This window comes from Rhea pennata, chromosome 9 (genome assembly GCF_028389875.1).
Source record: "Rhea pennata isolate bPtePen1 chromosome 9, bPtePen1.pri, whole genome shotgun sequence".
Taxonomy (NCBI): domain Eukaryota; kingdom Metazoa; phylum Chordata; class Aves; order Rheiformes; family Rheidae; genus Rhea; species Rhea pennata.
The window spans coordinates 8,769,252-8,912,799 of NC_084671.1; the positions used below are offsets into that span (position 1 = coordinate 8,769,252).

At 38.3% G+C, this 143,548-nt stretch overlaps 5 protein-coding genes across 13 annotated transcripts in view; 3 read left to right on the forward strand and 2 right to left on the reverse strand.

Annotated features, from left to right (window-relative positions):
• Positions 1–4,724: 4,724 nt before the first annotated feature.
• Positions 4,725–19,998, reverse strand: ZMAT3 (zinc finger matrin-type 3). The gene is made up of 7 exons (XM_062582821.1): positions 19,920–19,998; positions 19,664–19,770; positions 15,241–15,566; positions 13,175–13,294; positions 11,334–11,500; positions 11,121–11,221; positions 4,725–10,114 (listed from the first exon to the last, which is right to left on the reverse strand). Exons 3-7 carry the CDS (start codon positions 15,508–15,510, stop codon positions 9,903–9,905), a joined length of 870 nt encoding a protein of 289 aa, XP_062438805.1. The 5' UTR covers positions 15,511–15,566; positions 19,664–19,770; positions 19,920–19,998; the 3' UTR covers positions 4,725–9,902.
• Positions 19,999–21,540: 1,542 nt separating this feature from the next.
• Positions 21,541–67,963, forward strand: PIK3CA (phosphatidylinositol-4,5-bisphosphate 3-kinase catalytic subunit alpha). 6 transcript variants are annotated; one of them, XR_009959223.1, is made up of 23 exons: positions 27,042–27,146; positions 27,241–27,408; positions 38,639–39,062; positions 40,291–40,500; positions 41,032–41,282; positions 42,529–42,774; positions 43,356–43,441; positions 45,722–45,827; positions 47,202–47,354; positions 47,464–47,598; positions 51,172–51,296; positions 51,630–51,711; positions 52,219–52,383; positions 52,984–53,087; positions 54,398–54,569; positions 54,925–55,031; positions 55,483–55,604; positions 56,311–56,389; positions 58,271–58,441; positions 58,954–59,071; positions 59,233–59,384; positions 60,692–62,517; positions 62,616–67,963. XR_009959223.1 is itself a non-coding variant. In XM_062582320.1 (22 exons), exons 3-22 carry the CDS (start codon positions 38,711–38,713, stop codon positions 60,960–60,962), a joined length of 3,207 nt encoding a protein of 1,068 aa, XP_062438304.1. In that variant the 5' UTR covers positions 27,042–27,146; positions 27,241–27,408; positions 38,639–38,710; the 3' UTR covers positions 60,963–67,963. The 6 variants fall into 6 exon arrangements, 3 of the variants coding, with proteins under 3 accessions (XP_062438306.1, XP_062438304.1, XP_062438305.1); XR_009959222.1 differs by having other exon boundaries at positions 60,692–62,703; positions 65,027–65,048; XM_062582320.1 differs by having other exon boundaries at positions 60,692–67,963.
• Positions 67,964–75,188: 7,225 nt separating this feature from the next.
• On the forward strand, positions 75,189–82,748 carry ZNF639 (zinc finger protein 639). 2 transcript variants are annotated; one of them, XM_062582342.1, is made up of 6 exons: positions 75,189–75,297; positions 75,787–75,925; positions 76,365–76,433; positions 77,022–77,129; positions 77,963–78,100; positions 78,407–82,748. In XM_062582342.1, the coding sequence occupies exons 3-6, from the start codon at positions 76,376–76,378 to the stop codon at positions 79,525–79,527; spliced, it is 1,425 nt and encodes a 474-aa protein (XP_062438326.1). In that variant the 5' UTR covers positions 75,189–75,297; positions 75,787–75,925; positions 76,365–76,375; the 3' UTR covers positions 79,528–82,748. The 2 variants fall into 2 exon arrangements, with proteins under 2 accessions (XP_062438326.1, XP_062438327.1); XM_062582343.1 differs by lacking the exon at positions 76,365–76,433.
• A 448-nt stretch (positions 82,749–83,196) lies between these two features.
• Positions 83,197–110,800, forward strand: MFN1 (mitofusin 1). Of its 3 annotated transcripts, none has more exons than XM_062582339.1 (18): positions 83,197–83,480; positions 83,958–84,079; positions 84,955–85,090; positions 88,004–88,166; positions 88,722–88,846; positions 90,500–90,608; positions 93,646–93,753; positions 94,472–94,625; positions 94,756–94,823; positions 99,405–99,526; positions 101,141–101,267; positions 102,585–102,689; positions 103,593–103,695; positions 105,142–105,371; positions 105,872–106,036; positions 106,624–106,820; positions 107,980–108,114; positions 109,080–110,800. In XM_062582339.1, exons 2-18 carry the CDS (start codon positions 83,965–83,967, stop codon positions 109,147–109,149), a joined length of 2,232 nt encoding a protein of 743 aa, XP_062438323.1. In that variant the 5' UTR covers positions 83,197–83,480; positions 83,958–83,964; the 3' UTR covers positions 109,150–110,800. The 3 variants fall into 3 exon arrangements, with proteins under 3 accessions (XP_062438323.1, XP_062438325.1, XP_062438324.1); XM_062582341.1 differs by having other exon boundaries at positions 83,198–83,480; positions 105,872–106,027; XM_062582340.1 differs by lacking the exon at positions 83,197–83,480 and adding an exon at positions 83,516–83,818.
• Positions 110,801–111,427: 627 nt separating this feature from the next.
• Positions 111,428–143,548, reverse strand: part of GNB4 (G protein subunit beta 4) — a 33,057-nt gene continuing 936 nt past the window's right edge. The window contains exons 2-10 of the mRNA XM_062582229.1: positions 127,516–127,615; positions 122,402–122,440; positions 121,875–121,981; positions 120,899–120,962; positions 119,987–120,149; positions 119,704–119,770; positions 119,388–119,589; positions 117,853–118,069; positions 111,428–116,501 (exon numbers count right to left, since the gene is read on the reverse strand). Of these exons, the coding sequence (XP_062438213.1) occupies positions 116,395–116,501; positions 117,853–118,069; positions 119,388–119,589; positions 119,704–119,770; positions 119,987–120,149; positions 120,899–120,962; positions 121,875–121,981; positions 122,402–122,440; positions 127,516–127,572 (1,023 nt within the window). The 5' untranslated portion in view covers positions 127,573–127,615 and the 3' untranslated portion in view covers positions 111,428–116,394. The remainder of the gene's footprint in view (positions 116,502–117,852; positions 118,070–119,387; positions 119,590–119,703; positions 119,771–119,986; positions 120,150–120,898; positions 120,963–121,874; positions 121,982–122,401; positions 122,441–127,515; positions 127,616–143,548) is intronic.

The following is a 143,548-nucleotide window of genomic DNA, read 5'->3' on the forward strand; positions in this document are numbered from 1 at the left end:
GAGTTTTGTCAGTATCTCAAGGGAATCTGGCCCTTTACTCATGTAGCAGAAATAGCATATGTATGTGGCTTTCAAGCAGATATGCCTGAGAGAGAGAATCACAAGCAGTATTGAAAATAAAACTGGCCTGATAATGCCAGGGCACAGACTAAAAGAGGAGAGCGTACGTTTTACAGAGAGTGTAGTACATCTACAGAGAGAGCGTTTTGCAGACAGCGAGCTTGTAGAGAATTATCAGCTTGCTTTTGGGACCCCTGATATGATGCATACTAGAGGAAATTCCTATTTTCTGGTGTTATTCGCATTTCAGAGACTGAGGAAGGAAATATGCATGTCATGTCCTCCTCCAATGATGATACTATGAATATTTGATCATGCACCTCTTCTCCTCAGGGCACCCTAGCACAGCTCTTCGATCTGAATGTACAGCAGAGAAACAGACTGAAAAAGAGCCAGGCAGCTTTTCCTTCCCAAGCTTTTGGCAGAGCTAATGGAAGATGTGATGTGACAAGAAGTGTCATATGCAATCAGATAGCTCTCTACGATGTCTCCCCTGCCTAACTCAGCAACAAATCCCTCATTAGGGTTATGAGAACCAAACACTCTCTTGTACTCCTGCTAGAATTGAAGCAATCTTGAATCTATGCTCTTAACTTCCACGACCAGCTACCCCACATCGGCCCTGACCAGCCTCTCCGTAAGACAGGGGGAAGGAACAAAAATAGACTCCCGATCAAGCCAGTGATTAAAGAAAGAATGTTCAAATATAGCTAAAGAAAGTAAGTGCTTAATTATTGTCTCTTGCTGAAGCTCCCTTATGATCTGCATATTGTACTCACTTATTATTGCTCATTACTTTCAAAACCTTCAAAAACAGTAAAGTGATTTCAATGTTTTGCTACCTTTTCATTAAAAAAAAAAAAAAAGCACAGATAGTGAAATATATATGTCCCTCTCAAAATCAAGAAGTATGGATGCTTACTGATAGGGCTGGACACCTCTAGGTGTCACTCCTTAGCAATAAGCAATACATCTGGAAAGCAGTCCTCAAGGCCTGTCGATATGGACAACTGTCAGTATTGATAGTCATCAGTGCACGCCGACAGCAAAATCACCACCAAAACAAAAGCTATAGATACACTTTGACGTATGAAATATATCTTCAGAATTGGGGGAGGCATGCTGAAATCCTGATAAAATGTCCAAGGTGTTAGACTATCTCCTAGTCCTATTTAATAATTGCTTTTACTTCAATATTTCCTCTCCTTATTCTTTTTCTATTCTTTTTCTAAAAGACGTTTATCATGTGGCACAAACAACATCTCTTAAGCTAAGATTTTTTGGGGTATGATTTTGAGGCCCTGTAAATCAGAAATTCACTAGTTTAGCCAAATTGCAAAATGAAGTCCCAAAGGATCTTAACATTATTATTCCTCTTTGGTCATTCTCTGTTACTGTTGTAATCTCCTAATGAATTTTTCCTTGACAATGTGAAAAAAAAAAGTAGATAAATAAAAATATCACTGGGAAAAAAGGACAAGAAAAGTGTAAAGAAACATATCATATGTAGACAAATGTCCTCCTACATAACTAATAATTGCACGTTATCACTGTATGGCTTACTTTTTTTATTACTAAAACATTTTTCAAAGGAAATGCATCTGCTTGTGTTCTAGAAAGCACACTTGGCTGTTTTGGTGGTGTGGAACAAGGGAACAGCAAAATCCCAGTGACAGAAATGCTCTCTCTTCTAGGGGTCTTAACTTCTGTCAAAAGTTTTGAACGCAGAATGCTTGTTAAACAAAATGTGTTAGTAAAGAAATATAATTGAACTTATATTGGTTAAAAAGAAAGGAAGAATGAAAACTTGTGAGAAAAGCAGTTACTTTCTGCAAAGAAATAAATTCAGTTCAACTTTCCATGGAAATATTTTTGAGTATGAAGTTTTCAGCTGAGTTTTTCTGAGTCTGTTGTCAGGCTCTACTTTTTCTTTCTCCTTTTTCTCTGGAGAGAAGCAGGTCAGTGCCAGAGAGGGACATCACTCGTCTGCGCTCTTCCCCAGCAGAAGCGTGCCAGCAAGGTCCTGCGTAGCAGCTAACCGCTCCGGCTAAGGGTGCTCCCGGGTGAAACGATCTCTAAGCGGTTCAAATAGCAAGAGAAACCATTGGGAGGCAGAGCCAGCGTTTTGGAAGGAAAGGCTGAGGTACCGCTGAGGGGACAGCGAGGGTGCGCGAGCGGGAAAAGCTGAGGAGACGGGGGGACGTTTTGGAGGGAAAAGCTTAGTCTTCCTCAGAGGGGACCGAGTGAGGATTTTGGAGGAAAAAGAGAAGAGGTAATTTAGAGGAAAGAGGGTGAGGATTTTGGCAGGAAAAGCTGAGGCGACTCAGATGGGATGGAAGCATCCTGCAGGGAAAGCTGAGGTACTTTGCAGGAGGGAGAGGGCAAGAACTTTCCGAGGGGAAGCTGAGGTAACTTTAGATGGGATGCCTTGAGCATTTTGAGGAAAAAGTTGAGGCACCTCAAAGGGGTGAGGGCAAGGATTTTGTTGGGAAAAGCTAAGGTGAATTAGATGGGACGAGGTGGATATTTTTGAGGGAAAAGCTGAGGAAGCACAGAGGAGAGAGCACAGGGCTTTTGGCAGGAAAAGCTGAGGCACCTCAGAGGAGAGAGGACTGGGCGGGGGGGGGGAACACACTGAGGTACCTCAGGGCAAGGAGGAGAACGTCTCAGAGGGAAACAGAGCCTCCTCAGAGGGGAGCAGGCAAGAGTTTCAGAGGGAAATACTGAGGGGATTTTGAGGGGACACAGAGACCATTTTGGAAGGAAAGCCGAGGTAAAGGCAAGACAGCGTGGTGAGCATTTTGTGAGGGTAATGCTGAGGCACTTGCACAGGGCAGGCGAGCCTTTGGAAGGGAAAAGCTGAGGTAACAGGGCACCGAGCGAGCACCTTAGAGGGAACTAAGGGGGCCAAGGGGAGTCAGAGGTAAGGAGGGGGCTGCCTGGCCGAGCTGCACAGAGCTCGCTCCCAGCCCTCTGCCCTTCTCAGTCCTAACTGCATCTGGTTTCCGTTCCAGCAGCTCGTGGAGAAGAAAGACGACACATGGAAATACAAGTCAAGAGGGAGCAAGAAGAGCAGCTGAGGAGAGTAGGAAGGCAGAAGAGGAAGGAAAACACACTCTCACAAAGGCACTCCCCTGTGAGCAGGGCTGCAGTCAAATAAGTGTTTCTGGTACTATCAGAATTTCTTTTTCTTTTACTTTGGAAAATATGCTTTCTTAATACTGTTCCCTAGGTTTTTGTAAGTCATGCCAGTTTTGTGGTAAGAAAAAATTCCAAACTTCCTTTTAAAATATACCGCCTGGACAGTTATTTTGCTGCACAGGCTGTGGGGAATGAGATATCCTAGTATAGATGGGGAGATTGTAGGATTTTGGCGTACCTTTGGCCTGAAGTATAGGCAACAGGATACTTGTGCAAGCAGGTGAAGAGCAGAGAGCTGTAGTGGCCCGTTTGGTGCAGAGCAGGGTGCAGAGCTGAGGTCGCCAGTATGGTGCAATCGGCCAGGTGCACTGAGTTAATCTGAGCTGGGTTTTGGAAGTGGCCACAGCCCAAGCCCTCACCCTGGCTTCTGGCCTAGCAGAGCTCCAGAGGGCAGTGCATAAACCAAGTGGTGCCAGCACTTCAGCGGAGACCTATAAGCTTCAATCTCACCAAATTCAAGAAAAAATGTAACAGTTGCTGAAAACTGAGCTGGCGTTTTTTTGCAAAGGCTGATAAACTCCATTTTGTACAGAGCTGACTGGCATGGAAGGTCAGCTTTGTCTTTTTTTCTCCCCAAATTCAACAATCCTGTCAAGAGACAGTATTGTGAGCTAATACTTCCAGCTTAAATTCTTATAGTTTTATATTCATATCATTAAAGTTCATAATGATGCTCGAGCTTGTCTGAACTAAGCACAAAGAAAGGCACACCACCTGTAAGCTTAGTGCTGAAAAAATGATGCAACAGCTGCCTTTTGGAGACCTTGGAGTACTTTAAACCACTTGCTCATCTCCTCCTGTAGTTGAATATAATGAACTCTGTCTGTTCAAGAAGTCTCTATTCTGTTTGTACCTACACCAAAAGAAATGAAATGAAGTTGCATTGTCCTGTTTCTGCTAAACCACAAGCAGTCAAAAAAAGCTGTGCTCTTCACTTCTATGTAAAACTGCAGTTGCATTGACTTGGGGCCAGCTGAGTCCTGCAGGGGCAGGAAAAGAGCCACAGTGAAATAGGAAAAAGACAGACTGGCAAAAAGCAGTGCAAATACAAGTATTGGGTTCTGCTTATAACCACCATTTTACAGGCAAGGAGCTGCAAGACCATGGTTGAGCCTGGGGCTGTTACCGAGCATATGACATCTGTGCTATGGGAAAGCACAGCAGGGAAGAGATCCCCTTTTCCATCTCCTGGCTCCCAGCCTGCAAGATGCTGAGAACCCTCAACCTCCCTGAAGCCAGGACAGCTGAAAGTGAGAACTCAGTCCTCAACTGGCTTTCAGTAATAGTTGAAAGTACCCTGAACCTCTTCCAGACTAACAAATGCCACTAAAGACTGAAGTCCCTTATCAGTGTTTTAAAACTTACTACTCATGCAGTCGCACTCAATGCTAAGGTAAAAATCAATTCATTCATGCATAGTCTAGCCACACCACAAGCAGTAAAATACCAAACACTAAGGCTGGTAAGAGCAAGATGATTTATTATATACTGAAGAAAAGTTCATTTTCATCCACTATTCCCTCAAGAGGGGTCAGTACAATATAAAGAAAAGAAGGACAAATGTACAAAACCAACCTGACAAGAAGGCTCTAGATGAAATACATTCAAAGCTCTTGCAAATGACGTTGCTGGACAAACGCAGAAGGAAGTTAAATCAAGTCCTTCTTTCCCCCCACAAAACACAGATTGAAAAGCCTCATATATTTACATACAATATTTTAGGTCTGATTTATTAAAAAAATAAAACCTGCCCTCCTGCCTTTACCTGCAGATACTTCAGATAGATACATATTTTAATTGTGATACATCTTTTAAAATGAGAGATGTCCAAAGCTATTGTTTGATCCTATTTGTATGAAAGTGGATTTTATTTTCACTTCTAATGTTATGCGAATGGCAAAGAAGATGGCCCAGCTCAAAACAATGGGAGCTTAGGCACTAACTTCGAAGAAATCAAGTCCATACTTCTCCAGTCTTCCTGAGAATACATGGACTTTGTCAGATCATTCTTTTTGGAAACCTTGACATTTGTTTTCCCATAATTGGAAATAAGAGGTCTCATCCAGAGCATCCTTGTATATACAGTTGTAAAAAGAAAACAAAAGAAAAAAAAGCATATATGAGAAAATATCAGTATGCAATTCCTGAAGGGTTTAAAGGCTTGTTCCTAATCAACCAAAGACAAACTTTAAACTATTTTAGCTGGAGCAGGACCAAATCCTTACAGAGTAAGATAAACAATCTCCAAAAAGCAAAACTGTGAAAGTGTTGTAATCGAAACAGCAGAAAGAGACAAATTTTAGCAGTCTACTTTTTCTGGGCCTAGCTAACATTTAGCTAGGCTATTTCATTTACTCCCCACTTGGGCAAAATTCCATCGATTAGTGAGAGTGCTGCTTAAGCAATGTTGCAAAAAGACTTCATGCATTAGTAAACCAAAACAAGAGGAATCTGTGCTTACAGAAATAGCTTTCCCTCCAAATGCCCAATAACGGGCAAATAGAAAAGGAAGAAAGATGAGAAGTTTTACAGATAAAAAGAAATTGCATTTTGTTACACTGATGACCATCCTAAGCAACTCCACAGATGTTCTCAGGGTTCCTTTTGATGTACACCAGAAGAGTAAAAACTCAGAGACAAACGTTACGTAAGATTATAACACATTTACTTATTAGTGCAGATTGCAAAGTAACAGCTAATGCCTAATACAAACAAAATAGTATCACTTTCAAACTCCTCACAAATACATGGCTTCCATACAGTTTACTTCCTTGCCTTAAAAGAAATGCTTAAAAGTTTTAAGAAATTCATGGGTCTCAAAAAATATTGTCCCAAGTTACCAAAGGACTCACCAGAGAAGAAAAAAAAGTTGAAATGGACATTTAAGAAAGAGCTACAAGGAAATCCCAATTTTGTTTGGTATGGAAAGAGATTCAAAAGAGATTCACTGTTGGGGTTTGGGATTTGTTTTTTTTTTTTTTTTTTTTTGTTCTTTTTTTTTTCCAATCAAAGAAGAAAAAACAATACATATATGGGGCAGAAAACACTTTCACAAATATAATAAATATCCGTTCTGATCCAAAAAGCAAAGTGCAACGTAGAGTTTTCTACTTAAACAAAAACAACCTACCGTATCATGCCTTAAATATTCACAAGTCAATTAGTGGTCAGCACAGTAAAATAAATATGAACACACTGATTTATATTTTGTTTCTAGCAGCAAAGGTCATTAACTTACTGGCCAATGTGAGAGCTTCACAGAAGTCCTATTTCTTGAGTTTGGTTATTTCATTATTTCATTTAACTTAAGAACAAGATTCATTGGGTCTGTAAAGTGGTACTATAGCTATACAGCATTCTCCCCAGCCCATCTATGCCATATAAGGTTATGCCAGGATGCATTTTAAACATGCATTTTGAATGCCAATTTAGGCAGTGACTTTCATTAAAAAAAATACAATCAGGATGAGCCCTGCTTCTCTTGCTGAAGGGTTTGAGTTTGCAATGGCCTTAACCCTAACAATATTAGTGAGGCAGCATTTTTCTCTTGGTTATGTGACACTGAAATGGGAGAGGCAAGCTTTGGTCACTCGTAGGGTAGGGCTACAATGGAGTCTGGGGGTAAAGCAAGTCTCAGCTGCTTCTCTCAGCAATAAATACCTTTATTCCTGCTTTGGAGATCTGTTGCTTCAGCCCCCACTTCCTACTTTTCACCTGGGAGCACTCCGAGTATCTCAGGATGACAACATTCAATCCGTGTTTTCTTGCGAAGGCAACAAACTGGCTAAATGCCTCCCTGTTGAGGGCCACTCCTCAAAACTTGACTCAACCCCAGAGAGCAGCCCGCAAGCACAGCCACCTGCAGCTCCTACACACACTCTCCCATACGCGTTAGCACACTAACGCACTGCAGCACACTTGCACCAGTTGGCGTGAGGGGGGCGCCCAGGGAAGTGGTCACACAGACAGAAGGCGATAGCACACGGAGCAAACTGAGTTTTTGCCACTTCCAGCAGCCAGGCTTCCAGAGGATATGAATATAGCCACTGAAAATGCCAAAGGAGGAGCAGATTGCTGAGCTGGGAGCTGAAGCAACAACCCAAAGAAGGGGTGGTGCTGGGACATGCAAAAGCAGAGAAAAATGCCTTGTTGATTGAAGCAATAGGCTAGACAACACCAGTACCTACTTCCCAAGCTCTTATTTCACAAAGAGCTGTTTTTCTGCTACTAATTACAGTCTGCAGGAAATATCATGCTTTAAAGTTACAGCACATTTAACCACAAAGCAGGGATCACTCTGGTTAAACACACTGTGGTAAGGCTCATCCAGCTCCCTCTGTCCCTGCACAGTGGTGCCACACGAGGGAAACTACAAAAGACAGAACGCAAGGAGAGGATCAGCCCTTATTTGACCACAAAGGATAGGGGAGAAATAAAAAGCTGACAAGAGGTGTTGCGAGGACAATCTTCAAGGCAGCATAAGGGTGATGGGCCAGGGGCAGAAAAGGAGAAAGAGATGTACAAGCTGTCGAAACAGCTCAGTTAGCGTTCTACAACCTGGGCATCTGTTCTCCTACACTCCAACGAGCTCCAGTGTCTATTAATTAGACTTTGCACAAAGGAGGGGAGGGAATCCCATTCAAGGGGACACCCACTGCCCTGCCTGTATCTACAGGGCAGGAATCAGCATGGAATGATGCAGGAATTTGCTTTCAACTACTGTGGAAGAGCTCACCCTCCCTGGATTTAGGAGGGCTGAATTAAGGTTGCAAGGCTAGCTGATGCTCAGGTAGCTACAGATACGATACTCAGTTTCTGAAGAACAGCATTTACTCACAAACCTTTGAGGTGAACTAGAAAGATGAATAAAAAAAAATCCTTCTTGTTTGTTTTTCTGTTTTTAAGGCAAGCAGAAAAGCCTTCTGGAATGCAAGCAGCAGGATCAGAATGTCAATAAAAAAGAAAAATGGGGGCTTCCTTCAACATCACACATTGGGGTAAATTTATCCCTGGCAAAATCCTATTGAAATCAATAGAACTGCATCTAATTCAACTTGCTGCCTAAAGAAAATGGGAGATAAGCTGTGAAGCTTCCTTTACCCCCTCTCTGCACCTGCCACTGAAGTCAAGGAAGCTATACCAGTGTAGAGCTATAGCAGCACAGTGGTAAATCAGGTCCAAAGGAGGCTAGCTACATGCTGCACTTGCCGCTGGAGCTGATGTTTTAGAAACATTGTGAATTGGATTCCAATCACAGCTCCTAACACCTACCCAAATGAGTAGAAAAATAAATGGCAGCCCTACTTCTGCTCTTTATCCCCTTTCTACTACTTCTAAGAAAAATCAAAACAGATGCATGCCTTTTGGGTTTCTCTACACTTAAAGATTTGCTTAACAAGTCTGATGAATACTTCTGCTTGGCCAAGAAACTGTTACTCAAACAATTGTCACATCTGACACCTACATCCTACCTAGTTTTGGAGTTTAGGTGGTCCCTGAAACAGCGATGTTCACATCAAGAAATGCAATTAAAATTCAGTCTGAGATGGGGAGAAAAAATGAATTCATTCAATATTGGTAGCTCTAGTTCAGGGGAGCATTTCACCTCACCATTGGGCCTAGTTGCAGGGAATGGCATGAAAGTGGGAAACAGTTGATATCTGCTCCCCAAAGTCCAGGCAGCCCTGCTCTTCTATAGCAAGGTAGCTGCAGGCCACAGACCAACATCTGTCCTATTCTACATCAGTATGCAAAGAAATTACAGCTGACAGCTCCTTCCAACCCATCCTCAACCCACATGACCTAACACTGAATCAGAACACAGTACACCCAGTCTGATGAGGTTTGCTTTCCATTTCACTTCATTAGACCACTGCGACCCACACAGGCTCTCCTCAGGGAGGTGAGCTACACCCATGGTGTATTAAGGTGTCCAGCCAACTACAGCACTGAAAATCTTTCTTCTCTGTTAGCCGTTCAGTAGAACAAAGTATTTCTGGATGTGGCTAATCAGCTGATAACTAATGACAGATCTTAGATTGAAATCTTCACCACAGAGGAAGGAGACAAGAACATCCAAGGACGAGAGGTGTGTAGTCTTTCTACAGGGATGTGGGAAGAACTTCCTGTGGGCTGTAATAGGGGCCACAGCAGCAATTTGTGGACAAGTAAACAATCTAAAAACATATCCACAGGCCCCATTCCTCTCCCTCTCTTCCAAACTGCCTAGAAATTCACCTTGCTCTAGCAAGACATTCAGAAACATTGCTCTCTGGCATGCCAAGGGAGGAGTGGGCTTTGCAAAAGATCCACCTATATGGCAGAATCACAGAAGTTCCCAGCACTTCTTGGGCTTTGCATATTCATGCAGAAGGCTGTGGAGAAGACAGAGTCCCCCCACTCGATACAATGAAGAGCCTTAGATAACTAGCAAACAAACATCAAAACGCTTCATGTCCTGCACAGCATCATCCTGCCAACTATGATAGAAAAAAAATCTAACCATACCATTAAGTTTGCAGGTGTTACATGTATAGCTCAAGAGCATACTCCTATTAAATGGAGCACAAAGCAGGGCATGTGGCAAACAGCAGGCGAGAGACAAGCTGCTCTATTCGCAAACTACTACCAAAGGTGGCGTGTCATTGTACGTAGCCTAGGTTCTCCATCTCATTCCTATACCGTTGTTCGGACACCTTGCTTTTATGCTGTTTGCTTTCTAAGTGCTGTCTGAACTCCATCTCCTCACTGGCCCCAGCATTGCACATGGAGCAGTAAAACTGGCCGCTGGGGGTGACACACATGGCCAGATCCCGAGGAATCCTCTGTCGTGAGCGGGGATTGAAGTAAGGACCTGTGGAAACAACAGAAATGCCTATTTATCGCTAAGACAGACACCTGAGGCAGTGCAGTGATAACTTCTAAGGCTGATAAATGTTTAAAAAGCAGCCGAAGGTTAGTTTCTTTAACTGATTATAGAGTCTGATTCTTATTTTCCCACGACTTCTTTACTGAAGATCACATTTACAAAGGGGGTAGCACACAGGGAAGTGGTACTTGCTGGTATTTTCTAAAGTACTAGAGTGAATTTAAATTCTTATTAAGAATCAACAGTGCCTTTGGAAATTAAGGGTCTAATCATTTAAAGTGATGAGTCAATTCTTTTTTTAAGCCCTCTAATTCCAGAATTAGAGCAGTCTTTTGAAAGGAATAAGCCTATCTCAGTTTAAAATTATCACAAGACAGTATTTAATGCAATTTTAAAAGATTTATCTTTTCCAAATGACAGTGGTTAGAATGCTAGGATTAAACCAATCCAATCAGGAAGCAGTTTCAGCTAATATGCGCTTGTAACACAACTTAAAAGAGAAACAGATGCTAGTCTGGACACTATAAAACACACTTGATATCACAGAAAAGAGGCAAAGTCAGTATCTAACACCTGAGGAAGGATTCCAGAAACAGATGGTCTTAGAGGGAGGCTAACATGCTCTCTCATTCCAGACATGGCAGTGCAAGTACAGGTTGATGTGCTACAGTAGGAGTCAAAGCACCTGGCCACTTGCCAGGCAAATAAAGCAGGAAATTTGTCACCACTTAGAGCAGCCCTAGAGACAGACAGATGGTAAATTAAGTTACAAACTGAGAAACCGAACTAACAAGCAGGCTGACAGAAAAAAAGTAATTTTAACAGCTGAGAAAATGTAAATATACAGACAAGAAAGGTCAACAGAGCTAGAACCAGCTCCTTTCATGTCTCCCCTCTACTAAAACAGATTTGGTTGTCTTCTCTGTCTAAGCTCCGTTTAGTATTCAGCATTATTCCAACTGCAGAATGCAACAAATGAAAGCTCTGTTACCTGTGTTGTTTTGAACTGTATACATATTTCTTCTGTTCTGCATCATCTTATATTCGTTCCCTTCTTTCCTTGCTCTCCGTTTGCCTAGTTCTGATGCATCCCTGAAGATAAAAGAAATATGAACAACTGCAATTTAGATTTTTCTGAGGAAAAGCTTGCCAGAGACGGTCACATTTTCAGATCAGCCTGACTGTGAAGTTGAACAATACCTACGAGAATGAGTTATTCTGTGCTTCTGCAAGACGCAGCCGCTTGGCATGATTCTTCCCTTGGTAATGAGCCTGTGCCACAGCCGGAGAACTAAACGAGGCATCACAAAGCTTGCAGTAATCATTCTCTGTGGCCAAGATCACTCGGCCACCTGGTTTACTGGATCCCATCTAGCAGCAGAGGGAGAGACAGCATGTGAAACACAAAGTTACCTCATTGAAATATTTGAATATCAAGGCTTGAGGCCAATATTGTCTTTGTCAGGCAATAACATAGCTGGAATTAGAGCACACTGATCAGGATGCTTTGCCCAGCGCTCCCCAGACTACTCTTCAGAGGTGAATTTAGCTTTCCTTGCCTCAGCCTTCCAGAGAATCTGCAAATTTCTCAATGTCTACGCAAATCCCTGGCTTCAGATGGACAGAAAAGCAACCTGACTAAACACTCTGTACCTCTGCAATAGCCACACAGGCTTGTGACCTTTTCAGCAATGAATTAACTTCTCTACTCTTGATTCATGGGAGCTGATGAACAGTGACTTTCACACTGAGAAAGACTCACTGAAATGTAAGGTGCGCCTCTCTCATGTACCCATCATACGCAGTCTTTCTACATCTCCCCCTTTTTCCATCATTCTCTGACCACACTAAGAGGAAAAGAAGCAACTGTGGAGCTGCCAAACCTTTGATCCTTACCCTTGAGGTAGAAGGAGATCTGGATCAGCAAACAACCAGCAGCAATCGCTTCTCCTCGGCGTTTGTGTATCACCCAGAGAAAAGTGCTTTGTAAACAGTGCAACAGCAGTGATTCATACAGCTATATTAGCGCTGCGCCTGCCAAGTCCATTTTTTTAATGTTTCCTTTGATACTGTACAAGCTTACAGACACACGTTCATTACGACATCAATCCTCATATTGCCTCAATGCCGTCTCCTTACTGCCACAGACCACAGACAAAGCACCCAATACCCCAATTGGTGCAGCACCCATGTCCCACTACCCAGGGCAGTACCCAATGTCACCTCAGGACTCCGTTCAATTCTGCAAGCCACAAAGTCCTTTTATGTGGGACTAAGTCTCCCTCTGGTGGATCTGGCACAGATATAATAATCTGCTACTTTTAGAAGGTGCTTTTTGGCTTTTGTATAGACAACAGACTTGAATTTTTCATGGTGCCAGACATAGCTTTGATCTCTGCTGCTTAGCTGCAGTTCCTTGCACTTTCACATGCAAGAGTCAGGCTAGCCATTAAGCCCCATGACAACCAGAAACCACAAACCGTGAGAAAGAAAGTAAAATCCATTTCTTTTACTTCTAAGATAGAATTAATCTGCATCATGGAGGGAGCAATCCACTAACCCTACATGCACAAACACACACTGCAAAAGGAGCTACAAAGGAGGAATTAGCTGATAGCCCTGGGCAATAGGCGTAGAAGTATCGAAGCATTTTTCCATACGAGCTTCACTCACACAGTCGAGGGATGACTCTGCAGGGTGGAAGCACACCCTCATGACCAAATTCAGCTCTAACAATGCTGTTTTATGCCAGCCCTTGAGCAAACAATCTGCAGACATCAGAGTTACATACAAAACAAAGTATTTGCATGCAGGAAAAAAAATAGTGTTTCAAGTCCGATATTCTGCTGTGAGGGCAGATAGATATCTGTTTCTTGAAAGGAAAGCCAACAGCTCACAACAGGCCACTTCCACCGTCCTGTGCCATCACAAGGAAATTTTCCTCCAAAGTCCTGTAGTAATCCTCAAAGCATGAAATTTCATTATTCTTTTGGGGGTTAGGTCACATATAAGCAGCATCATCTCAATCACCTTCCCATGCCTTACCTGAGCTGGAAGCGAAACAACTTGAGGTGGGGCAGGCTCAACTGAATTACTCATTCTAGCAGGTGCTGGACAGCTATTGGCAGCATAGTAGTTTCGGAGTTTCTTGCTATGGTTTTTACCCTGAAAAGAGAATCCAAATACATCCAAATTATAACTGTCCTAGCAATAGTACCTTTCTTACACTGAACAGCAAAAGGACTCCAAAAAAAGACTGAAACAGAGGCCACGAAGATGACACCTTAAATAAAGGAGGTGTCACTGAGGAAACAGCAGCTCTCATCTTGAGAGATACTGGCATTCTCCCTTTTCTCTTACTTGCTTAGCACCTGGCAAAGTTGGGCCTCATTTTCAACTGATTTTCTCAAATCAGTAGGGCAATAATTAGTTCCTTGATCTGTTTCCATTTCACTTTAAATAATAGTATGGTATTAACATACCATAATATATATACACCATATTATTAATTATATATCAACATATAATAATATACCAATATTTTGTGTTTTAAACATGAAATGTTAACTGTTCTACACAGGCTTTTGATAAGCCTAAACATACACACATGAACATACACATTTCTTTTATCTCTGCAAACATGACGTAAAACATGAGCATGAATTTCTTACAAATACAACCGCTTCATATTTTATTTTCTCTCAGCAAATATATATTATATTTCATTTTGGTGTTTTGAAAATTTGAGAGGTGGATAAGAGTATGTGTATATATATGAAGCTATATGCATAAATACAAATCATATTTTTACTGTATTTTCCCCCCTCCTCTCACAACAGAAGTACTGGGGGGAAAAAAGTGTTAAGCTGTAACAGTAACTCTGTCTACCCCTTAACAGGCTGGCTGCCCCTTTCTCAGGGCAGACAGCAAACTTGCAGACTGGGCCTGGTATCCTAAGAATATGGACAGCCATCCTTTTGGATTTGCTGGTGAAGAAAGTTACCGTCTTCACAACTCGTGCAAAAACAGCACTAGCAGAGAGGGTACTGGTAAAATGGGGTAACATAGGAATGTGACATATTCAACCTGCAAAGAGGCATACATAAGCATACCCTAACCTATTTCAGAGAAGCCAAACAGCCCAGCTTGTACAAATTTAATTGCTGGTTGGAGCTAGCCCAAGTGATGCTATCCAAAGCAGATAAGTTTGCAAAAATGGCCCCATCAGCAGATCTGTGGTACTGCTAACCTTCAGTAGAAGGTTATAATGAACACATGGCAGCATTCCCTTTTCTCAGTGGCACAGGTGGGTCCAGCAGAAAGTATCTATCCAAGCCTTACAAAAATCAAGTCTGTGGAATCAAAAGTTTATTTTTATTGCAAGGGGGTATGGGTTATGGGTGGAGAACAGGTCGTGTAAAACAAAGGAAAGTCACAAGCCTCTGCCTTTTCTACTGAGCTATACTACCCCTCTGTTCCTGCAAAGTTTTTGCAACATACTCCAGTGATTGCACCTTAAATTAAAGTACTTGCAGCATGTCTGAAAAAAAAAAAAAAACAGCAAATTCAAGTGAGGCAAAGATAACACTACCAAGCACTTCCAGCCACAGCTTCCAATCCAGCAGATACAGAAAAGGTAGCTTCAAATGAGCTCTCTCAGATGCTGCTGCTAGCCCACAGTCACTCCAACAGAGCACTCAAAACACACTTGAGAAGCTAAGTCAGTCCTCATGCATTAGCCCGCACTTAGCTCTGTGCTACCACAGCAACGCTACTGGCAATGCACAAGCTAGTATAGGTGAAACTACCATGTTTATGCTGTGGGCTTTGTTTCCTTAACGAGTAAGCCACATCCACTTCTGAAAATAAGGGATTTCTAGAACATTATTGGAAAGGTAAGTAACAGTGCACCTAGGAACTTTGTTCCTAAGTCACACTTGAAAATAGAATTTGACTTCAAAGAAATTTAGGAACCTGGAAAAGCAGATAGCATTAGTCTGCGATATCTTCCATGATTTTCAGTGTGCTAAAATTAGCCGGAAACAAATACCTTGCTATATTCACATTCTGGAATACACTCTGAAAGCTGTGCCTGCTGCTGTTCTCCTTACCTGATAATGAGCCTGGGCTTGTTGGGCTGAATTCAGAGTGACATTGCAAAGCTTACAGCACAGAGGCTTACATAGTTCCTCCAACATAGGGTCCTGCTCCACCACCTTTGCAAGCTCCTCCTCTTGTGTGTGATGAAAGGAAGGCCCCAGTCCGACAGATTTTGGTGGGGACAGTGGTGAGTTGGCTCTTGGCCTTGTAGCCACTGACATAGGAAGAGATGAAGGCTTCTCAGGATGAGGAAGAAGTCCTGCTTGCTGTAGAAGAATCATTGGCCAGGAAGACTGCGAGCACGTTACTTTTGAAGGAAGAGCAGTCGTCTTCAAACCTAGACCAGAAAAAAAACAAATGCTAAAATAAGCATCAATAACAGGAGCACCAACAACCCAGAGTGCACCTTCTGCAACTTCGTCGCCTCTACTTTCTATCCTTTTACAATGCCAAGTTGGCAAAAAAAAGTCAGTTTTTAACACTTCGCCTTACAGGACCAGCAGCATCCCAGATAACCAGAACCAGATTTAAAGTCTGGCGTATAAGATATGGCCTGAAGTCTGAAACATGATTACCAGTGCTCTATGGCACCCTCCCGGACATGCAAAAAATTCCCAAGAAATCACGCATCTACCCAGAACCAGACACAACCACAGCATGCATACCCAACTGCTCCATGATTGCTAGAGGATGTGACCTACAACACATACAGCACACAAAGCTGCGTTAAAGGGAAAGAGAGGGATATAACCGTGTGCTGCATCATCCTTTTAGAGTAAATCTGTATCTGTCTAAATGACAGTAGTTGCCTCTGGACAAGCAACCTAACCAGGCCAAGACCTCCAAGGATAAGGAAACATCTTTCTCCCATTCAAGGATCACCACGCTGGGCCCCCAGCCTGCAACCATTCGATCAACACCTTCTTGCTAATCCACACTGCATCCTCTTGCAGTGCTGCTCTCATAGACATTGCGTATCAGTCCCTGCACAGGACTCCTTTCTAGACATTCAGAAAAGGATGATTCTTCCTCAAAGAGCTGACAGTCTAAGGACAAGCTCACACTCTAAAACACAAACAAATAGCACAGTATATTACTACTACCTGATGACTTAGAAATACAACCCAAATACTTCAAAGCAGATTTCTTTTATAGAGACAGTTATGAAATACATATTCATACCCTCAAATACTCACACAAACCTTCTTCCGGAAAAGTATTTAAGGTTAACTTTTCTTGAGTAAGTCAACAAAAAGCAGAAGAGTGGGAAACGATTCAAGCACACCTTGCTGTATGCAGTTAGCTTCCATGGGTTCTCTTCCCAGCTCTTCCATGATCTTGTTGAATGACCTTGAGCTATTTCTCCACACTTCCTTTACTAACTATAACGATGCAACATTTAAAGCTGTATCTTCTTCTGCAAGAATGGAAAGCTTATCTCATATTAACCTTTATTCAATTATTTCTGAGTTAATTCAAGTTCTTAGAAGTACCCCTACATCCCCAGCAAGGGGTTCTAAAAGGCTTATTTAATTAGTTTATAAATCACATCTAAAGCCCGGGACAAATCTTTCTACAATAACGCAGAGCAGTAACATTAACAAAAGTAGCGATGCCTCGATTCATAATGTCATGTTAGCTTCTTATCACAAGAGATCCTGTTCACTGTTACACTTGGGTAGACAGGAGGGTTATCTTGGCCTTTGCGGATCACTTTCAGCTAAGACTGCCTTTGTAGCTACCATGTTTATGCCGTGGGCTTTGTTTCCTTAACGAGTAAGCCACATCCACTTCTGAAAATAAGAGATTTCTAGAACATTATTGGAAAGGTAAGTAACATTGCACCTAGGAACTTTGTTCCTAAGTCACATTTGAAAATAGAATTTGACTTCAAAGAAATTTAGGAACCTGGAAAAGCAGATAGCATTAGTCTGGGATATATTCCATGATTTTCAGTGTGCTAAAATTAGCTGGAAACAAATACCTTGCTATATTCACATTCTGGAAAAATCCAAGTTTAGGTCTGCATGTTAAGATAATGCATTACTTTTGGAAGTCTGGCCCCAGAGAGGTCTACATTCTATTAAAAAAAAAAAGTGGGATTAAAGCATCAAAGCAAAGGCACTTCTGAAATTTTCACCCTGAGAACTTCTTCATCTTGCTCTTGCAACATCAAGCCTCACTCCTGTAAACAGCTCTAGTAAACCTGTTCACCATGCAAAACAGGAACTTTTCTAACCAAAACCAGCTTTCAAAATAGTGAGACTGAAGGGAATTCAATCACTCCTGATAACTAAAGGAAAAAAAAAAGTGCACATTTTTTTTTATCTTTTAAGTCATAAATAGAGCCACTAGAGTTCTTTATGTTTTTGAATAGCCTCCCCACAAGCAAGGTACTGTGAAATTCAGTGAAAGCTATACCTAAAATTAACCAAAACTTGACCATAAAGCAAAAACAGCCTCGTGAAAAACTAACTAAAACAAGATAAAGAGAATCCACCACAGACCATAAAGAAGAAATAAAAGGAATAGGGTGGAAAAGTAACAATTGGGAGGGAAGTTTGTTTTACGAGACAAATTTTGAGATGAAAAAATAGTTTTAAAAGTGAGGTTAGAGAGGGACTGATGATAGCATAGAATCTAAGCAGTCAGCAGCATAACATCTCTCCTGCTGCTCTTAGGAAAGGAAGTTCCTCCAAAATATGAGTGCAATAATATCACTATTGAGTCTCAGTTGAATAAAGATGACCATCAGCAGTATAAATTCTGTAGTTTTACTTATCTGCTCTACAACTCAGCACAGGTTTTCTTGGTTAAGCATGACTATGGGAGAGAGAAAAAAAAAAAAAAAAAAAAAACACTTACCTTCAGTCTCCTCAACTAATATTTTGTAGATAGTGATAGTTCAGTGAGGCTACTGGTAGAACAAACTCAGGTTCATTATGGTTAAACATATCAAAATGGAGGCCTATCTGGCAATTTAGATCAACCATACAATTCCAGTGTTTTACTCCACTACGATAATGGGCCTCTTACCTTCAAATGGGAGTAAGTTACAGCTAAATACTTCATAAAGCAATATAAAGTGATCTAGAGTAAACGGCAACCAGGATCCACCTGCTTAAGTTTGCATCAGCATTTGTTGTGTCAAGTCTTCCATACATAGCCACCATGAATGAGATTTGTCATACACAAGACAGGGCCCTGCACTTAGAGAATCTGCATCCACAGCCGAATAGGGTTAATTTAACATTCTTTAAGAAACAGTACATAACCTTACAATGAAAGATTCTTTACCTGAACAGTTGTCTGAAATTAAAATTAAGGCTCCACAACCTAATTTTAAATTAGGATTTCCTGACTCTGCATACACAATTTTAATATTCTTCTAATGGTGATCTTTCATCAGTGGAATTACTCAAATTATGCTGATTTTTTTTTTCTTGGTAATACCCAGAAAAAGAAACCATTTTACTTCAGTATCCCTCTAACACTCCACCCCTGATCACTACAGAACTCTACCCAGAAGAAGTTAACAGGACATCTTCAACTCCTCCTTTCCATTCACATGAGAAGCTGCAAAATTTTTGCTCTACAGAAAAGCAAATGAAGAAGGTCCTCCTCAAGGACTCCTGTGCAGAACAGTTACAGCTTGAGGCAGTTACAGCCTGAGGTAGGTTAAGGACCTGCAGCTCCGGGGTGAGCTGAGGAGAGGTTCTGCCTCAAGACAGCGTCTTGCAGCTCTCAGTCATGCCTCCTCCCACACGCCGTATGGGCTAGGACATACTTCCACTCTGTATCAGGGCTCCTCAGGTGGCTGCAAGGGAGACAAGCAAGCAGCTCCCTTCACAGCCCTCTGTTCAGGGTGCCACTTAGCCCAAGGACAGTTCTGAGGAAACAAACACAGCCTTCTGTACTCTAAGTACCACAGTATGGTACCACCTAGGTGCTGTTAGTGGCACAGAGAGGACGAGCTATGGCCTAGGCCTTAAACCTGGGCACCATTTAGTTAGGCAAGCACATGCACAGCATGCTCCTCCTTGGCAACAGATGTAACTCAAAATGAACCCTCCACATGAAACACAGCATTCCCACTGCAATTTGTTTTTAAATGCTCATAAGTCAATAGAGGCAACTAATAACAGTGACAGAAACTTATATAAGCAAAGAAAGAGGTAGCTTACTCAAAACAGGAAGTGTTTCCTCCTGTATCTCAAAATACTGACATCATCAAATGTGACTTTCCCAGAAAGTTTACCTCTGGCCAAAGGCTAATCCTCATGAATTTCACCCTGAAAGCTAGAGTCATCACATAAGGCCACAGGGTTGAAGACAGCTGCATTAAAACGAGCGCACATCACACACCGGGGCCCACTCACCCACCCTGGCCGGGCACAGCTACCTGGTAACCCAGAAACAGGGGGTGCTGATTACCTCTTACATCAGAGGGTATCGGAGACCAGGGTGCCCAAGCCGCCTCCTCAGCAAAGCCGTGAGCCTCGCGGTCTCCCTGGTGGTGTCTGCGGGGGCAGGGAGGAGGCCTAAAAACAGCAGTAACAACAACAATAACAATAATAATAAAATAACAATAGTAAATACTGCACCTGGCCGCCCAGAACAAACGCAATTTGAACGAGAAACGGAGGCACCGGCGTACGTGCGCGTACCGCCCCCCCACCCCGGCACTCACCGCAATCCGCGGCGCCCAGCCGGCCTCGGGAGCGGCCCCGGCCCGGCCCCGCCGCTGTCGCCGCCAGCCCCCGACCCGCCGGGCCGCCGGACGCCGACGGCGGCAGCCGCAGGAAGTGACGCCGGCGCGGCGGCCGGCGGGGGCGGGGCCTCCTGGGGGCGGGGCCTCCTGGGGGCGGGGCCAACGCCCCCCTCCCCCCCCCCCGCAGCCTGCCTCTTCATTTAGCTATTATATTTTTTTTCGTGCAACTTCATCTAAAAGTGCGGGAGTGCCGAGTGCTTTCCCATGTCTTTTTTCCCCTCGCAGTCCGCCGCAGTCGCGGTTTGGCGACAAGGCCACCCTTGTGCTTTCAGACGGGCCACCCCGTTCTGAAGCTTTTCAGTGCGTAGGGCTTTTCCCACGTTTCTGTGGGATGGGAGGCAACAGGAGAGAACGGCAGTCACAACAGTTGCACTGTCTTTGAAGCGGTGGCCAAGGCTTCAGGGTTTATGGTAGAGATCATCCAACTTGCTTGGGAATTCATCAGTTAGCCACACCAACTGTTGAGATTTCTTTTGTAAGATCTTAAAATGTTTTGCAGATACATCCCTGAAAATCGGAGTCACAAACCGTGGTGATTTATAGCAGAAGCAGCGAAAGGGCAGTTTACAGCCCTGTGCATTAGGTGCCGCGGTCGGATCCGTTGCAGCTCGGGGCGAAACCCGACCTAGAGTGGGAGGGCAGCACTGGGGCATGGGACGCCACTGCCGGGAGGAGACTCCCTTCGTGTCATCACCACGTTCAGATCTAGCCCTGAAACTTGCTTACGCTATCTTTCCTCCTAAGAGGAGGGTAAGTATCTCCAACAAATATATATATGTGTATAATAAAAAGGGAATGAATCACGTGGATGCCTTCCTGGTTAATCACGCAGTTTATCCCCGTCGCCTCTTTCCTGTCACCATCTCAATGTCCTCCTCACTCACAAGACACTCACTCAGTGTCTTGCTAAGCTGAACAGCTCAACACTCATCTTTCAGGCCCGAGGAACCGCATCAGCGAGCAGCTCGCGCTGCAAATATTATCTTTGCTTCCTCGCGCGAAGCGGTATGTGTTTGGGGCGCTTGTTCCCTTTTTTAACGAAATACTCGATTCCCACGCAGCGCCTTGCTGCCGGCGGCAGAGCCCTTCCGTGCCCCCGACCCGCCGCAGCCCGCCCCACGCGTGTCACGGAGAGCACCCGCGCACCGCGCGCGCGCAGGGCGGCGGCGTGACGTCACCAACGGCCGCCGGCGGCGCGCGCGCGCGAGGCCCGCGCCCGCTGCCCCCCCCCCCGCCGCGCGGCCGCCTTCCCCTTCCGGCCGCTGGCGCCATCCCCATCCGGGGTCAGGCTCCGCTCTCTTCCTGTTATTGCCGTGCGGGAGGCGGCTCTCGCGGGGGGCGGCGGGGCTGCGCCGCGCCGGCGCTCCCGCCGCTGCTGCTGCTGCTGCTTCCGCCCGCGCCCGGGGCACGCGGCCTCCCGCGCGAGGTGGGGCGCGGCGGCGGCGGCCGGGGGGCGGCGAGCGCCGCTGGGCGCCGCCCGTCGCGGCGGCGGCGGCGGCGGCTGGAGCCGGCGGAGCCCGCGGCAGGGCCGCGCCCGGCGGGGCCCGGCGCGGCGGAGGTGAGTGCGGCGCGGCGGCTTCCCTCGGTGGGGATCGGGGCGGCGGAGGGCTGCCGGGGCCGGCGATCGGGGCTGTCCCCGCCGCCGGGGGCGCGGGCGGGCGCGGCGCTCGGGCGCAGGGGCGCGGCCGCAGCCTCCCGCGCTGCCCTCAGCGGCCTCCGTGAGCGAGGCGTGCTCGAGCCGCCGCCCCCGAGCTCTGGGGACGTCGCGCCCCCCTCGCGCGGAGGCGGCTTTGGAAAAAAGGCAGAACAACCCGAGCGGTTCGTTGTTTTCAAGTGCGGGGTTTTTATTTCCTCACTCGTAGGTTACCGTGTGTTACTCTTTATTTGTCTTATGATAGCAGCTGATGGCCAGTAGGGTGGAAATATTTTGAAGGGGAGGAGGAAGTGGGATGTAAGAGGAAAAAATAGCTGAGTACTCTTTCTTGATAGAAGAATTGCAGAAGGCATGCTGTGATTTCTTTGAGAAAGTATATTATTTTTCTAGTGCTGAAATATAGACATTCCCTCAGAAAATGTCTTCACAGTTCTTTTATTTAAGTGTGTGTAGCCTCATGGATGAGCAAGTTAATGACATTGATGACAGAACCTCTTTTAGCTCGCTGTTGGTGTGATTAGTGGCACTGATCTCTACTTGCAGTGAACTTACAGTAGCATCATCACAATTAAACTGTCTGCGAAATTGGGGCAATACTTTACCTCTTTCATGCTATCTTAAGCTGTTCATTTGGTTACTATTAAGTGTGAAATTACTATTTCTTACCAGCACTTACACACATTGTTAATGTTCAGCCTACTAGAAATCTTTGACCAAATTAATACAAACAGCACGATGGTTTTCTTTTGGGGGTTGTTGCTGTTTTCAGTATTGCTAAAGTTATTAAGCTATCAGTACTACTACTTTTGTTGTTTTGATGGTACTTATTTCTCTGTAACTTTTCTTAGTGTGATTTCTTGTTGATTTTAACAATATGATGTAACAGGTTGTTTTTGTAAGCAGTGTGTGTTCAGAATAAGCTTCAGGAAAGTATATCTTTAAAAGTGAAAAGTTTTAGTTATGCCGCTTCCATTGAATTATTTTTACAGTTTTAAGCATCCTGCAGAGAACTTGAGGAGCAGTAAATTGCTGTGGACCTAGATTTCCTAACAATTAGAATAATAGGCAGTAACTTAAATTCGAGTTTGTGTTCTGTTACCTACTTGTACTCGTTCATCTGAGCTTCAAGTTCTAGCAAACTTTTGAGTTGTTCATGCTGGCTAATGCTGAGGAAATTCCTAACTTTATCTGAATCATTATTTATTTACGCACACACCCCTCCCCCTGCAACATCAACTTTCAGTGATGTCCTGGTAGTTGCTGCTTCAGTTGCTTCAACACTGCAGTTCTGTAACACAGTGTTATAAACAAACTCCACCTCGTGTTGTGCATAAACATCATTAGTTCCCAGGAATATTCCAGTACCCAGAGTGGTGGAATTTAATGGCTTGTCTGCTGCAGGGAACTGACTAGATGAGCTGTTCTGAAATAAAACCCCATGTGAATATCAAGTTTCACAATAAATAGCTTTATTCTGAAACAGTAACCACAGCAAGCTTTTTCCAGAGTAGTTACTTGGAAGTGTATTTTAGCCAATACCACCATGTAGACAAACCCCACATCAACTAAGCTCGTAGTGGTTACAGAAGAATTTATGAAACACCACATTTGTGTGTTTGTGAGATCCGTAAGATATTCTGCTTTTTCATTAAGACAATAAATATAGCGGTTCCAGAGCTGCAATTGAAGTTTCTCTGTTGGAGTAGATTTCATGTATCTTGCACATCTTAACTTCATGTCCTTCTTAGAAACTTGGAGGCAGTTTTGTGTTTTTCAAAGAGAGCTGTGAGCACTGCGTTGAGCACACAGATCCCTGCCTAGATGTTTAGCTGTTCTGTAACCTCAAACTGTTGTTCTGTTAATGGCAAAATTGTTCTGCTTTTTGTTACTGCTTACCTCCATCGATAATGAAACTGAAATTTTTGTGGGGAGTATTCTTTGGGAAAGATGGTGTAGCTGAGCTGCTTACAAAGCAGTTGTGCTTTACTGGAAGTCTGAAGGCAGTCCAGGACTTAATTAACTGCTTCTCTGACAGTCAAACTACTACTACGTTTGAAAGCAGATGGGAAGTAGTTATTTTCCTGCATATTTGATTCTAAAATTGTCTGGAAGCTTTAGAATATTAATTTCTGCACAAGGCAGGAGATACTTAGCCATCACTCTGTCTCTTTTACCAAGTCACATAGATCGTAAAAAGGTGTTCAGCTGCTGGAAGAAAATCACACCTTTAAAAAGTGTTATGGGGGAAGAATGATGTTCCTGATCACAGCTGCTTCTCAGATTCAAATATGAAATGCGCTTTTTTAGTGGCTTGGTTGTGTATAATGCAATTTTGAACAAAACTGATTATCAGAGTTTTAACTCGGACAATGAGTTTTAAGGGTTTTTTTTATATATCTATAAATGGCTAGACAACATACTTAGGGCTGACATGTTTAGTCTGTACAAACTTAAACTTCTCTGCGTAGAAAGGCAATTTATTATCTAGGCGTCTGAATTTCTGGTGTGGATTCTGTGGATTCTCTGGTTATCAAATATCTGAATGCCTTTCAGATACCAGTCATCTTCAAATACAGAACTATTGCCATTGATTTTTGCTTGTTTTGTGGAAGGGAAATTGGATTGTGAATGGATTGGTTCCAAATCATGTAAGAAATATCAGCATCTAGTACAGCTAGGAATCAGATGTAGATTTGCTGTGTCTAGTTCAGTACATTATAACCTTTCTTAACTTTCTTAATAGGCTATATGAAAATTTATTATTGCTTAGGTGGAGAGAGGCTAGGATTTTTTTTTTTTTTTTTTTTTTTTTAGCTTTGATACTAATGAGGAAACACTCAAAAGTGATTTGTAACTGGAGCAAGAATAGTACTGCCAAGTTAGTCTTTCCAGTTTAGTCTTAAAATTCCATCTGAAACTGAGTTTTGTCTTATTACTTATAGTTTTAGAATTACTAGAAGAACACTGAGATGTAGTGAATTTCACGGTTGAGGAAAAAAAATGCGCCATGTGTATGTTTTTAGTATGTGTGATTGAGTTGGAAGAAGAGCATTAGGGAGAGAATTAAGTTTATTTGTGCTTTAGCAAAATGAAAAGACAACTCACAACTTAAAGTGTAGGCTGAGGTAGGGTTTTGTTTTGTTTTTTTAACTTGCCTCAGCATTTTATGGAGTGCATTCCATACTTCTAGATTTTGTCTGTTCTTTTTAAAAAGCCAGACATACAGTTGCTCCAAGTCATGGTGCGTGTCTGAAACTGTAGCTATGACTAGAAGAGGCAACAAAAATATTTATGCTAAAACTGGACATTTAATTTGAATGTGTCATGTCAAAGAGTTGTTATAACTTTTTATTTGCAGTATCCTAATCCAAATTTGAGCAGCAGAGAGAGAAAATAATTTCTCTTGATATTTGTTTGGACAACAAACATATTTGAAGTGTTTGGAGCGCACGGTTGGTCCAAATCACCTCCAGAGATTCCTTACAACCTATATTATTCTGTAATTCTATTTCTGAATAGTTAATGGGATGTTAAATGAAACATAATATTCTGATGTATTACTATTTTTTTTTTTAACTTGGAGGAGAAGGAAAAATTGAAACCACAGAAAGCCCACTTTTTTTGAATTGTTTTTATAAATTCTATAAGCATATCTGTGGACAATAGAAGTACTCCAGAGTTGGTACAGTCTGTATGATTCTGGATCTGTGTTCTCAGTTTAAGCAGTATTTAACTGTCCTGCAAGCAGTGTAACTTTTTTCTACTGCATGCTTCTCATCTAGAAAAGTATTGTTCCTAGTTGATTTTGGTTACAAAGTTTGTGAAAGGTATTCTAACAGTTCTGTATATTTCAAACCAAAAATGTGAAGGATAGTGGAATGCATCAGTTGTATTCTCAATTAATAACATTTCTCAAAGCTAGTAAACAGAGGGGAATAAACACACAAGGCATGCATGATTGACCGAGTACACTTACTGGGAATGTTTTTATTCTGTTCTTGGAAAAGTTATATTCCAGTACCTGAACCCTAGGAATGTACAAAAGAAATATTTTTAAAAACTGGCTTAAATTCACAAAATTGAAGAAGAGAGAATGATGGAAGATTTGTGGGGCTCTGGCATATTGCTGCCTTGCAACAATAGAAGTAAATTACTAGTTAGTCTAGTTCATTAGTTTAAAACAGGTGGGTCAAACAGAATTGTAGGTTCAAACATCTCTTTTTCATGTCCCTTTACTTTTTACCAGTAGAAAGTTATGTATACCTCAAAGAAGTGGTGCAGCTTTGGTCTACTGATGTTTTCTTTAACTTACATCCTCATTTATTTCATGCAAGGAGCTATTTTTCTCTGGCAGTTTTACTTACAGGTTCTGATTAAAGAAATATTTACAAATGCTTAAAAATGTAGCTTTTGAGGGTGAACCACCACTTCAGAATGTTCGTCAGATATAGGAGATTTACTGAATCAGCTCAGACTTACTGTAAAGTTCCTTGCAACTTTGAGACAGCTGAGTCATATTATTGGCTGTACATTGTGATCCTCTTCTAAGGGCAAGAAATTTAGAGAAACATCCCTTTGGTGATTTTCAATGTTCAAAATGAAAAGGAAGGGAAGAGAACTGTAAGGTTGCCTCCTAGATTGTACAGCATGTCTAAAAATTTATCTGTAGTTAAGACTTAACTGATCTTGTTATTTACATACTGATTATTAAAGGGGTTAGCTAGTCAGCTCTCGCATAGCTTACCAGTGCCACATGTACAAAGATGCTTGAATTATTTGATACGCAGTATCTCAGTCTTAGTCTTGGCTGTTCCTGTTGGGTATATCTAGAGGGAGGTATTAACAAAAGAGAAATGCAAAAGTGGAATCTGTTGCAGTTCAGGTGGCATTTTGTCTGTCTCCATGCAAAGGCATCTGCAGATGAGCTTACTGTCAAAGGCTGGGTTATATATATTAAAAAAAAAAAAAAAAAAAATGCTCAAAGATTTTCTAAACTGGTTATTTTTAGCACTTCAGGATAAAAGTATGCACTGTCCTTATTCAGCCCATAAAATAATGATATTGATGCTTTAGAAGAAGACTTTTGCCAGTACTTAATGCAGTGCCGAATGCCTCTTCTTCAGTGGGTTCCAAGACTGTTCCTCATCGTAACTCTCGCTTTTAATTTGTCATGCTTCTTCCAGAAGCATAGACTAAGTATAGACCTTCTGATCAGGTTCCAGCTGTTATCTGGGAAAATAGTGTGTTAATCAACTGTTTAGCCCTGAGTTCTTGTGGAGGATATTATCTCTGCTGTGTGAGCGTGTGCATAGGTGCACGTGCACACATGAAAAAATTACTCATTGTTGCAGCCTAATTCGTTCTTTCAGCTATTGGCAGGCAACAAAGAAACAAGCAGTTCTTAACCTCTTCAAAATGTAAGAAGTCTTAAGTGGTATTGAGAGAAGAAGAAAATGCTCAAAATTCAGCACTTCATTGGAGACTAATTAGCCGTAAGTAGAAATACCTGTCTCTTCTATGATCAGAATCTAAGAGTTTGAGCAGAATTCCCTGTAACTTGAGACCTTCTGACTGCTCGTTTTCTAGGAAGATGAGACCAATCACTGTATAGGTGCAAGTGAACTAAGCGCTGAAAATATGATGCTGCAGGCACAAAGTAAGAATGATCAGAGAGTAAAGACTGGTTACCAAGCAAGCAGAGTGGAGATGAATTGTTTCTTTCTCAAACTTCACAACTACATCTTGTGCAATGTGGTATGTTATTATCAAATTTAAGTGCTTATGCCATTTAATTAATTTATCATTACGGCCAGAAAACACTTAACTGCGCTCCTGGCAGCAAACATAGTTTTGACAATTAAAGCTAATAGTACAAGCATAAGGAAACATTTCTTGGTAGACTTTCCTTTCAGATAGAGAAATAAAAAAATTCCACTCCAAATACTGAAAAATATGATTTTTGTGGTCATTAAATGGCTTTGGTTACATAACGTATCTCCTTCTTTACAAACTGTGTTTGTGCTCATATTCCCAGCTATGACCACAGTAATCAGCAAATGCTATGGCAGAATTATAAGAGTGGAGGTGATAGTAATGAACCTGAAAACTTCTCTTCTGACAGATTCTGAAAAGGTTTATATGGATGTTGAGCAACCATTTCTACTTATCAGTTATCAGAGTAGTCTCCACTGGTGGGAGTGAAGTGATTAATACAATGTATGTTGTCATCTTGCAATTACATGCTCTGTGAAACCTCCTTCAGTTTTGCCATTAAGTAAGGCAGAAGAGCAGTTGTCCCAAGAAAACCTCTGGCATTTAAGTGGAATAGCTAATTTTTAGCAAGACCCAGACAGCTTGAGTAGTCTTGATTGTGGTGTGCAGTTGAAGATGTGTCCAGAGTGTGCCTGTGGGTGACGTTCTTAGCCTAGCAAGTCTATTACAAAGATGAATTTTTATTTCTTTCATATTAAATTATGTTTATGCTTTGGTGTAAAATAGTAGCATGTTTAATTAAGATGCTCTCATTGTAGAGAATATCTTTGACCAGTTATATGAACTTCTTAATATGTGGCAGATATTTTTAAAGTGGATCTTAACATTTTAATTGAGAAGGTAATGCGTACGTGCATTGTTTGTGCTCGACTGCTAACTGAGTTGTGATGAGCAAAATTATAAACAACTTGCGTTCCTCTTCAACTTGCTCTGAATTGGAGGATAAAGCACTGATGTAGCTATTATTGCTCAGCAGTCCTCTATTGATCTCTGATATCTCCAACCTTGGAATATTTTTGACCTGTAGAGGAAGATGACAACTATTGCAAAGAGATTAAGAAAGAAAATGGGAGGCAATGAACAATGAGAGTGTATAGTTTATACTTGAAGAAGAGGAGAACAAAAGCTATTACTAACAGCAGAAACTCTGCTTACAAGTATTGTCAAATTACTTTGCAGTCCAGCTCTGCAATTCTTCTTTCATCACCCCTTTTCAAAGCCTTTCATTGTACATCAGCAGGCAGGAAAGTATCACAAGGAACTACAAAGTGATATGAGAAGTATAACCATGACTACAACTTCTAATCTTTCTTGTTGTCCTAGTATGTGGGCAAGTTCTTAAAATATATAAATATATGCACATATTAAATAAAGTTGTGATGTATCCGCTCTTCCCTAATTGGTGGTTTTTATAGATTGAAATTAAATCTGTGCTATTTAGACTTTCATAATTTTTTGTTCTATCCTAAAGTTGAAGTTCACCAGGCTGAAAATGTCTTTTTGAGTATACACATCTACAATAACATTAACAAACTGTTCCCAAAGAATCTTGTATTTGAAGTACTTCCTTGTTTGTGCAGATGTATGAAATTATTTTAATAGCAGTGACTGACAACCAACAGTATCTGTGTGGGTGTGTTGTTGGTTTTTTTTTTTCCCTCCTTAAGGAAAATCCTGTCCCTTTAAAGTTGCCTATCACTACAGTCCTCTTTACAAGAATTGCAGTGATAGGCTATGTGTGCCTTAGTCACGAAGCATTTAACTTGCTACAGATATGGAAGTGACTTTTCAAGCAGGGAAGCTTAGAAACCTTGAAATTACTGAACAGATGTTGCTAATGCTCGTTGTGTAAATACCTATGAGCTTATGTCACTTTTTTCTGTGGAAAGTTCATGTTGCTTATAAATATTTTCTATTTAGGCAAATATTAGCAGTTTCTTTCAGATATAGTAAGCACAAATTGCTCATATCTTAACCTCATCAGAGAAGCAACGTGGGCAAGAGCTTAAAGTATAGAAAAAGAGATACACCATTAACAAGCTTAATGTCTCAGTAGCCCACACTTGCAATAGTGTTTTAGTGTTTGCAGAACATACAGTTTGCAAAGCAAATGCTTCGAACAGACTTACACAGAAATGATAAACATTTAATTAAACAGGAGGAAGGACTGTTTGTCACAGTTTACCATAACTACTTTTTTTATATTTCAGGCTGAAACATGCAAAGCACAATGACATACGTAGCCACAGTGAGTGATGTTTGTTTGCACTGCTTGAACACACATCTTGTGGATATGTTAGCGTCTCAGAAGTCAAATTGTTGCTTTGGAGTTTAACCTGCAAGTGCAGAGAGAAGTGCTATTCAACAAGAGCTAAGTTGGGTCACTGCATACAACAACAGTAAAAAAGAACTTGAAGTTCCAGGGAAGCTAGTTTCTACCTTAGATGCAGCAGTCAAATTTGCTTACAAAATCAGTAATTAATAATTTCTGCTATCCCTCATAGAAGACCCAATCTTCTGAGGCACTTAGGTGCAACACCCATTAAAAATAAAAAAAAATTTAAAAAAATAAAAAGAAAGAAAGAAAGAAAATCCATGCCCTTTAGCAGGTAAAGTCCTGTAGGAGTATGTACTGGAGGCAAATGCTTTGTAGCTCTGCAGCATCCTGCTTTGCACCTCACACACTTGGTGCACAAGGATAAGAAATACAGTCTCAACCTGCTGCTGTAGTCAGTAAAGGCTTGTTACTACTCTTTATGGGAAAATGTTAGTGCTCATCATCTGACAAGTTTATCATATATTGCTAAATAAATACCGAATTCAAGATCACTGAGTGACTTTGTATCGCAAACAAATCTTCTACAGAGTCATGCTTCATTATTTTTAAATGACTTCTGAAAAGCCACCACTTTTCAGTGTGGTGACTGTAGGTTGTGTAGAAATAGGCAACTACCAGCAAGGGGTCAAACTGCTCACAAAGAACTGGATTCGCTTGCTTATCTTACTTTATCTTACTTTACACCTGCATAGGACCATCTTTGCTGAATTATTCACTTTGGCCATTCATAGTTCAAGAAGGTATAGCCAGCAGAATCTGAATTTTTCATCTAGTATTTGCCTTTGTATTAACTCTTTCACAAGCTGCCTTCTCTCAACAGATAATTTTTAAAAAGTGAATTAAGAAATACCTCAATGGAAAACCTTTTTTTTTTTTAACTTGAAAGCTTAAAACAAAGAAAAACTGTTTCCATGCCTCTTGCTGAGGTACATGGATCCTTACAAATGTTCTGTCAGAAGTAAAATTGCATCCAGTAAGCCCCTGCAAACTAGACCCATATTTCTACATATGCTGCTTGGCTATAGGAGTTAGGGAAGATGGAATTAATGAAAAGCCAATTTATGTTTGGATTACAGAACAGAAAAATTTCTAGTTCAGTGTTTTCTATGCTTAACATTAAAAATTTGCAAAAATACTGCTACTCACTGCCATCCCCAAATTAAATTTTTATATGCCAGTTGCTTTAAGACCCTGGAGTAGTTCTTTCAGTATGGAAAGGTTCTTTATCTCCACTTGAAGTGGCTGTGAGACTTCATTCTAATAAATGTTTTATGAGAAGTACACAACAGGGTGCAACCCAAAATCTGTTGAGGCTGGTGTTTTTGGGGGGCTTTCCTATGTAGTAAAGGAGTGGCTTACAGGGTGGGTCTTATTCGAATGAAGTTAAATGTAAGTAAGCAGAGATTGGCTTAATCTCAGTCCAGTTGTCTTACGAACGTGTGCATTTCTCTCTGTGCCCTCCATCCATGTGAGCTGGTGAGATGATCATTGTAGACTGAACCTTACTGATGATTTTATTAGGTATGTTGATCTCAAGCTAAGCTGTCTGAGGACTGCAATACCTCCACTGTTTTACCGCATTTCTTTACCTGCTGTTCTACGCATATGTCACAGTAAAGGAAATTTTTAGTAGAACTAGCAGATCGTCTTATTGCAGGAAAGAAGTGCTCCTAAAAGCCAAGGAGACGTGCCTGGGGGAGATCAGCACCAGGAATTACGTAGGTTTTTGCATTAGGTAAAGACTCGAACCAGGACAGAAAGCAGAGCACCTGGATTCTCTCTACTCTGACTTCTTGTCCTTGTCTGTGTGCCAGCACTTCCTGTTTTTGAAGATCCTGTTTACTGTCTGGGTTCCAAATATCCTCAAAAGGTGGGAGGATGGGAAGAAACATAGGAAGAAGAGTAAACAACATTATTTAAGGTGGAGATACTTTAGTATTTGTTGCCTGTCTAATCTAGTTTCATGAAAGAAACTCTAGAATAATCTTTTGTTTTCATTGTCTTGTACTAATCTCCAAAAGCAATAGAGGATTTTTACATGAAAAAAATGAAATCGAAGCCCTTAATGTCTGTAGCATGGAGAATACGGTTTGTGGTGTGATTTTGGTTCATGTTCTCTGATGTTCATATAGTAAATGTTTGCCACCTATTTAAAACAAGAATATAAAGGTAGGTAGTCAGAGGAAAACCTTATAACTTACTTCTAATGCTACAAAATAAGTTGTTGCTCAGATCTTGTTGCCTGCCTTTAAGTCTTTTGAATTCAGCACCTTGAAAGAGTTGGGGTGCAGGTCACCGAGCTTTGGCGTGCACACCTAGGTGTGGTGGAATAGCTCCAGCCAGAACACAGTCAGATGGGAGAATAACTTTCATCTTGCTGCATAGTGAGCCAAACTAATGGTTTAAATAGTACAAGTGAACAGAAATGTGAAATGTTGGGAGAGAATAGTGCCTATCAAATTCTTCATGGTGCTTTATGACTACTATTTTCTATGAATACAAAATTTGTCTCGTTAAAGTAAAGCTGGAAGTGGAATTATTGAATGATTTTGGACTAAAAAAAGTAATTGTTTCTCGGCTTCCTTTTGTTTACAAAAAAAAAAAAAAAGTGTTTTTAACTGGAAGAAAATGTTCTAGGACAGATATTTTGCTCTTCATATGTCATAGGATCCCTAGAGGAAAAGTACAGTTATAGTGGGAGTTGTAGAGGTCACCAGCAATTTGCAAATACTTCTTTCCCATGATCCTGTGATCATGGCTCCCAGATAGTGAGTGAAGTTATAAACAATATGCCTGCATCAATAGGGGATGGTGAGCAAGAGGATTTGAACAAAATCCAGTATCAAAACCCTAGAATTTAGAAAGATTTTTTTTTCTTAAATTTCAGGATGCAACAGCAGTAAATTTAGGGGCTTTGAAGTCTCTCTCTCTTTCTCGCTCTTTTTTTTTTTTTTTTTTTTTAACCCTTCAATCTGTTTTCATTTCAGATGTTTGATATTAAAATTTTTCAGTAACTTTTTTTTCTTCCCTCTCAGACAATACTTTATAGTGACTTCTCTCTTCAGTATGATCTCCCCCTTGATTTTACTCATGGTATCTGAAATTCAGTACAACCAGAATGCAAGAATATTGTAGTCTAGAACGAAATAAATATCTGCATTTAAGATAAATATTATGAAGTCACAATTCTGAAGCACAGTCAGACCGTGTTCTCATACATAACTAAACTAAAACTTTATTTTGTTAATTTCTGACAAAATTTCATTATGCAGGAAAAAACAATGTTGTATTTCTGCTGTAGTGCAAATTCTGAAGATGCTTCTACAGAGACTGCAATTGTAATTCTGACTGGAACAGAGCAAAGATGTTCAGCACTGTTAGAAAGAAAAAAAGAAAGAAAAGCTGTAGATAACTACAAATAAAATTGGTAGCGTTTGAAAATACTTGCCTGTCTGTTTTAGAAGGAAATAAAATCCTAGGAGGATGGGTTTTGGATAGTGTTAAATCCTTTTTGTTTCCTGTGAGCTGTTCTTTGTGATCAGATAAGCACTCTGCCTATCTGCTCCTTTGTTGTGAAATAACGAAGGTGAAAGTGATATGCAAGAAATGCAAAGACGTAACTGGGATATAATCATCTTATTCTGCTTTCTATTATAAACAAAGCAGTACTGTTGCTGTTTAAATCTGTGCATAGTGTTGCAGTAGAGGACAATTTCAGATGTTTTTCTGCTAGTCTTCTGGGTTTTGGGAAAATCCCAGTTTGGCAAGCGGGAAGAACAAAGGACCGAAATGAAAATATCTAGTCTGAAACAGTTTTATTGCTTTGTCACACAGCAGAAGAATAGAATTTTGGAGCCAAAACAGAATATAAACTTTGCATTCTGAAAAGTGCTGCCCCTGGAAGTAAACTTAACCAGAACACATACAAATAGTTGGAATGTTTAATAAGAAGAAGGCTTTTTTATTTAGAAGAAAATGGTAATAGTCTAAAGGAAATTTGTAACTGGAAAAGAAAGTAAATCTACACACACATTCTAACGAGCAACTCTGATACAGAAGATACCACAGAATATTACAGGTCATTGCTGTGTCCTGTCTTTGAAAGCAATGTAATGAAATTTCTTACAATTGGAAAAGCTGATAGACTTCAATTAGGTATAATAGTCCATTGAATAACTAATTCAGTTTCAAGTATAGACTAATAAAGTTGTATCGAGTACCTTTTGGATTGATTTTGAAACTTTAGCTGATCTTTATAGCAGTGCAGGATTACATGGTTCCGTTTTTAGGATGTGGTAATTTCTTGCATGAGCATCCCACATTTAATGTGTTTAATGCAGTGGTTCAGCACAGTTTATTTCTACTTCTGACTTTTCTTTATATTTATCAGATTTTTGCCAGTTGGTACGTAATAGGTGGAAGAGTTTCCCTTCTTGCAAAGGCTGAAGAATAATTGAGGGTTATTAGGAGACTTATCTTAGTTTATCAGTAGCATAAAGTGAACAAAATGATGTTTTCCCCTAGACTGGCCCATAGACTTGGGCAATGGGTCTACAACCTGCTTTTTAAGACGGATATATTACTATTAAATGGAGCATCCCTCTTTCCAGAACTTGCCCACAGATAAATTACAAACAGAAAAAAGCCTCATCAGTTGACTGTAGTATTTATATCGTGATTGCCAAATGTTGACATCCATGTGGAATTGATAGAATGTTTGTGAGTAATCTCTAGATTGCGAAAGTCGAGTCACTCATCTATTCTGTAAACAGAGTATCTGCAGGAGTGAGTGACCTTCTTAGGAAGGAGTGGTTCTCCACATTTGCTAGCGGAGAAATTCATAAAAGTTCATTTATGTATTCTTGCTTGATTTGATAATCTAGATTCCATATATACTGAAGGGTAACAGTCCTTTTTCTACAAGATATGAAAAATTTAGATCGGCAGCACTCATGTTTCTGAGATTCTTCTAGCCAAAATGTTGTGTACAAAGAACACTTAACAGTGGGAAAAATACTACCAGGGTGTCCCACAGAGCTATGGATGCACAGGGCTCTGATGTGTAAGAGTGTGACAGAAATGGCTACAATAGTCTCAGCTGTCTGTAGGAGAACATATATGTGGATTTTAGACTCAAGTTCATTTTGTTTTATTTCTGTTTTGTGAGAAAAATAGAATTTTTCTTTTTTATTTTTGTAAAATAGCAGTACATTGTGTTATAGCCCACATACTAGCAATGCTTCTCAATCAGCAGGTATAAATGTTCTTGTATTTAGTTTGATAAATTTGCCAGTATATATCACCAATACATTTTAGCCCTGGATATGTTAATAGGATAATGTTAACAGGACTCTGAGTGTTGAGAGGGAGGAAGGAAAACCATGCTTACATGCATACAACCCATCTGCTCTGTGTTTGCATTACTTGTGTTTGCTTGTGCAAGTGTGCTGTGGTACTGTATGCTGTTGAGTCTGCTGCATACCAGCGCCGCCTTTTCTGTAAAGCAAGACTTTGTGGGCAAAAGAGTTTCTCCCAAGGTTCAGAAAGTTACGGTTTTGATCTAAAGACGATTTCCAGATCGTAGCTTCTAGACTGGTTGTAGATGCAGGTGATTCATGCAGAGTTTCACAAACCATGGGTGCTATGCAAAAACATTATCACCAAGGTAGAGATGGACGAGTACTGCATTTATTGGGGGGGGGGGGTGAAAATTCCTCCTCTCTGTCAAGGGTAAGGACTGGAGACTGATCATAACTGTACAGTAGCTCAAAGAAGTACTTTCTGTGATGATGATATTTAAGCAAACTAAGCTTGGGAACCATCTTGCCTCTCTTGTGGTACAGTTCTTGCTGAATTTCTTCCACATCAACCTCCATTCCACACGGGCGAAGGAATTCTTTTGAGAATTGTTTGACTATAGCAAATTTCTACCTTAGGGAAATATGTAAGTTAGCATTAATGTGATAGTGTGTTTATAGGGAAGCAAGTAGGAATTGGTATTCTGAGAGAGGTGTAGTACAACTTCCCTGTTTCTTCTTCCATATGTATTTTAGTTTTTGAATGCGGTTTCAAAGTGTGATCACTCCTATGTTAGGTGCATAGTAAGGTTAGTGATAGAAGATGCGTCATGAAGGCTCTAATCAATTCAACACAACATAGTTTGATCAGCGAGTGGCTTTGAGTTTGGCCTTTGTGGGACATCTGTGGCATCCTGGAATTTTTTGCAGGGAAAAAGGTTTAAAGTATATTTTTGGAAGGTCAGGGATGGCAGGTGTGGTTATAGCATTCATTTGAAGTGTTTGCATGTACCCTGAATTTGATCTAAATAACATCTGTCTAGAATTCTCTTAAAATTATACTACTTTTACTGTCGAAGAACATAATTGATTCTATTTATTTTAGGCAGCCCTCCAGATTTGAAAGTGTGCAGAAACACAGGCTGCCAACTGTACTTCAAAACTGTTTCTGTTTACGTTTTTGCTTTCCAAATCCAAATCCTGGAGGCGTGCTTACATGTACAAGCAAAATGAATATGCACACAGAATGACTATATACACGGTTCCAGCAAATGTCTGTTTTCCAATTTAAAATGAAAGCTGCTTTGCTCTAAAAAGAGCGATTTGTAGGTTGGACCTTTGGCAGTCTCTAAATAAATGTACTGAGTTAGCTTTTAACACTTGAATTTTTTTAAAAAAGCCAAAGAGTAAAATTTATTCTGAAAAGACACCTGTCTGAAAGGACTTGGTTTATTTCTCCTCCACCCCATCTCCATTTCTTTGTTAGTAATTGTTGGTGGAAAAAAAATTTGCTTTGAAAGCGGTTTCTGAAGTTGAGCTGGCTCAGCAGTGTTACAGTTCTGCTCCTTCCCTTGTATAGACCCTAGTGTTCATCTGACTCCATGGTGAACTCGGTAAGACAGCTGAAACAGGAGAAGCTAACCCAGGAAAAAGAAAAGTGAGTAGTTTTCTTTCAGTTTAATCCATCTGGACCCTTTATTGAGCTGGTTCCGGGAGTACCAGTGCCAGCATGGTGAAGAATGAGAGCTCCTGCTTTGGGCAGGGAGAAGATGTGATCTTACAATCACCGATTCAGAGAAGCCTGAACAGGATTATGGAACTGAACTTGAAAGGCTGCTAGAATAAACTCAGTCTGTACTGTGAATATTTAATTTGATTGTGGTCCATTTATATCATTGTCTCTGTGGACAGAAAAGTTCTTACAATTACCAGTTCTTATTTGGTTTGTTTGCTTTTAACTCGGGTATATTCCTTAACAGTAATGTGTTTTTGCCTATGCTTGTAATTAAGAAATGTAAATATAAGCATGTGATTCAGCTTTATGGGGAGGAAATCTGTATCATGCTTTAGCTGATCAAAAAGATCCTATTTAATGTTCTGTCTGTTTCTTTTTATCTGTAAACCAAAACAGTTATCAGTAATTCAGAAGTCTCCAAGTTACTCTGAATAGTGTTATTTTAGCTCATTTGTAAAGTTTTGTAACTGTAAGCTTTTCAAGTTTGGCTCTTTATATACACTAAATGTGCCTAGAACTTACCATTTCAGCATCTGCTCACTGAGACTGTTGCAATGATGAGGAAAGTAAAATAGCTTCTGTAGAGTGTAAGCTCTTTTTTTAAAAAAAGAAGTCAGTTCTTTATAGTAGCAAAAACACTTCTGAATATGCATGAGATGCGAGTGGAAAAGCATTTTTCTAATCCAGCAGTGGCACTTTAGAGCACTATTGCTGTCCTGAATTCATTAGGAGGCAATGGATTTGGGAAAATACTGTCATTTTCATGCCATTTAAGAACTGAAGTGTGGCAAAAGCAAGTACTGGAGATACTAGGAAGACAACTTTTCCTTTAAATAAATACAAAGGGAAGTGTGAAGCTGAGAGTCATGACTTCTTTCCCCAATCTGCTGAGCAAAGGGCAAGCATAGCATCCTTTCTTCCCTGCGGTCAGAGCTTTTGGAAAGCTCTGAGACAGAAGGGGTTGTGAAGTTAAATTTTCTCTTTTTTTTTTTTTTTTTTTTTTTTTTCCCCATTATTAAAGAAGAGAAACTAAGATAGAGGGACATTTGTAAGCGGATTCTTTAAGCAGATGACTAAGAATAGCTTTTTTGAATAGTAACCCGATAGTTATCCTAGTGCTCTGCTTTCAGAATACTTGGTTGATGAAGGAGGTGTGATGGACTGTTCCCTGGATGTCAGTTGATACCCTCTGATATTGTAAATACTGAATTTAATGAAATTTTGGGCTAAGTGTAAGTAATGCACTATTAAAGCTTTGCATAATGTATGATGGCCTCTGAGGTAACTTAATGCTCTGGAATAAGAGCTTAGGTCTCTGATAGATCATTCAGTGAAAATCTCTTAATGCTCTGTGGCAATTAGAAAAGCAAATTTAATAGGATTAATTAGGAAAGCAACAGAAAACGTTATTATATCACCATGTAAATGCATGCTCCGCTTGCACCTTGGGTATTCTGTGAAGCTGTGGTAGTTTCCCCCCTCACCCTGCAAAAAGGATATAGTAAAGCTGGAAAAGGTACAAAAAAGGTGTCAAGGATTATCAAAAACATTGAATGACCTGAGCAGAGGAGGACTAAATAGTCTAGGATTATTGTGAAAAAGAGGCTGTAGGGAGCTCTGTAAAATTAAGAGTGATGAACACAGAAGAGAAGGAAATTTAAAGTTTTATTACAAGAAATCTGGGACATCTGGCCAAGGTAGCAGGTCTCAGAACAAAGAAAAGAATATATCTTTTAATATTCAGCTAAAAATATAAGAGGCGTTTGAACAGTTTTTTATTTAAAATTCCTTGTAATGTTTACAGTTTAAATTTTAATGTTTAAATTTCTTGGTTTCATTTAGGTTTGTTCATACAAATCACTACTTTCACTACTTGAAAATTTTCCATTATAAAATCATCAGAAGTCCAAAAAAATGCCTCCACGGCCATCATCTGGTGAACTATGGGGCATCCACTTGATGCCACCGAGGATCCTTGTGGAGTGTCTTCTACCAAATGGAATGATAGTGACTCTAGAATGCCTCCGTGAGGCCACATTACTAACTATTAAACATGAACTCTTTAAAGAAGCAAGAAAATACCCTCTCTATCAGCTCCTTCAAGATGAATCATCTTACATTTTTGTAAGTGTTACCCAAGAAGCAGAAAGAGAAGAATTTTTTGATGAAACACGGAGACTTTGTGACCTGCGGCTCTTTCAACCTTTTCTAAAAGTCATTGAACCAGTAGGTAACAGAGAAGAAAAGATTCTTAATAGAGAAATAGGTGAGATAATCTGTTCTTAAACATAGTTAATCTATTTATCTGGTTTCTTCTCTTCAAAATACAAACCAAAGAATTGAATCAAGTTGTATTTGTTGGTTCTTGCATCTGTATTTGTCAGAACTTGCATTCTGTAACCATCAGTGGTTGCATCAAATGTCCAAAGATGCTTTACAGAATTGTGGTAGCTAGGGAAAAGTACAAGAGGATTTAATTACAAGTCTTAAACTATAATTGCAGTAGCACAGATTTTACAACTGCTGTATCTTGCTTAGAAAGCAAGGTATCAGAAGCGAGGGGGTGTTTTCCACTTTGCTGTAAAAAGAACTTGGAGGGGGGGGGGAACTTGAGGTGCGAGGGATAGAAGAGAGACAGGTTGTAATGCTTTGAATCGTCTCTGGAGATGCTTATCACTCTCCATTATCTATGGAGAAAACCTAGACAGACTAGTGTTACGTGTCTTAATTTCAGATACTACAAATGTACCCCTTCCCTTAGTTGCTAGCAGATGTATGATGCTGTGCAAAGATTTGTCAACTAGAAGTAGTTGTTCTGGGGTGCTTCTAATTGTTAAATCATTTAATTGCTATGAATGTGTCATAGGTAAATTTTTTCTATTTTGTAACACTTAACCTGTTCAGGAACTTACAGATGATAAGGGTAGATAACTGTGTATCAGGACAATTAAAATTTTCCATTTGGCAGGCTATATTCATGCACAAAAAGATAAATCAGTATCTCTTGGTTGCTTGTCACACTTTAAATAGTGTTGTTTGTCCAAAAAAAAAAAAAAAAAAAAAGACAATTGTAGGTAAATAATATGGCCTGGTTTGAAGAGAACTGGACATCACAGCTTCTCTGGCCCACTTAAGAAACTTTATATACTGACTTCAAAGGGAGTTTTTACTGGTCCTTTCCCTCCAGAAGGGTTTTTAGCATTGAGAATAGTAATATAAGATTCCCAGGATTTTCAGTGAATGTACACCCATTTTCTAACCATTTTGGGGAATGCTGAGTGCACTTAGCTTCAGAATGATGTTGCTCTTTGAATGAGATAAAGCAATATAAATATACAAGTGGAAGCCAATGGTCCAATGGTTAATGCACAAATATTTTAGGTTTCATTTGTATGTTTGAATTTTGCTTAAAGTATTTCTGTTATTGATGAAATCTTTAGCTTTAGTTTAATTATCAATTATAATTATTTCCTCTTGTTTCTTCAATATTGTAGGTTTTGCTATTGGCATGCCTGTGTGTGAATTTGACATGGTTAAGGATCCAGAAGTACAAGATTTCAGAAGAAATATTCTTAATGTTTGTAAAGAAGCAGTGGATCTTCGAGATGCCAATGCACCGCATAGTAGAGCATTATATGTCTGTCCTCCAAATGTAGAATCTTCACCTGAACTACCCAAACACATATACAATAAACTAGATAAAGGTAACAAATATTTGCTGTAGAAATATAATGCTTTTTCAGTGGTTGATATCAAAGAATACAGCTGGAGACTTTAGAAATCACTGGATTTTGTAGTGTATTTAGTATACTGTGTCAACATCTTGCACCTTGAGTTATTCTCACTTAAGATCATTTAGTAATAGGTTCAAAAAAACGCAGCAAAATTTGTAATTGCATCCTTTTGGTATTCAAGTAACTTCTTTAAATATTGAAATATAATTTGGTAAATCAAGTTTTATTTTTTATGGGCAGAAACAGCTTGTTAGCCTTTCTTTTTTCTTTTCATAAAAAATACTTTCTCTGCTGGAAGGGGTAGAAGCATCGAATTTGCACTTCAATCAAAAGAAAGCAGAATACACATAGCTCCTTCCAGAAGATATTAGCACTCTGCCATTTGGACTACTCTAGCTACTTTGGGGCTACTTCTTTCAGTAGTATTGCAAGCAATTCTCTGTCTTTTTGAAACTGTGTGCCAAAAATGGTATACTGAAATCATTTTCACATTTATTCTAGGGCAAATTATAGTGGTAATATGGGTAATAGTCTCACCAAACAATGATAAGCAGAAATATACCTTAAAAATCAATCATGACTGTGTGCCTGAGCAAGTTATTGCTGAAGCAATTAGGAAGAAAACACGAAGTATGTTGCTGTCATCTGAACAACTGAAACTCTGCGTCTTGGAGTACCAGGGCAAGTATATTTTAAAAGTGTGCGGCTGTGATGAGTACTTGCTAGAAAAATACCCACTGAGCCAGTATAAGGTGAGTAACACAATAACACAATGGATTTCTTTTGAAGCACACTGAAATAATTGAAATTTGTGAGAGAGGAAAGTAACTAATTTTCACTGGCTTGCTGTTTCATTAAACTGATCTAAAAGGTAGAAACTAAGTGTATTTGTCCTTTAAACTAGTTGGCTAATCCCTGTATATATTTGTTACCATATATATTAAAAAAAAAAAAAAAAAAAAAAAAAAAAAAAGTAAGCTAGCCTGGTGTCATTTTTCTCCTTGGAATGAAGTAGTTTAACAGTAGAAACAAAACCATAGCAGATGCTTTCAGAAACATCCCAGACTTCTCACAGCAAGAGTTGAAAAAGAGGAGGAGAATGGGGTACCTTGAATAATGGGGAAAGCTACTTTAAACTGTGGGAGCTGGGTAGCAAATGCAGATGTACATGACTAGCTTTGCACGGTCATCTTGGGATCAAGCACTAGACTTACTTGATCTAGCATGGTTTCTTCAGGAGCATCCAGTATACCTGTTCCATGTTGTAGAAGAGTTTACTAATTACAGTGCAGAGCTGGATCAGTTTTGACACATTGCATTTTGTAGTACTGTTGGCAAACTAAAAGCTCTCAGCACTCAGTCCTGAATGGGCACCAGGTAGGCTGAAGGAGTTAGCTTGAGTTCATCAAGATTAGTGCTGAGCTGAAGCTGGTAAGTGCAGCTGAACCAAATGAATGTCACCGTCCCTTGCTTTATGCTCTCTACCTGTCACTAGGAGTATCACAGTCCCCTGAGCTAGGTCTGCACAGTAGACTAGCTCAGAAGCATACCATGCAAAAATAGCTAAGCTGATCCCAGAAACAGCTTTAATTAGGAAGCAGTCTGTTTTCTTTGAGCTGCACTGTACCTGAGCAAAGAAGCCCTAACAGAAAAACCTCACTTGTCATTCTGCATTGATTCCCTCCTGTGGCATGGCTAATTCATGCTGCACATAAACAGATCAATTCTCTTCTGTCTCTAGTTCAGTTTTCCATTGTTGTAGATGTTATTCATATCTCTCAACATCTGTATAAAGTGCTACTGAATGATCCTATCCAGCAAAATATTCAAACTGTTGGGTGTTATAACTGAGAACGTTGTAAAAGGTGTTCACAAAGGGACAGCTTTAATAAGGGTGCTTTAAATATGTTTTTATATATTTTCCTGAACACTTTTTGGCACTGTTTACCAAGAACATACAATTAAAATATACTGAATTTAGGTTCTGCTTTCTTGCAGTACATAAGAAGCTGTATAATGCTTGGTCGCATGCCTAATCTGATGCTGATGGCTAAAGAGAGCCTATATACTCAGCTGCCACTGGATACCTTTACAATGCCATCTTATTCTAGGCGCATTTCTACAGCTACGCCATATATGAATGGAGAAGCTACAGCCAAATCTCTCTGGTCTATAAATAGTGCTCTCAGAATAAGAATCCTCTGTGCAACCTACGTAAATGTGAACATCCGAGACATTGACAAGGTGAGGCAAATGCTGTATGGCATCATAGATCATTTTCAGCGGCTCATAGGTCATCTCTTGAGTTTTCTGTTCCGTATTTATGTATGAAAAGATGCATTATTTAACGTGTTAGAAAATCAGGCTACTTAGTTATTTAAATCTAAGCATTCAATTCTGAAAAATATAGCTATGTTTTAGTATCTGAAAACTTCCATGTACTACTGAAAAATGCATGAGTTTTGGTATTCAGCCAAATACTTGCTATCTCATGGAACAAAACTCCGTTTATGTAGTTCAATTCAACTGAGTATATAATAGAAAAAACTGTCTCTGTTATCTTGCATATTCTGTTTAAGGATTATGTTTAAAAATGTATTACAATAGCTAGGAACACTTCTGTTCAAGGGATGCCTAATTCCCTTGAATTAGTCTTTTAGATTCTTATAATGTTTAATTCCATTGAAGTCACACTGCAAATTATTTTTACTTGATAGAAATGTAGGAGTAGTATGTTTTAGTCAGTAGTACATGTTGATTGGAATGAGAACTTTGTTTGCAGCAACACTTGTAATATAGTACTAATACCAGCACATTGTTTTCAGATCTATGTTCGAACAGGTATCTACCATGGAGGGGAGCCTTTGTGTGACAATGTGAATACTCAGAGAGTACCTTGTTCTAATCCCAGGTAAACTAAGAATGACTAGAAAAAACCTGACTTTCAGGGCATCCTAAACAACAGTACTGCAGAAGTATAGGCTATGTTTAGCATTATTGAAGTAGAGCTCCTTGCGAGGAATTGCTTGCCTTAAGTTTTGTTAAGAATGTTTTTACATGTCACCACATTTAGAAAGAGGGTTGATTACATTCAAACACAAGTATTCTGTCTTGTAATATTATATGTAATATATTGATCTGTTTACTAACAGATCTGTTTCACATGTGTGTTCATAGTTGCCTCTGAACTCCCAATATAATCATTAGTTAATACTGTGAAATCAGCACAGATATGAGAGTTTTTTCTTCAACTGTGGCTGAATAACAAGTGTTCCTATTGCAGGTTCATATTCTGCCTTCAGCCTGAAGCAACTTAATGTAGTGTAATCTTCAAATTTGTTCCAATGAGTTTGCACAGCATATCCTAAAGCAAAACTACTGAGTGTGGAGAGATGGGAACTACTCTTAACATGGATGTGACTGCCAGCACTAGGCTGGTTGGATTCAGTAAATTTGACTTATCAATAAAGTTTATCTGTCAATTTCTTTATCCTTAGAGAAGGGCTTAAGGCAGTTGTTTGCTTGTAAAATGCTGCTTTTAGCATTGGTTGTAGCAGTTACAGACACCACAGAAAATTAATGCTGTCCTTGGGAGCTGCTGCCTCTTCCAACTTTGGAAGTTCCTCTTCAGATGCACAGTTCTGCCAATTAAGAGATTAAGTCTACTTTTAAGATTTTTAAAATTAATATGTATGCTTCTGGAGAATCGGTCTGTGTTTTGATTACTGTGGTAAATGGAGCAACATCAGAGTTATTTCAGCAGTGCAATTCTAGGGTTAACAGACATACTGAGAGCAGAGTGAATCCACTTGTTTTGCTTTAATATGGTTCAAGCTACTTAAATTAATGATAATAGAGAGATTATAAGGTAGTGAAAAATGGGGAAACAATGACTGTGCACAAGGCTCCAGAATGCTTGAGGAGTTACCAAAATGAAAATGCCTATCTTCTTTTATGAACTACCATTTTTCTAGTGTGCTGGAATCTCATGGGATATCTAACCTACTATTCTGCAAACAGAGGATTTGAAGAAGCCCTTACTTTCACAAATAAATGACACCATGTAATATAAGTTATAATTCAGTCACTTAGAGGTTAACATTTACCATGTTTTGGCCTTCACTGTGATTTTTGCTTCAGTTCATAGACATCGTATCCCTCACTGCTGAAGCAGTTCTTTGCATCTTAATTGTTAATTGTTTCCTGTTCCAGTCACTTCCGTACAGTTTAATGGCAACATGGGGAGTTAAGCATTTATTTGGAAAGTGTCCTGTTGTTGCTACTGGTTTCATTTTTTCTTTCTTTATGCAGCTATAAAAATATCATTTTGTATCGTTATTGTTGAGGAATTTCATAATATTTTAGTCTTGATATTTAACCACTCTCCGATGCTTCAAGTTTGACTGTAAGTTAGTTTCAGTCTTTATGTCACAGACCTGGCAAGATGTATTGTAGGCAACAAAACTTGAAGATGCCAATCCATACATTAAACGATTCTTAAATTTAGAAAAAAAGCTTTGGAAGATTTTGTTTGTTTGTTCTAGCTCTCCCAACCCCTGTTACAGAACGTTTTTCTCCAATCAAGTTCTATGTATATCAAACACTTAATATATTAACAAAAATAAGTGTGTGTAAAAATGACGTTGCAGGACACTTAGGAATATTGCTTTTGATTTCTGTATTACATTTCCAGCTAGGAAATATCTTTTTACTTTATAGCATTTCTAACTTAGTGGAAGTCTGAAAGCTATACTATATTTTTTCCCCTTTTGCTTTTTCTTTTCCCTGAAGTGAAAAATATTTCACAAGCTAAAGTTAACATTAGTGAAACATAAGCAAATCCATTGTCCATAGATTATACTTACGTTTGACAGTTGCAGTCAGAGTTTGCAGGAGTGACAGTGAGTTAAGTGAATATACTTGTTACTAAGTTTTTGTTACTAAGAACTAAAACAAGCATGACTGTTCAAACAGTATTGGTGCTAGAAGACTAATTGGGGAAGTTTTCTTTCCCGAAGATAACAAATGTAGTCAAAGGCATATCAGAGGACCCTTCTTCAGTAAGAAGGCATCCCCTTCAGGTAGACTTCAGGGAGAAATATAACACATGCTTTTTATTCTGCTGATTGCTTCCTGGTATTTTCAGTGCTCTCTTTTAACCTGTTTTTATTCTGTTTTTTAAATGTTACAGATGGAATGAATGGCTATCATATGACATGTACATTCCCGATCTTCCACGTGCTGCTCGACTCTGCCTTTCAATCTGTTCTGTTAAAGGCCGGAAGGGTGCTAAAGAGGTAAAATACTTCATAGCTTTATCACAGTAACAAGCAAAAATAAAGTTTGTAAACATAGTTAGTAAACACTGCCCTAGAAATGGGTCTTAGTGACAGGTTTGTTTTAGATCTGATTAAAGTAGTGATTTCTTTTTTCTTTTATACTGTTCTGACTACCACTTTTTTGGTGGTCAGAAATGAAAAAGCATTGAAAAAACCTTACCTATTCAACACTGTATGTCATGTCTGTACTATATCACTGGACGAAATGATTGAAGTTAAATCTTTTAAAGTGTGAATGTTTTTAAACTTAAATTTCTAAACCCAAAAGTTACTTACCTATTGATTTTAAAAAGAGCGGTATTTATGCTGGGATTCTGCTTTTAAAGTAAGTAGAACTTTTGCTGTTTCAACATTCGAGGTAAGATCCCAAACAGTTATTTTAAGTATCTAAATATAGAGCTTAACTTCAGCTACTAGCATTTTTAAATTCTGGGTCTAAATTCTGGGTTCTTGTGTGTAATGTGTACTATCTAGTTTTTGTCTGGAACCACGTTTTGTAGCAATAAATTTACAAATCTTTGGTTACTTTGGGTGTGGTGAAAATGCTGGCAAATATTAGTAAATGTTTTGATAACATTCTGCAGAATGGCATAACATATGTTGGCACAGAGGTTAGGTGGTGTAGTAATAGTGAATAAGAAGAGTTGAAGAGAAAAATATGATATAACTTCCACGACCTATTTTCTGTTAATCTAGGTATATAATAATTTGCTCTTGCATAGAAGCATTAATTACAGTATTAGTTCTCCTGGCTCACCCAGGAGGGGTTTAATATCAGAGATTGAGTTCCATAATTTCAGATGCCATGGAACAGTAAATACCAGTATATTAAGTGGTATGTTTGATATATGAAGTACCACAAAAAAGTGGAACTAAACAAGTGTTACTGAAAGGGACCCAAGAGAACTTCTGATATAACCCTACTTCTCTAATTATTTGCTCTCTTTGCCAACTTAAATTGATTAACTGATGTGGTATTAATCTTGTGGTAGCAAGATTTACTGTGCTGTTTTCCTGAATCCAGTTGCTGCTGCTTCCCTCCTCATCCCAAGACTGCTTGAAAAAGTAGCAAGAGTTCATTCAGAGCATGTCTATCACTTCTATTTTTATGGTTAGACCTGCTCATTTTCTATTAGCTAGAGTTTAAACGTAGGGAAAATAGTAGCTATTTACCAATCAAAAGATTTTGATTTCTCTCTGTCAGATGGAACTTTGAACTACTATGAATATATTTACATTTGTAAAAATCTTCAATCTGTTTCTTACTTGAAAATGTACTACTGTGCTGTAGTTAATGGATGAAACTGAGAAATTATCATTAATCTCTTTAAGGAACACTGTCCATTGGCTTGGGGAAATATAAACATGTTTGATTACACAGACACTCTTGTATCTGGGAAAATGGCTTTGAATCTTTGGGCAGTACCTCATGGGCTGGAGGATTTGTTGAATCCTATTGGTGTTACTGGATCAAATCCAAATAAAGTAAGTATTTGCATGCAAGTTTCTTCCTTAGGAGTATCTATTCAAAATATGCTATATTCTGAATTGTATCATTCCACAGGAAAAAGTAATCTAAATTTCCTTTACATAGGAAACTCCATGTTTAGAGCTGGAATTTGATTGGTTTAGCAATCCTGTAAAGTTTCCAGATATGACGGTGATTGAAGAACATGCCAACTGGACTATATCACGTGAACTAGGGTTTAACTACAGCTATGCGGGGCTGGTAAGGCAAACTCACTTTCCAAGGCTAACTACTATAACTTGAAAGTATTTGCATTTTTAAAGCATGTTAGTAAAGAAAACTTTTTCGTGTATCCTGATTTATTGTAATAGAATAAATCAAATTTTCGTCTGCTGTTTAGCAAAGTGAGTAATATGTTCTCCTTTATAGTACCAATGAAAATGTATTAATGTTTCACTGATCAACCAAAGTATATTAAAGAACTGTCTTACCATGCAAACTGTTAGGGACTCTTTGGCATAATTAAGTTAATTCAAAAGTACATGCTTGAATTTTGCAAAATGTGATTCTCCTTCAATGATGGTGTTTTTCGTAGTTGCAATTTGATGTTCATAGGTAGACTTTCTTGTATAACCTACATGTATTTGTAACTTGCTGATTTACTTTCTACTGACTAGTTAGGTCCATAAGTATGGTAAAGACAATTTTTTTTTCTCTCTCTCTTTTTTTTTCCTCAATACTCTAAGGGAAGTCCATCACAGAGTCAGGTATCTGCTTATGGTATATATTGTGGCAGAGGAGTGCTGCAAGGCTCGTAACAAGTTAAGGACAGCTGGTTTCTTGGCAAACTACTGTAACTCAGAACTCATTTGAAAACTTAAAGCTAAATCTTTGTATATTCAAACTGGACAGCAGATAGTTAAAGGCATTGAAAAGCAGTCTTTGGAATGTTAGCCTCAAAGAAGAACTGAACACTCCTAAATTATTGAATTGACCAGTTATAACTATGTGCTCTTAAGTAGCTCTAATTGCAAGTTTGCAAGAGATTTTCTTGTGTTTGTGTGTAATACCAGTGTTTGTGTGTAATACCAGTTTTTGACCAGATAGGCCTTTGTTCTTGAGGTACTGAGCAACTTGTAGCAAACCCAGAGCTTCTGCTGGTCTTATGTCATAGTATCTGACAATTTAGTTGTGTAAATACAGGCTAGACTTCAAAGGTAGTATAAGAGAGAGACTATAGTTTGCTGGTAGTGTAGGTGTGGAGGGAAGAAAAAAATAGTGGAAGAAGAGTACAACAGTATTATCTGCAGTTTGGATTGGAGAACAAAAGCAAAGTAAAAAAAATATTACTGGATTGAGTTTGAGGAAGCAGAGGAGAGGTACATCTCAGAACATACAGTAAAAAATGATGCAGTGCATAACTTGTACTGCTTTTTTGAAGAACTGTAGTCTCAAAGGCAGATGAAGTTTTCAAATAGGAGTGGAGCAGATACACAGAAGGGTTAGGGGGACTGTCTGAGTATTGGTAAACTTCTAACTATCTTGGGTTGAGAACTGAAGTTAAGGAGGTTTTGTTTGTTTTGGATTTGGGTTTTTTGGGTAAAATAGCCTCCTCATTATCTAGACTTATACACACCTGACTTGTTGTGTTGTTCTATCTGTAACCAAAATAGAAAATGGTGAGAATAAGCTCTGACTTCAGTGGCAAAGTAATGATCAACTTACACTTTGAATTAAAAAGAAAGGAAAAGTCTCAAATTATTGCCATTCCTTTTTTTGTGGTATTCTTCACAATATTGTAGAAGGAGGTCGTGGTGGTTAAATATGGAGAAAGCGTATTTTCATTAATTACTAAGTTGGCAGGGAAACAGAGAAACTGGATATCACTGCTTTGTTCTCTCTCTTTTTCATACTGCTTTTCTTTCAACCCTCCTTGTTGTCTGCCAAGCATCCTCTTACAACTTATCCCTTTTAAATCATTTTTCTTAAATGATTAGTAAGTTCAAGTATCACTGGCGATATCTTAATATTGTATTTGTTCCCTTTATGATCTTCTTTTAATGTGTGGTATCTTCAAGTCTGGAGTCAAACTTTTTATATTCAAGTACTCTGTGAATTTATGGCTGTCTGTAACATTAACTACATTAGGGAGAAGGAAGACAATGTGTTACACATCCAAAATCAGATACTAGATTACTGTGTAGCAACTGCCATATCTGAAAGAGGAAAAAATAAATGCTTGTCAAAATGGTCGAAATAATCGATGCAGTCACTGAAGTATGATTTCTACATAAATATTTTCATTATGGTACAAACAGCATAGCTATATTTTTCCATTTCACCTTGAAATACATTACACTGCATTAAAAATCAATTAATACATACTTCTAAGAGATTGTTTATAGATCTGTAAATATTTCAAATATAAAAGAAGATTTTTAAATATTAGATCTAATTTACTGTCTCACAATTCATAGAATTTCAGGTTTTTCATACTGAACACAACAGGATAAATGCACTTTCCTAGGGGGCTTCCCATAAACAGGCTTTATGATCCACTATGCAGGTGGTTTTGGTTTTTTGTTTGTTTGTTTTTTGTTTGTTTGTTTGTTTGCTTTTTGACTTTCACTTACATTTTCCTATCTGGAAATTTCAGGTTGTTCATTTCTCAAAAATAATTTTTTTTTGAACTGTAGACTTACCGGAAAAACTCCTTCTATTAAAGACATACAGATATATACCAGTTGAAAATTTCCATCAACAAAACTGCTAGGCGAAGCTCAGTCCTTTTTTTTTTTTGGCTTAGTATCTTGTTTATTGTACTAAGTAGAAATTGTAGAACAAGTGTTAGGTGTTAGGTATTTCTTTCAGTATGAATTCTGAGTTTCTGAAGTGCTACAATTTAAGTATTTTGAACTTGGAAAAGAGATTGACCACTCATTTTCTTATGTATCATAACGATGTCAAAATGTGTGTTCATTTTGAAAACATTGTCCAGTCCAAGTAGAATCTTCTCCATAGATAGCTTCATCTTAAGCACCAAACTTGTTTATTACAGTTGTAGTAAAAGGAATACTAGACTCCTTAAGATTCGTGGGTTTTTTGCAACCTCTATTGGTTCTGTAGTTGCAACACTAGAAACTGCATCATATGTTACTTGTAAAACAAACAGATTACATGAACTAAGAGATGGAAGTTAGAGGAGAAATTGAACTTGGTGCAACAGGCCATGAGTAATCAAGTAGACTGAGTCTTAATCCCTGCCATAGGTTTAAGCTGGTTCTAATAAACAAAGTCTGAGATAAATTTAATTGCAGGGTGTATCAGTTCCTTTGCATGTGCTTCTTGGGGAATATCTTAAACTAATTCTGGGTAATGTTTTCCAGTCTTTCTCTTTCATTAAGTTTTCTTGTTGTGTTCTCACTTTCATTCACCTAGATTTTTCCCCTCATACTCTGCTTACCACTTCAGCAAATGTCTGCAATCTCAAAACTGAAGACAGAAGTGACCTGTTTCACTTTGTTCTACGCTTGGTGTTGTTATTCCTTAGATGTCAACTGCAACTGTTTCTCTACACAGCTGATTCAGTTGAAATATCTCTTCTTGTCCCAGTTTTGACTAAAGTGGTAGTAGAAATCAAATCCCTGTAAAAGTCTTTCATATTTCTCTCTCTTTAATATTGCAGGTCCTCACTTGTATGGGGGAAATGGCACCATAATGTTGCATGACATAGGCTATAAATGTTGCTATGCTGTTAAAATATGTCGCTTCATGTAGGTTGTATGACAACAGAATGCAATGTGTGGAGGCTAATGTACCTCTTTCTCTCTTCAGAGTAACAGAATAGCTAGAGATAATGAATTAAGAGAAAGCGACAAGGAGCAGCTGCGAGCTATATGTACACGAGATCCTCTGTCTGAAATCACTGAGCAAGAGAAGGACTTTCTTTGGAGCCACAGGTATTTAAAAGAAATAAAATAAAAAAGCCTTTTTGTCACAGTCAAACTTCACTCCAAATACTTCATGCTTGTCTTGTTCTGCTCCCTGTGTTAGCATGCAGTATTGTATGAGTTAGTTCAGAAACCCTTGGAGACAAGTTGTTGAAGTAATTTACATTTCCCCGTTGCTGTAGTCTTGCTTTACTGCATGCATCCATGTACTATGCTACCTTATGATTTTAATGGGACTCTGCAGACAAAGGAAGAAAAAGGTGCAAGACTGAAGGGATGTAGTAGATAGTTATCAAAGCAAAACTACATTTTGTACATCTAAACTTACTTTCTTTTTTACAGACACTATTGTGTAAATACACCGGAAATTCTACCCAAATTGCTTTTATCTGTTAAATGGAATTCTAGAGATGAAGTAGCCCAGGTAACACACAGCACTGAAGAAGTTTTAAGTTTGAAGAAGCTTTAAAATACATTATTTTAAAGAAAACTTTTGGAACTTATCCTTAAGTTACATGTGTATGATATCTTAAATGAAAATTTAGATGATTCAAGTTGCATGTAATTGGCTGATCAGTCTGTTTTTGTATGAAATCTTTTGTGTCTGGTCCAGAAAAGATTTGTAGTTCTTGTTCTTAAGCTCAGTCTGAGTCTCCCATTTTTCTCTTGGTCATATGTATTACTTGAATCCTTATTGTATGACTGATTAGTCAATGACAATTAAAGGTGAGATTTTATTCTTTTTATAGTGGATAAAATAACAAAGTCAATTTGCAGCTAATGCCAAGTTGTTTTAGAGGGGAATGACAAATAAGCTGCTTCTACTCCAGAGCAGTTTCTGTGTCTGATGATACCTTTTAACAGGACTGTATTATAGCTTATTCCTAATCAATGTGAACATATGACATATGCTTGGATTTCTTTTCCGCAGATGTACTGTTTGGTAAAAGATTGGCCTCCAATCAAGCCAGAGCAAGCAATGGAGCTTTTGGACTGTAATTATCCAGATCCGATGGTGCGAGCCTTTGCAGTTCGGTGTCTAGAGAAGTACTTGACAGATGACAAACTTTCACAGTACTTAATCCAGCTAGTACAGGTAATCTTAACATACTTCAGTAAATTTGATGTCTTAAACGTATCTGATAATGGCAGAGGTTTAGAAAATAAAGTAAAAGCCAAGACGTAATGAAAAAGAGTTCGCAAAAAATATCTGCAAAAAGTACTTGCACTACAGATAATGTAGCAAGAGGGGCTCTAAACATTGAAACCAAGTTCAGTGTTGTAGTGCTGTGGTTTTTGTTGTAGATATCAAAAGACGCTCAAATTCTGCAGAGGTGCAGAACAGTTGTACTAACTGGAACAGCAACTATTCCAGCTGCCTTAACGTATGGCAGAGCATGAGCATAAGCGTCCTTTTAAAGTTTTGAGCAAGCTGAGGCTAAAATACTTGCTAAGAGTAAAGGAAGCATCAGGTGGTAAGTGTCTGAAACAGGGGCGACCTATGCACTCTGTTAGCAGATATTGTTCAAATCCTAACACATGTAAATATTAAAATACCAAGGCCAGTCATTCTGGATTAGAAAACTCTGTTTAAAATACAAGTTGTATTTAACTGTCTTAATCTATATAGTGTTCATGGGAACAGTAACATCCATGGCTGATGTTTTTCTTGTTGTTTCTCTTTATCCTTGACTAGGTTCTGAAATATGAACAGTATTTAGATAATCAGCTTGTGAGATTTTTACTCAAGAAGGCACTGACCAATCAAAGGATAGGACACTTCTTCTTTTGGCATTTAAAGTAAGCATAATATCTTTCAAGTGGTGGTGGGATTCCTATAAGCTGTAAATGATGAAGTGCTGTAAAAATTGAAATTTTTGAAATATTAAATATCCCTTTTTCTGAAAGTATTACCCCTTAAGCAATAGACAACAAACTTTCTTTAAAGAGTTTGAATACATAGTTTGGTAGTGCAAGGCACCCCTTGCAATTGCAAAAAATAAGAGATAATTAAGCATGTGTATTGGATTTTTCTGTAATGGTGATTATGCTAAAAGCAAGGAGTACAACTAAGATATCTAGAAGCTTCCAGTGTTGTTGGGTATTTATATCTTTGACAAATTTCTGCTGTTTAGACTTTGGTTTTTTATGCTAGGTCTCCTGCCAGTCTGTCTTAGAAAATTATTGTTGAAACAATTATTTCTGAATTTAAGCCAAAAAAGTTATTGGAAAATACATGTTTAAAAAAATGCCCATCTGCAGACTTCTCTGTAGAAGCCTCTGTAACTTTTAATGCTTTGCAAACAGCTGAGGTCTACAGAAAGTCAAGTGATAAGAGTTTGAAAAATTACAGTTTATACATGCATATTAGAGACTTAATAGAGCTTGATAGCTATAATATGTCAAGGTTCCTTCCTTACCAAGTATAATTTGGCCTTTTGTAGTTCCTGGTGTTGACAAGTCTGAGCATAAATCAGCCTACACCTTACTGGATTGTATCTAGTCTCCTCTAAAAATGCTGTTCTAAGCTAACGTGTCATCAGGCACAGAAAAGGAAGCAAGGAATCTTTGTTGTGTTTTCTGTTCTCTACTTTTGTTAGAACTTGTCAAATGTAATAGAAGAAGCTACCTGATTAACGTGCATGTGGGGATGAATTTTGGGACTGTAGGAAGATTGAGGGTAGGTAAGAACAAGAAAGCTAAAGGGACCAGAGACTGGGATTAGCTAAATGAGACTGGGAGAAAATGAGAGTTGAGCCTTGCGTGAAGCCTTGAGCTTGAACTGAAAGCTCGGGATAAGTATGGAGTCTTTAAGAAGCACTGGTTTTGAATAAAGGCAAGTAGTACAGAAGGACAGGATGAAGCAGGAAGTAATGGACTGGGCAGTAGAAGGAAAAAGCCTGCAAACTGTGCTGAATGAGTTGGAAGGGGTCCTGAAGCCTAGTCAGTCCAGTTAAAATAAGATGAGTTGCAGGAGGTCAACATGAGTTACTTATGTGAGAAGAAAGACCCATAAGCAACCTTCAGAAAGAGGTTACAGGTATAGCTTCATTCTGGCACCTGTAAGTGGTCTTGTCTTTAAGCTATAACTGTTCTTCCTCTCTGTGTAGGTCTGAAATGCACAATAAAACTGTAAGTCAGAGGTTTGGTTTACTTCTGGAGTCCTATTGTCGAGCGTGTGGAATGTACCTAAAGCATCTGAGCAGGCAGGTGGAGGCTATGGAGAAGTTGATTAACCTCACAGATATTCTCAAGCAGGAGAAAAAAGATGAGACCCAGAAGGTATTATAAGCTGTCCACGTACCAAAACTGTTGCTCTTGAGTAGTAGGAATTACCAGAACTTTTTTCTTTGGTTAACCAGAACAGTACAAATACTGTTCACTTCAGTAGACAGTATGTTATCTTAGATAGTATGATATGTTAGAAAGCTGTAATATTTTCTGTGTGCACTTGCCATTGTCTACTTAAGGCAATAGAACTAAAGTTAATGGTGTCAATTTGAGTAATGTGTGGCTAAGTGGAGATACTTATGTTGGCACTGCACAAAACCATGCTTTAATCAAAGTTGAAATCTAATAGTTACCTTCGTTTACCTGTAACCAGGGTTCTCAAAATCTAAATGTGATTATTTATCAGGTGCAGATGAAGTTTCTTGTTGAACAGATGAGGCGACCAGATTTTATGGATGCTTTACAAGGCTTTATCTCTCCTCTTAATCCTGCTCATCAACTGGGAAATCTTCGGTATGGTCACCTTTTTTGAAATTTGTTCAGATACTTAAGTAAATACTGTCAGTACTTCCAAAAGTTAACTGAAAAAGATTTGTAGCAGATTAATTTGTAAAGAGTGAAACAGTTTTAGTGTAATGCTTTAACAGACTAGGGAGCAATACTGTTTTTCTGTAAGGTGCCATGAACTGCAGTCCTTTTTCCGTTTGTAAAAAAACACACAGCGCCAAAGGAAAATCTACAATACAACCTGGTCTTACACTGGATTTAGTAAATGAGTAGCATTGCACTTACATTTTAAATTTCAGGCTAAAAATATGTGGTTGATTGTGGGTTACTCATACATTTGTGATTTGGTACTAGTTTAAAGAGTGGGAAGGAAAAGGGAGAACCTAGTCATATTACAGAAATATAGTGTGAGAATAAAATTATGCCTATTTCATACAAATCTTATCTCTTTTGATAGGCTTGAGGAGTGCAGGATAATGTCATCTGCAAAAAGACCCCTGTGGTTGAACTGGGAAAACCCAGATATTATGTCTGAATTGTTATTTCAGAATAATGAGATAATCTTTAAAAATGGAGATGGTAAGGAGAAAGTGTATTCCAACTGCGGCATGTTTCTTTCAATACTTATTTTTCTAGCTTGCAGTCTTGTATTTTTTCTGAGCATATGAAACACATTTATTGAAGAAATCTTAAAAAATCATCTGAGCAAAGTGATTTTATTTTCCAGAAGCATGAACACACAAATATTTGTCTCAAAGGCCTGTAGAAATTGTGTATATTCCAAGATGCTTTTTGTGGGTTTTATTGGTTTTTTTGTTGTTTTTAACTTTTAAAAACCTGTTTTCAATATGCTATTTTTCATATGAAAACTATGTGAATTTTTACCGGCCTAATTTTTTTATAAGATCAGTTTATAGAGATGGGACAGGATATCATTTAATACTTTTTTCATATATGCAAATATCTTCAAAATAGTGGAACTGTATAATAATATAGCTGGTTGACATGGCAATTCCATTGTCATGTTTTTTGTATATATTTTTAAATAACATTGAAATCACTACTAAATTTATTAAAATTTAAATTTACTAAATTTACTAAACTTATATTCATTCTCAGCTATTTAGAAGCTACTTTTCTTTCTTATTTGAGAGAACAAAACCTACACTAAATTAGACGAGCCTTGTTTTCTTTAGAAATACTTTGTGGGGAGGAAAAAAGATATGATAAAGTGTTATTGTTTTCATGTTGTGGAACTTGCAATCTCTTTATTTTACTATTCCAGACTTACGTCAGGACATGCTGACACTTCAGATAATTAGAATCATGGAAAACATCTGGCAAAATCAGGGTCTTGATCTTCGGTAAGCATTCTAAAGTAATATTGTTACTAACGTTTTTTGCATTGTTTTGTTACTAGAGATTACTTCTGTTCTCCCAAGGATAATAAATGTAATGCAACAAATAGAGATGTTTGTACATGTTAAAGCAATTTGTAGAACCTTCAGATAGCAAAACTCCGTTATCTGTAAAGTAAAGGTCCTATTTGAAGAACACTTTAGAGTCATTCGGGGGGGGGGGGGGGGAGGGGATGTCCTGTATTACCAGGAAAGGCTGTAGGAGCTAACACTTAGTAGCCACTGTACTGGCTGCTGACCATATCTCTAGGATTTGCTCTGGACAAATCACCACATTCACAATCCTGCTGTTGAGCAATGACTAGAATAATTCTGCTCCTTCTTGTCCTGTGGGCCATCTTAAACACACAGCTCTCTCATGCTCTTTTGTCTCTAAAAACCCTGTAAACCTAAGCAAGCTTCACTCGTTATACTTTAGTTCTTTTACTACCTCCCTCTTGTAAACTAGCTGCAAAGCCAGTACCCTCAGTTAAAGTTCTAAGATTGGTGAGAGATCCTCAGGTTTGTAGAGGGATGCCCTCCTTGCAGTTGGAATCTTCATTTCAGTAAGCAAGGTAGGTACTATCCAGTCTTATATGCATGAAATTCCTCCTTCTTGAAATAGTCTCTGGATATAGCAGCTGCTGCAGAGTACCATTCAGTATAAACTAGTTCACTTCTGGAAAACTGAGGCTGGCTAGGTAATGCTTCCAAATGTTTGCTGTACAGTCTTTTTTTGGAGGAGGAGGAGATGTAACAAAGCTGCCTCTGCACTGTGAAACCAAGTATGTTCTACGACGCACCAAACAGTGCTCGTTCCCTGATCGTCTAGACCAAAGACCCTATTGGTCTGTTTTATCTCTTCTGCATCTGGGTGATTGCTTTGTCTCTAATATTGCAATGGGTGACAGAATTCTGGCTTTGTCCAAGAACATGGTTTGCAGAGTCACAGTGCATAGCGCCCCTCTGTCTTGAAGAACAGCCAGTTGGTCAAATCTGCAAAATTACATCCTCTCTTATCTCTGGCCACCACTGTTTTTTAGGGGGGCAGCACAGATACTCAGAAAAGAAGCTGAATGGATATGGTGTGACAGACTTTAAGTACCATTTCCCAACTGTGTCTCTGCTAAACTGAAATAAGTGTGCAGATGAGGCAGCTGGGAGTATGTGGATCTTGAGCAACCTACAGATTAACAGTGGAAAAAGAAAATGAAGATTTAGAAGTTGTGCCTCTTCCTCACTAGCAATCTCTCCTTGCTAAGGCCACTAAACAGTCTGTCTCAGTGGGCTTTTGTTAGGGTACAGAAAGTCTTACTTGCTAACAGTCCAACATTGATGCTACATGCTTAAGTATGCAGATTGGTCTCACTATTTTTCTTTGACTTCCAAATCAGACGTTTATCCCAAAATGTAATTGTAGATAGATATGTATGTACTTTTAGCACTTGAAAACTAACTGTTGTTACACCAAAGTGGAGAAGACCATGTCTATGGCCATACCAGCAATTGGCCCCACCACTAGTTAACTCACTGTGCTGGTGTTCCATAGATTCTTAGGTCTAATACAAAACCTCAATTGTTTTCTTTTTTGTCTTGGTATCACAACATGTATATTCCGGCATACCTAAAGGGATGTTTTCCTCTGTAGGAATGACACTTTCAGATGAAAAAGGAAACTTATTTTCCTCAAGACTAATGATAATACATCTACAAAACATTAAAACAGATTTTTTGTATCCTAAAATCAGTAATGGATAGCACTGATAAGGATTATTAAACACGCCTGTTCTATACTATTAACATGTTGGCTATCTTAAAACCTGCTCTGTAAAAATTAACTTCTTTCAGGATGTTGCCTTATGGTTGTTTGTCTATTGGTGACTGCGTGGGACTTATTGAGGTAGTGAGGAGCTCTCATACAATCATGCAGATTCAGTGTAAAGGAGGCTTAAAAGGCGCGTTGCAGTTCAACAGCCATACGCTACATCAGTGGCTCAAGGACAAGAACAAAGGAGAAATGTGAGTTTTTGTTTTTTTTTTCCCCTGTTCGTTTACTGTTTTTGATGGAAACATCAAGAGAACTAAAGTTCAACAAGTGGGAAATTATGACCATCTGTATTTCTACCTGCTGTTTTGTTGGTCTAATACATCTCCTTGTAGCTCTTCAAATGAGTTTGAGATTGTTTCGTGACTTCTTAGTAAAGCTATAGTTGGAGGTAGAGGAATTATTAAGATACAGCTTAAGTCTGTATTTTAGCAGTAGCTCATCAAAATGAGAACTCCTGCCTGTCTTCAAAAGAAAGACAGTTTCTTTAATGGCTGGTTGGCTCTTCTGTGATTTAACTGTAAATACTTCTGTTTTTATAGTATGCTGAATTTCTTCCTTACTTTGTGTGATTCAGTGATAAAGCTCAAACTTTTTAATTCATTGAGTGAAGATAGTTGAAGTTGGTCCCTCCCAAAAAGATGCTCTTTCTGCACTTTAGTAGTATTAGAATATCTGTAGGAAAATATCTCCTTGTTTTCAACAGGTATGATGCAGCTATTGACCTGTTTACACGTTCTTGTGCCGGCTACTGTGTTGCTACTTTTATACTGGGCATTGGTGATCGCCACAATAGTAACATCATGGTGAAAGATGATGGACAAGTAAGATACTTTTTTGCAGGAGCATAGGCTAATATCATCTCTTGCTCTATATGAGTTTATTTAAAAGATTCATCCAAATTAAAACTAAATGAACAAATTTTACTGCGATCCTGTTTAAACAAGGAATTATTAATTTTAATATATCTTTCTGTCTTTCCAAGCTGTTTCACATTGATTTTGGGCACTTCCTCGACCATAAGAAGAAAAAATTTGGTTATAAAAGAGAACGTGTGCCATTTGTCTTAACCCAAGACTTTTTAATAGTGATTAGTAAAGGAGCCCAGGAATGTACCAAAACAAGGGAGTTTGAAAGGTGAGCCTGTTTCATTAAGCATCTAACTTTAGTGTTTTGTACCTAAAATGCACTTTGGTACTGATGACCTTTAATAATTAGGCCCTTTAACTGAAAAGTATTATTTGAAGTGGGTTGTAATGGTTAGGTTGTAATTCTTTAGTTGAAGATCAGCCGTTCGCTTGTAAATCAGCAGGTGATTTTTATATAATGCTGTAGCACTTGCATAGCCTCTGTTTCATAGGACCGGTCTCACTTAGTTTTGCAAGGTCAAATGTGCAAGGTCAGCACATTTGTGAATAAAGATATGTTTTTAAAAGGCTGAACTTTTTGGTATTAATACTTAAAACAAAATCCTTTTGAGATTGTGTAACTGCACAAATTGAGGATTTTTAAGTGTCAAGCATCCTCACCAATGTCTTGCTGCATGCCAGGGAACCTTGTTGGTTACTTGACAATGCTTCTCTTTCCTGTGGCCCCTGTGATGCCAGCTCTCCAGCTGGCCTGTGCAGTTGGTGACATTCTGCAGAATGTGCTGAAAAAGGAGAATTGGAAATATTTTCTGTTGCTTTAGTCTTTTCTATTACCTGTCTTTCTAGAGATCATTTTGAGACATTCCAGTTTTAATCTTAAATTTATTATGTTGTACGGAAGAAAGGAAAGACAGTTTTTAAAATATTTCAATTGTGTTGTCTGTTTGAATGCTGCAACAAAGCTTTATTTGCATTTTTCCTTCACCTGACTTGAGTTAGTGATTTCAGCGTAAGCTTGCATTCTCACCCAGTATTGTGATACAGCAAATGCCCTGTCTTCAACATATTCTCCAGCATATCTAAGGAGCAACAGTGAAAATGCAAGCCACTGGGAGAGCTGGTAATATGGAGCCAGGAGAGGAGGAAGCGTGTCTCTGTGTGTCCGTCACTGATGGTTATTGGGGAAGAGTTATGCTTGCAGCAGGGTGTCAGGAAACTTTCTTTGAAATCTGAAGGTCCTCCAAATATCAGTAACAATAACTAAAATGGCTTTGTGAATTCCTGTGAATGTATATGTTGAACATTTGCATGAACTGCAAATGAGTATTTAGGATAGAAAGCCTGTCTTCAATTTGACTATATATTTTGTGTTAGCCTAATACTACCAAGTCTTACAGAAATTAAGATATACTAAATTGAAAGATAAGGATATCTTTTCAGCAATGTTGTAGTAGTCTTTTTAGACTAAAAATGCCAAACTTTTTAGGTCTGATTACCCTAAAACTTTTTTAGAGGGGTGAAAAAGAAATACACCTCTAATAGGACAAACTGAGTCAATTCTTCTTTCTTTTATAGGTTTCAGGAGATGTGTTATAAGGCTTATCTAGCAATTCGCCAACATGCCAATCTTTTCATAAATCTGTTCTCCATGATGCTTGGCTCAGGAATGCCAGAACTGCAGTCTTTTGATGATATTGCATATATTCGAAAGACTCTTGCATTGGACAAAACTGAGCAGGAAGCTCTTGAGTACTTCATGAAGCAAATGAATGATGCTCACCATGGTGGCTGGACAACAAAAATGGACTGGATCTTCCACACAATAAAGCAACATGCCTTGAACTGAAATGAAAGCAAAGAAAACAAGAACTAATAGCCCACTTTGGGGGTACCGCACTGTTAAAACCTGTTAGCAGCAAAGACTGGTTGCATAGGAATTGCACAAACCACGAATGGCATTAGAATTGACAGCAAGAAAGGAGTTGAACTGTTCAGACAATTGTCGGAAAATAATGTAAAACAGGGTTTCAGATAGCACTAAAATTGTACACTTCAAAAATTAAGCTTTAGTATGATGTGTGACTTCATGTTATGCCTTAAGCCCAGAAAGGTAAACTTGGAAGAAGGTTTCCTTTTTTCATTTGATAGGATAAATCAGAAAGAAAAAGAAAATAGTGCTAGAATGAGAGAGTCCATCGTATATTACCTTACATCTGGTACAACAGGTAAAAACTATGCTGGATTGAGAAGAGTGAAAAGAGAAATCAAGTGATAGTGAATATGTTTTAGATGCTGCATAGTTAGGAGAGAAGGAGTTTTAAGCTCAAAGATCTAAAAATAATGGTGGGGGACAGTGCCTTTTAAATGTGCTTGGAGGCATTAACATATATTGGGTTTAGATGACCCTTTTATTTCTGGGTCTGTCATCTGCACAGTTTCTGAAAGCAGTAGGAAATAGGCCCATTCAATATGGTGTTTCTTCTGCTCAGTGTTTCTAGGGGTGCAATTCATACCTTCACAGAGAAACTCTTGTCCCTATCATCCCCAAAAAATGACTAACCTGGAAATTGAACGGTCAGAATTGGGTTTAGTGCAACAAAGAGTTGTAGTGTTCATATTAGGTTTGCTTTAATCTAACTTGAACTGAATAGATTTTTTTCATACATGTTTTCCAGAGCCTAAAGAAAGGTGAGTTATTAAAATTATTGAAAGATTATTTTTTTATAAAGGCTATTTATATAATAGGAACTATTATTAATATATATTCTTTATTTACATGATTTGTCCCATATTCACTCTTTTAATTTTGCAGCCCAGTTCTATCTGTCCAAGACTCCCGTTTCCATTAATGTCACTGAAGGTGACCAGATATACTCCTAGGACCAAATTCAACCCTAGTGAAAGAGGACACAAGTACCGTTGAAGTAGTGGGAGACATGCCCACTAATGCCAGAGCCAAACTTGGCCTTAGTCTTTTCAAAAAAATTTGGGCAATACTCTTCAACTTACTGAAGTTATATGCTGGCTATTCAAGGAACATACGTTTAAACCCTCAATCTTTGGGTCCACCATTTCTCCTCTTTCTTCTTCCTTTGGAAGTGGTTGTTTAATCCAGTAATTAATACATTGGAAATAGCTGTTTAGATTTTCAGTATGATCAATAAGCAGTTCAACATACAGCAAACGTGTTGGCTAGCTCACAGCATGTGGAGTTACCTAACAATTTATAGCTTTGTCTGTTTTGTGTGTTTGTGTGTGTGCGTGTGTGTGTATAATATATATTTGTAAATCTAGTTGTTGTCCTCTTAACACAATATGTGTGCAATCAATTAAATTGGCACCGCTTTTTGAAACTATCTAGAGTACTGAGGATTTCAGATTGCCCTTACGCACAACTTCAGGTAGGACTGTTTTCCTAATTATTAAACAGAATTTTTTTAACTTAATGAAACCCATGATTCTGAGGGTGATGTTTACCCCAACGTTTTAAACTTGCTAGATCTGCAGCACTTGGGAGTGAATTCCAAAGGTCCGGAGCTTTCGGGGGTTCAGCTCGTCCACTTGCAAACGTACACAGGTGCCACTCAGTAAGTGCAATACCACATGTAATATAAAATGCTGACAGCTGGTGTTAGATTAGCATATAAGTATATAAATAAACTGTACGCTGTGCAGGCTGTACTGATGAGGTAGGTAATGACTGTTTGGCTTCATTTAGCAAAATGTAATATATTAAAGAAAATGTGCAATCAGTTACATTATGAAAGACTTTGGGGATAGTAAAGTTAAGACTTTGGTCTTTCAATACACTTTCAGAGTCAAGATCCTGCAGTTAATTACTGTACACACATACTTGACAGTGTTGGAGAGGGGGAAACCTGCTTTTGTGAAAATTACAAAAGTTCCAAGAATAATATGGGGAATGTGAAGTTTTATTTCCTTAGTTCTACTAAACATTTTCGAGTAGTCCAGCAGACTTCCCATTACTCCTTATTGACTGTTACATAGGCCTTTTTGTTCATACGATTTTTTTTCACTCCTGCTAACCTTAGTCATAGTTCCTAGAAGACAATTACCCTTGTATGTACTACTTTGCAGTCAACACACACTAACGTTTGAGTCTTTTAACAATATGGCTTAGTTTCAGTTAGTTTAAATTCTGTTTAGTTCAAAATCTGAAACCCTGTTGGCTGTAACTCTTTAACAGTAGAATTGTTACACAAATGCCACATCAAGTGCTATATTATCCTTATTTATCTGGTGTTGAAACAGCATTTTAGTTTCTTTATGTAAGAGACGGTCAGCCTTTTTCAATCTGGACAGAAGGATCCAATCAAATTTATTGGATCTTATGAGCCCAACTTTTTTTGTACTCAGCCCTTTCCTAGCCATTTATTCTGTAAGCATGGGTGTAAGTGTCTTTCAGTTCAAGCATATAGTGCTTTGCACCTTTTTTTGCACAAACTGAAAGGTATGGGGAATCAGGCTCTCTTTCTAAAAGTTACTGCAACTATAATACTGTGCACAAGCTGTAGAAGAAAGGAAACTTCATAATGATGTAGACATTATGATTTGGGGTAATTATAGTGTTTTTTAAAAAAAGCAGTATGAGAATATCATGGGCTTAAAGCAACTGTTCTCACTGTAACAAAGATGGGCATTTGAAAAATATGTTTCAGCAGAAAAAAAAAATTTTTTTTTTTTTTTTCAGAAAGGGAAACAAGGCATTTAAGCCTAAATACGTTCTTCTGTTACAGCAGTTTTGTGCTGATGTAACTTCGCTGAAGATAGTGGAGTTAGTAACTCAGATTGGTGTAAATGAAAGGATATGTCATCTCTTGGTTTCAGAAATGAGATCTGCTTGCAGACTGTGAAAGCACCTGTAAATGAGCTCTAGAGTTTTATAGAGATTGCTTGGAATTTAAATTTTTGATAATTTTTTTAAACTATTGACACTTAAAGGAGATTTGAAAATACTCCCTTTGTTCTGAGAGTCAGCTGCACAAAACACTAAGTTTATTTTGAGTTTGAATTGAAACTGAATACCTTCGTCCTGCAAAACCTTACAGCAGGCCAGCAAGAGTAAGGAGCCCAGGACTGGGCCATGTGTTTTATTACAAATGGTGGTTTAGTGAAATACAACTTTTTAAAAAGTAACTTTTTCAACTGTGAAGCTGTGTTTGATTTAATGACAAAACAGGCTGCTGATTAGTTTTTCATTAAAATATATTCTTTGCTTTCCTAAAGGTGGCAGAAAAGGCGCTTGTGTTGACTTACATATGCACGCTTTTCTGTTCTGAAGGAGTGCATTAGTGGTTTCTTCATAGGATAAACACACTTTCATTACTTTTTTTTTTTTTAATTAGAGCATTTAAATAAAACCAAATCAGTAGTAGTTTGGCATCTTGTGGAGGAGATATAAGCCTGCATATTAAGGGCAATGTAGAAATTACCAAGCATGTAGAAAACTTTGTATGTGATGACCCTGCTGTTGGTGTTTTGGAGTTGTTGGTTTGGGGGGGGGGGGGGGTTGGGTGTGTTTTTTTTTCCCCAACTTTCCTTTTTATATAAAATGATAAAAGCCCTATAGTGGTCAGTAGCCCATGTTTGTTAACAATTTGAAGGTATTTTCTTTGCTTTGTCATTTTATAACAAGCATGTTCCAGTATTTATGCTGAATAATTGTGAATTCCTCCTGTTTTGTATGTCTGTACAGGTTGCAGACCTGGGCTGGACCCATTCAAAAAACAATCAAAAAAGCCACTTAAAATTATTATTTTGTTGATGTCTTTGACATCTTAACAATACTTCAATTTAATGAAAATGGTGTGTTATTACAGAGGAAATTGTAACTTGCTGCTTCTAAGATTTTTTTTTTCTTAACTTCCATGTTTCTTTCTTTTGTTTTAGTTTTACTTGAATGGAAGAACCACCACACTACTTTTTTGTTGTTGTTTTTTTTTAATATTATATAGTTATGGACATTGTGTTGCAGATTGTTGAATCCCAATTTAATTTTGCAATACACCTTTCATACAAATAATGAATTTGTATCTTTTTTCATGATGAAAGTTGTCTCAGTTTAGGTAAGGCTCTATCTGTCCAAAATGATGTGTAGCTCACTACATGTGCAGTTCATCATTTGGGTTTTGTATATTTATGTTAATTAAGGAAGTCAACTGGAACCTGGATCTAAAAGGGGAGGGGGGTTGCCTGTGTGCCATAACCAAATCAATAGGTGCTCAGAAATTCTGATTTCACTTACACTGATACAACACTGACTTCATAAGAATTACTCTGAATTCACAGTAGCAGATGGAATCAGAATTAGACTGCGTATATATTAAAAGTCCCAAATAGATTCAATATAAAAGCTGTTCTCTTGACAAGAAGAATGGTTACTAGCTACCCCGTTAAGCATTTGACAATTTTGGAACCTTTCTTTATTACCTAGCCTTTTCAGCTTCCTAATTCAGGAATACTGTGATCTTGTCTATAGTTACTTTTGTTTTTAAGACTTCCAGGGCTTCTGTTGCTTGCTAAAGAAAGTTCTGTCCTCTTAAACACTTGCATAGTATAAAGGCTTATGAAACGCACCCTCGGGAAAAGCAGTTGTTCTTAATACAGTATTTGCAGTACAGTATTATTCTTGACTTCTGAGCTTTATGGGACTCGGTTTTAAAAACATGAGGTCTTCCTGTGCTAGCACTCCTAACTCAAATCCAGAATTGGATCCCTCTGTATTTTTTCCTCACCCCACCCCCAAAGGAATATGCCTGTAGGATAAGAATGACATAAAATATTTGTCAGACGAGATTATCCGAAGCAATGTCCTGCCCATACTTTGAAGTTAGCTTCGTTGTTGGTTTGTATAAACATGTCTTAAGTTTGTGTCCTTATTGTCACTTCCGTATATGATGCAATATTCAGTCAGCGTAAAGAAGGCCAAAAATACACCATTCTATCTTGACCCTCTCTGAAATTCTGGTGCTGATTCCTCAGTAGGTATAAGCTGATTTAGGAACTATTTTGTTCAGTGTAACTGTGTAAATTTAGTTAGGAACCTGTTCCAGTATTTGAATTAATTATGATTAAGCCTGGCCTAATTATATTGCTCAAGTTATAGAGAGCCTAGTGAAGTAGAAGCTAAGATTTCCTAAGAATCTTACATCTGCTATTGTCCTGTTAATCCATGAGGCTAAAACATGGATATTCATAGCTGCAATCTCATTCTGCTTTGCTTTTTTTTTTCCTTTTATGTATATTTAATTTAATAGTGTTATATATCCTGAATTATCAGCTGTCCCAGGTTGTAGAAAGTTGTCCTACTGTTTCATTTATGGAGGAGGGAAGAAAAAGGGAGGAATAGATGAGTTCTCTTTTTTGCCTTATAGTCATTATGGTCCAAATTTGTCGTGTTTTGTTGCAGAGATAAATGTATAATTTATCATCTGGGTGTATCATCCTTTTCCCTTTCCCCCTCCTACTCCTTCAGGTTTTAAATGTGAGTATTCAATATACACTACCAAAATTCACTTGCAGTCTAAGGACTTCAGTGATAATGGTAGAGAAAAGGGTTCTAAAAATAATGTAGGGCTACAGTCTGTTTCCCCAGATCCTCATGCATGAAGTTTTGAACACATTTCTGTCATTGCAACTGGTACCACAACTGCAAGAATTTTCACAGAATCGTTGAGGTAGGAAAGCACTTCTGGAACAGCCGATCGGCTGTTCAAACCTCCGTGCTCAAAGCAGCATCGACTACAGCAGGTGTGTCAGGGCCAAGTCTAGTTAAGTTTTGAGGATCCTCTAGAAAGGGGAGTTCACAACTGCTCTGGGAAACCTGTTCCAATGCTTGACCGCACTCAGTTTAAAAAAAAAAAAAAAAAAAAAACAAAAAAAAACAAACAAAAAAAAAAAACCCACACTTTAATATTTGAATGAAATTTCCTCTATTTCATTTCCCCTTGTCCTTTCACTGGACACCACTGAGAGGGGTCTTGTTCTGTTGTCTTTGCTCCCCATCATCAGGTGGGGGTAATAAGTTCCCTCTGAGCCTTCTCTTCTCCAGGCTGGTCAGTCATAGCTCTCTCAGCCTCTCCTCATATGTCATATGCTTCTGTCCCTTAATCATCTTCATGGCCCTTCACTGGATTTGCTCCAGTATGTCCATGTCTCTCTTGTACTGAGGAGCCCAGAACTGGACCCATCACTCCAGATGGGCCTCACCAGCGCTGAGGAGCAGGAAAGGATCACCTGCCCCTGCCTCCTGGTGATGCTCTTGCTAATGCAGCCTGGGATGCAGTTGGCATTTTGGATAAATAGAGCCCAGGAGGGTATAGCCTCTTGATGCCTGTATGTTATTTTGTTGAAGCTAGTGGCAGTTATGTGTCTGCATCAAGAAGGGAGAAAACACCCACAAATATTTGAAACGTCTTTTTAAAAATGAGACAATTATTTTGAGATAACCACTAATGGGGGGGGAGGGAGTGAAATGTTGCCATGTTTAGTTTGTGTCACTCTACGATAAAGTTCCTGTGGTATAATAGTTAGAAAGAAAGGCATTTTAGTAATAACGGGCCAAAAAAGTATTTAAGATACAGCAAGATGCATGTGTTGTCATATTGAGTATAGTCTTGCAGTATCCTTAAAAATAAATAAATAAATAAACAAACTGTGTATCTTTCCCTCTGCTATGCTACTCAAATAACAAAGTTTGGCCTATACCCTATGACACTTTTTGTAGTCCATGTTCATCAGAAACTGTAAAAAGTCTGCTTTTTATTTAACTTTGAAGTCTGTATCACATGCTGTTTATTAAAAAGCTACTTTTGTTTGTTTTTATCACACTTTTGAGTGTTAATGTATATACTAACAAGTAAATTAAAATAATATGGTTGGTAAACTTGTGAATTCTGAAGTGAGAATTTAAGGAGTCTTCAGTCTCAGAGGTGTGATTTGGTGTTACAGCTCTGCTTTCCAAAACATTAAAGAAAGGAAATAGAATTTACCTGCATCAGTTAATTGAGGTGGGGAAAAAAAATCAGCTAGAAATGGGATTTGCATTATTTATGGGTATAATTAATTAGGAAGCCTTAGATGCATGTGGCATTCATTCCTGAACATGCTAATCCTCAAAATAAGTAACTTTAATGTGGTCTGTAAAAGCTGTGATAAGGCAGATATTCTTGAAGAATTTCAGCTGAATGATTCAGCAGAAGCTTTAAAATCAGTCTGTTTTGTTCTTGAAAAATCTTTCATGCTTTCATCAAGGTATATTTAAAAAAAAGGTTGATTTTTTTGTTTGCTATTTTTGAAAAAATAGGAAACATTTTGGAAATTATGTATTGGCGAATATAAGACCATGTGGTTTCAGTGGAAATGCCCTAAGTTTTTCAGGGGATTTGTTGGACTCCTTTGGACTTTAACTGCTAACAAATTGTTATCATGGGAGGGATCATCACTGGATGCTTCATTTTGGTAATTATTTTGTTTTGCTTTTTATATTTTGGGGAGCTACTTTGCAGTTACTGCTGCAAGCTAGAAAGACCTCTAACTGTGGTGTGTGACTAGGATTGTAACTACAGTAAATTCTTGCATGAGCTCATTCAGCAGTTTTGAACTGCTCCTCAAGAGAAGAAAGGAGGAAAAAAAAAAAAATCTCCTGTTCAGAGGGAAGCTTGGATGTCCTGCAGAGAACGGTTACGCTAACATACTTCATGAAATGTCAGCTATTCTAGGCACAAGCTATGGAAATTTTGGCAAACAAGGACTAATATAGTGAACTTTTCTGAAGCTTGGCAGAAGCTTGCAAGTGGTCGAGTTCAGTGTGCTTATGGTAGTTTGTGTTACTGAAGAGACATTCTGCATCTCTCTACACTTGTTCAAACTTCCTAATCGGGGAGGGCATCTGAGCTAGGTGGCACAGTGCTGCTATCATCTAGCTGCAAGCGTGGGTAGTGTCAATAGTTGTGGCCGATACCAGGTGTGGCCTACTAGCCAACCAGCGATGAAGCAATGCTTCAGGATGCTCACGGATACTATAATGATAGAATTGACCCTCTAAGAAATACAATCTGACCACTAATTTGTTACCCGGGTGCCTAAGAAGTGTTGAACTTCTGCAGACAATTAGAAAAATAAGAAGAAATGTCTCCTCTACTGTCAGAAGTCAAATGTGACATTACATAGCATGTAAGAGATTATTTTAAGAGCAAGACAGGAGCTCATGTAAAAGATGTTTTGTCACATGTAAGCTACAACTGGGTCATAAGCCTCAGAGTGTGAAAAAAAACAGGATGATCTATATTAATTTGCTGTGTTCTTCCTACACTTCATTTAAAAGGTGTGAAAATGCATGAGCTAAGCTGTACATCTATGTAGTGAATTGAATTAACAAGATTCAAGCAGTTAAGACCTGTGACTTCAAGAAAATGTAAGAAATCTTGAGATAGTCCAGTTACAGAAAACATAATGTCCATAGTCATCACCTAATTTTGTTACATGGTTGTGATCAAATTAAGATTTTTTTTTTTTTTTTTTTTTTTTTTTTTTCCAGGAATGGTGGTATAAGCATGCTTACAGAGAGGGGTACTGTTAAGTCCTCTTCATTTAAAATAGCTTCTTCAAAGCTCCTGATTCAGTCTTCAAAGCAACCTCTGTTTGGCATTTATGACAGCATGATTCCCATTCCTTTCTGCCATGAGATCATCCATTTCCCAGTACAGCAATTTTCAATCAAAAGCATTCTTTCCCCAAAATCTCTCCATTACTTTTTCTCAGATTCCAGTTCCTGAACTACTCCTCTCATCCTTCCTGTCCATCCTGACAGTTTATTTCTGTTCCAGTTCTTTCAGGATCTACCCATCCTCTCACTCTTTCTCTATATCCTCATGTATCTGATGCTTGTTTCATATTGTTCAGCCTTTTAATCCCTATTTTGTCATTACATGATATATCAATCTACTTTCTCTTTTTTCCTACCCAATAACATAAAAATTCAGGTTTGTATTCAGAAGACATTTGCTGATACAAAAGCAGGTGTGGACAAGAACAGTACGCCTCCAAAAGTTTTTTTTTTTTTTTTTTTTTTTTTTCCTTTGGGAGGGGAGAGAAAGGGAATAGGGAGGGAACATGATACAAGAAGTGCCTGAGAGGTGCTGTGTTCAGCTGGAGCACTCTGAAACGTCCTGGTTCTGAATTCAGTCTGAGGACAGCCTTGCATAGAGAAACATGGGAGACTGAGTGCTGTACATGCGATGAGGACATGCAAAACAAGCATATTGGATATAGACACTTACTAAACGTTCAATGATACAACTTTTGCATGTGTGAGAAACAGATACTAAGTATTACTGTGTATTCTTGTACAAGGTTGTGTCTGAAGGGACATATTCTGTAGCAGCAAGGATTAAAATCACATAGAACTGGATCTGGAGATCATCTAGTCCAACTCCCCTGCTCAAGCAGGGTCACCTAGGGCACATTGCACAGGATCACATCCAGGTGAATTTTTAATACTTTCAGAAAAGGAGACTTCTCAGCCTCTCTGCACAACCTGTTCCATATGCAGGTGGAACTTTCTGTGTGTCACTTTTTGTGCATTGCCTCTTGTCTTGTTGCTGGGTACTACTGAAAAGAGTCTGGCCCTATCCTCTTGATAGCCTCCCTTAAGATACTTGTAGACATTGATAAGATCCCCTCTCAGTCTTCTTCAGGCTAAACAGGCCCTGTTCTTGCAGCCGTTCCTCATAGGGCAGATGCTCCAGCCCTCTGATCATCTTCGTAGCCCTACGCTGGACTCTCTCCAGTAGCTCCATGTCTCTCTTGTCCTGGGGAGCCCAAAATTGGACACAGTACTTGAGATGTGGCCTCACCAGCGTTGAGTAGAGGGGCAGGACCACCTCCCTCGACCTGCTGGCAAGATTTTTCCTAATGCATCCCAGGAAGCCATTGGCCACAAGGGCATGTTGTCTCATTAGCACTTGCAAGTAGCCATGACCTCAACAGAATGCCACTTGCACTAGGCTTTTCAAGGAGAATGTATAGCAGAATCAAATCCTCAGGCATAGGGTTAGAGATGCTATAGTAGCAAAACTTAAGTGGTATGAAAGAACAGTTGAAAGCAACGGTTAGGCAAGCTGATACTGAGCTTTGCTGTCAAGCCAGAAAACAGGTTCCAGAGGTGATAACAATGCTACAGAACCTATTTGTCATGAGTGTGCTCTTGTTTTCCTTTCCTTCTCTTGCTGTATTTTATCTTCCAATGTCCTGTGAAGACAATGTGAAAAACAGGTGGCACAAACAATGTGTAGGATGTAACTCGTGTGTTTAGAAGGACTTAAAGTATGTGCTTAATGCTCATAAGGGTTTAGATAGAATTTGTTCGCTTGGTAAATGAACCCAATCGCAAGTTAATGCCTATAATCTAACAGTTTGACTCTTTCTACTGTTGTTCTGTTGTATATAAGCACCAGCAATATGGACTGCTGATTGTAGAAATAATGTGCCAGTCAAGTGCCTGTGAAACTAGAACAGGTGATGAAACAGATGTTGGGTCTAGCCAAAAAATAATTGTCAGAAAATTAACGAGGGAAAACATGTTGAAGCTAAAGCACTGACTCACTAGAGAGTTTGGTCTGCAATGTCTATGTGATTCTTCTTGTGCTATTATCCCTACGCTCTTTCCACCTGTATGACACATTTCTGTTTACAGATCCTCCTTAATGCGTAAACAGAATGTGAGATTCTCTTTGAACAAAGCAGCAGCAGCTGCTATTACAAAATGCTAATTAATTCAATTACTTCAATGATCTAACATGCTACAAGAAGACATGCTCTGGATGCTCTGTTTGCTCATTTTTTTCATTGCTATTTATTTATAAGTGCTAGACCGAAATTTCATATTAGAAGATTACTACTGAATGTTCCCTCTTTTCTTCACCTGAGGTTTCGTCCTCTGTTGTCTTCAGATACTACGTTAGGAGGATTGCGTCTGACAGATGAGTCCACCGTCATACTTGGCTGAAATGTGCAAGTCTTCAGTGGTATGTGTATACACAAATACTGTTTTCATAGAATGAGCTAGAGGTATTGCTGCCGATGCCTTACTGCTTCTCTTGGGTTGTGTTGGAGAAAGGCAGCGTCAGACTCCACAGGAGAGCAGGAGGAGGATGCTACAAGCTTTCAGTCACGTGGGCCGCCTATGCATCTAACTAGTTCTTGTTCTGCCCTGAATAATTATCCTCATTCACAGGATTGTTTCCCCTATACAGACATAAGTAAATTGTGGGGGCAGAAAAGGGCTAGAGTTTCTTCCCTAGGAGATTTGCCAATATCAGAGGCCTTTGCTAAAGCCTCTGCCTTCCACAAAAATCATCAAGCCTGAGAGATGGAATGAACCAATGGATTAACTACAGTGGGATATTTCTGGGCATTGTATTTTTTAAATAATGGTGCTGACTTATTACAGAAGAATAATTCTCTGGGCCTTGCTCACTGCATGAAAAAGCTGTTTGCAAAGATGATCAGGTCTATCAAGTTAAACTTCTGTTTATCACAGTGTAAAGTGAGTTTTACCTTTTCTAGTAATTATGAAGTGGTTTCAGGTAGTCACTCCCTTGTTTAGAATGGACAGGATGGCTCAGGAAAGAGAGATCAGTTCTTGTTTGGGTGCAAATTTTAGACTGTGCTGCTATTATCAGGGCAAGATTTTGTGATAACTATAGGTCTCAATCCCTAAAGCATCAAGAAAATTACAGAAAAGTTGTAAAATAATGCTGATGAAACAGAAAAAAATTATTTTCTGCAGGGATGTTTCCTTCAGAACAGGAATCTCAAAGAGTCCTCCTGATCTTATGCTCAGAAATCAGTCTGCAGTCCAAACTGCATCAGAGGTAGTTCATCTGAAATTTGAAATGATTTTATAAAACAGCGAGAAAACTGATGCTAGACAATACACAATAACCTCAGATAATCTCCTATATGTCCTTTTAGACACTAATAAATCCACTCTCATCAAAGGTCATTATCATGAGCTACACTTCCTGCTTTCATTCGAAGAAAAAGTATACCCTGTCCTTGTTTCAGGAAGGATACATCCTTCCTAACTGAACATAGCTTGTGCTGCCAATTCAAATTACAAGATGAACACAACATTTATAAACCATAGGCTTTTTTTATGTTTCTTGTTGCAACGGGTTCTGAGGGATTAAAACCTGACCCAAATCTGTCTGAACATCCTAAGCATATGGTAGTTTTGAAAATGAGATCAATTTAGACTTTTTTCTTTAAAGTATTGAAGATACTGTTTGATGCCTGTGACTTAGAACTAGATCTACGGCTTCAAAGGGGATCCTCAGATGTTTCTTTCTTTCACTTGAAGTCTCACCCTATTAACTGACATGTGTTGGGCTGTACTGTTTTGTGTAGAAAAGTAAATAGTCAAAAGATAAAGATACAGAATATATACTATCTTTAATGTGAAAGTGACTTTACCTGATTTTGTCTCACCGAGCAGGATACTGAATTCAAATGAAAATTTCTCGGTACAGGTACATTTCTTAAATTTCTAAGGGCTTGGTCAATGTGCTTGGTCAATGTGTCTTTGATGCGATAGCTTTATGTTCATACTACTTACTATCAAAACTTCTGCGTGATCATATGAAACTTTCTACATGGTACTAACCAAATCAGATCACCGTAAAGAGGCATCTTCCAGCTTTCAGGACTAAGGCTGAGGGTAGGATTTTAAAAACAGCACAAGTTTCAACTTTCAACTAATGAATTAAACTGAGGATAGAAACAAGGTATAACTTTACTGTTGCTCCAAAGATTAATATATTAGGGATGTTGCATATTCTCTATTTAATTGAAAACTTGATTTCAAAATTAGGTAACTGCAGGCTAAGCCGGAGCGTAATAGCTCAGTAAATGGATCACATGGTAGAAGTCCATCATCTGCTTGAAGTCATCACACTGAATGACTGTAATAGTCTCCCTTGTAAATAATAAGCAAAGAACCATAAATAATGGCTTTTTATTTCTCAAATCAAAAAGGTGCCGTCCTAAATATCCTGCTTTGTGAGGAAACGTATCACGTACCTTTTTTTTTTTTTTTTTTTTTTGTGTGTGTGTGCCGTGGGGGGGGGGAAAGGCAAAAGAGAAGTGAGTAAAAAGGGGTGCGGGGAAGACGGTGTTTTCTTTTGATTTTAAGCTTGAAAAGTCTTGAAGAGGGGTGCGCTGCCTATTTTAATTTCTCTAACTTCTCTGTTCCTCTTGGCTCTGCAGCAGCCTTAAGGGACGGCGAGGGAGGGCACCACCGGCGGCGGGCGCCTCTGCCCGCCGCGCCCGCGCAGCCGAGCGAGGGGGTGCGGGTGGTTCGGCTTCGGTTGCCCCCGCCGCTTTGGGGTCAAAACGCGGCAGAAAGCGCCGAGCCGGGCGACGCGCCGGCGTTAGGGCGGCGGGAGGCGCCAGGGGGCGCCGTGGCGGCGCGGCGCGGCCCGACCAGGCCCGGCGCGGCCCGGTCCGCCCTTTCCCTTCCCCCGCCGGGAGCGCCGCATCCGGAGGCGGCTGCGGCCCGGCGCCGGGCGCGGAGCGGAAGGTGAGTCCCCGCGGCGAGCGGCCGCCCGCAGGCCCGCGGGAGCGCCGCGGCTCCGCCAGCGCCCGCCTTCCCCTGCAGCCTGCCGGCCGCGGCCCGGCGCGCCGCCGCTCTCCCGCCCGCCCCCATTTTGCCCCGCGGCCCGGCGCCATTTGACGCGCGGGCCGCCCCGAGGCGGGGGCGCTGCGGCAGCCTCGCCTCGCCTCCCCGCCCCGCCATCCCCACGGCCCCCCGAGAACCGCCACAGTCACTCACGCGCCGCGGCGTGCTCGGGCCCGCGCTGGCCGCGCTCCCGCCGCCCTCTCAGAGCCCGGCGGGGCGGTGCCTGCCTTCTGCCGCCGCCGCCGCGCCCGGCTCCTGCGCCGGCCCCGGCCGCGGGCGAGGCCGCGGGCGAGGCCTCGGCGGGGCGCCCGTGCCAGCGCTCCCCGCGGGGCCCGTTCACATTTACCGGTGGTTGTGGCCGGTTCACGGGCAACGGGCTGAGCTGCCGTGAGCGGCGCCGGAGCTGCTGTCTCACCGCGTTGTGAGGTTGTTCTCCTGCAAGCGAAAACGCGGTGGCAATAGTGGATGTTGCTTGATTGTGGTATGCTGTTAAAGAACCGTTTCTCCGTGTTGTTCTCCCGTTAAAGTCAAATTACGATGCAAGCAAATCATTCAGCCTCGTGAGAACGGCTTGTGTTTGGTGAGGGCACGCTTTCCCTGCTTTTGCTGCAGGTGCATAGCGTTAGCGTTGCAAGACCTGGATCCCGTCAGTGCCTTGCTGCTGCGGCGAACCACGTTTTGATTTGCAGTCCTTCTTCACAACCACCTGGGCCCGTAGAGAGTCTAAGTGGTCTTGGTGTTGTCCTCATCACAAGCTTCTCTTGCCAGGAACTACCAAGAGCAGCAAGAGCTAACTGGCCTAGGACAAAAGGCAAATAATCATTGCATGCGTGTACCTTATGAATTGTGGTGCGCTAAAACAAAGCCTTTATCCGTTTCTTCTGTTATTCTCTGGCTTCAGTTTCCGTAACTTTGGTGTTTGTAATATTTCTGCTCTTAATTCTGATATAGTTTTTATTTTGCGCTCAAGGTTTAAAGTGTTTTTAAAATGCTGCGACTCTACAGTTGAAGATTTTCTTATGCTGATGTGTTCACTATGGCTGGCAGCTGAACAGGCATCAACTTAGCTGCTGTTCCTCTTGCTGATACTGAAGAGCCTAGGGATTTTGGTAAGATGGGTAGCATGACTTCTGTTAGTGTTTTCAGCATAAAAATTTTGTCTGAAGTTCGCTGCCTCAGAAAAGAACTGTCGGGTGATTCCCAGCAAAGGGCAGTAGGATGCAGGAAAACTGCTGTGTGGGTCATGCTTCAGCACTTTAGTGACAAGATTTCTGACCTGGTAGTGTTCAAAGGTGAATCTCATTACTCTTTTTGTTCTAAGTCAGGAATATCAAATTAGAATTCACTATTGGTGTGCACTTGCTGTGTTTTTAACATTGTAACGAAACTGGCTTTGAGGAAAAAGGAGAGTAGGAAGGAAAAAAAAAAACTTGTGTAATGTTAGGGTTTTCAAAATGTTTCTCTTGTTTCCTAAAGTCATGGAGGATAAACCTGCTGCAGACAAATTTAACCAGTTTCTTAGATGTTTTCACTTTTTAATTAATTTAGACTGATTCAAAATGAACGAACATCCTAAAAAGAGGAAAAGGAAGACTTTACATCCTTCTCGATATTCAGGTTGGTCCAGAGCTTAACTTATGCACACTTTAATAAGATTAGTTTTCCTCAAAGTAATTACTTTGTTATGAGAAAGGTCCGTATGTGATAACATTTGGAAAAACAGTAACACAAAGAGTGGGATAAGAGGCCTTGGCCTGAGTATGCAGAGTACCTGATCTGATCTTTTGGGATAAAGTCACTTTTAGTCAGTTTTGGTCTATACTCCTTGCAAGTTGGAAAACTTGCTCAAGCTATTAAATGAAGATGATTCTACTAGCAGGCAGTGGAAGAAATTTAGTAAGAGCTTGGGGGGGGGATATCGAAAATACTCGGCACTGAACTAACAGTGCTGCTGTTACTGTCTTCAGTAGGAGCAGAATTTTGACTGATAACAACTATATCTGATAGCTTGAACTTCATGGGCAGCAATTGAAAGTTGTAGATCATTATAGGAGTGTTATCTGGCCAGCAGAGAGTTCTTGAGCATTCTCACAGTATGAGAAGTAAAAATGTGGCCAGCGAGGAGAATTTTGATGAATGTTAAATACATATGTAGCTGCATCAATTTGCTACTATAAAAATTCTCTTATTTCTTTTTGCGTCTAGATTCTTCAGGTGTAAGCAAATACATAGACAATAGTGGAATTTTTTCTGACCACTGTTATAGTGTCTGCTCTATGAAACAGCCAGATATCAAGTTTTCCGATAACAGAGGTAAGAGTTATGTTTTAGGGTGTTGGTACAATCCTTGAAGTGCGTCAAACTGCTGTTCAGAAAAATAAATAGAGAATATAAAATGTACAGCAGTTGACTTTGAGCATCAGTCTGATTTGATATGCCTTGGGCTGATGGAATGTTGTTTAATCATTATAACTGAAATACAATTTTCAAAGGAAAAAGAAAAGTGACCACAAAAAAGATCCTTCAGTTTTACAGTATTTAGACTGTTAGACTTCTTTAGCTAAATATCATTAATTGAGTGATGTCAAGCTGACTGAACCAAGAATTCAGATTAAATTTACCAGTAATTTTACTAAACTGTACTTAATGAAAACAAAACACATTTTTATACAGCATCTGCTAGCTGATACCAAGTTCAGCATACTGGACAGAGCAAATATAAGGATGGATTTTTATTATGTTTTCTTCCTTTCACTCTAATAAAATTAGCAGCAGGTTTCCAGAAGTCTTGCAAAGTATTCGACTTTAAAATATGATGACTATAAAAGAACTGACATAAGAAATATTTACATTTTTTGCCTCTTTCAAATTCTAAAGTTTCATTTAAGGCGTTTAACTTTTTTCCATTTATAACCAATTGACAGGTTTTTTGCTAAAATATAGAGACAGAGTTGCTACCCTTTGGTGTCTTTTTTTTTTTTTTTGACTATATGTATGGAAGTAATTTGTACAGAACATATTGTTACTATCTTTAATATAGGTTATGATGCTGTTCAGTATATAAATTTATGCAACTGGTGTAAGTAGTAAATAAGATCTAGGGTTAAAAAAATAATGACAAGAAAATCCTTATTTTATCTTTATAGGTAGATTCCACAGTCCTGCGCAAAGTCTAGATACTGATGATGATGGGAGTCCAGTGCATGCTGGAACTTCTCAGTGGAGTGGATCACATTCAAATGTTGTGGGGATGCACTATACAGACCCCAAAAAGAAAGATAAAGGTAAATTTAAATGTGTGTTTTCAGGAACATGAGACCCTCCTTAGTTGCTGGGAAGCTGGAGAATATAGATGTTGACTTTTCATGTAGTTATGTTTTCCCTTTCTACTTTGACAGAAGAGATGAAGGATTCATAGTTTACATTATTTATTTGCTAATTAAACACAAAATGTTTACTATTTTGGCTAGTGAAAAATAACAGCTTTTTACATTTGTAAGCTGATACTGCTATTTGAAAAGTTAAATATAAATCCCAGTGTTTTGCAGGGGTTTTTTTTTGAATCTTTTATCGTCTATTTCCTCTTTCAGAAAAAGCTGCTAGTAATGGAATGTACAAGGATATATGCGATTCACCTATATTCAGTGACAGCCCTACAGAAGAAGAGAAACCCCTTGATATTCAAACTGTAGAAATTTCTACAACAGAGGTTAATGCTGTAGAAGTTCATGATATAGAAACACAAACTGTTTCACCTGAGAAGCTAGAAGCTGAAGACCTAGAGGAAATCCCTGTTGAAACCTGTAAAATCTTTGAGAAGAACCAGGCTTTGAATATCACAGCTCAGCAGAAATGGCCTTTGCTGAGGGCCAACAGCAGTGGTTTATATAAGTGTGAGCTCTGTGAGTTTAATAGCAAGTACTTTTCTGATTTAAAGCAGCACATGATTCTGAAGCATAAAACATGTACAGACACTCATGTCTGTAAAGTTTGTAAAGAGAGTTTCTCCAGCAAAGTACAGCTTATTGAACATGTCAAACTACACGAGGAGGATCCATACATCTGTAAATATTGTGATTACAAAACAGTAATATTTGAGAATCTGAGTCAGCACATAGCAGACACTCACTTCAATGACCACCTTTATTGGTGTGAGCAGTGTGATATGCAGTTCTCTTCAAGCAGCGAGTTGTACCTGCACTTCCAGGAACACAGCTGTGACGAGCAGTATTTGTGTCAGTTCTGTGAGCATGAAACGAATGATCCAGAAGATTTGCATAGCCATGTGGTGAATGAACATGCATGCCGACTGATAGAGTTAAGTGACAGCTATAATAATAAAGAGCGTGGACAGTATAGTCTCATAAACAAAATCAGCTTTGACAAATGCAAAAACTTCTTTGTATGCCAAGTGTGTGGGTTTAGGAGCAGGCTGCACACAAATGTCAACAGGCATGTGGCTATTGAACACACCAAAATATTCCCTCATGTTTGTGATGACTGTGGGAAGGGCTTTTCAGGTATGTTGGAATATTGCAAGCATTTAAGCTCTCACTTATCTGAAGGGATTTATTTGTGTCAATACTGTGAATATTCAACAGGACAGATTGAAGACCTTAAAACTCATTTGGATTTTAGGCATTCAGCAGATTTACCTCATAAATGTACTGATTGTTTAATGAGGTTTGGAAATGAAAAAGATCTTTTTTAAGTCACCTTCAGATACATGACACAGCGTAATTAATGCTTTTTCGCTGTAATCAATTTGTTAGAATGGGATTTATTTCCAGTCAGTCACTAAAATGGGAAATTAAATACAATTTAATAGCAATTGTACAATGGAAAATATTAATATTTTGCTCTTTTATCAACAAAACACGTATAACAACTTGGTGTTGTGAATTTTCTTACTTAGGGGTTTCCATAGGAATAATCATATTTACAGTGTGATGGATCAGATACTGGGGGGGAGGGATGGTGGGAGTAGTTGCATGTTGTAATAGCAATTCTGAAGGTCATCCTGTATTTTCATGTTTAATATGTAAGAGCAGCATTCTCAAGAGTTTAAAAAGGGACAAAGAGAAAGCCAACATCTAGTTTCATGCTTAAGTAACTGTATTTACCATAGCAGTCTCACTTGCATACTGAACTCGTTACCCTCTGCAGCAGCAGGTCAGCGTGCTTACGTTTAGCAAATTGCACTGGCCTGCCAAAGATAAGCGTGTTCTAAAAATTCTCAGGCATGCAAGTCTCCAAATTCATTTGTCAGCCTGCATTTCCCCCCTCTCCCTTTTTTTGATAAGCTTTCAAAATTTACTTATTTTCTTGGAGTACCTATCCTACCTCATCATTCACTTCCTGTCTTTCTCCGTTTAACGTTTAATTTTGACTCCTATCTGTGGAACTACCCAGCAATACTCTAGTTCCTCATTTTCTCCCACACTTTTACTACAGACTTCCCACATTGTTGGGAATTCCCTTCAGTTATCTTCAGCCCCTATCTTTCTTTTGATGCACCAATGAGACATATTGCCTGTGTGTAGATTGGGTCACATTTTAAGGAGCAATTGTAAGGGATTTGTCAGGTGATCCAGCTGAGAATGTACAAAGAGCGTGATCTTCATATGTAAAATGTTTAACTTAGCTGTCACTAAAAGGATGTGTGTCACTAGCATCATTTAGAGCAAGACTATTAGTTTGTAATTATAATAATTCTGTAACTTTGTAATTAGCTTTCCACCACTGATAATTGGAGGATAGTTATTTTAATTCTGTAAATTTTAAATGATCTCCAGGTACTGTTTTAAAGCACTGGCACAGTACATAAATTCTGTTAACTTTAATCACTTTCAAATGATTTTGCACATCACATTGAATAGTGCTGTCTTTATAATATAATCTTTAAAAGTGAATTTTTAAGCTTCATTCGATAGCTGTATTTCTGATTGACTGATGCTCAGGCTGAGAATAAGGATGAGATCATTTATATTGTGCTAGTTATTGGGGTGAAATTACCCCTAAGTAAGCGGTGGAGATTACATTGCTTTCTGTACTGATTGTAAATTTGTAATGTAAGATTGTCTAATGAAAGCTTTGTATAAATATAGTTCATGTATAAAACATTTCTTGAACGGTGAGATTTGGTGTTAGTAGCAGCAAGGTGCGCAAGAGTCTGCATTGAGTTTTTAAAGCTAAGGACAAAAATTGGCTTAATACAGTCAGTGTATGGAAGTTCGGTTTCTAGAGCCATTAGCATCTGTTGCTTTGCAGGTGGCAAGACCATTTTCATCATTTTGAAATGCTGGTTTACTACTAAATGTTCGTGTAGTCATTGAAAAGAACAACCTGATCGTATCATGATTGTATTTTATTAATCTATTTATGGACAGTGACAATGTCTGTAGCAGAATTGCTAACTTCCTATTTTGAACATGTTTATCCTGGCTGGCTTAATATGGTAGCAATAACACAGTTAAAGTAATTACAAGAATTCTTTTAGATATAGAAAGTTAATTTTGCTCATATTGGTGTAACTGAGAGGGGAGAACGTTTGTCCTTCTCTTGCAAGCTGCTCCTGGTGACACAGGTGGAATGGCATTGATAAGTGCTGGAAAGAAAGCCACTTCTTGGGAGACAGACAGAAAGATAGGGCAACGCTCTGGAAGGCACAAGAGAATAGTGGGCTTAAGTGTGTCTTGTCAAGGAAGTGTGGTTTTGTAAGCCCATGCAGCACTGTGACACAGAAAACTTGGCTGTCTCCTGAATAACTTCAGGTCTCTAATTTTTGGCTTGTGTTTGTTTTTAATCTGTAAAATAGGAATTAAAAGACTATATCATAGGAGTGTTATGAAGACAACTCATTTTTAACAAAAATGCACACCCATGTGTCTCATTAGGAAATCTATTCAAGTTTGTCCAAGGTTGAATTTTATCAATAAGGGAATAATGTTAGGGTGTTTTTTGTTTTGTTTTGTTTTGTTTTTTTTTTTAAGTGTCTATCAGAAGGTAAATGGAAGTTAGCATGAACAGCTGGTCTCATTTTACCTTAGCAAGACTAGAAATAGCATATTTGCTTCCAAATGATTGCATGCTAAAACATGCAAGTATGTTAAGTAATAGAAAAAGGTAAGTCGAGTCTGTCAAGTTGGAAGGCCAACTATTGTACATGTCAGGGACTGTTTGTTGTTCCCTACTGAAGGAGTCTACAAGGTAGCTGTGCATTAAAGAGGAGAGTTTGGTTTATTTACATGAACTGCAAAGTGAAGGGACAGTGTTCTGAGATCGCTGCATTGAGTGAATTGAGAAGACTTGAATGCTGCCAGAGACTTACCTTGTCTTTATCCCTATAGCTTGAACAATTCTTGGTCTTGAATTAGAGAAATTACCTGTAGTAGTCAGAATGGAATTATGCCAATATATTTTTTTCTATGAAAGAGTAAATACGTAGGTCAAATTCAATTTTTTGTTGCAGTGAAACCTGCAAGGTGCACCTGTTTCAGTAACAGCTTTCTATCTGGAAGCTTTACAGAATCACAAGACTGGCTTCAGAAATAATTTGTATTTGGTTGTCTTCAGGATTTTAAGCCTTTAGCTTAAACGTGCGTTGTGTACTTGATCTTTCTCAATCATGCTAGTTACTGAACAAGAGAACTTTTCATGTGAAAGATTCTGCTGACTTCAAAATGAAAAACCAACTATCACAGGAACGTAAAACATAGTAAGTTAGTAATTCTAGAATGATGTGTTCTCCATAATGCTTATTAAGTGCTGTAGATTCTTATTGTTGTTTGTGCTTGTGCTCATTTTCCTATGCTCTTTCATGGTGATGTATCAAATGTATAAATTAGCAGTGCTTCTTAACTCTTTAAAGTACTTTAGCTTTTGTCATTTTAGTTAATGGCTGACTTTGATTAAACTATGGTGCTGCCAGTATTCAGGTATCCAAAGTCATGTTTTTTTTGTGTATAGATTTTTACGAAAAATTTCAAGGGTGCGGAAGCTGTGAGCGCTCACAATCTCCAGGATGAAGTGGGAGAGAGCAGACAGCTTGCAAGCAGTGCAAGATCCAGTGTAAATACAAAAGCCCTCACTGAGGCTACAGCTTTATGTTGTGCTTTGCGTTACGCAGTGCCTTCGAAAAGCCAGATGTACGCGCACACAGCTACCCCAAACGGCTGCTCGCCCCCGACGAGGGGCGGCCCGGCGCCTGGCGCGGTTCCCGGTGCGGGGCCGCGGCGACGGGTCTCTGCCCCGTCTCCATTTCACAACCAGCCCAGCCGCCGCTGCCCGCAACCAAGATGGCGGTTCACCTCCTCCCTCCCCCCTTCCCGCACGCACTTCCGGTCCGCTGTGCTCCCGCCCGAAATGGCGGCGGAGCCGGGAGCGGGGCGAGGAGGCGGCGGAAGCGGAAGCGCGGCCCGCCCCCGTCCCGGCGGTTGCCGGGTGATGGAGGAGCGCGGGGCCGGCGGGGCGCTCAGCGAGTGACCTACGGGGCGCGGAGCGAAGGGCCCCGGGCTCCCCCCGGCGCCGCCGCGCCCACCCCTTGCCCGAGCGACCCTTTCCCTGAGGGGAGCCCGCGACCTCCGCAGCTGCCTGAGGCCGCCGGCGGGCTGTAGCGGGCCGGGTGGCGCGCGGGGCTGAAAGGAGAAGCGGCCGTTGGAGCAGGTACCTGTGGGGGGGCGCAGGTGACACTGAGGTGACTGGGAAGGGCAGAAGAGCCTCTGTGGTGTTCGGCGGACGCCAGGCTGAAAAGTGAGCCCGAGCGCTGGACTTTAAATAGAGACCCAGCTGGATGTTTTCCTGGCCGAGCTCGTGTTTGAAGGTTGGCTCTAACCAAACAAGGGATTTGAAGTGCTTTGGCCAGTATCTTTCAATACCGAAGTTACATCTACAAGACAAGTAGGATGTTGTTGGTGTCGTGAGCATTCAGAGAAGGAAACTTAGTCTTTGCAGATTTCTTTTGTAACCTCTCCCTGCCCACACACACCATGACTAGGGGAAAGGTGAGCGTTTGTTAGGATAACAAAACCAATGTAAATTAACTTCTATTAGTATTCGTTGTATTTATTCTTTAAACTCTTACTGGGTGAGAGCTTGTGTGTCCTGTGTATGTTAGTCACTTTTATGTAACTTTCCTTATAGTTGCATAATGGCAGAACCTACTGTCTCTCCGCTCAAACACTTTGTGCTGGCTAAAAAGACCATTACTGCTATCTTTGACCAGCTGCTGGACTATGTCACTGAAGGAGCAACTTTTGTTGAAGGTTAGTTTTCATCTTAAACACAAGGGCCTTGTCTGTTGCTTTGGATTTGCTTTATGGTTGTGCATTATGGTATACATTAATTTGCTGCACATGTCAATATGTGTTCAAGAGTAATTACGTTTTTTCATTTGAGTGTGATTTTTTTTTTATTTAGGCTAGCAGGAATTTTAGGGTATATACGTATACAAAAGGCTAATTAAATTATTTGGGCTGGTAACCTTAGCCTCCTTCCGGTGAGGGTGAAAGCTTAACAACTTCAGTGTTAGTAGTCCTGCTGTTTCTTTTGTGCAGACAAAAGGCTAAGCAGCTTCTCCTGATACTTGGTATGAAAGTAGGTCAGCTTGACAGAGCACAAAGAAGCGCTGGTTACACCCTCAAAAGTTTGGTAATGCAGAGGAGCTTGGGTTACTGAGCAGGCTTAGCAGCTCATCATCCCGGTTAACTCTTACAGAAGGAGACAGCCGAGCCTGGCTACCATACCTGAGAGGTCTCAGCCTTCCCTTCTGAAGAAGGCAGGTGTCACCGAGGGTGGGACAAAATGATAAGCTCTGGACAGTCCTTCAAATTCTGAAAGTGTTTTATGATGCTTAAATGAAAATAGATTTCAAATCCAACAGTTTTAGGCCAGTTTAGGTTGATTCATCTGCAGTGAATTGCTGTGGTTTTACAAGTGCTTGCCTGGACCAGTCAAATGACAAGGGCTAATAGCAGGGTCAGTAGTGAGTTTTTTGTTTCTTTCATTTTTTTACTGCTGTCTAATTTAAAATTCAGACAGGTCTGTATTGGCATGTAAGGTAATGATAATCTGTATCTTGTATTCTGGAGCATATACTCTGTAAGTGATTGTTTTTGTGCTGTTCTTTTTCTATTTCTAGCAACATACAGGAACCCAGAACTTGAACATGTAGCAACAGAAGATGAACTGTCAAAAATACAGGCATATAAAAATAAGTTAGCAGTCATTGGTGAGGTGCTTTCACGGAGACACATGAAAGTGGCATTTTTTGGCAGGTATTGAACAAAATTACCAAAATTTAATTTCTTTTTTTGTTTACTGTCATTGAGTACTTACTGTATGTATTTCTAGGTTCTCAATTTAGTGGATTTAATGTTTCATCATAAAATTAATTTTAAAAAGTATTATATATTAAAACATGTTCTCTTGTCTAATTGGTGCTAAATCTTTCTTTGATGCCATCTTGCTCTGTTACTACAGCTTGAGTATGTACATCATGTTATGTGTTTGTCATCGATAAACTCTGTAAAACACCTATTTGACTAAGGAAGGTCTGAGATTGTTGTTATCTTCTCTAGATTTTTTTTTAACTTGATTGTATGTATAGTTTTTAGTATTGTTGCCTTGCTGACTGTTATTTATAGGAACATTAGTTTGTGATTGGTCACAAGTAACTGGAAAAACTACTCCTTGGGCTGCTTTTGTTTCCACCTATAAGCACCTGAAGAAGAAATAGGGTGACAAAGTTAGAGAAACTTGCCTTATTAATCATTAGTTTACTGTATCTATGTGATGATTATTAGGGATGATATATATATATTACTGATTTAAAAATAAATCTGAATGAAGTTATCAAGTTATGAAGTTATGCTTTTCTGAATCACTGAATAGGAAAAGTTATAGTTCAGTCCTTGGTGGTGTTGCCAGAGACTATAATATCTTTTGTATATTGAAGTAATATTTCCAAAGTTCCAAGTGTTTTGAATTCTGTTCTGTTCCAGAAAAGTTATTTTCGGAATTAGAAATTTTAACTGTGGTTAGCTTTATATTACCTAAGCTCTCTCTATATGTGTGTGTGTGTGTATTATATATGTATATATTGTAAGTGGCAGGAAAATGGTAAAAAGAAAGGTATTTGTTGCACTCAAAAATTAGTTACTACATTAAAAAATATTTTAAAGAGGTGCTTTTAGGTGCTTAGATGCGTGTGTCTTTGGTTGTAGTTCTTTTGTGCTTTAGTTTTCAATCCAATCTTAATGGAACAGTTTTAAGCTTTCAATAAGAAGCATTAGTTGAGTTTTAACATTTCCAATTCAGGTCTGCAGTCCAAATGTTGTGCTCTAATGTTCTTGTAAAATTTTGAGGCTGTAGAAATAGACTGGAAATCTACATTACTAAATGCAAAGTGAGATATCAAATTATTAAGTCTTTCCAAAAGACTAAGGTTCCAATGCTTTCAGATGCCTGTTTGCCTGATTAGTCCAGTTCACTCTGAGAAGATTGCTATTTCTACGCTAAAAAAAAAAAATCCATATGGATCTTCATGTTTTAATTTTAAAAGTTCCTTAATAATACTATGGAAATATGTACAACAATGGTCTTATTACCTTCACTTTGCTAACAGTCGTTCGACTGTTAAAAATAAACAGTAAAAGGACCTGAAAGAAAGGAAGTGGTTATATCTGAACCTTTCACAAAGTTAGAAGAAAAATGCATTTACAGCTATGATTGCTGGTAAAAGTTGCTTTTGCAAAGGGCAGAGGTTCAGCACCAGGAAAAAAGAATTAATTAACCTTTAACTTGGAGATGTGTCCTCAGAACAATCCAGAGTTTTTGAGAGAGACATTGAGAATATATCTGTAAACTATTGTACAGTGACCACTAAACTGCTCTTGCAGGAGAAGTAAATCAAAAAAACAAATTACAATCTATGTTCACTGTACCCTGTTGTGTAATAGTTAAGCCACAGATCTTTATGGGTGAGGGGTAGAAGGTTAGTGCCAAAAAGGATATTGCTGAGGATGAACTTCAAGTTCTTGCAAAATTTTAAGTTGGAGAACAGCGCTATTTAATCAACAGGATTTTAGTTAATTTAACAACATTTTCCCTCTAAAATGACGATAAGACTGAGTCTCATGATGGAAGAGAGCATTTACATTATGAGGATTATGTACAAGAAATAAAATCAAGTGTTTTTTGCAAACTGTTTCACGGTGGAAATCTTCATTCAGTTGAGGATGTTGTTCCATTAACTTGGTCTGAGTTGCCGTCATTGACAGCAATGCTTTGAAATGTAGCTGAAGGCATTACTAACTGTGCTCCTTTTGCACCACATCTAATGCCTGGAAAACTGTGTCAGAAGTAGTAGTTCTTTTGTGGCTGAAAGATCAAACAGTGTTTCTCTGAAAAGAGTAGGCTATGTAACTTGAGGCAGGAACTTCATGATCACTTAAGCAGCCTAAATATCTGTTGCCCCAACGGAGCGTAGTCCTACTCTACCGCTAGGTGTGCAGACTTCTCCTCACATCCTCTTCTGGCATCCCTAAATTTCTGTTGGCAGGAATGTGGAACTGTAATCTGATCAAAAATAATTCTGACCAAAATGTTAGGTATGTTTTCGATTGGTTCTTTTAGAGAGAGCACTAAGGTTGGCACAAAGAAGAGGGCAAGCTGCCTGTTTTTGTGGGACTTTCTGCATTTAATTTGAAGTTTAACCATTCATTACAGTTGATCTGAGGCATCGTTTTACACTAGATGCTTTTTTTTCTGGGGTAGAAGAGTGGAGCTGTTGTCTGTGCAAGATGCTTTCCACGTTTACATATTATGTGGATGTGTGATGCTGATTCAAATAAACCAGATAAATTCAAACCCAGATAAAAGCATTCTTGCCAATACAGATTTTGCTTGTTGAGTCAGTATGTGTTACACAGATGAAAATGGGCTTTCTTAGTTGGATAGTCTGCGTTGGTATCAAGAAAGGTTTTTGGAATTGCCATTCAAATGATCTTTTCTTACACTCCCTCTTCTTTCTGGCAATCTGCACTGCACTGACCTGAAGCTATACCACCCAAAACAACTTGCAAAATATGGGCCTGATGCTTTTAAATGGGGTGCATTCAGTTTAAAGCAAAGGTACATTCAATTTTGCTATGCTTTGCTTGAAGTGATTTTATTTTTTTTCCCTCTAGAACGAGTAGTGGAAAAAGTTCGGTTATTAATGCAATGCTATGGGATAAGGTACTTCCTAGTGGGATTGGCCATACAACTAACTGCTTTCTCAGTGTGGAAGGAACGGATGGAGATAAGGCTTATCTTATGACAGAAGGATCAGATGAAAAGAAGAGTGTCAAGGTATAGTTTCTAAATCATTAATGCTGCTTTTCACAACTTTGATTTTCCAGGTCTCCAAAGGTCTGTCTTTTAACAATGATTTCAAGTCTTACTAAAATATAAGCCTAACTCATTCTTCGTGTTTATGTTGTTCTTATTCAGGAATGAATAACTGAATAAACAGAAATAATCCACCTCAAATTTTTTGCTGGATATTTCAGGGAAACAGGTGATGTGTGTCTCATTGTAACATGGCATACATTGAGTGATTTAGTTTTATAGGACTGACAGTAAGTTCTGTTACTTGTTAAAGATTTGCAGTGTGCCTCTAGTTTGGCCCTACGATATTTAGCTTATTTAACGGCTCATATTTATGTGTGTGGATGCTGATTGATATAAGAGGCCAGAAAATGATTCACAAATGTTTACCAGAGGGAACTATGAACTCTGCTATCCTATTTAAGAAATATAGATGGGTTCTTAAGTGACAGGTTTGCATGAGAAACAAATTATGCTGATTTACAGGCTTGTTTATGGTGCATATGTATGTTTGTCTTCTCTCTCGTTATTCTTTAGACTGTTAACCAGCTTGCCCATGCACTTCACATGGATAAAGATTTGAAAGCTGGCTGTCTTGTCCATGTCTTTTGGCCCAAGTCAAAGTGTGCCCTCCTGAGAGATGACTTGGTTTTAGTGGACAGGTATGCCTACTGTTTTATTAAATGTTTTCTCAAATAAATTAGCCATGATAATATTTAAACGAGATATCAGTTAACTAACTGTGTTTCTCTTTTGGTTATTGGATTATGAAATTATTATGAGCTCTTTCTTTTTTTAAAGAGTATAGCGTTTGTATGTTTTGTATATACTGCTGCCTGTCATCACTGTGCTGATTTTGGCCTCCTAACAGCTGGAACAAACAAGTATCCTGTGACTGAGCTGAGTAAGGGACTAACTTCTGGCTGAGTTTTACTTCTTCCTTTAAAACAAAGAATATGGAAATGCTGATAGGTTGTTGCAGCAACTGTAACCCTTGGCCTGTCCCCTGTCCTTCAAACTGTTCAGACTGATCAGGTGAAGTGTAAGGAGTCTGGACTTCATATTTAAAAGCTTCCAATAAGAATTTCTATGCCTAGATTCCAAAGTAATGGTTGCTTTGAAACCCGCATACTGACAATTAGGTTATGTCCTGCGTGTTGGAACATTTTTCCATGGCTTAAAGGATTCTGAAAGGTGTTGCACTTGCCTGTGTCAATGTTCACAGCCACTTTGATGTATAAACTAATAAAATTTTTTTCAAACTCTTAGATGATCTATACCTAAGGTAGGAATCTAATATAGATTCTATTCTTATGAGTGAATTTATAAGTATAAATTTATAAATCCAGCAAAATAAGTTCCAGAATGCATTCTGATGAATAGTAGTGCTTTTTGTCATGTGTGTAATCTTGCGCCTTTGAAATCAGTGGGAGCTTATCCTTGTTTTCTTGGGTGCAAAATTAGGGCTTATGTTAGTTGTAACTAGAGGAAACCAGTCCAGCTGGTAAAAGAAGGTGGTGTGTTTGATGAACTTCAAAACTTACGCAGTTGTGTTTTCTTCTTGGGGACATTTGCGTAACACAAGCCTCCTAGAAGGCTAGAAGTGATCCTTGCATGGGTATAATATAAAGTATGATTTGATCTGCATGATTTTGCTTGATAAAGGTTAAATGTAAAGGGGAAAAAAAACCTTGAAATCTGAGAAAACTATAAAGCTGGGACTTACGAGGAGAAAAACATCTTTTTATTTCTAAATGGAACAAATTTGAATTGGAAAGAATTGAGATGTTGCAAGCGTGAGAGACAGTGCTGCTCTAATTTGTGAATTCCTTATTCACTAATCTGTGAAAAACAGAGAACACTACAATCTTAAGTAAATATTTTGAGTATGTTGTTATGTTTTGCAAACAGTGCTTAGACCTAAAACTTATAGGTAGGTCTGTTTGAAAAGAAAAGAGGAAATTTATTTTATGAAGAACTGGCCTTTTCAGTTGAAATTTAAAACCTAGGAGATGGGAAGGAGGACTATTATGTGAGACTGTGTGGGTTATGTCACTTTTCTTGACTATATTGATGCATGTATTTATTTTGAAACTGCATTTTGGAAAGAATAGATGGTCTAATGAATAAGCAGTGTTAAATAGTAGTTGTTTTTTGTTATGCCTGTCTTAAACTTGAGGTGAGCATCAGCCTCAAGATACAAAGTTTCATGGCTTACTACAGGGCCCTTAGGAAATCCACCTGTATTTTTATCAGTTTCTAAAAGTCAGGTACTCCTTTGTTGGATAATACTTTTTTACCGTTTTATTCAACAGCCCTGGCACAGATGTCACTACAGAGTTAGACAGCTGGATTGACAAATTCTGCTTAGATGCTGATGTGTTTGTCTTGGTTGCCAATTCAGAATCAACCCTCATGAATACGGTATGATGTACAATGATTTTTAAGTTAAATCTTAATTTAAATATTCAGTGGTTCCTTAATTGCTTCCAGTAGTCCTTCAGCGAAGTTTTCTTGAATTGCTGCATTTAGATTTTGTGAATAGGATTTGGCTGGTATATCCCTTTTTAGGGAAGTGAGAACCTGATTTCTTACCAGTTTTGCTTGCTCTGACTTGAGCATAGGCTTTATCTTTTCTGTCTTAGTTTCCTTTTTGAAGGATGGAGGAAATGCTTGCCTGGCTTTACAGTTTATTCATATTTGTCTCCTGAGGACATATTTGTAATAACAAGAAGATAACTTGCAAAGTACTTCATATCTGGAAGTTCAATAAAATACTCGAAGTATGTGAAGAAAATTGAATTTCTGTCCTGTTCCTCATGTTCTTGCCTCAGTTCCTGTTCTATATCTTGTGTTGAGGGCTAGTTCTATAATTTACTATTGGTGTCACAATGTCAACGTTTACTAGCAATGAGCAATCTTTTTACACAGTTCTGTCCTGTTTGAATATGGAGAACTGAAGATATTTTAACACCTTTATTTTATAAAGCAGACTTCTATATACCTTGAAGCCTGAAAACTGTATAATTATAGAAGGAGAACATGCAAGGTAGCCAAGAGAGCTGTTGTGATGCTCAGACTACACGACCAGAGATTCATCTTAATATTGTAGAGGCCTCAGGTTTTGACTGAACTAAGTATTATGCATGCAGACAATGTCAATATAAAGTTTGTGTTCTGCTGGAAGTTTGACTACCAGAATGTCATATAATGCTGTTGGGAAATCCCTTGAAGACTTCTATTAAGTAAGCCTGCCATAAACAAACAAAATGCTCATGATTGTTTTGAAGCATAGTTCTAATGTGCAAGTGATGTTTCTTTTTGAGGCAGTTGTTAATACTATAAAGACTTGAATGTAAGAAGCCAGCATTTCCTTACATTCCAGCCAGTTGGAATGTTTGAGTAGAAATCTGAGAAGTAGTAGTGAATTTAAAAACACTACATTGTATTTTCCGAGTTGAATCCACAAAGACTCCAATATAAAAGGCGTCTAATTAATCTTTTCCATTATCTGACGTGAAGGACACTTTGGATTTTAGCATGGAGGAAGTCTAGTAGCTTGATGTAGTTTAAATAAATAATAAAAACATGAGGTTTTAGTGAGCATTCTGCTACTGTATAGAAACATGGAAACAGTAGCAACCTGCATGCCAGATAAAATTCAAGTTGGTATAGTAAAGGAACAGAGATAAAGCCAAAGTTGATTTGGTTGTCCCATTTGCTTATGAAAAATGAACATATTAAAAATAATCTGACTGAGATGATAAATACACAAGAAACTATAGATTTTAGATCTGCTGGAAAATTTTGTTAATTTTGTATTTGTCTGATCGTTAACATCCTAGTTGCATAACTGGTTTTGTGCCTTTTTTATTATGACTTTAACCAACGTTTTCTTTCCCTGTTAGGCACAGCTGAAAATTACAAAAGATAAAAATAGATCAGTTTTGCAATTTGTCTGAAGTGTAAAACTCTACTGAGATTTTTGGATTGCCATACCTATAAATCCCTTCTTAATACTGAACACCTTGGAATTGGTAGAATCTGGAGATATAAGGGTATATATTGGAGGGGAAGGAAGGAAGATCTTAGTTAGGATTGAGGCTTTGTCCTGGTAAAGTGTTATTTTAATATTTCTCTCTTACTTAAAAAAAAAAATCTTCATCGTGGTAGACATAATTGAAGTTACCTTTAACAGTTATGTAACTGCTCTAGAGCGTCTATATTTTGCTTTGCATTGTGGAAAATGCTATTTTTTTTTCTACATCTATACAAGTTTTTCCTTCAGGTGAAGCACAAAGTAACTGTATTCTTGTGCTGCTTGGACATAGCTTTACTTCTTACTATAACATGTTTGAGAATATTTGGCAGCTGAAACAAAGCCATGTATTTTAGCATAAACATGATTTTTCTAATAATCCCTCATAAAGTCTTATTAGACATGGTTGTTATTTCTGCAGTTCTAAGCTTTTTTACCTATACTTGCTCCCTGGACGGTGGAGACAAACACATTTCCAATGTTGAGTCCGGAATGTATGATGGTGTTCTGCTGTAGGTTCAAGAACCGTATGGAAGCAAAGAGATATTTTGTGTTTGATTTGTGTTGAACAGGGAGTCGCTCCGTCGAGGTTTCACCCATTATGACTGCAGAAAAAGAGCACTGATGGATAGGAGGTACAGGAAAGGGACCTAAAACTGCTTTTTCAAGCAACATACATGTCTTATTTCTAATGTTAAAACATTCGGTAATTGCTTGTGGCGGTGTTATTTTCCTTTGACTCAAGCTATATATGCTCAAACAGCAAATATAACTTATTTGTAGGTTAAGCTAGTATTATCTAGTTAAAGGATATAGTTGGATGGGTGGTTTTCTAGTTGTTAAACCAAATTTGGCAAAGTGGACAAGAATATAATTCAAACAAGGAGGACTTCACGGTTTTAGCCAGACATCTTTTTTAAAAACAAAATGAGCAGGTACAGTCATAATTTTTTTTGTCTTTTCCTGTTCCTCTCTTCCTTAGCAGTGTTTTGGATGTCACGCAACTGCAAACTAATTTAACAGAGGGCTAGAACTATCAAAGAAAATTAATTTTTGTGATAAGCACAAAAAAACAGATTTATAGAAAAAATAAATTTTTTGTTCCGGTGTTTTCTAAACTATTTGTTTTTGAAGTGTACTTTGGAAGAGTACACTCTGGAAATGTACTTGATTACTTGGTATCTATTTCAGAGAAGTTTGCAGCATCTTTGATTTTTAATACTGGCATCATTTTTAAGACATTTGATAACTTCTGAACTTTCATAAGCCTTTTTTGTATTGATATTTGTGATTTTTAATACTAATGAATTATTTTTAATACAAAACTTTAACAAAAGTTATTCGACTTCAGAATCTGTTACAGAAGAGTGTTTGACTGTTTTGGATGTCTGGGGAGTGTTTTGTTTGTGTTTTAATTCTTAGGAGAAGCATTTCTTCCATAAAGTGAACGAACGACTTTCCAAGCCAAACATTTTCATCTTGAATAATAGATGGGATGCTTCTGCATCAGAACCAGAGTATATGGAGGATGTGAGTGACTTGATGGCCCTTATTGTTTTCAGACAGATTTCCATAATTGAGAACATTGCTTTTGTTGTATATAAGTGTGTGTTTGTGTTTATGTATGTGTACACACACACACACTTCCAGATGCGTATGAGCATGCTATGCTAAATTGCCTAAGTAATATAGAGAACACCAGATCTGTCTTATTAAAATATATTAATTTGTTCAGAATATAGACATCAGTGTTATTACTTGTTAGAAGCAAAAAGCAACCTGCAAATGAACTTAGGGTATATGCAGGATATAATAAAATGCAAAGTTTGTTTAGAACCTTCTTCTTCCCCAGTAGGCTCATTTTAAATCCTCTTTGTATTATCTTTTAGTTTTGTAATGCAACCTGCGGATACAGATTATGCATGTTAAGGCACAGAGCAACTGTCAAACAGATCTTTCCAGCTGCAGCTTGCCTGCAGTAATACTTAGTACCCTGAGTATATAAGGAATGAACTGATTATTTCAATAACTGAGATATGGCTGGTGTAAATAAAGGTAGTTGTAAAAGAAAATATTTTTGCTTCTAAGGCTGTGGTTATGGGCAGCTGCTGCATCAGTAGGATTAGAAGACATCTGCTGGCTAAGGCTTCATAAGCATCTGCTGGACTCTATTTCTTACTCTGATGTTCTGATTTGACGATGGCTCAATTTGTGACTTTTTCTCATGAGCTTTTTACTTTTTCCTCAGGTGCGTAGGCAGCACATGGAGCGCTGCCTCAATTTTCTAGTTGATGAGCTCAAAGTTATTGATCCTGTAGAAGCGAGGAATCGCATCTTTTTTGTCTCGGCAAAAGAAGTTCTGAGTGCCAGGAGACAGAAAGCCCAAGGAATGCCAGAGGGTGGTATGTAGGAATTCTTGCTTTTCCTCAAATATGGAAAAATATCATAAAGCCTGATAAAGAGAAATATTTAAGATACAATTACTGCTGTGAGTGCGGTGTTCTTGCCATTAATTTCTCTTATGTTTTGCAGGAGAAGCACTTGCTGAAGGATTTCAAACGAGGTTCCAGGAATTTCAAAACTTTGAACAGATATTTGAGGTATTTATGATGGACTTTTTAGAATGCCTCTTTTCTTGGTGCAAAGGTAACTTTTGTTCACCCTTTAGCTTCATTTTACTCAACATTACCCATGTCAAGAAGCAGAGGCGTGTAAGGTGTGCAAACCATGTGACAATTTTGCCTTAACTTTGGTCTCTCTTGGTAAGCTGGTGAAATGTTTGCTGCTTGGTCAGCCTTATTTTGTTCTGAAGCTGTAGCTTTGTAATTAATGGTTGTAATTCAGGATATAAATAGTAAGAAATTCTGTTTCACCAATACAAAACATCAGTAACGTCAGAGTTTTGAAATTATCACTGTTATCTACCTCATAGTTCTGGCACTCTGAACACTAACACTGTTTTGACATCCTTTTTGCTGTACAGAATCTGTGCTTCACTCCAAATTCAGCTATATTCATAGCTGGAGTATACACTTTCTTCAGAAGTAGGATTGACTAGGCAATTGATTGATTTCTTTTGGCAGAATGTATTTATCTTGCTAAATTCGGTAACTCTAATATTAAAACCATTCCTGGATATCTTAAGGAGACATCTTGGATATGCCTTTATTTTTTGGTATGCTGGTTGTTAGCATATCCTGTGTAATATGAGTCTGAACAATGTGGCTGCAGTTTATGTGCAGCAAATGCTCGAGGCTGCTTTTACATGCCTCAACTAGCAATTCGTTGTTCTATATATTTAAAAAGATCAAACTGCCTCTGAAAAATACTTCTCTCATGTTACTAATAAGCCTGTTGGACCTACAGAAAACCATATTATGTAATGATGGGTATATATCAAAACTATGTTAAAATAATAGCTTGATTCAATCCTGCAAAAGCAAGAAAGTGTCAGTTTAGAGTTTGAATTTAATCCTTAACTGTGCTCTTGTGATAGATGACAGAGTTGTTGAAATGACTGGTTCAGATACCTGCAGAGCTTAAGTTCGTGGGGCATGACATTTCTTGCTTGTGTTACTAGCTGTGGTCAAACATAATAGGAAACTCTCAACCAGCAGGAAAAAAGTGGTAATTAAGCTTCTAAAATCATTGTACTTCAACATATTTTCCCATATATTGTACCTGAAATTTATTTTACAAAAACTCTTAAAATTACAATTAAGTATTCAACAGTTAAGCATTCAAAAATTAACATGCCCATATGATTTATTAAATTATTTGATGTTATCAGTGTTCAGCCTATCTACAATCAGGTTCCACAGTCTCATATCAGCCACCAAGATGAGAAGTGCCCACAGCAGCGGGGTCACAACCATGAAAAGTTTCTTTGGCAGAAAACAATTTTGTGACATTGCTCAATGGCCTAAAATATCATGTTTTCTTTCAAGTTATCTATTTCATTTGCCGCACATCTTCTGACCTGACAGTGAGGGGAGGATTCTGTAATGTTTTTCCCTGTGCAGTCATGTTTCTTCCACAGCCATTCACACTGATGGCAGAATAAGTGTTATCTCATCAGTTAGAATATGACAACATGTACTAAATTAAGGTTGCCCAAGCAATTTAAATTTTGAGTATCTAGTGTTGCAGTTTGTTTCACAGTCTTGATTTCAGATTTTGTGGGCAATTTCCTAAGTTCTAATGGCATTTTATTTAAAGCCAAGCTGATACTTATGATTCACTGGATCTGAAGTTTTCAGACCTGGCACTCAAATTACTGTCACTTGAGCTAATACAGTAACTGATACCAATAATATGCTGACATCAGCTATGTTGACTACTACTAGGGATACCTTTTAGCATAGTGTATTAACAAAGAATAGTGTATGTGAAGTAGAATTTTGTGTGATCCGTCTGGGAATAAGATCCTAATTGATACCATGCTTTATGCACTGGTAGACCAAATTTTTATGCTATATGGCTGTTAGTAGAGTCTAAGCACTTCTTGGGGATGGGCTAAAGCACTCTGGATTTTTGTGTATTTCTTGACAGAAGCTGCAAGTCCCAAGACTCTGGATTGTACTTCAGTCTGTGAAAGGGAATGTATGAGAGCACAGACGCTTCTGCCTGTTCTCTTCCAACGCTAGTCCCCTCTCTAACTCAGTCTATCTGTCATGCCTTTAGCTCCATATCCCTGTTCAGGCACCCCATTCTGTCTTTCCAAGTGTCTTGTGTGTTATTTCATCTGGTTCACATCTCTAAACTATCTCCTCACTTCATCTAGATAAGTGTCCATGAGTTCCATGTTCCCGCTGGCTATGTCTGCTGATTTTGTTCCTTCTGTCACCCTGCTTTTGTCTTCACTGCATTAAAACTGAGCAGCTTCCTTTTCTTCCTGGCTTGAGAGGAGGAACTGTTACCTCTCCAATGCTTTCACTTTCCTGACTTTAATATTGGTACCCTGTGGCTAATGGCTGCAATTTTATGGGCAAGCCTGTTCATCTGAGAACAGGTATGAGCTCAGTTTAGATGGAATCTTTAGAGAATCTAGAAACAACCCTTCAGTGCTAATTTGTTGTGGTATGTGAAAAACTTGCAGCCTTTTTGAAAGGCTTGTAACTCTCCATTTGTGTGGAGTTTTATTTCAATTAAAAGGCATTCCAAATATAATTATAATGTGTTCTTCTCCAAAGCACAAAGTTGTTAAAGTTACTGGCCAGACCTTAATATGTCTGGAAGCACTGGAACCATTTGTTGTAAGCAGTGATGAAATTAGTGATGAAAGATTTTAGAGGTGCATTTAGGAGCTTTAAGAAGTGATGTTACTATGTATGTCAGCTGTGTAACAACAGGGAAAAAGGTATGCAGTCTGTAGGACCTTTGGGTCGAGTTAGTGGATTGTAAATTTTTATCTTGTGGAATAATGACAAATACCATGTGTGTTTTTTTCTGAAATCTTAGAATGAGATACACAGAATGATGAAGTGCTCGCACAATGAACTATATGCAGTAGTTCTTAATGGATATTCTGTATAAAAACAAAAGGCATCCTGCCTCATGTCATAGTGTTTGCCAAGTCGCTTCATAAAGCTGGTAATGGAAAAGGGGTGAGGGGAGTGGAAGAGGGAGGCAGAGCAGAAGAGGAATTCTGGCTACAAATTGAAACAAATAACACAGCCTGAATTAGTACACTATTGCAGAATCTTCTGACAGTACCTGGGAATGTAATAAACTGTGCATTTAAAGATTATCTTACAGTACTGAGAGTGGATTGCAAGGTAACTGGTTTTGGTAAGGGAATTAAAGCATAACTTTTATCTTTGTTTTGATAAATGTTTGTTTATAAACTAATGGAAAATGTGCAGCTGTCTTCCTCTTATCTTTTCCAGTCATATAACTAACCTTTGTGTTTTTCCTAGTGCTCTAACTTGGATTTTCTGGTTGTGTTGTGAGTCACTGTCATCCTTTTATCTACTGCAAACTAATATCTGGGAAGACTCTTTCCCCTGTGTCTAGTCTAGCTCTAACAATGTGCTGATATTTATGAAACTCTGGCCTTTCATTGCTGATTTCTAGATCTGCTTCATCGAGGAACAGAGGATATATTTAACCCATTTTGTTTATTTTGATCTATTATTTAATGTAGGTTAAAGTTTGTTATTACAAAGTATATTAAGGTGATTGGCAAGTCCTTTGAAAGCCACCTAAATGCTGTTTGTGCTGTGAAAGGTGCCCCCTACAGCCTAAAAACAAATTAAAACCTCTAGTATTAAGGAAACTGGTGCTTGCTTGCTTTTCCTTGAACACCTCCACACCCACCCACCACAGTATGTGGTGACTTGGTACAGTGTGAACACCCGCGCTGTTTAATTGGCCACGTAAGTCATTATGAGCGGTTGCTTTAAAAAAAAACTGGTTCTTACTTTATGATTTATCACAATTGATTTGCTATTGCCCAGACTGAACATTTGACTTATCTTCTCAGTATCCTGTAAATTCTGAGCCACTGTCCTTAAGAAATACTTAAGATTGCAGATAGATTAGAAATGGTAACTTTAGAGTATTCTCTGCTAGTACACTTAATACTTCAATAATCTGTAAATGAGCTAATATTTTAAGAACTGCTTAGCAACTTCTATGTCCTGTGAGATAATCCTTGTTTCTTATTCCTAATTGCATATATTGTTCCTGGATAGTCGATATTGATTTGAGCATATCAAATTTTATTGACAAACTACTTCTTGAAACAGAATATTTATTGCAACAAAGAAAGCTGAAGTTGGGCAATATTACTAGCATTAATGTCAGATATTCTATAATTCCAAAGTAGTAATTTGGAAAAATTTGTGAAGAGGTAGACTTATCTTACTTAGACATTTGAGTTTGCCTTTTTCTTTACACTATTAATTTATTTTAAAACCTATGCACATTACTGTGAATGATCTTGAAGGTACAGTTTTGCTGCTATAGCTCCGTGATCTCCAGAGGTCCCTTCCAACCTTACTGATTCTATGATTTGAAATTTCAGTTCTGTTGTCTTTTGATTTTTGTATTCTTTCTCCCTTTTTATTTCCCAATGGTTTAAGTTAATAATAATAGCAGCAAGTGCTTTCTGGTAGTGAAATTCCTGAAGGTGTTGATATGGAATTGCAGTAATGTGTTGTGGCTTGGGCCCCTCGCAGGAGTGTATCTCGCAGTCAGCCATGAAAACCAAGTTTGAACAGCACACTATCAGAGCTAAACAGATAATAGATACTGTGAAAAACATTATGGACACCATAAATGTAGCAGCAGCAGAGAAAAGGTAGGTTGGTTGGAGAGCTGTTTGGTTTTGGTTTATCTAGATCCTCCAAAGAGCTGTTTCTATGGTGGTGATTTTCTTGGGCTGTATTATGGACTGTAAAATTCACTGTTCTTAATTGGTAAGAAATGGAGAATTTCTGTGGTTTGTCAGTCTTGCTACTATTCACTTGCACCACTCAGTCTTGTCCTTAATCTGTGATTTTTTTTTATTATTACTATTTTTTTACGGGGATCTTAGTTTATATTGTTATTCTTCATTATTGACTTAGAGCTACAAAGACAGTCTGAGGGGCTTAAGTTTTTCTTTAAGTTGTTCCAAATTGTAAGTTTATCTAGCTATAGGCAAGATTTCTGAAATTGTTTGAGCCTGCTTTATCTATATTTTTTTGTAAACAGTAGTGCTGAGAAACTGCATGGAGGGATATAGACACTTTAATTTGCAAATGGCTAGAATTACCTGAAGGGATGAGAAGAGCTCACATCAAGTTTGGCTTGGCTTGTGGTCCGTTTCAGATTGCCCTTTACATATTTTTCTTCTCTCTTTACTCATATAATCCTTTTAATACTAATAATAGTAGCTCATCTTCTCCCTTTGATAATTTCATATATACTTTGAGATTTACCTGTGGATGTTTTTTTTCCTTACTTTTGTTGCTACCTTTGTCTCTCTTCTACCCAAGTATCTTGCTGTTGTCTTTAATCCTTTCTATCCACCTTCCTTCCGCGTCTGATAATCTTACGTATCTCTGTGTTCCAACAGACTCCACTGTCCTTGTCAAATATTTTCACCTTCCTGAATATATCAGCTTTTACCAACTCTGTATTTATATAGTAACTTGTCTCACTTTGTCAGATGCTATGAAAACATGCAGTGAAACCTGTTTGAAGTTATTCTGATACTCACTTCTTTCTGTCAATTGACCTGTCAATTGTCACAATCTGTCCTGTGACCCCTGTTAATCTGAATTGCCATTTTGATGTTTCTGCTGGCCCTTCAAGATATAACAGCTGCAAGTTTTAAACAGTTTTTACTTAAATGATAGGTCTTAAATGAAGACTTCTGAAGAGTTGTCTCTGGCAAGGTTAGTTTCCACAGTTTCCTCCCCCTTACTTTGCAGAGTCATCAGTCAGACTGTCACTGCTAAGGAACAGTTGAGTGGTGCTGGTGAGCAGCAGTAGGACAGTTTGATCAGATCTTTCTCTCCCTCCCTCCCTCCCTCCTCCTTGCTTTCTCTCTCTCCTTCCACCTTTTTTTTTTCTCCCTCTTTTTAATCAGAATAAGTTAAGTTCTAAAGGTCACAAGTTTCCTTCTTCTTTTTTAATGGTACCTAAAGTACGTATTACTATGGTTACATTTCCAATTCCAAATACTCCTTTTATAAGTATATCAAAGCCTAATAGTGTAAGTTATGGCTGATGAATGAAGCCCTTAAATGCAGCTGTGAATTTAATATCAATATTATAGTCATTCTAAAGTAAGGCCTCTGCTTTATTCAGCCAATGTTGCATTCTTTTTTGGCTGCTCAGTGAGATGGTTCATGCCTGATCATACTTGGTGGTTTTGCTGTTGAGAGAATACCTGCTGGTGATGGTAATTTCCTTTCGGCTATTTTAGAGTCCATTCAATGGAAGAGCGAGAAGATCAGAAAGACAGGCTGGACTTTGTTCGCAATCAGTTAAACATTTTGACAGAAGATACTAAGGAAAAAATCAAACGTGTCACTGAGGAGGTAGAAAATAAAGTAAGTAACCCTAATGGGGCAGTTTCTTAGTAAACAAGAAAGATTATTTCTTCATCTTTAAATTCAGGTTTAATTGATAACAGATTGGCAAGGCAGATGCTTTCCAGAAGAGATGTGAATTATATACCTGGTCTTTTATTAATGCTGATCAAATATGTATACGTAGACTGGGCAATTTTGGTCTTAACTCTTTCTTTCAAAGTTTCCAAGCATCCCTGTCTCCCATGGGTGACAGTGCTAGGCAAAGTGGCAAATAAATTGGTGAGTCTGCCAGCAACTGAATGTTGAGCTACTGATTACTTTTCAAAAAATTATTATAAACATTAGAAATATGGCTAGCCACAGACAGTCTAAGCTTTGGGGAAGTTTGATCTGAAATTCCTTATTGTCCATAAAGAATATGTGAAGCAACAATTCAGTTTGAAGAAACATGAATTTTAAGGAAACTTGAATGTGAGATGTTTTGAATAGGCCCATTTCAAGTGATGTAGCATCATGTAGCATATTTTGGGGGCCAGTTTCTTTTCTGAATTTGGGGATAAAATATACATACAGGGAGGTGCCGTGTGGAAGTGCGTAAGTGAATGTAGACTGCTGTATTCAATTGCTGTCAGTCTAGGCAGCATTACTGGGTTTAATAGCAGAATATTTGATAAATAAGACATTGTTTTAGTTCACACTAACAGTACTAATTTATATGCCCCTGCAAGAGATTGCTTGCCTCTTATCTACTTTTTGTACATGTATTCTGAGCATACAAGAGGAAAAACCCTTTGCATTCCCAGTGTATGTTGGGGCATATCTGTGTTACCAAGGCCTCCAGCATCCTATGGCGGATACTGCACTGTTCCTCTGAATTGTCTGCAACTGTATGGAAAACCATACAGGTTTTCTCTCTGGACAGTGTGATTTTTGTTGTTCTTTAATAAGATGATGGAAGTTTTCTGGTTGGCTGGTATATATAGTTCTACTCTTAAATTCATTCTTGCAAAAACTGAGTGGGAAGAGTTTGTTGAGACCTGGAAATGCCCTGACACTAGCGGGACATGGCAGGATGAAAATCTCCCAGACTCAAGTGTTTGCCTTTCTGGAAAGCAGTTCATTCTGGTGACAGACATATTTACGTGCCCCCTTATCTTCGTGAGGTACATTCTTGAAATGTCTTGGATATTTCTTTCTGGAAGAAGACTCAACACAACAATCTTGCCTAATGCTGTGTAATTGGATAATTTATGGTAGCAGTTAGTGGAATAGCCTGTCTTCACTCTGCTGGGAAAGGCAGGAAAAACTTTTTATGTATTTATCAAATTCTTCCAGGTCTCCTCTGCTATGACTGATGAGATTTGCCGGCTTTCGGTTTTGGTTGATGAATTTTATTCAGATTTTCATCCTTCTCCACAAGTGTTGAAGCTCTACAAGACAGTAAGTTTTTGTCCATGGTTTCATACCAGGGTCTGTCTTTTCTTTAATTTTGACTTCTATATTTTGATAATTTGTGTACCTGTTTATGCAACATTTCCCTTAAACTTTACAGGATTTTTCTTTGATATGTGTATATCTCTGTTTATTTAAAAATTAGAAATTGTTGTAAATACGCTTAATGTTTGTGAAGAGGTGAGTGTAATTGTTCCAATCATTTGTTTAACAAACTGGTTACCGAAACTTTAAGTTACTCAAATCAGATTTGTAGTAAATGAAGATCTTATGTAAACAGTTTTGACTACTCCTAAAATAAGATTGATCCAAAAATAAAAGGAACCTGCAAACACCCAGAGCTTTGAAATAGGTTGTTTTTTCAAAATATCTTTTCTAAAAAGGCAATTTTTATTAAATTTCTACAAATTCCACCTCAAAGTTAGTATTTTTAAAAAAACATGCACCTATAAGTTTCATCTACCTCTTATGTTCAGACTTGGCTGTTAATGAATGCCTGTCAGAACTCCTGCCTGTGCCAGTCTTGTCGATCAGATGAGAACGCTGTGCTTTCAGGACAGTCTGCTCTACCCTGGCTCCGCAGATGTCCGTAGCAGACCTACATGGATGTTGATGAGTGTAGTTTATCTCTGCGCAGGCCAGTGAAATCAGCTCTTGTCAAATGATGGTAGTATTAAGTCTTTGCAGGGCAGTATGGTAGCATTATGCTCCGTGTCCGAAAACACAGACATTTTGTATGTCTTTTAATGATTACAGTCCTGAAGAAATCCTCTTGTGTCATTTTAACTAGGTAAACAATAATGCGTTGCATTTAACGTATCTCAGAACTGTGTAACATAACTGATTGGCTAAAGAGGAATTTATGAGTGTGTTTTCTTTCTAAAACTTCAGGAACTCAACAAACATATAGAAGATGGTTTGGGAAAAAACTTGGCTGATCGTTGCTCCAGTGAAGTCAATCAGTCAATGCATCAGTCGCAGCAGGAGATAATTGGTAATATGAAGAGGGAAAAACATTAAGAAATGGGGGCTTTTTGTCTCCACTGCTACTGGTTAGAACAAGGTGCATTGTAGTGCAGCAGTAGACTGTTAACAGTGTGTGTGCTGCCCAAGACAGTGTTAATCCCAATGTTGCCCTCCCTACTGCTCCCAGGATGTCAGGCCTGTGTGTGATCGGGCTAGGCACTGTAATGGGCCAGAATGGCAGCCCTCATCTAAGGAAATCTGTGCATTTACAACCTTCTAAGTGTTCTGATGTGCTCCGAAGAATTTTTAGTAGGCAGTTAACTTGGGAAGTAGGTAGAAATAATGATCATTCCCTTATGAAGAGAGTAGAGAGAGTGAGCGACTTAGCTTGCGTCACACACTGAGTCCATGGAGCTGAAATTAAACTCGCGATTTCCCAACTCATTCTAGAGTTGCTGCCTGTTTTCCTTGTTTTCTATAAAAGTTTGCATATGGCTAGCTCAGAGGAGGACAAATTAAAAAAAATTGTTTTTAAAAGAATTTTCTTTCTGATCATGATTTAATATTAACAGTGTAAAGTGATAAAAGAAAAGCCATCCTAGATCAAGTGTGAGTGTCTCTCTAGCACAATAGCCTGCCTCTGATAGTAACTAGTAATTTGTGCTTGGGGAAAAGGAAAATGAACCAGGGTAAATGTATTGGTCCATCTCTAACTTCCAGAAATTAGCATTTTAGGGACTTCCAAGACAACATACTGCATCTGCATTAATGATTTAAATAAGTAATAATGGACCTGTCCTCTGAGAGCTTGTCTAATCTTTTTATATATAAAACTCATTTGTACTTCTGGCTTCCACAATAGGTATATGAAATATGCTGATGGTCAGATAAAGTTTCTGAAGCACAGTCTTCTCCCCAGGCCCTTTGAGAGTGAGTGCAAAACAGGATGGTGTCACAAAGCTCCTATAGGAGGCTCCTGTATTAGCACTCCCTGTTTTTTTATGGTTATTTTATTGCCTATTCACCCATCTCTCCTGCTCTGTTCTGATTCTGGTAATGAAATACTCAGCGCAAAATCATGGAATTACTTGAAGCGTTCAGTGATGTAGCCTTTCTTGTTTGGCGCCGCAGAACTGCTGGAAACGTGACCTTGTTCTTAGTCCTTCCTGATCTTAGGACCATAGATAGAGGTCTTTCAGTTAGGTTGACTGTTTTTCCCAGTGGTGCCGTGTCTACAACTTGATTTTGTTTGGCTATTTTCTTTTGTCAGAGCAATGAATTGTCAGCTCTGTTAGGATCAACGCTGCTAAAATGCCTACTGATTTAAAGAAATAATAAAAATAAAACTGATCAGTTGGTGGGTTTAGACGTATGTAGTTCACAAAGCTGGACAACAGTGCAAGGACACCACGTGTGAATCTGCTGTAAAGGTTCTAATGATACCTCATCTTTACTACTATGTGTTTTTTTCTAGAAAATCTGAAACCATTGTTGCCTTCTGGTGCTCAGAATCAGCTCCACTTGCTAATTCCATGCAAGAGGTTTGACCTTAGCTATGATCTAAATTGTCATAGTTTGTGTGCGGATTTTCAAGAGGATATTATGTTCCACTTTTCCTTGGGATGGACTTCGCTTGTAAACCGTTTTTTGGGTCCTAAGCATGCGCAGAGAGTGCTGTTAGGACTAGCAGATCCAAACTTGCAAGTGAGTGCTTCAGAGATTAGGCTGCTCTTTTATTAAGTACACTTGTTTTACCTTGGTGAGAACACATTGATTTACTGCAGTTGTTCCTGCTACTTGCCTGCTTGCTGCTGCTTTCCCCTAGTCCCTTTGTACCAAAAAAAAGTTTTGGTGAGGATTGTTTTTATTGGATTATATTCAGGGCTACTGGTTATATCCAGGTTAAAATGGAAACAAAAAAAAATTCTTAAACTTTTTGTAGCTATTTTCTGAGTTTTGTTTTCCTTTGAATTAAACCTTTTGGTAACCTTTGCATTTGAATCCTTACAGCAGAGCAATTTCTCATTCTGATTTAGTCCTTAGTTCAGTCAGAACCTCCACTGCTTGGAGGATAGTTCAGACTTTATTGCTGCAGTTGCTTTTGGATAAAACCCTGAATATATGAAAATGAAATAGATAAAAACCAATCTGCTGTATGGTTTCATAACGCTTTTTACTTAGGCTGCCATATTCCACTCTTCTAGATCCCTCGTCCCTTACCTGCAACCCCGTCTGCTGCCAGCCTTCCTGCCGTAACTCCAGAGAACGTATCAGACGACGAATTTATGGTTTCTTTGATAACAAGTTTAGCTTCACTCACATCACGGACCTCTATGAGCATCATCGTTGTTGGTGGAGTGGCAAGTAGTGTTAGCAGCATTCACTGTGCTAGAAGTGATGGCAAAGATTAAGCCAGTCTTCCCCGTTCGGTATTGCGTATCGCGTGGCGTGAAGCGTGGTTTACTAACGCTGGGCCAGATGAGCATGCATAGTAAACTAGATATAAGCAGTCAGATTGTAGTAATAAAATTACTCTGAGTGTAGTTGACATTTTCTCTATTACATATATGTCTGTTCAGTTTTTCTGAGTTACAGGGTGATTTGATGTTACCTTATTCAGTTGAAGTTGGTGGGAAATTTGCTTTTTTATTTATTTTTTTTCCTCCCTCATTAAAAGCAATGAAGGTTTGTAACCTTCTGTATATTCTGCCCGCCACCTGGGTTACTAGCTCATTTTGATAGAGCTGTATTGCTCTGCAGTGGTAACTGGAAGGGATTTTCTTCAACCAGATTAGTTTAAGGGCCTTGAGGATGACAAAAAAAAAAAAAAAAAAAAAAAGGAGAGAAAAAAGAAAAAAAAAAAAAAGCATGGAATTGCATTTCTTTATACGCTTAATTCTGACTGCATTCCGTATGGCAGCTCTTTCTTAAGCTAATGAAGAATCCTCTTTTTCAGATTTGGAGAACTGTAGGCTGGAAACTCATCTCTCTTTCCTTAAGTGTATATGGGTTATTGTATCTGTATGAGCGACTAACTTGGACCACTAAAGCAAAAGAGAGAGCCTTTAAACAGCAGTTCGTAAACTATGCTACTGAAAAGCTGCAGATGATCGTCAGTTTTACAAGTGCAAATTGTAGCCATCAGGTACAACAGTAAGTATCACATTGGTGTTTATAGTCACCAAGACAGGAAATCCATTCCAGGACATAGTCATGTATCTGATTTTTTAACTATTTGTTATGGAGAGAAGTTATAAAATAGTATGGAAGGGTAATATGTGAAGGCTTAAGGTTCTTAGCCTCCTTTAAGTCTAGTCTGTTTGAAGAGGAGAACAAAAAACAGACTAGAAATGGAGAAGTAATCAATTTTACCCTTTTGTGGAGCTTGCCCTGTGTGTAGTGTTAAAACTTGAACATGTAGGATCTGTGTTGTACCGGGAGTGGGAATTGACTGTATGTGAAATGGGAGGACGGTAGGATATTCCTGCTGTCATCATGTCCCTTGGCATTTATTGTATCATATTGTATAATAATTAGGGGAGGGAGAAGGAAACAGAAAGCTAAGAGAAGTTTGCTGGTAGTCCCTTCTTTATGTTTGTTTTTAGTCAGCAACTACTTTTGCATGAAACAGGAGAACTCTGGTCTTTGGCGCTGGAGTTCTGCTACTATGATAGGGGCAGTTGCTGGAGAAGCGAAAGCTCAAAGTTGACTTGAACATGAATTGCTCCTGTTTAAGGAACAGTTACGGCAGTGCTTTCTCAGTGTCTAAGCTCTTCTATTATACAATCTTCATTACTGCCTCAAGGTAAAGAATACTTGGAGCCTTTATAAAGAGATGAAAATAATGCCCGTCTCTTCCTGTCATTGTGAGGCATTTTGACCTGCTGCTGAAATGCTGTTTAAACGAGTTGTAGTCAGGGATGTTGCGAGAAACAGATTTGACTTGTAATAGCTTTATGTTTCATGCTTAAGATGCCACTCTGGACAGTCTGTTCCCCACTGAATAAATGGGGGAGTTTAAAAGATCATGAAATTTCTACCTAAAAAGGTTACTCCATACACCTCAGTGCATGTGCATTTGAGAATTGGTCTTAAACTGTAGCCTCTTTATCCAAAACCTTACTAAGAAGACCTGGAAGTTAGCACAGTTCCTAGTGGAGGCTGAGCATGTCTGTGGTTAGAGTAGCATTCATTCACTTCAGACTTCGAGCCCTAAGTCAGGTTAACTGTGAGCATTTGCTCTGTTTTCTGCTGTAAGAGTTGGTACGATCAGACTTTTCTAAAGTGTGATTCCAAACCTGTTTTCCTTTAGGGAAATGGCCACTACCTTTGCTCGGCTCTGCCAACAGGTGGATGTTACCCAGAAAAACCTGGAAGAAGAAATTGCTAGGCTTTCCAAAGAAATAGATCAGCTGGAGAACATACAGAGCAACTCCAAGCAACTACGGTAAGTCTGGGTGTGACTGGATGAGAGCAAATTCCTAGCCCTGCTGAGTTCAGTGAGACCAATGTTTGTTGTTACTTTGAAGTTGAAATGAGGCAGGTAATTCTGAGGCAGGAGTGCAGAAGGGTGTGTAGCAGTATCTATTCTCCTTCGTCTACCATCAGCTTTAACCAAAGAGCCATTCAGTTTTGACAAAGTAGATGCTTCTGTCCAGGTGAATGAGAAGAGTTCCCAAAATAGCATCTCCTAGACCATGTTTTGTCTGAGTGTCTCTTGTGTGGGGGAGATGCTTTCTGGAGAATGTTTGAGGGTGTCTTCCATAGGTACAATAGCGTGGCACTCCCCCCCCCCCCCCCCCAGCAGTGGAGCACCTGTACTGTGTCGAGACAAAAGTCATTCAGTCTAATAATTATTTTTTAGTACTAGTAATAGACGTTTACAAAAGAGCACCCTGTAGCAATTAGTGGTTCAGGGACTTTGGAGCCCTATGTTGCATCTTAGTCTCCGAGTGTCATCCTCGTTTCTCCCTGTTGTTAGCCTGCTCTTGCTGTGTGCTGCCTCTTGAAGGTTCTAGACCACAACCAGATGCATGTGTAGCTGCATAAACAGCGTGGGTGGTGGGAGGCTTTTCCACTGCTATCAGTGGGGAAGCTGAAGGATGGCAGCTGCAGAGCTTATCGTGTCATTGAGGAGGAGGAAAGCAAGTGCCAGGGAAGTCCCAGATGGACCTGGCCCAACACCGCCTGCGGGGAAATGGCAACGTGTCGCAGATGGCTCGTGGCCGACCTCTGCGTAGCCAGTGTCCCGCAGGTACAATATCCGAGGCTCTGATGAGAGCAGACGCTTAGATTTCCTAGTGCTCTGGATTTCATTAATAGAGGAACAAAAAGCAAACACTGATGTTGATTCTTGTTACTTTGTGATGTTACTGCATTGCAGTAAATCTGTTGTTTTTGTTTGTTTTACAGAAATAAAGCCATTCAGCTTGAGAATGAACTAGATCACTTTACGAAACACTTTCTTCAAAAGAGTAAATAAAACTTCACTGCTAACTTTCCTGATGATCCTTTGTAGGACAAAGTAGAAATTTTACACGATACTTCTCCTCCATGTGGAGTCACATGAAATGAATTATATTTTTAATGTTACTTTGATTACACTTATTACTGTAAAATTTGGGTTGGACTCTGACAGCAAACCAAATTGAAGAGCTGTGGAACCCAGAATGCTGTATTCATTTTGTTAGATTGAAATTTTTTGTTTAAGAAGTATATTTAAACACTAAATTTCTTTGGATGCTTAACAATAAAAACCCAAATCTATATTGGTTTGTATTACTATTTAGCAGTGGCAAGCCTCGCTTCCTGGCATCCAGGAGTTTATGCAGGGAGGGAGAGCTTATCACAGTGACTCCAGTTTTCCATTGACAAGGAAGAGCTAGTGGTAAAGAAAGCTGCTTTTTTCTTTTTTTCTTTTTTTTTTTTTCTTCCAAATGAAGGGAAAAATTATTTCCTGCAGGTGGAAAGGTGGAAAGGACTCTTGATTGTTTTGAAGGCAAGTGAAATTCTGTTGGGCAGCAGTTCTTGTCCTTGTATGGAAATAAAAGGTGTAGTAAATGAGAGCATGCATTGATGAACTGCAGTAGGTGCTACGCTGCTCGGCTACTCTGTTTAGACAGGTGCCATCGCTTAAGTCAAAACGAACCTAATGCTTAAGTACTGCAACGGGCTGTGGGAAAGCCAAAAAGCTTGTTCTGTGGTGAACTGGTCATTCAGCCCTGAGGTCACCGCTGCCACCTATGCGCAGGTGAGTTCCAGTGAGCGTGGTTACCAGGCTAGCATGAAGGCAAAGAATTTTTTTGAACAGATGTTCTTGGCACTCGGTTTTTGTGTGTTAGGAAAGGAAGCTTAAGGTGTCAAATGAGCTTGAGCTGCTGCTTTCAAAAAGCCAGTAGAGGCTGTGTTTCAGAGATAAAAATCTCATGCAATGTTCTGCACACGTCCATGGTTCACAGGTGGGATTTAAGACAGGTACATCTGACTATTTTACCTTTACTCAGCTCCAGCAGGTCAAAACCTTTTTTTAATTTAAAATGAAAAAGTTTTTTTTTTTTTTTTTTTTTTTTTTTTTTTGCTGCTGCCATCTGCACTCTCTAACACCTAGATTTTATAAACAGTCTTTTTAAAAATAACTTATTTTGAAGGAGAAAGCCTTTTCAGAATATTTATATATGTATTTTTATGGACATGTTTAACATGACTAAACAAAGTATTTGAACTTAAACCTGAAAGGTAGGGAGTTGCTATTTTCCAGTAAATAAGGGCTATCATAAAAGGAAATAGGTTTAAAAAAAAAAAAAAAAAAAAAAAACCCTAATGCTCAAGGTAATTAACTCTTTGAAGGCAGACAACATTGTTTTGACTGTAAGGTATCTCAATGTTTGTTTTTGTTTGACGATGCTGGCAGAAGCATGACTCTTTCAAAACTTTCATTAGCAGCACGCATGAGGTGTCTCAGATGTTTTGAGAAAAATTATGAATGATGAAAATGAGTAACTACCTGGCTTTTTTGTATGTGAAGTTACAGATGTGTACTGATGCTCATTTCTGAAGCACTTTTATGGACATTGTATCAAGCTGAGCCTTTACATGCATGTATACACATTTATTAAAAAGAGTATCATCCCTGTGCTCTAGTGAAGTTACTTGGCAGCTGTATGGAAGATGAACACCTAAAAGATTTCTGTTGTATGTAATGTCTGTCCACTACAGCATGTTAAACTTAACCACCCAGGTTAAAGTTTCCTCTGGTAGCAGACAACCTGTGTACTCTGCACAGCAATATTCATCCCCTAGATGCTAAAGAAAAGGCTGATCCAAAAGGAAGGGCTGAAGGTAGCTGCTGTATTTCATAACAGGGGCATTGCTGTGAATGAATGAATGAAGAACCAAGGAGAGGTTGGGTTTTTTCCAGTCCCGGTAAGTGGCTAATTTCTGAGGGTTTTTTGCTATAGTATTAACATGCTTCTGAATTTATTCAGCCCCCATTTCTCAGGGAGAAAATGTATAAAACGACATGGCTTTTGTATAAAAAGAAAGTCACATTAATTATTTGTTCGTAAAGGCATTCATAGTATTTTCTGTTTGGCATGCATACAAAAAAAAAAAAATACACTGTGACAAGATAACCAAAAGCAAGAATTAATTATTGTAGGTATTGCAGGTTTACGCTCAAGCCATGGAAAGAATCTTAATCTTTAGGACAGGCACAGTTGCAATCAATCAGGGCTTTAATAAAGCTCTCACATGTGACGCAATCTGGTTAAAAGCACTTGTTTATTGGTTACAATATCAACTCATGGCAACATTTTTCACTGAGCCACTGTACAAATACAAAGAAAAGATCCATCGTGGAAAAAAAAAAAGCTATAAACTGAGTTCATAGCAAATGATTTTTTTTTCACAGGGAAGTCTTTTTACAACAGCACTGTTAAAGAACAAATGGCACAAGTCCCTGGTTTTTTTAATAGCTTAAATAAAAGCTTTAAGACTGTTTCTGAATACATACACAATCCAAAGGCAGTGCAGAATCACTTCATAATTGGTAACATTACTGAAGTTTTTCCAAAGTAGTCAGCAATAAGGAAAACAAACTAACAAACAAAAGCTATCTGATGAGAAATGCTGGAAACTAAAGGCAAAGTAAGATCAAGCATGTTTAGAAGCATTTTGTTTCAGACTCCTTTGGATGTAATATGTACTACAAGTGTTCAGATGCTTTTATTAAAAAAAAAAAAAAAAAAAAAAAAGAAACACAAGTAGAGCACCATTGTGTAAGTAAAACAAAGGCTTGAAATATCTAAGACTATTCCACTGAAGTCTGTATTAGTTAAAACCTAAACATACTGTGTGGTATAAGAATGTCAGGCACATGTAATCTGTTATCAGTTATATCAATTAGTAACACTGTTCACACATTTACCATAACAACACTGCATTAACATTCTGCATGTATTTTACATAACCAGCAATTGGATAAAAAGGCTTGTGGTGCCTCTGAAGTGTAGGAAGTAGTTTTACCAGCATGCATGCCAGATTACTGTATACAAAGTGCACCATCAACCCATGCTTAATTACTTTTACAGGAAATGCTATCTCAAAAAAATCAGTCATTCTGCTACACAACCATTTATACCAACTATTTGAATTAGCCAATACTTACTCTCACCAACATCTTAAAGCACAGCACTAAACCTAGTGGAGGTGACAGTGTCCTCAAAGAGGAAAGACTAAGCACTCTTGGAATGTTTTCACAATGTTTTCATTCCACCTTAACATAATGTGAACTTCATTGTGGGACAAGCGGTTACACTAACTGAATTAAAGATTAACTATTTCCAATCCATGCATTACAAGTAAGCACACTAGGACCAGCTGTTACATCAATTCAGCTTTGCCAAGTCATGGTCAGGTCCTCTCCTTAGGCAGTGGGAAAAAAGCCTATTTAATCCGTGTTCCTATTTCAAACAGTATATTGAACTATCAGATCTGCCAGAAGTATTAAGCATCTGCAATTTAGCACAAGGCAGATGATAACAATGCTTGGAAGAAAAAGAGTCTGGACGTGATGGAAACAGGCCCACATTACGGTACTGAAAGTGAGTATACACTAGCAAGATGCCATACAGGAGCTTTTTGTGGTTTCCCAAGTCTCAGCAAACATATCTAACAATAAATAGAAGGCGGAGCGTACGTGAGAACGCACCCAGAAGCTGGGTGCTTGGCCTCATTTGTATCTTCCCCTTACAAAGCTGTTAAATCAACCTAAGAAAATTCTGACAAAAAAATTGTACCCCAATAAAGTAAGTCTTGGTATACAAAGCATGCAGTTCCACTTTCCAAGCCGTGAGTGAGTGATATACTTCTGTTACAAAGGCTGGGAAGAGTTATTTTGCCACCAATTGTTTTGGCACAATAGTCATAAAGTTACTATAGTTCTGTAATTACATACGTTATTTGAAATTCAGGTAACGCTGTAGTTTGGCAACAAAGACTTCAGGACAGTTTCAGCTGTACCTAATAGTGCTGCAAAATCCTCTATATACGAAATGAGTTTGCTGTCATAGTGACTAGTTAGTTAGAAACCACACTAAGCTGTGTACTTAAACCTATGTTAAACTACAGGCATATACCATTTTCTTTTGATGCAAAACCGGGATGAAACCTTCAGAGTGCAACCTACAAAGCATGATTTTTATTAATATCTTCGTTACAGAAAGAGGGGGGTGGAATTTTCACCATTAAACTGCATCCTTTTAGCAAGTGCAAAGTTCACAGCTGTTAAAAAAAAAAAAAAAAAACAGCCTTTGCAAGTTCATTATTTGCCCTCTTATATAATAGCAATGTGTTACACTAATTCCATAGGCTTTTTTATGTGTGTGTGTGTGTGTGTGTGTGTGTGTGTGTGTGTGTGTTTTCTGAACTATTTACAGGCCAGTAACTAAACAGCAAGTATCACCTGGCAGGATCTATCGCAAGACAGCTTTCTGCAAGTTCCTCAGAAGCATCAGGTACTGTTTCCACAGCTGGACTTCGTGGGTGTTTCTTTGTGCACCAACGCAAAGGAGCCACCTCAGGACCTGCAGCACTACGCAACCCGGTCACCAAATGGCAAAAGCTGGCAGGTACTTGCATGATGCTTTTGGAAACCTCATTAGCAAGTAGACGGCATTCCTTGTTAGTTATTTTAAAAAGCAGCTGCATCCAACAGACAATTGCCCACCAAACGATGATAGTGAAATTATTTGCAATAATACTTGTATGAGAGGCGTACAGTCTACCTGAACTTTTAAGAAAAGAAGTTATATACATTTGTAAAATAGTTTCTGGAGTTTCATAAGCAGAAGCTAATTTTAATACCAGAGTGTAAAAAGGGCAACCTGTCTTTGCAACAGTGCTGACTAGGAAATTGGTTCAAAACACTTACGGAAAAAGATTTTGTTTTTAGAAAAGAATATTGTCTTAAAATTCCTTAAAATTCCTTAGTAATAAATTTTCAGGATGATTCACTCGAGGCAGTTGTGAAGTTTAAAAAAAAAAAAGAGAGAGAGAGAGAGAGAGAGAAAGGAAAAAAGTGTACCACTACAAAATAAACAAATCTTCAAGAGCCCAAAGAGCTGCTCACTTGGAAGAGTAGCAAGTATTACTTACATAAATAGTTCTGTTAACGCGGACAAATAAAGCAAAATGCTGAGGAATTCCTGTGACATACAATATTGTGTAATTTTGGTCCTACACCACAGTCTGCTGTTAGTAAGTGTATACTTTTCTAGCACAAGACGTGCTTTTAAAAAAAAAAGTGAATTTACTGTGATTGGTACATTTATTGGCACCTTAACCATTGTAGACATGGCAAGTTTACAGGCACAGTCTGGAAGTACTGAAATTTAAGATTACAAATGTCAAACTTGACAAATAGTGGTCTCGGCAACAAATCTGTTTTGGTATATTACAAAATACTGGGCACTTATATTTACTACCTGACCCAAAGATACCCAGACTCCCCATACCTTTAGATGACAGCAGATTAACATTTCTTCCAACTTGATAATTTAAAATACACTTACTTGTAATAAGTCACTTAAGAGAAGCCAATAGACTTAATTCCCCTTTCCAAGAAAGGCAACAGACTTTCAGATTCCCAAGAGAGCATCCATCACAAGCACAGGCATGCTGCCAGGCACCAAAGAGTTAATCTTCCTGGGTAGTTTGAAATGGCATCAATCACTTGATTCTTCCTATATCTACACTCAAGTGTACTTGATCAGAGCCTATCATTTATAAGTAACTGACATCAAAAAATCAGAATAAATGAGGACCAGGAGAGGAAATGGCTATTTACAGTGTCAGAATGCAGAACAGTTAGCATCTAATAAGCTCCCATGGCAGAGACTACTGTGACCATAGGAGAACAAGCAAATCACTAAGATGATTATAGTACAGAATTTTAAAGGGTCACACAGGTAAGTAAAGTTATTTGGTTCACTATAAGTTACACAATTCCTTTTATAATTCACACTGCACATAACTGACAGCAAGCAGGTTTCATTGTGCTACTCTTCAGCAATTCCCCGGTTTTCATGGGGATTATATGTAATTAACTGCACATTTTAAATCTCTAAGAATTCTAAGTGAAGTCTTCTTGAGCGTCTCAATTTATTGTAGTAATTGCAGAGCAAGCTTTGCAAATACACTGCTTTCTGTGCACTAAATATCATGGCAAATCATTCTGTTAGTGCAAATCAGCTAGAGTTAGTGGCGGGCCAAAACTACCTTATTTAGAGCTGAATTGTCAAAAGCAAAAGCACTCAGCCACTTAATGACAGCGATGCAAGTCACTTGGCTTCCATACCCAAGGACTGTATGGAATAACTTATGTGAAAAGCTGCAGTAAGGAAGCTAATACTTCTGGAACAGGACTTTTTTTTCTTTTTTTTTTTCTTTTTTTTTTTTTTTTTTTTGCCCGCTGTTGCTCAAAATCTGCCTGGCATTAACTCCTTGGTGTTCAGAGGCCATGACTGACAACGGATGACCCAGGAACCACTGGCTTGAAGGAATAACCCCCATGATTAAGTAGGCAAGTAGGTCAAGAAGTGAGTGAAAAAGGCGCTAGGTCTTAACTGGGAGTCTCTCCAGGGCCTTTTAAAAAAAAATTCAAATGCCTTCTATTATAAAAACACATACATACCATTGGCTTCACTTTATCTACAGTAAATTCACAAAAACATTTAAAACAGCAATCTAGTTCATCCACTACAAAACCCAGAAGTGATATCTCAGGTTAAAAGCAAAGCTATAAACGTAGTTCCTTAAAAAATGCAAACATATTTCTTTACATACAGACAAATGTTACATGATTGGCTGCTATAATGTGTATATTCTGTTATGTACAAAAAAAGTACAGGATTAGCAGACTGAGCACAAGCAAAAACCCTTCAAGGACAATCTAACCAAACCACCAAAAACAAAAAGACTGGCTCTTAGTTTGTCGGTCACCATGATTATGTGTGCTGGCCCCTTTTAAAAAGTCAGTGATTTCTTCCCCCCCTCCCCTGTTTCTTCACTTGATTTTTTTTATAGTTTACAGAAAGCCTTTTTGTGTAATAATCAGTGAATAGAAAAACTTCACCTGCAAATACAAGGTAGAAATGTTATTTCACAGCTATAGGCTGCAGCATTGATCTCTCCAGGTCTCAAATGGAGAATGTACATGTTTGGCTCCCAGTTAATTCCAGATTCTGAGAAAACTGTCCCAAGACCCTGTAGCTACAGCCATGCCATCATCAGTAACACCTAAACAGCTGACACGGTTGTCATGGCCAGCAAGGACACCTGGAAAAGAAGCAGTAAGGACAGTTAAAATTCACAAGTTCAAGGCAAGGACTTCAGCTGTTAGTCTACTCTCCTAGGTCAGTCTTCAAGCATTCTAAAAGAGATGTAACACAGAACCTGGTCACACTCTTTATTTAGCCTGAACAACAAGACATAACAGCCATCTCAGGAAACAACTTCACAACAAACAGGTTTCTAGAGATGTGTATGCGTGTGTGTGCGCACGCGCGCGCACAGACACACACTTTGACTCCATTTCTTCCCTGCCCTTAGACTTTTCCTCCTTTTTCACTCAAAGTCCTCCTTATCCCTCATCTGGCGCTCTGCTCTTTTTCCCCCATTTTCAAGAACCTTGTCTACAATTTTGTCCGTCAAACACTTACAAAAATCAAATATGATGTTTTGTGACAGTGCCCTGAACACAGAACTACCTTATCATTTCTTAAGTTTTGCAAAAGCCAAGGGTTAGCAATCCCCTATATATTGTATTAGGGTATTAGAAGAGCAACACTGTATACTGCCTCTTCTTTTTGTTTTGCATTTGTCCATTCCCCTGCCCCATGTTACCACATCCAGCTTCTTTGATCCTTAACCTGGATGCCCCTTAAGGAAAGGATGCATTTTAATAGCAGAATTAAGGCTCAAAACAGAACTAGGTCCCCATGGTTTAACCTACTGTACCAGGTTAAGCTGTATTGTGTCAAAAAATAAATACACCTATGCTATACCATAAACATCTTGCTTATAATGACAGAGGTAATTCAAGAATTAAACATCTTCCTCTCATCCCCCTCAATGGCAGGAAATTACGGTCCCCAAGGCAAAAAGATTCCTGTGGATTACTCCCATCTGAAGACAACTTTTATGCTGCTGAAAGTTGTACTTCCTGTGGTGTATGCAGAAGTCAATGCAAATGCTTAATTTTGTAATACTTAATTCCATACATTTCAGTGACACATTTTTTTTGAAGATGCGATTTAATTCTGTAGGCTGTTCCTTCGCCTCAAGAGCTGGTATCTTTCAGCACAGAGATATATAATGGTCAGTGCCCAACGCCAGGAGCAGCTCACTGACAGGAGCATTTATTAGTACGCTGCTATTCATTATACATCAAAGATGCATGTCTGTATCACAAAGTAATACAGCATAACACCTGGAAGATATGATCAAATGCAGTAAAATAAAGGATACCATTCTAGAGGAAAACAGTGTCAACAGGAAGAAAGCAGATTCCACATCATCAGCAGTGGCACTGACAATGAACTAGCTCTGCATTTCACATAGGTTTTGAATACCCATTTTTCTCTATGGAAATAGAAAACTTCAGCTCATTTCGGTTCCTTGGACCCACCTGCTCTTTCCCCTTTCAGAGTATCCCACACATTGCAGTTGAAGTCATCGTAACCTGCTAGCAAAAGGCGACCACTTTTTGAGAAGGCTACAGAAGTGATTCCACAGATGATATTGTCATGTGAATACATCATTAGTTCCTGATCTGCACGTAGGTCAAAGAGGCGGCAAGTGGCATCATCAGAACCAGTGGCGAAGGCATGTCCATTAGGGAAAAACTGAAAGTTTTAATTAAGAGACAGGAGTTTGACACCAGAAAAATACATTGTTTGTGCATTACTTCAACAGCCTCGCAGGTTTATTTCACCAGGGTCACCAGATTAAGGCTTAACAGAATACTAAAAATAAACAAGCAAGCAAAATCCCTATCAATCTGGACATTAAAAAGAAAATAACTGCATACATACAGCTATGCAACAAACACTTCTACAATAGTATTACCTTTCATGACTGGAATTTCATCCAGCCAGTTCCTGCCTAAGACATAACAGGAGTCAAAGGGGATGTAACTAACTCCTATAAAATGAAGCAGAACGCAACTATTTGCGTCCTGGCCGAGGGCTGCAAAGACCTGTGTGAAGTGGTGCACAATGTTCCACCCTGAGCTGGTCAGGCAGGTTGGCTCAGTCAAGCTAGAAGATTGCAAGCAAGAAATTCAATTTCCAAAATCTATTCCAAATCAAAGCCAATCTTGCAATAACCATAATGATTGAAAGGAATGAAACGAGCTCAACACATCTCAGGATTCTGCTCTAAGTAGAGGAACTGCATTTTTTTCTACTGGTCATGCCTTTGGTATTTTCTCAGCGTTAATAATTTTTCATGTTTATCAAAAACAGATGCAGTTTAGACTTAGGTTTCACTCCCTGTTTATCAGAGTTTGTATCTTGCAGATCAGAACATAGTGTTATGATGACTGAGGAAATAAAATCCGATTCATAAATATTACAAAGTGATTCCAAGGAAGAATATTCAACCTAAGTACCGATCTTAACAAAACTGTACTTGATTTCTTCCACTGAGAAGAGCTTTCAGCAAAATGTTCTGAAAGGCGAATATAAACAAAAAAGCGTAAGATGATTAGGGAAGCTGAGTTTTTTTTCTTCCCTTGCAGCAAACCGAATTTTCAGTTTTAACATGCTGTTGCAGTGAACAAAGTTTCCCTCCATTCTATGCTTCATTAAAAAAATAAAAAAGGAAGAAAAATCGCTGCACTTAGGGTCTCAACTGTTGATCAAGAACATAGCTGAAACTATTTCAAGAACATTTCAACACATCACAGATAATAGTAATAAGTTATAAATTAGATCACAAGTTACTAGAAAGTCTTTTTTCTTATATTAAAAACCTTATCGCTTTCTACGAAGAAGCGTTCAATGTAAATTATACGCACACACACAGAAAATTTAGTAATCTCTTCCCTATCAAAGATTTAAAAACAAGGTAACACAGTAGACTATAAGTTAAGTTTAAGCAATTACAGCATTTCATCCTCCTCACCCCCTTTCCCATAGGGGAATGCAAACGATCACTTACACAAACTGCATTAATGTCTGACACGTGCCCAGTGAACGACTGCCTGCACATTCCATCTCGAATATCCCAAAGCTTTGAGGAGGCATCACAGGCACCTGAAACAAAAGTCCTCATATCCGGACTTAGAGAGAGACTCATCACATCGCCAGTGTGCCCAGTGAATGTGGTGGTCTGTTGACCAGTTTCAATATCCCACAGAGCGCTGCAGATAAAGTGAGAGCGTTAACACAGTGCAATAGGTTATCGGAGAGTTCCGGTTTTAAATACAAATTAAGGTATTGTGATCGAGAGGGAGCCAAGAGCTCAAAAAACTAACCAAGTGGTGTCTCCTGAGCTGGTGACAATTTGGTTGTCATCGAGAAAGCGACAACAGGACAAGTAACCTAAAAACAAAACAGTTATGTTAGTTTTACAACTAAGAGCAACGACAATAGTTTAATACCCCAAAGTAGCAATTAGGGTTTTCCTGGATCTACTGTGTGTAAGCCAACAGAATTATTTCACAACACACCTCAAAGTGAGACTGTTCCATTTAATGCCATAAAAAAAAAAAAAAAAAAAAAAAAAAAAGAAGAAGTTGAAATAAAAACGTGGCTGACCTGTATGCCCTGGTAACTCTCGGCTCACTCTCACGTTGCCCTCTCTGGTTTTTAAGTTGTATATGGAACAGATGTTGTCTAATCCACCACAGGCGACATAGTTGCCAGAAGGTGCATACGCACAAGTCATCACCCAGGAGGATCTCAAGGGAATGGCGTGCATCTTCAGACAGACAGAGCTCATTAATGCCACATCACATCTTAGCATTCACTCGTTCATCTTTCGTATCTGCTTATGAATCGTAGCAGACTAAACGCACCAAACAGATTCTGTACCATGAATTTCAGTATCTTGATTTTAAAACATTTTACAACCTATGCTCATATTTATATATGGTGAATTTTCATGTTTACATAATAGCAAGACTATTCTAAATCTAAATATTTACAGCATTTGTTTGTTCTACTTAAATTTCTCTGTCTAGTTCTTCTAGATCTCTGAACTATATATTATAAATGTACAAACACCGGACAGTTTACAGCAGCAGATCACCTCTCCACACTCTACCTAGACTTTACTCATTTGACAAGTTCCCCTCCCTCCTTTCTCTAACCCAAAAAGCAAAGTATTCTTGTGTATTCAGAGGCTGCACATTTGTATATTTCTACAAGTTAAAATAAACCAAAACCATTTATTTCAGAGGCACCAATATACACACAGAGAATAAAAGTTACACACTACCATACTAACAAACTGCAGTGAAGACATTTAGTACAAGACAGAACTAGTTGAAATACAAAACTGACAGACATCTTTAGCCATCAGCTAGTCACAAAAGGAAAAAAAGCAAAACTTTAAATAGAAAAAAGATGCTTTTTCATTTCTGACTTGCAAACATGGAAAGACAGAGAAAACCGCTTAAACAGACAAATTCTGCATGAATTATTGCTATGAATTATAAATAACTCTACCTTATTTGTTGTATAACTATCCCAAATAATTAATTTTCCATCTTGAGAAGCACTGACTAGTAGCCTAAATATAAACATAAAAATAAAATGTTAATGCAGAATAAACCAAAAAATTAGTTCTCAGAGTAGACATATGTCATGCATGATTACCAAGTGATTCAGAAAGACTTCCAATATTTCCCATTACTTATTTTTAAAAAAATTTAAGGTCAACATTTGTTGGAAGAATCTGCAAAGAACTGTATATTACCTGACAAAAGAATCCTCACTGTCCACGGGGACTCGTGATTAACAACAGACAAGAACAACTTACCTCTAAACATATAAAAGCTGCTGAGAGGGAGAGCTTATAAAATATCTTTCATATACTAATATTTTAAATATAGAGCTACACAATGATAAACATTAAATCGGGAGGAAAAAAAAATCTTGAGGGCAGATTTTAGAAATATTTCTTTTTGGACTATCTGAGAAAAAAAAAAACACGCCCACATTCAAAAGGCGCATTAACAAAGCCTGCTCCTACTAGGGTACAAGGTGACTAGGCTTGCTACATACACACACAAAAAAATACCTTTTTTAATGAAATAAATCTTGTTCTCAAAATTCTGTTATTAGAGATGTTATATAATTGTTCAACATTACAATACCTATCATTCCAAAAACATGCCCCCTCAGGCACCCTCCGCTTAGATTCAAAAAACTTAGTTTAAACTGTAAGAAGGAAAAGTCAAAATGTCTGTGGTAGGAACAAGCAAAGTTCCTCTCCTATCACTCCAGCCTTTCCTTTTACTACTATGCAATCCTCATTGGCTTTAAAAAGCAAGTATAATTAAAGGGAAACAAAAAGCTTACAGTCACAGCCCCTGACCCCCCGTGACGGTACCAAGACAACATGGCTCCCAAAACTAACATTAATGCAGATGATCCTAATTCTAATCCTTAAACTGCAGATTTGACAATCACTTGTACAAACCTTGAGTCAGATCCCCAGTGCATAGCATAGATTTTGGCTAAGTGTCCTCTAAGCGTACGCCTTGTTCGCATTTGAATTCGACCCACTGAGTCCAGACTTGTTGTGATCTAAAAATAAATAAAACAAAACCATGAGATACTGAGGACTATCTTTAAAATGCAAAATATCTAAATACATTCGAACATTGATAGAAAATACACTATCTGGGCATGCAACCTTAAAAAAGGATGAACAACCCAGCAATGTTTCCATGCAACGTTCTGGAAAACAGATTTTACAGAAGACACAGTAACATACTTTCTAACAGCTGTAACAAACTTCAGAAAGTCACTGAAGGTAGTATCTAATACAGAGGCCATTTCTGATTAACAAATTTGAAATTTTTCAAGCCACAGCCACTAAAGAAAATACTTACTGAACTGTTATCTTTTAAAGTATGGCGGCTGCCATTTGAAATTTCAAAGCAGAATTTTTATTTTTTTTTTTAGTATCAAGGAACAGCCTATAACAAAGAATCAAGAACGTACCTGAGCAAGAGTTGTGTCACTACATGCTTTTCTTGCATCCTGAAACAGAGAATAGAACAATCTGAGTCTAAAACGCAACACTGAGCATTAACTGAAAGAAGTGAACAATGGGAAAATAACTTTAAGCTAGGCGCCACCATTTTTAAAATACAAAAAGCCAACATTTTTCGTTGCAATATACCTTCCATCACCCTAGCATGTTTTACTGCCTAGGGAATCTAAAGCACTGGCACACAAGCTGGGTAAGGAGGAGGGAATCAAGGATGGGTCATGCCCCAGTAGCCTTTGAGTCTCACAGGTTCCTCCATACCTTGTTTAATCAAAAAGCTTTTGAATATTTTTAATATACACTTATTGCCAGGACAAGTTAAGATTCCCTAAGAACTCCACTATGAAAATCCACTTTCAGATATTTAGTTAGACTGAACTAAATAGGCAGCAAGGGGTGACAGGCAAAAAGAATACAGGAAGGTAACAAACTAGGAAGATATATGCAGTGAATGAGTGGGGGGACAGAAGAACTACAAACAAGCAAACATGAAGCTAAACTGCAGACAACTGAAAATAAAAAATAAAAAAAAAAGCCAGGAGCAGAACAAGAACATGACAAGTATCTATCTATATGTCCCCTTAGGCAGACATCTGCAGAACTTGCAAATGCTTATGCATATGCTTACTGGAACACAGGTTAGAAATTTTCCAAGTCTCTTCACACCTCCGTTATCATCAAATATCTATGCAACCTACAGGCATGGAGTTCCCCTGTTAAAGGGCTGCAGAACCACTGCCAACAACTGCTCAAGTAGCAGCAGTGCTGCGATCCATTGACTGAATAGATTCAAACTCAATTTTGAACATGTCCACTAGGATGATCATACACCTGAGATTTTCCACTTTACTTCTGAAGGGGAGGGAGAAGGAAGATGGGGGGGGGAAATAACAATATATTAACAAGAATACAGTCAGCCCTCCAAAGTTTGGAGCTAGCAAAATTAAGGTAGCTGCATATATACTATAGCACTTTAAAGTCTTTGGTCTGGAAGGATCATCATCAGTTCATCTCTTCATCAACCAGCCCATCTCTCAACATTAGTTTAGGTTGTCCTGTTAGTGTAGGTGTTACTGTACCCTGTTCTTTAACACCTCCCTTGATAAAAGCTTTATCTGAGCAGAATTTGATAGTTTATTCTAATGGTCTAAACATCCAAAGTGCTGCAAAGTAACTGACATCCACAAGTCTTGCTGCACCTTAAGCCAGTTTCTTCTAAATTTAACTCTCCTGGACATTCAGAATAGCTATTGTTTGTAGAAGCCTTTCATAGATTGTGTTCTCCAAAAACCTTCTCTTTTGGGGGTAAGGAACTGAATTCATTTGGTCTTTCTTTGCAGTACTCGCATGTTATTTCTCTAAAGCACCAACCTTATTTGGTTCAGGAAAATGGATGGTGCTCAGGTCTCTGTCCTGAGCTGCTGCTTTTTTCTTTATTTCAGACTGTATGATCCTACGACTTACTTTCTGCACATTGCTCAGTCCTACACAGATGACGCAGACTATTTTCACAACTACTCCTGGAGACAAAAAAGTTTTCTATTTTTTCATTTGCATAGTAAGAGTAGGAAAGTGGACACAAACAAGGGAGCACTTCTGAGCCTATCTGCAACACTCAAGACTTCGCAAAATCAGACCCAAAAAAAAAAAAAAAAAAAAAAAAAAAAACAAACAAAAAAAACAGGTAGTCAGTCATCAACCACATATCAACCACTGGCTTAGAATTACACCAGAAACTATAGCACAAACAATTATAAAACTACCAACAGTAATATTGAACTATCAGCCACAAAATCCTCTCTGTTTTCCTGCAATTTCTCAGAATACCTTCTGACTTCTGTAACCAATGATGTATGGCCTCCTTTACCACTAGTATGTCACACATACACCCCCTCCCAACAAAGTGTTCAATATGTGCGCTAATGACAGTGTCCCCTTTGAGAAAAGGAAATACTCACGCATTTGAGCTGCACCAATGTATTCAGAATAGGTCTTGACGAAAGACAACAGCTTAACAATCTTAACATCTTGATCAAGAGTTACCTGACCTTTCAGCTTTAAAAATTTTTTGGTGTATGCTTATTTTGACCACACTTTATAGCTTTTCTCAACTCATCTCAACTTAAATAAGTCTTTAAACTGCAGAAATATTTATAAAACATTGTCTGGAACCATGCGAGGCTTAAAATACCACAGTAGCAAATCCCCTAGCATGCAGAACTTATTTCATACACAGAAAGAAATATATTTGTTTTTAGGCAGCTTTAATTTTTTAGTTTAGCTGAAATACTTGAAGATGTCCAACATAAAACGAATTCTGGATACAGCTTAACCAACCAGAGCATAAAAAAAAAAAAAAAAAAAAGAAAAGAAAGGAAAAAAAAAAAAAAAAAAAGAGAGAAGAGCTATTAGCAACATCTATACCTGAGGCTGTCTAACACTTGCCACATGACTGGCATAGTTGCAGCCAAAACAAAGCTTAACAGGCTCTTAACTGATTCTCACGTTTTAACTGTTACTTCTCCATAGGCAGCATAACAATCTTTAACATCACAATATAAAAATGTTCTTCTATATAACTGTACATTTTTCCGGTTCATATGGTGGAAAATGCAAATTTTGATCTATGTGCAGCCCCTACAGTTCCTTAACACAAACTCTTAGCATTTTTTTTCCCCAAAGATTTCATATAATATTTTATATAGTACTTCTTCAAAACTTAATTCAATTTCAGATGCAATCAAAGTGTTCAAAACTTCTGCAAATCATATCCTGAATTTCAAATCTCAAAAGCGAGGAAAAGCATCACATGGGAACTTCGTTATACACAGAAACAGGAATCAACTTTAGTTATAAAGACATCCTGTATATGCTGCCATCTAACACTTCATCATTCACTGATTTTTCAACCTTCCCGCATCAAAATTCATGTGGCCTTATTTTATCCACCCAGCATAACACATCTGTGTACAGACTACAGCAACAACTGTTAAGAACTGCATGAGGTGAATATTTGTAAAAACATTACAGATGATAAAAAGTCTATTTGGAAATCGGCAGCTACACACTGCAGTTTATTCTGCTTTAGGAAGCTGCTAGCTACAACGATAACCACAACTTATAAATAAGTACAAAATTGATTTTTTGTGATTATACTGTTAGAGAAAGCATAAAGCAAAAAACAAGACTTGTAAGTAACTAAGCAGCAAATTGTTACTTATATAGGAAGCATCAAATGCTATTAGCTATCCCACATCTTCTCTAGGACTGCATCAAACAATAATTCCTGAAAATTACTAACTCATTAGATAATACCTAGACTTTAATAAACCGACTTTTCTAAAAAATGATCCTAAGTCGAGCCTCTTACTCTTCCCCATCTGAAGCAAAACAGCTTTTAGAAAGAAAGCTATGTGCTGATTTAATAAACAAGGTAATTAATTATCTATACGAGATTGTATTACTTAGAATTTTTTCGAAACATAATTAATCAACGGGTGTATTTTTTAATGCCATGTTAATCTGAAGTTCAAATTAAGAATAAAGCATCTTCTGCGATCATATTTAAAGACGCACATTACCAATGCAGAGCCAACAGACTTCAATGGAAATGCCTGTAGTTGCTCAGCTACATCTGTGTAAATCCAGTTTCAAGTTTGGATGGTAAGTTTAACAAGTGAAATATTAATTTGGTCTAAAAACCAGAAAATTAAGTCCTTATACACAATCAGATTTTTATGCTACAAAATTAAAACACCCAAACATTCCTGCAAAACAGTCTAGCTCTCTTATTTACTCGGCATCTCCATCCTCACACAACTCCATTTCTCAAAAAAAAAAAAAAAAAAAAAAAAGGCTGATTAGTAAATCTGAATTACAAAGACACAGATGGGCTGAGCCCTACACAACCTGGTGAGAAAGTTTTTACATATTAGGTAGAGAACAAACTGAAAAATTATCTATACCTGGTATTTTTGCAACATTGGAATAAGGATTAAATATAATAAAAATATTTTAAACTAAAATTTATTTGCATTCTTCTGCAGGGAGTTGCTTGGAGGGGTGCTTAGTGCTTGAACGCTGACCTCTGGCTTGGCTTTTATTAACGTACCGAGCTAAACAGCAACTATATGACACAGACCTATGCTTGAATGATACTGACTGAACGACCATGAAAGCAGCATTTACCCATACACAACCCCTAACATGCAGGGTATATGTATCACACAGCTGATACTAAAAAGCAGCCTAATGTCCAATGCACTAAAGCAGCAGACCACCACGAAAGAACTGGCACCAGCAGATGTCACACAGACAAAAATGCAGTGTATATGGAATAGATTCCTAAGGAATTTGTAGTCCTGATTGGACTATGTTTGCAAAAACACTATTTCCATTACATAAATTTATAAATGCATCATACTGATGAAATTCTGAAACAAAAGACAATGACTTTTGAAGATTCTTGCGCTTACTACACTGAAACAGCTCCCTGGTAAATTGACTTGATGCATGGCAGTTAATGCTCAATTATCTACAATGAGTATTTTCAACAAAAAGAATAGTGCAAGTAGGAGGATCCACATGTCAAAAATAAATTCATCGTGAAACAAAGAAATGAGGCCTGTAGAAGTGATACCTACCCTGGAAAGTTTTCCCTCACACTGTGATTTGATCTGTGTACGTATCAAGAAAAGTGACAATACAGTGGTCAGTAGTAGTAGTTTCAGTGCAGAAATAAGCTTTCCTAATACTCTTGATCTCAACTTGTTGGGCCTAGGTCCTAGCAATTTGCTGCTTTTTTCCTTTTTCTTTTTTATTCCCCCCTACAAAAATGCACAAATGCACACATACCTAGTGACAAAATACACACTAAACAGGGAAAAAATACACACACACACTCACACTATAGGAAATAAAACATTTTATCCAGAAATATTATGAACGGAGTTTCGAAGGCTTTCTCTTATTCAAACAGCAGCATGTGACAGATACAGTCTTTATGCTTTATTCCTTTGAAGTAGAAACTCTGTCGTGAAGAATAAGGAAGGAATGCAATTCTTACTCTAATTTGATTTCGCAGCTGCTCTGCCTCCTGCCGTAACTGTTCCAGCTCACTCATCTTCTTCAATCGGTGTTTCTCACACTACACTGGTGAAGAAAACCTGCCAATGAGAGAGAAGAAAAAATAAGTTTAAATATCACTTTCCCCTTTTTCCCTTTTTTCTATTATTTTTTAGCTCTATACATATATTGATTCTGCCCTTAAAAAGGCTTCCAAATAAATATTCCCTTCAGTAGACTGTCTACAAAATTTAGCAAGATCTAAGTTATTTATATTCCTGGCTTACCATGAAAAGTATGGCCAATTTGAGTATATTTTGAATATTGAAGCAACTGTCAACAGGAACACTTGCCGTATTTTATTTTATATGTGTGTGTGTATGTGTGTGTGTGTGTGTGTATATATATATATATATCTGTGTGTGTGTATATTGATATATATATATATATCAGCAAGTGCATCTGTAGCACCATTAGCCACCTCCAACTTGTAAGAACATCAGATTTCACCCCAAGGTGGCAACACAGAGCAAAAACTGCAATGCTTGCCTTAAGCATTTAACTTTAAGCTCAACAGTGTTATGACACAACCATCTTTGTGCAAGACATCCAGAGAATGCTTCTGTTTCATTAAAGGTGGAAAGCTTTAATCTTAGACCAGAGATGAAACGTAAGCTTCCTACAGTATCCGTATTTTCTTCGAGCAAGTCACAACGATTGCATTTTGAAAGTACCCACAGAGTAAGAAGGGATAGCAAAGATGAAAACATCCATAAAAGCATCTTCATGGTGGTGCAGCCTGCAGCAGCCTAAAGCTGTTCTTGTCTGAACAAGGACTCAATGTAATCTCAATAAAAAGGTCAACAAATAGCAAGAGTCTTCATTATTTGTTGAACAGTTTTCTCAGAGCAGTTTTCCTTTATCCTTAATAGAACAGTGCAGTCAAGTAACAGTACCGAGACCTTTCAACTCTATTCACCCATCTCTAGCTTTCAATATCCTCCCAGCTAAAGTAAAACGAACCAGCATCTTGTTCAAGAACAAGCCAGGCGCTTGCTTGTTCTATCATGAAAAATGCAAACACATCAGGAACATTAGTATTTTTTCTTCTCTTACATCATCTAAAAACTCCAACACACTTCCGGCTTAAAGAAGAAGAAATTAAAAAAATGAAAATTAAGAGAAGAAAGGAAAGTAGTGGGGAGAAGAAGCTATTAAAATATATGCTAAATATTCAGTTTAAACATGAGAGCCAATACAGCAATGTCCACCCAATTTAGTCCACCAAAACCAGTCAAAAAATAGGAGGAAAAACGACTACAGAGGTGTCTGTTGTAGATCTCTAGGCAAATCCCTCTATTTGGTCCAGCTATCAGTTCTTTGCACTTCAGCATTGACATTTTCCAAAAGACAAATTCTGGAAGGTTTTTTTCTGTCTATAAAGAGCAGCATTTTACAAAGATGTTAGAGTGAAAGCTTTTGATTCAAAATAACTTACTAGAAAGATATTCACCTTGGACTGTCTTACAGCTCATGTTAAGTGAGAGCTATGGAACTTCCTGCTATTCAAGAAGGGCTCCCCACCACCACCAAGCCTGGATCTCCACGCTTTTATACAGCACAAAGTCCATTTAACAACAAAGCCAGAAATGAAAAAAAAATGGATCAACTCTGAATCAAAATGTGTCATAACCGGCAAGAGCACAATGGTGACTAGATGATCTAACCAGTATTTTCACTATGCATAGGCAAACTATAAAGTTCAGAGTTTAACCTTCCTTAAACCTACAACTCTGTTCAACTACAAAGACATTAATTACAATCCACGAGATATCTCAAGTGACTGCTTTATTTGTCATCAACTTCCTAATTCAGAAGCCCAGACTATTTTAATACTGCTTACTGTAAAGTTGGCATAAAAGAAGTAATCAACACTAACGTCCACTGCAAAAATGAAGTATTAAGAACCGTAATCACTTTAGCAGGCAAGCTAATCACATGCCTTTAGAGTCTTTGAAGTTTAATTACAATTTTAATACACCTGATTGGGATACTAAACCTCTATACCTATACGAAATACAGACCCACTTTCAGTTCTGATAGTTTCAACTGACCCTTTTTAAAAAAAATGTTTCCCCTTCTTTCACTCCAGAACCCACACAAAGGTAACAAAGACAAAACAACAGATTCCAATGTACATAACAAGCAAGCCAAGATGCCTGCCAAAGCTGCAGCAGTCTTGTACGCTATTTTCAGCAGTGGATAAAAAGATTCTTAATAGAAAAGCTGATATGTCTCTAATCTTCAGAGCAGGAAAGTCAGCTTCTGCCCTACAATGTGCCATGTACTTCAGTGAAAAGTAACCCTGAAGCAGAAAATAAATTGTCATTAAAAAAAGTGATGTAACTATTACCTGGAAGCATGCATTGCTGTCACAAGTAGTTACAGTCAGGGTAGCTTTCTTCTGGTAGGTAGAACTGTGAGCCTACTAGAAAACAGCTGTGACATGATACTAGCACTAATACTGATGGCTTTTCTGCACTTCAGCCATAAAGTCAGTGTTAGCGACATTATTAATATCAGTATTATTCCTCATTAATGCCATTTCTGTGTGAGCCAGCTGTACCAGCAGCTAAACAGCTGTTAAGTTTTAACAGCTTTAAATTGTGTTAAACCTGTACAAGTTTCTGCATAGACATAACCCAGCTTCAAAACCCTCCCCATCCACCCATCCTCGTTTTAAAAATCAATTTCTAAACAAATTAAAGGACAATGAGTAACCCCCTGATCTTCAAGTAACCTTTCAGAAGATCACTGCTTTGACTAATTAAGTCCTAGCAGTTTCACTATAGTTTAAAATTCACAAGGTCATTACAGGGTTTCTACTCAGCAGAAATGTATCAATGTTTCAAGTTCAATCTATATCTGAATGAATACAACAGCTTCTAAATCCTGATAGGATTCTACAAAGTATTCCAGATTATTCTTAAACTCAATTATTCCAGTTTTAAGTATTAAAACATATTCCCAGTTTGCAGTAGCTGAACAGCGAACTTAAGCTATGTATAACCACAATGATACTACAGCAATCAGAGTGCACAGCTTAACTATCAAACTGAAGTGGGTCCCAAATTTCGTTCTCCTCGCTTTATGAGGTTCTTGCTACAACCACTCGTATGTTCAAACGACCACCCACCATAAATTGGGCCAGATACATCCACTTGAGACTTAATAGAAATAAATAAATAAATAGAAATTTAAAAAAAAGACACCATGCACTACTGGAAGATGTCCACAGGAAATTAAAGAAGTTGAAAGGGTAAGGAGTAGACTGTCATGGACTGGTTTCCTGATACACAATAACTCAGCAAGTAGTGCATCCAAACTACTGTCAAACTACAGCAAGAACCTTTTACTGAGTGCCATGATCTTGACAGCAATGCAGAAGATAAGCCCATGCATGGGCTTTATGCGCTCAGGTAGAGCTCTGTCAGCTATTTTAATGCTTCTGATGCTACAGTGAGGCAATTAAACAAGAGAAAAAGAGAGGAAGCCCTAGCTAAGGAGTTGCATGTGTAGACCATCATCAGGATCAGATTTACTTCTTGTAATATTGCTTCTAAGCAGACCAGTGAAGTGACCAGTGAACCCTGGCAAGAACACAGGACCGAGATGACTGGCAGTACTGGTAAATCAGAGGCAGCATCCTATGAACCTGTCATCAGTGTGGAGGAGTTATCACCACAACCTTGAAGTGTGCCTTTTCCAAACGCTACCAGTCAGTTAAAAACAACTTGGTTTGTCAGATTAATTGTTGGGACTGCAAAGAGCACGGGTTATCTCTACAACAAATCTCACACAACAAATTACTTGAAATTTCACTTGGATTCAACTCTGATCTGCACGAGGGTTATAGAGAACACATGCCTATTCTTTTCCCCTTCCAAGAAGATCAAAACACTGGCAATAAGGAGCATTTCTCCACAGCCTGGAAAACTCTTCGTTACAACCATGTGGACTTCTGCTTGCACCCAGTTCTACAACACTCGGAATTCAGATGCATGCACAAGGCAGGCACGTACTCCCATGCCACTATGAGTAATAAAGAAGTCTGCATTCCTCTTGTCATCTCAGGAGACAGAAGGTAAAATAAAATATTTAAAAGATAAACCAGTCAGAGAAGTAAGTACTTAGACGGAGGGGAAGAAAAAATTACCTTACCCTAAGTGCAGAGTATCAACACAACCTGCCTTTCAACAGTTGCAAGTAGAAATCCTTAGAGAAAAGCTAGATGCCTCTCCTCAAACACATTTCACGATGTGCATGATGTATGATTAATAGTATCATCTGCAACAGCAAAGAGGCCTTGAGGTAAAGGGCAACAGGAAGTGGAAAAACTTTATTAATAATATTGATAGCTAGAGGGTGCACTACCGCAAAATATCCAGGCAATTAAGAAATGGGGTCAAGGACACAACATGCTTCCCATTAGAGGCCAACAGCATAGGGAGCTAGTTGTGAGTAATAACTGTTGTGTAACCAAGAAGGGCCATCTTTGCTCTCATAACAGCAATGTCATTTACAGGCTGAACTGTACCTCAATGTAATTTTTCTCAGCAGATTTTTACTCAAGTGAATTTACTGATAGCAAAGTAAATGGCTTCCTGAGGGAAAATAATTAGCTAACATTCTGCAGTATATTTAGTGTCAAGAAAGCCACTGGCCAGCTCAAGTGCTTCACAGATAATTATCCCTTACACTACTCCTGATTCACTAGTTGCTAACAGCCTAATTCTTCATTATATGGGAAGGTAGTGGCAAATTACCATAGGTTCTTGTCTCAAAAGTTACTTTCTCTGTAATACCAAGACATTTTGAGTGGCACACCACTCTTCCTTTTGCTCTGAACTTAATGTTCAAGAAGCTCATTACAAACAGGGTTGAGGAATCATCAAGTCCAGAACCTCTAAGGTAATCTGCCCTGAAGCACAAGAGGACAGTGTCCACACATGTTGGGTGGCAGAGATTTTGTATGCCAAAAAGGGAACTCCTGACTACCCTTAACAGTGAAACGGAAAGCTGAGGGGGAACACACAAAGAGCAGACTCAGCCCTGGAAAGCCAGGAAATGGGCTGATCTTTGGCAGATTGCTTGAAACAGAATAGTCAGACACATAATGATAGGAACCTTACGTTCTAAGAAGTACAGCTATTTCTGGTCCAGAAAAGATTTCTTAACATCTTAGTCTGTAAACCGTAATTTAGTTTCTTTTTTAAAAAAAAGAAAGAAAGAAAGAAAAAAAGTGTTTTCACTTGCCACAGCAAGCCAAGCTTATTCCCACATAACAGCTCCATACAGACAGGAGAAAAAACTAACACACTAGAGAAGGGTAAATACACCCCTCCCCACAAGAAAGTGTTGCTATTTCTGTACCTGCTATAGACACTAACAAGATTGCAAAAAAACATTCCGTCTGACTGAATTCTTAAAAGCTATCCATTAAAAGATATTTAGGCAATAACTTTATTTTACATAAAAAAAAACAGTCTTGAGAATTCATATAAGTGATTAGCCAAACATATCAGCTCTAAGTTTTTAAACTCATGAAATAAGATCTCATATGCAATAAACACATCGGAGCAGAAAGACAGACATGAGGTTTCACACAGCTTTCATGTGATCATCCCCACAAGTGATCACACAGGTGGCTAAACATAAGGAATGCTAACTATAGCACTTTACTAAATATAGGAAAAAGACACCAAGAGATACTCCAGATCTTTTTTAAGTGAGCTATATTGGTAACTCGCTTACACAAACTCTGGCTTCAGTCCAGCTAACCATTATATGTTGAAGTTGCTTGTGTAAAGTTATCTGCTCGTTTTCAGAAAACTGATGACAGTGAGTGCGTGTTTTGCTGTCTAAACAGTGGTAGAAGATGGGGTTCCTGCTACAACGCTGAACCCTTGCAGCATAAACAGAAAAATAGTTTATAGGTTCTAATGTGCCAAAGAGAACAACAAAACAGTTCCTCATTCAGTGAGACTTGGGCAGATTTGCCCACTCATTTGTGTCTCCCCAAAGCCATGAACAGAGAAGAAAACAGTACCAGGCTATTTTGCAATAGTCTGAATGGATTTGACATATTCAAGAACAGATTCAAACTATCTAACTTTGACACAATGGCCAAACGTGTCTTTACTTATGTAAAGTAAAATCTCTGTCTGCTTAAAAACTATTTAACATTGATGCATCAATGTTGTACTGCAGTTGCATATCTTCACGTACAAAAAAGAGTACTTTGCTTGAAATTTTATGTACCATATTTACTGTGGTACGATTAAGGACAACACACAAACTCAATGAGGAAAATCACATATTTAATTACTTTTTTTCTACACTGTATCTTAACCTGAAGTTGTCTCCCCCTTTGTTTCTCAAAGGCTGTATCTCCTACTCAAGTTTCCAAAAACTCTGTGCTCTGAGTGGTAGCAGTATTATATTATTAAGCAAAGATGACAGAGCAAAGAGCTTTCATACAGATCAATTAATACAGTTACCAAATCCAGACAAAGGTGTAAGTTCAAATAACACTACATAAAGGCCAGAATTGTGCGCACATGTGTCTTTCTCTCATCCTACAAACTTTCCCAGTGCATCTTTTTCCTTATATCCCTAACATATTTTTGAGAGGTGCCACTTCACATTAGTTGCAGAGTAACATCTTAGACATTTCACTAAAGCAGAAAGTGATTAATTAACAAGTCACCATTTAGAAAACGAGCCTGAAATCCTAACCTGAATCTTTTCCTTAGGATTTAGATTTTACATTATGAGTTTGTGACTTCCAATACTTTATTACTCTGATTTCAAAGCCCCGAACAGGAGTTCTCCAGCATGTAACAAGCCTCCAGCTTGCCCAAGAACATAACAGGAAGCGAGCCTGGGTGCGACCTGGCTCTCTGAGGTCACCGCTATTGTTGCACTTCTGCACATTTTGGAAGTGTTTTAAAGCGATATGTCTCCATTACAGCTAGGGTACAAAAACAGGAAATAATCAACCAACGCCTCTCAAGAGGACGGGTATTAGCAGAACGTATATAAGTATCCATTTCTCTAACCGATACGTATACAGAATTTTAAGGACTCGCTGAAGGTACATGCACAAGATTTAAAGAATGGCTAGAAAGGACAGATTGCAAAAGAGACCGATGAGCAAACAGAAGTTAGCGGGATATGAATATAGTGTTGCCTCTTCATGTGCCAGCTCCTGCATGCTCTGTGCACTTACATCACCAGTACCACCCCACCCACTAACTAGCTGGAAGAGGTAGTTTTAAATCAACAATATTGCTCTCTCCCTCCTTCCTCAAAACACTTTGGACCCCTACATTTCATACATGACTTTTTACACATGTAAATACAGAGTTACTTGCTTGCAATTTTAATATAACATTGAAACAAAGCCTGCCAAAAAAAGATGTTTTCATTTACTGTAGTAACTACTCAGAGGTGCTAACAGAAGAAATTTGAGTCAGATAAATGTAAATATCTGACTTCACTTCACTACTGAAAGTATCCATCTCTAGTGAACCTAGCAGAGCAGAGAAAACGGCGCTCTAACGCATCTCGAAGCAGTGCTGTGGCATTTTGAACTCAATGCCATTTTAACAGCACAGCTGGCACTGCGCACGCCCGGCTTGCAAATGAGAAACCAAATCCACACACTGATCAGTTCTGACAGATTACACCACCCATCTCCACATTTGATCATTGGTTTGGTTAATGTTTCCATGGAAGACAAATAGAGTGACAAATACTAAAATTGTAAGAGCAGTCACAAAAGAGCCAGAGGAAATTGCAGTTGAGAAATTAGAGTGAAGTAATTCCTATTAAGTTTCTCCTTAAAAAATTATCAGTGACTTAATAAGACTTTTACCCTTCCCTCATATAGTACATTGACAGTTTACTGGGCTGGCATCTTAAGCCCATATGAGTTTTTTTTCTAAAATTCAACTTAGAATGCAAACCAAGTGCATTCATAGAACGTGCACAGGAAGTCCCTACTCCTCTTTGCCAACACACCCCAGATTCTAGAAAGAGATTTAAAAAAGTATTAAACAAAGCTAAAAGAAAGCATAGAAAGGAATTTAAGGAAGTCACCAACACTTTATAGTCCAAAAGAGCTGTTCTCACATCTTGTATTTGTTACCTCCATTCCCAGGCCAAAACTTCTCAGTACATAAGCAAAAATTTATTTTTAATTACACTCCCTGCAAAACTTTGTGATATTCAATTTATGTTGCCTTTCATGTCAATGCCTTTTCATTCTCCAGTGAACACTTGGTTCACAGACCACAGGATACTCCATTACTGAACAAATACTGGTTCTGCAATATAGAACGCCTAAGTGGCGAGAAAGATCTTGACACAAAAACATACAACCTCAAGAAACAAGACAGAGATGATATCAGTATAATTTTTCTCCTAGGGGATGGACAGATAGACAAACACACAGAACAAGCCACAGAACAGTATTATTTGCATCTTCAAATACTCAGCTATGCCTAGAAGTTATTCTAGTAGGTTTTGCTATCCATAGTGCGCTGCATGCAAACTGACGATCTGAAGCCATTTTTAAAGACCATTTAAATCTGACTCTGAACCAGACCGATTTGTTAAGGGGCTAGTACTTTGGTATTTACTGAAGTGGCACAGTACACTTGAGCTCTGAAGGATCAGGCAAAATGCTGTGGGGACCAACCAAAATGTTGTGCACAGAAAAGCTCATCTGGAGCCTACATGCAGCAAAGATTACTTAAACAGCCTCCTGTTTTCTAAGTATGAGCAGGCTTCACAATATGCACAAAATGCAACATGTTAACAACATTTTAAGGGTAAAGTCAGGGAAGGGCGAGAAGAAACACATTAAGAGAAACTAATACGGTCTACAGAACAAGCGTTTCAAATCTATGAGTGAGAAGACTGTTCGCTCGACCGAAATAATTTCTGGCTGACAGGTTTTTAGAGGTTTTGTTTTGTTTTTTTTGAAGTAGAGCATTCTGACACGCTCCAAAACCACAAAGCCCAGCAGTACCAGTTACACATACACATTGCTTCCTTTCAAATCTATCAGCTAACTTGGAAAAAAAGATGCATCTGATCTATACGTAGTCTTCGGCACCCTTCCCTCCTCCTCACCATTCAGCACCACACACACACTCCCATGGTACCGAAGTTACAGCGAGGCATTATGCAGCTCACATAATTATGCAGCTGTAACATTTAGCATACAGCTGTACTCTTTCACAACAAAACAAGGGGATATAAACATTTGGGTTTTGTACAACACTGATTATCCAAAGATCAGATAAAGCTATTGCCCTCAGGTCTAGTTTTAATTCTGCTTTTGGTTCACAATATGTTTTTGGTCAATTATTTGAGATTCTCGGCCACATAATTTTTAAGTGCTCTCTCAGACTAGACTTGAAGCTACTTAAGTAGATTTTTCTTTCTTTTTTTTTCTTTTCTTTTTTTTTCCTTCTAAGAGATATGTATTACTTCAGGCTTTTAAAATCTATTTTAAAACCACAGCTTTAGAGAGAGCCACCGAATGATTAGAAAACCTACACCAGAAAGTGAAAATCCTGTTTAAGTGCTGGTTTTGACCTCTACTGATGAAAGTACAGGATTAAGAATATGCAGACTGTACAACTACTTCAGGTAGTCATTTGTGATGAAGCATGATTTGCTACATTGAAAATATCCTCTTCAGAATTATTTTAATGCTTCTCATGTATTATTGCATTTTTTCAAAAGGTCATTTTCTACAAAAAAAAAAAAGAAATGATGCCAAATATTTAAGCAATACGCTATGTTAAGCAAGATGCTATCATCTGTTCTTGCACATCTTTTGCTTTTAAAATTTGTGATACATATACTCCCATTTTCTGAGTTTTCTTCACCACTTGTGACTAGAAAAAATAGTACAAAACGCTAAATATTCTTGAATGTCTGGTTTCAGAAGCTGAGCACAAAGCAAAATGCTATCTGACTCAATGCAAAAGCAAACATTAGCACTACCAATGAAACCCTCAAGCAATTTAACTGTTTGCTTAGGACCTTGCCCTTTTAGCTGTGAGATTTACTACTAAGGTCTATAATTCAAGGCCACAACATTTCTGTAGAAACTGAGAACAAAAAATTGCTCAAGCTTCAGAATTAACACCACTAGGTGAAAAACTCAGTTTTCTTTCTTCATCTCTTCCCTTTTTTAAAAAATGCATGTTTTTGCTCTCGATGCCCATCTCTGCATCTGTAGCAAACTATGATAGATGAGCAAAAACCTGCTTTAACGGCTTCCTGTCTCCACCTACCCGACCTTCCCCAATTAGCTGCTTTTCAGTAAAGTCTGAGGAACAGCAATGAAGAGTAGACAGAGTTGTATATTCAACTGTAGTGTTCTTACTTTGAAATATATTTATCCTGCTGCGATTAAAAAAAAAAAAAATCCTACTCCCATTCTTGGGCTGCTTCTTAAGAGTTTCCCTTTTTCCTGTCACATTATCTTAGAGATCAATATTTTGTTTGTAGGACAAAACAATACAACTACAGCACTAGTTTTACTTCCTGGACACTTCATTCTGTATATTTTGGATTTTTTTTTTATTTAGACACCATATATCCAAGCTACTAAAAGAATCTAGAAAGAGCAACGACAATGGAGAAGTTTCTTGCCTAATAAGTATTACTCCACAAAGGTATAAAAATAAAATAAGGCGTTTAGTAACAATAGTTCATATAATTCTCCTCAAATGCAAACATAAAAAGGTATATGTACATATATAAAATATATATGTGTGTGTGTGTAACTATTTTTAGGAAATCTTAAGTTTTTCACAAATTCATTTTAAACAAAACCCAGAAACAAGGAAAAAACTGAAGTGCATTAGTAAATTAGTCAAGATTAAAGTAAACATTGGAATAATAGAAGACATAGAAGGACAACAGAAGACTCAATTTATAAAATTTTGTTTTAACACTGTATACAAAGTCAACACTCTTAAAAAATCAGAAGCTTCAAAACTATGCTGGCAAACATGAAACCGTAAGAGTCCAGATAAGTTAATTCCATTCTAATTCTTCAATACAAAATGCAACAACACTGCCATGTGCACTGCTGCTTCTCCTCTAGCACTTCTGGGGATCCAATATCCCTGCTACATCCTCACTACCTATCCAAAGGAAGAAAAGCAGTACTAACATCACCCACAGTTCCTTCAAATTGTAGAGCATCTAGATCCAATGTCTTCTTGGAAACGTTACCATGCTGTTTGCTGAACCCTGCCTATTTCTCCGGATGTTGAAAGTGCCACAAAACTTGATTAACTCTGCTACTTCCTTTCCTTCCCCCACCAAAAGGTACGTATAAAGGAGTCCAGTTCACACTCTAGCATGGCAGTACAAGATAAATACATTTGCTTACACCTAATTTGTATTTTTGGAAACATTTTAAAAATAAAACAAGTCTATCTAAAACTTAACATAGCATACTTTTTTTTTTTTTTTTTTTTTTTTTTTAGTACTCTGACATTACATTGCACTGTCAAATCTTAAAGTCAAATAATCAAAACTGATTGAAGTCACCAGAGGCTCTAAAATTACTGAGTGTTAAATCAGATTTTGACAAGAGTAGCACTTACATATGCAATTTGAATATTTCTTTCAGCTTATTAATGATTAAGTTCAATCTAAATCAAGAATTGAAATAAGGGAAAAATTATGTTTTCCAATCTTAGCATAAAGTAAGTTTATGTGAACAAACACTTAAAGCATTCAGTCAGGAGACAGAAAAATACTGCCTCATTTCAACTATAATTTTAACAAAATCAACTTTAAATACTAAACGTGTTATAACAATATTATGTACTAGGATAAAAATCTTTAGTTTTAACGTAAGACTTTAAACTGCATACAAATATCACATAAATTATATTCTAATTTCCAATTAGAAAATGATATTAATATAATTTACATTAGGAATAATTGCTGATGTAAAAAAAAAAAAAAAAGAAAAAAGAGAGCAAGAGAGAGAGAGAGAGAGAGAGAGAGATACAGGGCACCAGAATTTTATATAAAAATTAACCCAAGAAGAAACAAATTATCAAATTATCCTGAAACTGCTTAGGCACTCTGTGCAGGTTAACTCAAATCCAGAAGCAGTACTGACAAAGCAGGTGAACATGACTTTATTGCTTCTGGCCCTCAAGATGTTCAAATGCTCAGAGATCTCCAAAAAGGCTTCCATAACTCTCAAAATACTCCCCAAAGGAATAAACTCTAGGATTCTTTGCCAGTCAGGTCCATGCGACTGTTTCAGTACCAACAGCCACAGGACACGTCCTCTAATCCATGTGTGGCAATTACAGATTCTTAGGACAGTAATATAGTAAATACAATTTGCTTGGAGGGAACCCTTGCACACAGACTAGCAAACTGAATGCTCAACACTTGAGTTAAGTATACTATGAAAATGTCCAAGCATTGGACTCAAGATGTCCACCAGTTCCCGCCATTTATTGTGATGGGCTTATTTGCTCTTTTCAAAGACAGCAAAGAGCCACAGTCAGTCATCAAGAGTGGCTCCTAGATCTTCAATCTCTTAAGAAAGAAGTTCAACCCCAGGACTGATTGGATGATTTGGTTTTGTTCCTCATTTTAAATCTTACAAATTAATTTAAATCTTAACATTACTCAGCTCTTAATACTGTTTCAGAACAGTACTATTCACAATGACTCAAACATTTGGCTTATGCTGAAGGTCCATATGATTAATAGTTGTCCAAAATCCAACAAAAGGAAGAAGGGAAAAGTACAGCTTCTGCAAATTGGCAAAACCAGTTAGCCTCCAAATAACTAATTTTATTTAATAGCTTTAACTTGAAAGCTCTTTTTGCTCTATATTATAGTAAGGGCACTTCTTTCTCTCCTCTCCTTTCTAACTTTTTTCATGTGGAAATAAACTGGAAGAGTTGTAGCATTTGAACCAGAACTTGTTTTACAGTATGTCAGCATTTCACATACTTTTGGAAGCATAAGGGAAGTGAAACCAGTGATCTCTCTTCACTGAATAATACAACTATTTGTTATTTCATGTCTATCCATATTATTTAATTCTGTTCTTTATAAACCTTCAGCCCAATCCTCAATCTTCTCCGTGTGATGCTTCTCCATATTTAACTATTGTGATTCATAATATCAGTACATCAAGTATCATAACAGGCATCCAAGCTGGCATCTATTCAAAACACTAAGTTCATCTCTTGGTCTTTTCCTTCAGACTCTCTGCAAAGATAGACTGCTTCACTGTTTACACACATTAACACAAGCCAAGAGCGAAGTGTTTGTGTTTTGTTTTTTGTTTTGTTTTGTTTTTTTTAAAGTTGCACCCCTATGAAGCTCTCTGCCCTAGTATCAATATCAGACCACAATCTTAAGGAAACAGCAAACATTTATGTTTTTCATGATCATTTGGCTTAGTGCTGTTTAGCATCTTTCACATAAATTCTATTACAAAACATTGAGTTGCAAAATAAAGATGTCTCATACAAAAATACAATAACAACTAAATTTAATTTACAGTTAAGATGAAGTGATAGGTCTGTAACTCATTAGCAGAAAGAAAAATTTTGATGGAACTTAAAAAATTTTTATTAGTAATATTATACATGCTTTCCAAAGAACAAGTTCTACACACTCAAAAACTGCATCAATCAGTGCATCGATATTCTCAGACAGTAATAAATAAAACCCGAATCTCTGCGTCATCATTGTCCCTCTCAAAGTATCTATGTTCCATGATCATGTATTACATATCAAGCCCAGATTTTGGATTTCTTACTAGACTCTTTAAAGCGACTCCTAAGATTAGAAACAATAAATCAAATGACTCTGTCTTTAGCAACACACAGTCTTAATTTATGATTCTATCAGAGAAGACAGTAACTGAGGAAGATTTAAAATACACTGCATATTATGTATTTTATTTCTTACTTCACCTTCAAGATCTTACATTCATAAATTTGGTGACCTTTTTAAAAGTTGCATAATATTCTAGCAAAACCTATGCTTAGTTCACAGTCAAAAGTATTCTTGAAAGGTTTTCTAATGAGGTTTTTAGGAGTGCTACGTTTTTCCTTACAAACTGTTTGGGAACCTAAAATACTTGGAAAAATTAAGTGCTAGATACATTATTACTCAACTAAAGAACATGAAGACATAGTCAAAACTTTCATTACCCAACATAAACATAGCAGATTACATTTGCAGCCAACAGTCTTCTACTTAACACTTAAATGACCTGAGCACTCAATCAAGACCAATTTTCCAAGCACTCATTTAATGATATCAATTCACAGAATACAGAAAAAGGCTTCCCTGTAACCTGAAGCCCAAGTTTTCATGATTTAATGGAAAAGAAATTTATTATTATATTGTTTTTATTCTCTCAAAATATTTATACTTTGTAACTCACCTACATTATTCATTTTACAGTTTTTTCTTAGCCCCTTCTTCCAACATAGATCAAGCTATCCTATGGCAGCACAGGTTAAATTCACTGCAATCTGTCTATACGATCATGCAAAAGAATCACAAACATCATAGAAAAAGCTTAAGAGCACCATCCCATTAAAAGACTTTCAGTTTTAAGGGTTGTCAGATGCTTTGTTTCATTTTAATTTGTTGATACAGATACGATCTTCATTAAAGTTCCTTCACAGTTTCCCAACTTTAACCAATAGTTCTAATATATCTGTCACTTTATCTGATTAATTACTATCTTTTTGGATCACTTTCAGTACTAATAGTAGAAATCAGAGTGTAGACTTCCTAAGGTCTCCCCGGCACACTCATGTAACTTTGCAGGCACATGCCTCCAGATTATTTCCACTGTTACCCCAACAGTCACCTACTCCCCAAAGGACTACCAAAATCTCTGGATTTTCTATTTATATTCAGTGAAGTATACCACATTCTGGAGAATGTATTTACTGCAGAAGCATCTGATGTGCAAGTGAAGCAAGGAAACCCCTATGAACCAGAATGAATCTGTGCTGACAAGTGGCAGAGGAGGAAAAACACCCAGCTACAATAGGGGAACCATTTTTCACAGAGAAATCGCTCTGATCTCTCAGTTCAGATTCTCAGTAGAAAACAAAATATTAAGCATAGAAAAGACTGAACTAAAACATAGAACTCTACTGGATATAAGAAAATCCTTGACTCAGAAGACTGTTTTTGTCTCTCCTAATACTTTTACAGTGAACTTGCAGAGGCTTAGTTACCTGTCTTTTCCCTCTAGACTCCCTGACACCCTTTTCCCTTCTTTCCTAATACTCCCTATACCTCCCAGAAGAGGAGAGCCAATATTCTTACTATCCTTTCAAGAACGAATCATATAAATAATTAAATTAAGTTCTACACATTTTTTCCCTTCAACTCATATTTAGGTTTGAGCCTACTGCGTTCCCATTTCAGAAACAAAAATAAGCCTGATAGTCTAAAAATTCATCCATTTTCCAACCTAAAATAATCAGCCTAATAAAAAACATGTCTATCCTCAAACTCCATATAATTAGCCCAAGATAAGCAGCTTATTTATGATTAGTTCATGTAATATTACAGCATAAACTAATCTCGTTGACTATGAGATATATGCAATTCACACTTTTCGGTATTTTTGATGAGGACAAAAGGTAAAAAATTTGTGCTGGATAACCTCGGTGACGAGCACCAACAGTAGCAGCAGGTTTTGTTAAAAAGAGAGAAACAGAGGCAGAAAGCAACAGCGTACCTGCGAAACACACCACAAAAAGCATCTAATGACTTTGCACTTTTCCTGAAGACCACGAGCACCTTCAGATTTATCCTTGCCGAAATGCGCACAGGCGCACACGGGTGCAGCTCGACCCGGCTGCCACGAAATGAATTTACTGAGGAAGTTTTCGGTGAGAGAAGGAAAGATTTTTTTTTTT

What these genes read in the sequence shown, in the direction of transcription:
- ZMAT3 (XM_062582821.1), bottom strand. Translation starts at nt 15,510, where the DNA reads ATGATTCTTCTACAGCAAGCAGGACTTCTTCCTCATCCTGAGAAGCCT. An exon ending in TTGTTTCGCTTCCAGCTCAG is followed by an intron (nt 11,501 to 13,174) that starts GTAAGGCATGGG and finishes CTCTGCTGCTAG; the next exon opens with ATGGGATCCAGTAAACCAGG. An exon ending in GCACAGAATAACTCATTCTC is followed by an intron (nt 11,222 to 11,333) that starts GTAGGTATTGTT and finishes TTTTATCTTCAG; the next exon opens with GGATGCATCAGAACTAGGCA.
- PIK3CA (XM_062582322.1), top strand. Translation starts at nt 38,711, where the DNA reads ATGCCTCCACGGCCATCATCTGGTGAACTATGGGGCATCCACTTGATG. An exon ending in AATCAGGGTCTTGATCTTCG is followed by an intron (nt 56,390 to 58,270) that starts GTAAGCATTCTA and finishes AACTTCTTTCAG; the next exon opens with GATGTTGCCTTATGGTTGTT. An exon ending in TGGTGAAAGATGATGGACAA is followed by an intron (nt 59,072 to 59,232) that starts GTAAGATACTTT and finishes TGTCTTTCCAAG; the next exon opens with CTGTTTCACATTGATTTTGG.
- ZNF639 (XM_062582342.1), top strand. Translation starts at nt 76,376, where the DNA reads ATGAACGAACATCCTAAAAAGAGGAAAAGGAAGACTTTACATCCTTCT. An exon ending in ACATCCTTCTCGATATTCAG is followed by an intron (nt 76,434 to 77,021) that starts GTTGGTCCAGAG and finishes TTTTGCGTCTAG; the next exon opens with ATTCTTCAGGTGTAAGCAAA. An exon ending in CAAGTTTTCCGATAACAGAG is followed by an intron (nt 77,130 to 77,962) that starts GTAAGAGTTATG and finishes TTATCTTTATAG; the next exon opens with GTAGATTCCACAGTCCTGCG.
- MFN1 (XM_062582339.1), top strand. Translation starts at nt 83,965, where the DNA reads ATGGCAGAACCTACTGTCTCTCCGCTCAAACACTTTGTGCTGGCTAAA. An exon ending in ACTTTGAACAGATATTTGAG is followed by an intron (nt 94,824 to 99,404) that starts GTATTTATGATG and finishes GGCCCCTCGCAG; the next exon opens with GAGTGTATCTCGCAGTCAGC. An exon ending in TTGGTGGAGTGGCAAGTAGT is followed by an intron (nt 106,037 to 106,623) that starts GTTAGCAGCATT and finishes CCTCTTTTTCAG; the next exon opens with ATTTGGAGAACTGTAGGCTG.